Source organism: Gopherus flavomarginatus, chromosome 21, assembly GCF_025201925.1.
Source record: "Gopherus flavomarginatus isolate rGopFla2 chromosome 21, rGopFla2.mat.asm, whole genome shotgun sequence".
Taxonomy (NCBI): Eukaryota; Metazoa; Chordata; order Testudines; family Testudinidae; genus Gopherus; species Gopherus flavomarginatus.
Genome location: NC_066637.1, coordinates 20,054,473 through 20,197,243, shown reverse-complemented (window position 1 = coordinate 20,197,243; position 142,771 = coordinate 20,054,473). Strand labels below are relative to the sequence as shown.

The 142,771-nt window shown below is 47.3% G+C and overlaps 3 protein-coding genes across 5 annotated transcripts; 2 read left to right on the top strand and 1 right to left on the bottom strand.

Annotated features, from left to right (window-relative positions):
- Positions 1–32,755: 32,755 nt before the first annotated feature.
- Positions 32,756–59,321, bottom strand: P3H1 (prolyl 3-hydroxylase 1). Of its 2 annotated transcripts, XM_050931222.1 has the most exons (15): positions 58,094–58,114; positions 53,287–53,439; positions 51,354–51,543; positions 50,897–51,028; positions 43,564–43,703; positions 42,391–42,480; positions 42,056–42,108; positions 41,458–41,579; positions 41,063–41,190; positions 40,125–40,220; positions 39,500–39,650; positions 37,961–38,078; positions 37,394–37,469; positions 34,840–34,980; positions 32,756–33,415 (listed from the first exon to the last, which is right to left on the bottom strand). In XM_050931222.1, the coding sequence occupies exons 2-15, from the start codon at positions 53,368–53,370 to the stop codon at positions 33,272–33,274; spliced, it is 1,665 nt and encodes a 554-aa protein (XP_050787179.1). In that variant the 5' UTR covers positions 53,371–53,439; positions 58,094–58,114; the 3' UTR covers positions 32,756–33,271. The 2 variants fall into 2 exon arrangements, with proteins under 2 accessions (XP_050787179.1, XP_050787178.1); XM_050931221.1 differs by lacking the exons at positions 40,125–40,220; positions 58,094–58,114 and adding an exon at positions 58,986–59,321.
- A 179-nt stretch (positions 59,322–59,500) lies between these two features.
- On the top strand, positions 59,501–67,976 carry C21H1orf50 (chromosome 21 C1orf50 homolog). Its single transcript, XM_050931294.1, has 5 exons — positions 59,501–59,564; positions 59,664–59,749; positions 64,195–64,281; positions 65,876–66,007; positions 67,660–67,976. The coding sequence occupies exons 1-5, from the start codon at positions 59,537–59,539 to the stop codon at positions 67,843–67,845; spliced, it is 519 nt and encodes a 172-aa protein (XP_050787251.1). The 5' UTR covers positions 59,501–59,536; the 3' UTR covers positions 67,846–67,976.
- Positions 67,977–74,242: 6,266 nt separating this feature from the next.
- On the top strand, positions 74,243–119,789 carry CDC42 (cell division cycle 42). Of its 2 annotated transcripts, none has more exons than XM_050931290.1 (6): positions 74,243–74,349; positions 91,171–91,312; positions 102,305–102,377; positions 109,572–109,681; positions 109,796–109,993; positions 118,351–119,789. In XM_050931290.1, the coding sequence occupies exons 2-6, from the start codon at positions 91,208–91,210 to the stop codon at positions 118,438–118,440; spliced, it is 576 nt and encodes a 191-aa protein (XP_050787247.1). In that variant the 5' UTR covers positions 74,243–74,349; positions 91,171–91,207; the 3' UTR covers positions 118,441–119,789. The 2 variants fall into 2 exon arrangements, with proteins under 2 accessions (XP_050787247.1, XP_050787248.1); XM_050931291.1 differs by lacking the exon at positions 118,351–119,789 and adding an exon at positions 116,827–117,675.
- Positions 119,790–142,771: the final 22,982 nt, after the last annotated feature.

The following is a 142,771-nucleotide window of genomic DNA, read 5'->3' as shown; positions in this document are numbered from 1 at the left end:
CGGTGAGTTTGTCGGGTCTGAGGTGAGAGTTGTTTGCAAAGAAGAGGGGACCCTTTGCCAAAGATCCTTTGTGTCACAGTGACCCTGCTGGGCAGTGGAGTTCAAAACTGTGACCAGAGTGGTCACTGTTGAAGGAACTAGGGCATTATGCGACAGCAGTTAGAAAACTATTAGGGCTGACACAACTAATGCAGTGTCTACACTCACATTGCATCAACCTAAATAGGTCAACCATGGCTCTGCACTGCATGAGGAGGCAGTGTTATTGCATCGTTGGAATGGGGTACTTATGTCAGTAGGAGACACATTTTGGTGTAGACACATGCATAAGGCATGAAGCCTCATCTGGAGTATTGTGTCCAGTTTTGGGCCCCACACTACAAGAAGGATGTGGAAAAATTGGAAAGAGTCCAGCGGAGGGCAACAAAAATAATTAGGGTGCTGGAGCACGTGACTTATGAGGAGAGGCTGAGGGAGCTGGGATTGTTTAGTCTGCAGAAGAGAAGAATGAGGGGGGATTTGATAGCTGCTTTCAACTATCTAAAAGGGGGTTCCAGAGAGGATGGATCTAGACTGTTCTCAGTTGTAGCAGATGACAGAACAAGGAGCAATGGTCTCAAGTTGCAGTGGGGGAGGTTTAGGTTGGATATTAGGAAAAACTTATTCACTAGGAGGGTGGCAAAGCACTGGAATGCGTTACCTAGGGAGGTGGTAGAATCTCCTTCCTTTGAGGTTTTTAAGGTCAGGCTTGACAAAGCCCTGGCTTTAGCTGGGGGTTGGTCCTGCTTTGAGCAGGGGGTTGGACTAGGTGACCTCCTGAGGTCCCTTCCAACCCTGATATTCTATGATTCTATGATAACTAGATCAATGCAAGTCAACTTATGTCAACTTAACTGTGTAGGGTAAACCAGGCTCAAGACTATACAGTTGGCAGCTGTAACAACTCATTCTCTGTGGATCAGCACAGAAGGGGACTTGTACTATACACTCTCCGGTGGGTAAAGCATCATTCACCAGAGAGCTGATACATTTTATTTGCTTAAAATTTTTTTTTCTCCAACTATCTGAAGTTTCTGTCCATCTGAGTTTTGATTATTGTTAGAAAGCTAAGGCCTCGTCTATGCACAAGCTGTCACCAATTTAGTGAAATGGTTTGTATCAGTATTAATGTCAATTTGGTATGCCAGGTTTAAACCGATTAAAGAGTTCCACACACAATATTTCATCAGTTTAACTCTATTTTTTAAAGACACATTGTTAGTTGAGCCAGTGTAATTCTACATGTAGACAAGTCTGGATCGGCAGGAATTTTTGGATATTGTAAGGGAAAATCAAGAGGTCTCAAGGCATTCTCTGTTGGTACACAGTGTTTGGGATACAGTTACTGAGAGCAATAAACACAATTTGTATTTATTTATTTATTTTACAATTCAAGATAGATTCTGGAGCAAGTGCAGTGATCTGATTTGATCTGGACAAATTGGAGAAATGGTCTGAGGTAAACAGGATGAAGTTCAATAAAGATAAATGCAAAGTGCTCCACTTAGGAAGGAACAATCAGTTTCACACATACAGAATGGGAAGAGACTGTCTAGGAAGGAGTATGGCAGAAAGAGATCTAGGGGTCATAGTAGACCACAAGCTTAATATGAGTCAACAGTGTGATACTGTTGCAAAAAAAGCAAACGTGATTCTGGGATGCATTAACAGGTGTGTTGTAAACAAGACACGAGAAGTCATTCTTCCGCTTTACTCTGCGCTGGTTAGGCCTCAGCTGGAGTATTGTGTCCAGTTCTGGGCACTGCATTTCAAGAAAGATGTGGAGAAATTGGAGAGGGTCCAGAGAAGAGCAACAAGAATGATTAAAGGTCTTGAGAACATGACCTATGAAGGAAGGCTGAAGGAATTGGGTTTGTTTAGTTTGGAAAAGAGAAGACTGAGAGGGGACATGATAGCAGTTTTCAGGTATCTAAAAGGGTGTCATCAGGAGGAGGGAGAAAACTTGTTCACCTTAGCCTCCAATGATAGAACAAGAAGCAATGGGCTTAAACTGCAGCAAGGGAGATTTAGGTTGGACATTAGGAAAAAGTTCCTAACTGTCAGGGTAGTTAAACACTGGAATAGATTGCCTAGGGAAGTTGTGGAATCTCCATCTCTGAAGATATTTAAGAGTAGATTAGATAAATGTCTATTAGGGATGGTCTAGACAGTATTTGGTCCTGCCATGAGGGCAGGGGGCTGGATTCGATGACCTCTCGAGATCCCTTCCAGTCCTAGAGTCTAGAGTCTATGAGAGTAGGATTCTGAAGCAAATTCTATACAATCATGGAACAGTCAGAACTCTGCTTATATTGAAGATTTGTAAGGTTGCTAGGAGAGTTTGGTTCATATTCAAATCCGGATCAAATATTCATTTCAGGAAAGCAAAAATTCTCTGTAACTACTGGGGCTCCTTATACCTTGTCTACATGGGAGAGTTATATCAGTATAATTTTACCAGAATAACTCCCTGTATGGACATGCTTATTCAGGTATGGTGACTTTTTTTCTGTTTAGCTTATGTTGCTTTGGAAGAGGTTTAAGTTAAATTGAAAAAAGCTACGCTTATACCAGAATAAATGTCCACCCAGGGAGGTATATTGGTATAACTAAATTGGTTTAATTATACCAATATAATTAAACTGGTAAAACTTTCTGTGTAGATTCACTCTTAGCTTCCCTCTTCCCCCAGAGTTTTGGAGTTTAGGCACCTATAACTTCTGGAGAGGAGCGGAACTGAAGAGCAGGGTGTTTAATGGAGTTTTCTAAGGGAGTTCTAGTCTGCTGAGTTTGAGGCTATGCACATGTCTTAATGGCCATCCTGGTTAGAATGGTTCTGTGACAAGGTACATGACTCATAGAGGGTCCCTTCGTGGAGGAAAGAAATCCCAAGAACAAAGGTTGCTGGGAAGATGCCTTCATTCACTTCCTCACCTTGGCCAGCTTAAGTATTTGATTCCTAGGCTAGTAAATGAATAACCATATCCTGTATGCGCAATGTGGGGAAATGAATGTCACTTTCACTGTAACTGGGTAACCCTAATACTGAGTTAACTGTTTTGTTCTTGGGTTTGTATTTATTTGTGTAACATCAGTCATGTGTGATTCAGGGCTTCAAACGAAACCTCAGCCTCTTACTGGGAGCATCTACCAAGACTGCAGACAAAACACCAGATAGAGAATATCTCAAGTTGTGGGTAGTGATCGATCTATTGGGGATCGATTTATCACGTCTAGTGCAGACGCAATAAAATTGATCCCTGATCGCTCTGCTGTCAACTCCGGAACTCCACTGTGGCGAGAGGCGGAAGCGGAGTTGACAGCGGAGCAGCAGCGTTCAACTTGCTGCCGTCCTCACGGCCAGGTAAATCGACCTAAGATACACCGACTTCAGCTACACTATTCGCTATTCGCGTAGCTGAAGTTGTATATCTTAGGTCGACCCTCCCCTCCCCCCCAGTGTAGACCAGCCTTAGTGTCCCAATGAGGAAAGTACCAGTATCCAGCAGACGTTACACTTTGCTATAGCGTGCATATTGCTTCCTGTCTTTCCTATTACTTCTACCACAGTCTTCACTGGGGACACAGCAAGTGGCCTGTATTACAATGGTGACAAGTGGGGGGAGTGACGAGTCAAAGGCTGGCAGCACTGCCTAGTGGTGATACTCTGGACTGAGTCACCCAGTGGCGAGAGTCAGTGGCCGCCTTGTCTAGTGGCAGGATTCAGTGGCCATGTTCCCCAATGGTGAGAGTTGGTGGCCACAGGCTAGGGTCCCTGACCCTCCCTTCTCCACCAGGCTCCAGCCCAGGCCAAAGAAAACAAAAATTCAAATTGCACGGCCTAGGAGACAGGCACCCCTATGCCTGCTCCCTGGGCCACTTCCTACCCTGGCTTTGGATCATCTGCTGGCCCTACCAGTCTGTCTTGGGGTCCCCCTTGGAGTGCTCTCAGGCCACACCCCAGAGAGTCCCCCCTACTTTGGCCCCCATGACTGAAGGGCTCATGGTGACTGAACCGCAGAGCTGGTCCCAGCCTTTGGGAGCCTTGGCGGCTTCTCTGCAGGAGACTGCAACCCTGTCCTGCTCTGCCTGCACAGACTGAGCTGAGCTGCTCCCTTCTGAGCTCTGCCTCTGCTGGGAGCAGGGGTGGCCAGAGTGGGGCTTCCTGTATCCAGAGCAACTCCATATCTCTCACCTCCCCAATGTGGGGTTTGTACACACCCTCACAAATGGACCTGGGGTGCAGGTTATCCTGTGATAAAGCTGTGTAAGTCCCTAGTGTTCTGTTTCAAAGAAGACACCAACTCCACTGAAATCAAGGGAGTTACATCAATGTAAGAGAAATCAGAATCAAGGCCCACATTTCAGAGCTCCGAGTACTCACAACTCCCAAGGAAGCCCAAGGTAACTGTGGCAGCTCAAGTGACCTCTTTGAAAATTAGGCCCTTGGTGTTTCTGTTTCAGAAATGACCTGGTGTCATTGAGGCCTCACGGGAATTTGAAAGGGTTGAACCCTCATTGCTCCAGCTCCAGGAATTCATCTTTCATGGAACGGCAGAAGGAGCCAATAGCAAAAGAGCCTGAGATGAATGTTAATGAGTGTAACCTTTGCCTCTCATTTGCTTGTGTCCAAGGGCTGCTTTGTGCTGAGACTGGCTCTGTGGGTGAAGTGTGGCATTTGGGATGGAATCTGAGTGCACCACATTTGTAAATAAGACTTTCATTAACACAAGATGTTTTTGATCATTTAGTCCTCTGGACAAATAAACTTCAACATAGCCCAAGGAAGTACCCTGGGAAGTGAGAGCTCACCTTCCCTTTAATGATGACAGGTAACAGTATGGCTTCATTGGGGTAACCTGGCCCTCCCTCAAGTAGACACGCTGGAAAGGTGCCAGGACCACAGCAGAGAGGAATTAAAATGGGAGTTGGTCTTAGAAACTACCCATAAACTTGTTGGTGGAAGTAAATGTGAGTCAGGTCAGGCCTGTGCTGTGGCTGATCACAAGTGGAATGAGAAAATCTCATGCAGAGAGTTTCTTCCCTTTTAGTGGTTGCAGTTAAAGTTCATCCCAGCAGAAGGGAAATGCTGGGACAAGCAGGTGGGGCATTTGCCCCTACAGTTCAATAACTACAACTCATTGGGAAATTATTTTTTCTTCCAACAAAAGTTTGTTAAAAAAATGGAAAAAGTTTTCATCTGAATTAATGTCTTTCTTCAATAGTTTTTGGGTTTGCATCAACACTTTTTGGTTGCTGAGAACTGAAGAGTATTCATTTTCTGGGGTTTGGACAAAAGCCTACAAAATTTAGTCTGAAAGACATTTCTTGGGTTTATTTCCCTTTGACCAAAAAGCCATGTTAAAAAAAAGTTTAACTCCCTCCCCGAAATGCTGACCAGGTCTGTTAATAACAGGAATAAAAAGAAATTACACAAAGTTCCAAATGCATAACAAATACACTCTTTGTGGGATTCAGCACAATTCTTGGGGTTCAGGCTTATAGAGTTGTTTAGCTGATGGATTTTATGCCTCTTTCTGTGCTGGCTGTGGCCTTTTCCAGCTGCTCCAGAATGCCCTGCTTTGGTGTGAGGATTATTGCAGAAAGCCAAAGACAGCAAGTAATCTCAGAGCCAAGGGGTTCTCCACACTCATCCTAAACTCATCTTTAATCTCATCCCCTTAATCCCATCTCTTTGGAGTAGGGACTGTCATGTATTTGCATAGTGCACAATGGAGCCCTGACAGAGTCACGGTGCTACAATAATGCAAATAATTAATGAATAGCCCCTCTCCATCTTTTGTGCTAAAACCCTTCAAATATCTGCAGACTGTCCTGACACCCCTTCATCGTGGCTTAGGCAATTCATACTTTTTAGTCTTTCAATCTTCCTGCCAGGCCTCTGATCACTTTTGTTGGTACTTTCTGCATCTTTCTGGCAATGTGCTTTGCAGAGCTGAACACGGCATTCCAGGTGCAGTCATGCCAGAGAGAGAGGCTGCTGCCTGCCTGTGTTGGATTTGAGGCCCAAAATTGCATTGGCCTTATCATCTGCTGCATCTCACTGTAAACTCAGGTCGAAGTCTCTGTCCATTCTCCTTGCCGGTCTCTCATGTCCATTCCTGCTTCCATGGTCTCTTCCCATCAGTGAGTCGTTGTGCTTCAGGTTATTTTGGAGAAGGTGGATTTCAAACAACTAGATGAAAGGGTCACGGGCTCCAAGCCCAGAGACTGAGGCTAAGACAAAGTGGAGCACTGAGCAAACTCAGGGAAGAGAGACTTCTTCACATGCAGGGCACCAAGGAAAGCAGAACACGGCCAGGCATTTGGAGGATAATCACTATAGGGAATGAATCCTGGGCGGAGGACAGCAGATCCAGCTGGCCAATGCACTCTCCTTTAGGACAACATTTGACAGTTTACTCCACTCCCGTGGACCTGCAAACGGTGCCAGGCACACACACAAGGGAGTGCTATGATCGTACACCAACTGACATTTTCACAGTGCTTGAATTTTTTGGACCCTCCCCCACTGTGTTCCCCAGAAATGGTCATTTTTAGACACTCCCTAGCCTTGCTGGCTGAGGTGGTTGTGGTTTGGGGCAGGCGGTTTCAGTTTAACCCATTTTCATACAGGGTGTCCCTCCACTCTGCATTACAGGTGCGTGCATTACCTGAAGTAATAAAGAATCCTGTGCCGTCAGAAACCAGACCCTGTGTCTGACGCGTTCCAGTGGCAATTCACCCTTTGCCTTTTCTAGGCCTCTGCACCTCCTGCCAGTCACAGGCCTTTCCCTGGCTTTTCCCTCCACCCAATCAAGTCTAGGTTAATTCCACTCCAGAAAGCTGCAGCTAATCCCCACCCGGTCTGTGCTCTCCTGTGCTGCCAGCAGGCCACTTGTGCAGTGTGCTCCAGCTTACAGGGCTCCTGCTGGGAGCTGGCAGAGCTGAATTCCAGGCTATTACGGGAGATTAGAGACTTTGGAGCATGAGGTAATAGTGGGGCAGGAGGTGACTGGGCAGGTTACTGTCACTCAGTTTGCCAAGCAGAACAAGCTGCTCACTACAGATTTCCTGCTGACTTCCTGCTTCTATACATCAGGGCTGCAGTGCTGGGAAAGGACTGGCCCATGAGAAGGGTTGTGAGTACAGATCTGGCCCCAGTGGGGGACCGAGACTCCAGCCCCTGGACACAGCTTGAGGACTGGCTATGGAAGGAGGGATGCACTGTTGTTGCTGTAGCCAATACCACTAATTCATGTAACAGCAAGGTGAGCTCTGGCTAGTGCCTGCGGTGTTGTGTCTCTCCCAAGCTCTGCAAGCATTCGCTCCTCGTTGGCTGTGCGTGGGTCCTGTTCAGGGGATGTCTCCTGGACCACCTTGGCTTAACCACGAGATCTTGCATGACCTACAAAATAAAAAGGAGTCATATAAAAAATGGAAATTAGGTCAGATTACAAAGGATGAATATAGGCAAACAACACAGGAATGCTGGGGCAAGATTAGAAAGGCAAAGGCACAAAATGAGCTCAAACTAGCTATGGGAATAAAGGGAAACAAGACGACTTTTTATCAATACATTAGAAGCAAGAGGAAGACAAAGGACAGGGTAGGCCCACTGCTCAGTGAGGAGGGAGAAACAGTAACAGGAAACTCGGAAATGGCAGAGATGCTTAATGACTTCTTTGTTTTGGTCTTCACTGAGAAGTCTGAAGGAATGTCTAACATAATGAATGCTTATGGAAAGGGGGTAGGTTTAGAAGATAAAATAAAAAAGAGCAAGTTAAAAATCACTTAGAAAAGTTAGATGCCTGGAAGTCACCAGGGCCTGATGAAATGCATCCTAGAATACTCAAGGAGTTAATAGAGGAGGTATCTGAGCCTCTAGCTATTATCTTTGGAAAGTCATGGGAGACGGGAGAGATTCCAGAAGACTGAAAAAGAGCAAATATAGTGCCCATGTATAAAAAGGGAAATAAAAACAACCCAGGAAACTACAGACCAGTTAGTTTAACTTCTGTGCCAGGGAAGATAATGGAGCAAGTAATTAAAGAAACCATCTGCAAACACTTGGAAGGTGGTAAGGTGATAGGGAATAGCCAGCATGGATTTGTAAAGAACAAATCGTGTCAAACCAATCTGATAGCTTTCTTTGATAGGATAACGAGTCTTGTGGATAAGGGAGAAGCGGTGGATGTGGTATACCTAGACTTTAGTAAGGCATTTGATATGGTCTCACATGATATCCTTATCGATAAACTAGGCAAATACAATTTAGATGGGGCTACTATAAGGTGGGTGCATAACTGTCTGGATAACCGTACTCAGAGAGTAGTTATTAATGGCTCCCAATCCTGCTGGAAAGGTATAACAAGTGGGGTTCCACAGGGGTCTGCCAACGACTTAGATGTTGGCATAGAAAGTAAGCTTATTAAGTTTGCAGACGATACCAAACTGGGAGGGATTGCAACTGCTTTGGAGGACAGGGTCAAAATTCAAAATGATCTGGACAAATTGGAGAAATGGTCTGAGGTAAACCGGATGAAGTTCAATAAAGACAAATGCAAAGTGCTCCACTTAGGAAGGAACAATCAATTTCACACATACAGAATGGGAAGAGACTGTCTAGGAAGGAGTATGGCAGAAAGAGATCTAGGGGTCATAGCGGACCACAAGCCAAATATGAGTCAACAGTGTGATACTATTGCAAAAAAGAGCAAACGTGATTCTGGGATGCATTAACAAGCGTGTTGTAAACAAGACACAAGAAGTCATTCTTCCGTCTACTCTGGGCTGGTTAGGCCTCAACTGGAGTATAGTGTCCAGTTCTGGGCACTGCATTTCAAGAAAGATGTGGAGAAATTGGAGAGGGTCCAGATAAGAGCAATAAGAATGATTAAAGGTCCTGAGAACATGACCTATGAAGGAAGGCTGAAAGAATTGGGTTTATTTAGTTTGGAAAAGAGAAGACTGAGAGGGGACATGATAGCAGTTTTCAGGTATCTAAAAGAGTGTCATCAGGAGGAGGGAGAAAACTTGTTCACCTTAGCCTCTAATGATAGAACAAGAAGCAATGGGCTTAAACTGTAGCAAGGGAGATTTAGGTTGGACATTAGGAAAAAGTTCCTAACTGTCAGGGTAGTTAAACACTGGAATAAATTGCCTAGGGAGGTTGTGGAATCTCCATCTCTGGAGATATTTAAGAGTAGGTTAGATAAATGTCTATCAGGGATGGTCTAGACAGTATTTGGTCCTGCCATGAGGGCAAGGGACTAGACTTGATGACCTCTCGAGGTCCCTTCCAGTCCTAGAGTCTATGAATCTATGAATTAATGGTAAATTCTCAGAATGGAGAGGGGTAACTAGTGGTGTTCCCCCAGGGTCAGTCCTAGGACCAATCCTATTCAATTTATTCGTAAATGATCTGCAAAAAGGGGTAAACAGTGAGGTGGCAAAGTTTGCAGATGATACTAAACTACTCAAGATAGTTAAGACCAAAGCAGATTGTGAAGAACTTCAAAAAGATCTCACAAAACAAAGTGATTGGGCAACAAAATGGCAAATGAAATTTAATGTGGACAAATATAAAGTAATGCACATTGGAAAAAATAACCCCAACTATACATACAATATGATGGGGGCTAATTTAGCTACAACGAGTCAGGAAAAAGATCTTGGCATCATCGTGGATAGTTCTCTGAAGATGTCCATGCAGTGCACAGAGGCAGTCAAAAAAGCAAACAGGATGTTAGGAGTCATTAAAAAGGGGATAGAGAATAAGACAGAGAATATATTATTGCCCTTATATAAATCCATGGTACGCCCACATCTCTAATACTGTGTACAGATGTGGTCTCCTTACCTCAAAAAAGATATTCTAGCACTAGAAAAGGTTCAGAATAGGGCAACTAAAATGATTAGGGGTTTGGAGAGGGTCCCATACGAGGAAAGATTAAAAAGGCTAGGCCTCTTCAGTTTGGAAAAGAGGAGACTTGGGGGGGTATGATAGAGGTATATAAAATCATGAGTGATGTGGAGAAAGTGTATAAGGAAAAGTTATTTACTTATTCCGATAATACAAGAACTAGGGGTCACCAAATGAAATTAATAGGTAGCAGGTTTAAAACAAATGAAAGGAAGTTCTTCTTCACGCAGCGCACAGTCAACTTGTGGAACTCCTTACCTGAGGAGGGCGTGAAGGCTGGGACTATAACAATGTTTAAAAGGGAACTGGATAAATTCATGGTGGCTAAGTCCATAAATGGCTGTTAGCCAGGAAGGGTAAAGAATGGTGTCCCTAGCCTCTGTTCATCAGAGGATGGAGATGGATGGCAGGAAAGAGATCACTTGATCATTGCCTGTTAGGTTCACTCCCTCTGGGGCACCTGGCATTGGCCACTGTCAGTAGACAGATACTGGGCTAGATGGATCTTTTTATCTGACCTGGTACGGCCGTTCTCATGTTCTTATGGGAAACAGGGATGTCAGTGTCACATCTGGTACATCCCCTCCTGCCGCTCTGTCCCTGCCCCATGGAGAGTGCCAGGCCCCTGCTCAGCCCCACGGGAGGCAGACTTCTGAGGCGGGGCAGGCCCCACAGGCTGAGGGATCTGTGGAATAAAGACACAACAGACAGTGACCCTGGGCCACACTGACCAAGGGAGGCAGCCGCTCAGGAAGCAGCTCTGGAGGGCTTTGGGGGTAAACCCTGCAGAACCCAGCTCAGGCTCAAAGGAGAAGCCTGTGTCTGAGGGCCTGATTTGTCAGCCAGGCTGACAGAGGAGCCATCGGGCAGGAGTTAACATTCCCCCAAGCGCTGTATGGGCATAGACAGCTGGGAGATTGGGGGGGTTAGCCCCCCCAAAGTGTAGGAATTGCATTGATATATAAGGAAACAGCATTTGGAGCAGAAACTTGTTTTTCTCATTTTAATAAAAATGGACATATTTAATCGCGGTGCAAAACTCCTGATTGAAGTGACACCACGAGCTGTTCGTTTATTATTTCACTCTCGTCCCCCCAACACGCTGTCTACACCCCTGTTGTGGGGAATGCCCCAGTGCAGGGGGCCTCTGCACCGCCTCCACAACAGCCCGGGGCACAGAGGACACCTCAGAACAAAGGTGGGGGCGGGCATGGCCTGGGTCCTTTCCCAGTACTTACACAACTGGGTTAAACTCGGAAGGAACCAGCATGGAAACCCTGGGAATTAGAAGGTTCCTGTCAAAACAGATGCCCCTCCATGGCCTTCCTCACAAAACCACCTAGGCACTTGGGAGCCATCTCTGCTGGGGGCTTCCTCAGCAGCTGGAACAGGCATCCTCCCAGCAGGCCACGCCGGGAAGGGGTCTTGTGCCAGGGCTGTATTTCAAGGCCATCTGGGAAACAGCCAGTGAAAGATCAACCATGTTCCCCACGGCAGCGACTGCAGTGAGATGGAGAAGTCATCAGGGTGACGGGTTCCGTCCAGCACCAGGCTCCTGCTGGCCTTTCAGCCAGACACAGGTCATTTGACTTGCAGTTCAGGCAATGTTTCCCGGCAGAATCTGTTTGTCCCTGGGAATGGCTGTGCTGTACCGCAGGGAAGGAGCGGAAGCAATTGTGCCGCCGAGGGGCAGACACAACAAAAGAGGAGGCAGGAAAAGAGGAGCTTCCAGAAGAAAACCAAATAGCCTGGTGGGCTTTGGGCCGACTTGATCCCTGAGCAAGGAGGAGAGAGCCTGTCCATGCAGCGCCTCCCCCATGGCCCACATGACCCCCCCGCCCCCGCTGTTGGGTGTGAGGTCTCCCTGCATGGCTCCTGGGGCTGGAAATGTTTAACTCTCCTGTGAACTCTCATTAGCAATCTGCTCACACCTGCATTCCTGAGCACGCCAGAGGGCATTGCATTCACCTGCACTTCTCCCGGGAGGCCACCACCCGAAGGGAATTGCACCTCAGCAGAGCTCCAGCCCCTCACCTTGAGATCTCTCTGTTCCAAGAGCCCAATCGTCTCCCCACACATCTCCCCGGCAGTGACCCTCAGCTCCCCTGGCTCTTTGTCTCAGCTTCACACCATCCCGAATGGCCAGGGTCCTCTGCAGCTCTCTCTGCTCCCCACCCACAGCCTCTCAGCTTGGAGCAGGGGGTGGGACTAGACACAGCCTGAGGTCCTTTCCAACCCTGCGATTCTATGATTCATCTGTAATTCCCTAGCCCCAGCCCCATCTTGAGGTCTGCTCTGCATCTTGGTTCCACTGGCCCCCTTCCCCTTCCCCTAACACCTCTGCAGGGATGGTTTTTGCTGGGGAAAGTGATATGAGTTCGTGCCCAGGAAGTGATCTCTGACCTGAGGCCTTTGCAACAGAAAAGTAAGAGAGCGAGCCAGAGGCTGATAGCCCGGTGGCCAGGGCACTTGGCTGGGATGCAGGAGGCCTGTTGTCAGATCCCCACTGTCTGATCTGGAGCAGGGACTTGAAACGCCTGGCAAGTGCTCTAAGCGCCAGGCTTAGCTGGGGGCAGGACTTTCTCAATCTCGCCTGCCAAAGCTGCTCCACTTTGTATAAATAATTAAATCTATTTGGGGAAAGGGAGAAATTGACTCTCTAGTGGAGTGGCTAGTGCACTCAGCGGAGGGGTCAGAGACTCCAGTTCCTGCTCCCATGACTATTTCTAGCAGGAGAGATTGAGACGCTCCAGAATGGCTCAGCGCCTGGTGGCCAGGGTTGGCACCTGAGAGGGGGAGACCATGGTTCAAATCCCTTCTCTACATCAGGCAGGGGGGAATTGCACTTGGGTCTCACACATCCCAGGTGAGTGCACTGAGCTAAGGGAGATTGGCTCCATCTGCCCACAGCTGTTTTGTGTGGAGTTAGGCATGTGCCGCTGCCCTGGAAGGAAGAGCTGATGCCTGAGTCCAGGAGAGAATTCCCAGCTGGCTGTGAATCCCAGACAGAGGTGGATAGTGAACCCCCTGAGAGAGGCAGGGCTTAGGATCGTCCCCTCTCCTCAGCAGCCAGTTGGCTGGCTTAGGCAGCTCCCTGCCCAGCATGCTGACACCTGTGGATCCCATTCCCAGTGCCCACCTCTCCCCTGCTTTGTATAGGGAGCCCAGGCTCCTGACTCAGGGTTTGTGAATTCCACCAGGTGGCTGCAGGATGCCTAGAAGTTAGGCACTGCAATGCTGAATCTAGCCCCAGGGGTCGGGAATCCAGCACCCTCTGACACCAGGGCCATTTGGCCCAGTCTTGTGACCAAAGGGTGTTTCCGTGACACTCCAGCTTCTCCCCTAACAGTCCAATCCTAAGGCCAGCAAAGGAGGAGAAAACCTCAGAGTCCCACCCCTTCATCAACTCCTATCGGCCTGAAGTCCCCAGCCGCTGGAGCCAGGGAAGCTTTGCCCCTGCCCTACTCTGCCTCCTTGTTAGGATATAGGTATTCAGGCCTGTCTGCAAAGGCCTATACTTTAAGAATGTAGGTGTATTCTTATCACTTAGCTAGTTATAGAGGTATAAAAGAAAGAATCAAAATCACTGTCTGTCTGAGTAATGGCCTTTTCTCACTGTGACAGTCTGAGGCCCTGTTCTCAGGCTGAGGCCTTCAGCTAAGCAGCAGGGGCAGCCATAAGCTGGGAAGTGAATGGTCACATCCTCACATCCCAAACCAGTCACATTGAAATAAGGTGTGTCATAAACAGATAGTAGGAGTTAATAGAACAGAAGTACTTTATACCTCTTTTGACTGTAAAGGGTTAACAAGTTCAGTGAGCCTGGCTGTCACCTGACCAGAGGACCAGTCAGGGGACAGGATACTTTCAAATCTTGAGGGAGGGAAGTTTGTGTGTGTGCTGTTAGTTTTTGGTTGTTGTTCACTCTGGAGGCTCAGAGTGACCAGACGCGCAACCAGGTTTCTCTCCAATCTCCCTGATACAGGCTCTTATAAGGTCAGAATAGTCAGTACTAGGTGCTAAGGCGAGTTAGGTTTATGTTTGTTTTCTTTATTTGCAAATGTGTATTTGGCTGGGAGGAGTTCAAATTTGTATTTTGCTGAAAGGATTTTAATTTGTATTTGTATACTTAGGCTGGGAGGGTATTCCCAGTGTCTATAGCTGAAAGACCCTGTACTTATTCCATTTTAAATTTACAAAGATAATTTTTACTGTTTTTCTCTCTTTAATTAAAAGCTTTTCTTGTTTAAGAACCTGATTGTTTTTTTTATTCTGGTGAGACCCCAGGGGACTGGGTCTGGATTCACTAGGGAATTGGTGGGGAGAAAGGAGGGAAGGTTGAGAGAAAGGTTAATTTTCTCTCTGTGTTAGGATTACTTTCTCTCTCAGGGTTAATCTGGGAGGGGGAGAGAGAAGGAGGGGGGAAGGTGAATTTTCCTGTCTGTTTTTAGAGTCAAGGAGTTTGAATCACAGTGATCTTCCAGGGTAACCCAGGGAGGGGAAGCCTGGGAGAGGCAACGGTGAGGGAAAGGGTTTACTTTCCTTTTGTTAAGATCCAGAGGGACTGGGTCTTGGGGGTCCCCGGGCAAGGTTTTGGGGGGACCAGAGTGTACCAGGCACTGGAATTCCTGGTTGGTGGCAGCGCTACAAGTACTAAGCTGGTATTTGAGCTTAGAGGAATTCATGCTGGTACCCCATCTTTTGGATGCTAAGGTTCAGAGTGGGGAATTATACCATGACAAGGTGCTACTGGGCTGTTAGGAATACAATCCTGTCCTGATATTCCTGTCACGTCCAGAGAAAGGGAAGAGCCTAGAAGATGTGAAAGGAAACTTAGTTTGATAGTATCCTGTCTGGCAAGAACTCACTTATCAATAGCTGGGATGTGAAATCCTGTGAGGGTTTCTGTCTGCTGTATAATTAATTTTGTTGGGTGTAAACCAATTAAGGTGGTGGGATATAATTGGTTAAATAACCATGTTACAATATGTTAGGATTGGTTAGTTAAATTTCAGTAAAATGTTTGGTTAAGGTATAGCTAAGCAAAACTCAAGTTTTACTATATAGTCTGTGTGACGAAGTGCGGGGGTTTTCTGTGTTTTCCAGGGTTTGCATGCACAGGGGGTGGGACTCAATGTCCCTGGGTGTTACTGGTTTAATGAGGTGAGGGGAGAGGGAGTTTGTTGTTACAGAGGACCGGAGAGGGACTCGGGACACCAGCTCAGGAGACACAACCGCTTCTGGCCAGTGGGAGGACAAAGGGCTGCAGAGGGAGGACCCCGGTGACCTGACCAGCCGGTTCCAGCCAGAGGAGAGCTGCGAGGAGAGGAGACCCAGACCTTCCTGTTTAACACCCTGTTTACCTGGAGAGAAGACAATGGACAGAGGCGGGGCTTGGGGCCTGGGATATCAGAGGCCCAGCTGGGAAGCAGGGGGGCTCGGGGCTGGCGAGGGGAAGCAGGCAGAGCCCACCTGGATGCAGGGAGACTGGGATGTGCTGTTATTGTGAGAGACCAGGCCTGAGGCCCTGAGAGTTTCCTGTGCTGTGTTCAACTCTCAATAAACCCTCCTGTTTTATGCTGGCTGAGAGTCACTCTGGTCTAGAGAACAGAGTTGCATCAGCCCCTTCGGGGGTGAAGAGGCCCAGGGGTTCCAGAGTGCGTGGACTCCCAGAGGGGGCCCACGGCAGAGACAGACGTGCTAAGGCTCAGAGAGGTGCGGCTCCAGGAGGTGGAGGGGCCTAACCCCGAGAGAGAGTGGAACCCCGAGAAGGGCTGTCTCACTGAAAGGGGCACCCTCCACAGACCGCACAGGGCCAAGAGTGGGCACAATCAGTGAGTCCATGACAACGTGGTAGCAGAGGATGGTTTGTGGATGCACCCTTTAGGTGTTTGGCTGCGGGCGCAGGTGCTTTGCAGTGAGTGGCTGCCAGCGATAGAATGCGGGTATTGAACAGAACCAGCCTGGAAATGGCCGAGAACCAGCTCCGTAAGAGCAACCTGGCACGTATGTGCAGGGAGAGGGGGCTGAGTGTGGGGAGGCTCCCTAAGGAGCGGCTGATTGCTCAGCTTGTAGAGAATGACCAGTCTGAGGAACAGACTCCAGACCCAGGGGGGCTCCTGGGGTGCCCGGTGAGCTGGGGAGTAGCCGTGGGGGCAGTCTGTGTAGTGACTGAGAGGGTGTCAGACCCGACTCTCAAGTCAGCACAGGGAGACCCCGGTCAAGTTCCTCCCTTGAGGAGCTGCGGAAACTAGAGCTGGAGCTGAAAGCGAAGGAGCTGGCGCTGGAGGAACGGAGGCTGGTGGACAGAGAAAGAGAACGAGAGGACCGTGTAGAACAAAGAAACCATGAGTTGGCAATGGAGGAGCGGTGGGCCAAGAGCGCCTTCCGGGGGGTAAGTGGGGAAGGGCCCCAAGATGCCAGTGGTGTGGGGACTCTGGACACCAAGCTGCTGCCCCAGTTCAAGGGGATGGGATATTATGCCTATCTCACAGCCTTTGAGAGGCTTGTGATCTGAACCAGATTGACCCCACAGACAGGCTGCACTGTCTGACCCCCTGCTGAGTCCCAAGGCCATAGAGGCGTTCAGCCAAATGGATGGTGTTGAAACGGGGGACTACAACCTGTTCAAACAGGCTTTGCTGCTGAAGTTTGAACTGACCTCCGAGGCATACTGGAAATGATTCCGGGGTGTATGCAAGACCTCAGGTGTCACTTACAAAGAGGTTGCCAACCTGCTGGGTTAATATCTCTGCAAGTGGGGGAAAGGCGCAGGGGCCACCACCACAGAGGACATGTATAACCTGGTGGGGTTGGAGCAGCTGTATGTCATCTGCCCTCCAGACCTTAAGATGTGGCTAGTGGACCGGAAGCCCAAGGATCTGTGCAGTGCAGGGGCACTGGCAGATGAGTTTGTGGACAGCAGATCGGGGCAGGAGGAAGACCCACATCAGGGACTCAGAAGGGGAGTCACCCAGAGACCTTTCAAAGGTGGGACTCCAGGAAGCCCAACTCAGGGGTGGCTGGGAATGCCGTGGCGGGCTGACCCTCCTGTATGGGACTTGAGGGACCTGAAATGTAATTACTGTGGCCAAAAGGGGCACAAGGTGGCCCAGTGCCTGAAGATGAAGGAAATGGCAGCCAAGCAGCACCCGAGGGGTGTTAACTGGGTGGAAGCCCACCGAGAGGGGGCACTGCTGGGCCAGGGGGCCACAGTCGAGAGGGCTGTGCCGGGGGAGGGGACTGCCAGACCAGGCCAGCAGGAGAAGGCGGGGCCCCAGGTCCAGAGAGGCTGTACTTCATCCGCCGGGTGAGTGTGGGACAGGCCCCGGGGGACAATCGTCACATCATCCCCATTGAGGTGGGGGGAAGGAGCGTCCAGGGGTTCTGGGACACAGGCGCGGAGATGACGTTGGCGCAGTCTGAGGTGGTGGACCCAGACCAGCTAGTGCCCGATGGCCACATGACCCTGAGGGGAGTGTTCGAGCCCCCCGTCAAGGTGCCTGTAGCGAGGATACACCTGAAATGGGGGGCTAAGGAGGGACCCAAAAAGGTCGGGGTGCACAATCAACTGCCTACTGAGGTGCTAATGGGTAATAACTTGGAAAACTGGCCGGATGGCACTCAGAGCGCCTTGGTCCTTACCTGGAGCCAGAGCCAGTGAGGGTCGTGGGACCTCCCAAGCGGGGGGCCTGAAGCGCCGAGGGTAGGGCTTGACAGGGCTGGGCCGGTGCCTCCATCCCAGGGTGGGGAAACTGAGGCACCACCAGCCAGGGCTGTATCCTCAAACCCAACCGCTGAATTCCAAATGGAGCTGCAGGTGGATCCCTCCTTGGAGAAACTGAGGGTCCTGGCAGGCCACGGTGGGGCAGGGTCCCGGGGGGGGGGAACCGTCGGGAGCGATTCCTGTGGGAAAAGGGATTCCTGTACCGGGAATGGGCTGGTTCAGGGCACACTGAACCTTGGACAGGTGGGAGGCAGTTTGTGGTTGCCCAGAGGTACCACCGCAGACTGTTGTACTTGGCCCACGATATTCCCCTGTCAAGGCAGCAGGGCATCCGGCGCACCAGGCAAAGGCTGCTGCAGCACTTTTATTGGCCCGGGGTCTTTGACGCTGTCCGACAGTATTGCAGGTCCTGTGACTCCTGCCAGAGGGTGGGGAAGGCCTGGGACAAAAGTAAAACACCACTGAAACCTTTGCCCATCATACAGGAGCCTTTCCAGAAGGTGGACGGGGACATAGTGGAGCCCCTCAGCAGGGTGACCTGGTCAGGGAAGAAATATATCCTGGTGGTAGCGGATTTCGCTACACGCTACTCCGAGGCGGTGGCCTTGTCGTCTATCGAGGCAGACACCGTGGCAGACACACTGCTGACCATCTTCAGCAGAGTGGGGTTCCCCAAGGAGGTCCTTACAGACCAGGGGCCTAACTTCATTTCAACTCTGCTCCAGTGCTTGTGGGAGAAGTGTGGGGTCTGACACACCTGGGCCTCAGCCTACCACCCTCAGTCCAGTGGGCTGGTGGAGAGATTCAATGGGACCCTAAAGAGAATGCTGAAAACCTTTATGGACCAGCATCCACAGGACTGGGACAAGTATTTATCCCACCTGCTGTTGCATATAGGGAAGTGCCCCAGGAATCCACAGGATTCTCCCTGTTTGAGTTGCTGTATGGAAGGAAGGTGAGGGGACCCCTGGACTTGATGAGGGCCGAGTGGGAGGCAAAGGCCTCTCCCAATGGAGAATCAGTGGTGGAGTATGTACTGATTTTCCGGGAAAAGCTTGTGGAGCTAATGGGCTTGGCCAGGGGAAACCTAGCGAGGGCCCAGAGGAAGCAGAAGGTCTGGTACGACCGCTCAGCAAGGGCCCGCTCCTATGCTGCCGGGGACCAGATGATGCTCCTCATCCCCATGAGGAAGAAAAAGCTGCAAGCTGCCTGCGACGACCCCTTCAAGGTCATCAGACAGGTAAATGAAGTGAACTATGGCTATGTCTACACTACGTGATTATTCTGATTTTACATAAACCGGTTTTGTAAAACAGATTGTATAAAGTCGAGTGCACGTGGCCACACTAAGCACATTAATTCGGTGGTGTGCGTCCATGGTCCAAGGCTAGCGTCGATTTCTGGAGCATTGCACTGTGGGTAGCTATCCTGCAGCTATCCCATAGTTCCCGCAGTCTCCCCCACCCATTGGAATTCTGGGTTGAGACCGCAATGCATGATGGTGCAAAAACAGTGTCGCGGGTGATTCTGGGTAAATGTTGTCACTCATTTCTTCCTCCGTGAAAGCAACGGCAGACAATCATTTCGCGCCCTTTTTCCCTGGATTGCCCTGGCAGACGCCATAGCATGGCAACCATGGAGCCCGTTCAGCTTTTTTTTACTGTCACCGTATGTCTACTGGATGTTGCTAACAGACAAGATACTGCAGCGCTACAGAGCAGCATTCATTTGCCTTTGCAAGATAGCAGAGATGGTTATCAGTTGTTCTGTACCGTCTGCTGTGCCATTGTAAATTGGTGATGAGATGACATTTATCAGTCGTTCTGTACCGTCTGCTGCTGTCATGGGTGCCCCTGGCTGAGGTCAGCTGGGGGTGCAAAGACAAAAATGGGAATGACTCCCCGAGTCAATCCCTCCTTTATGGTATCTAAAAATAGAGTCAGTCCTGCCTAGAATATGGGGCAAGTGTACTAGAGAACCAGTGTACCAGAGAACCAGAGAGCACAGCCACTCTGTGTCAGATCCCACAGAAATGATGAGCTACATGCCATTCTAGGGGGTGCCCCTGCAACAACCCCACCTGTTGCTTCCCAGCTCCCCCAACCCTCCTGGGCTACCATTGCAGTGTCCCCCCATTTGTGTGATGAAGTAATAAAGAATGCAGGAATAAGAAACACTGACTTGTTAGTGAGATAAAATGAGGGGAAGGCAGCCTCCAGCTGCTATGATAGTCCAAGCAGGACATTAAATGGTGCGGGGGAGAGGAGCCCAGCATCCCGCTGCTATGATAGTCCAGGCAGTACAGAATCTTTTCTTTACACATGAAAGGGAGAGGGCTGATGGAGCTCAGCCCCCAGTTGCTATGATGAAGACGGTTACCAGCTGTTCTGTACCATCTACTGGGAATGACTGGGAGTCATTCCTATTTTTACCCAGGTGCCCCCGGCCAACCTTACCTGAGGCCAGCCAGGAGCACTCACGGGCTGATGACAAGGACGGTTACCAGTCCTGCTGCACTGTACCATCTGCCACCGGGGAAGAGAAGAGAGAGGATGCTGCTGTTCATTGCCCCAGTACCGTGTCTACCAGCAGCATGCAGTAGACATACAATGACATTGAAAAAAGTCAACAAACGATTTTTTTCCTGTTTCTTTCACTCGGGGGAGGGGCGAGCTATTCCCTGAACCACCCCGGACAATGTGTTTGACTCTACAGGCATTGGGAGCTCAGCCAAGAATGCAAATACTTTTCGGAGACTATGGGGACTGTGGGATAGCTGGAGTCCTCAGTACCCCCTCCTTCCCTCCGTGAGCATCCATTTGATTCTTTGGCTTTCCGTTATGCTTGTCATGCAGCACTGCGCTGTGGACTCTGTATCATAGCCTGGAGATTTTTTTCAAATGCTTTGGCATTTCATCTTCTGTAACGGAGCTCTGATAGAACAGATTTGTCAGATCCAGTATCTCCTGTACGGTCCATGCTGGAGCTCTTTTTGGATTTGGGACTGCATCGCCACCCGTGCTGATCAGAGCTCCACTCTGGGCAAACAGGAAATGAAATTCAAAAGTTTTGCGAGGCTTTTCCTGTCTACCTGGCCACTGCATCCGAGTTCAGATTGCTGTTCAGAGCGGTCACAGTGGTGCACTGTGGGATACCGCCCGGAACCCAATACCGTCGATTTGTGGCCACACTAACCCTAATCCGATATGGTAATACCGATTTCAGCGCTACTCCTTGTCGGGGAGGAGTACAGAAACCGGTTTAAAGAGCCCTTTATATCGATATAAAGGGCCTTGTTGTGTGGACGGGTGCAGCGTTAAATCGGTTTAACGCTGCTAAAATCTGTTTAAATGCATAGTGTAGACCAGGCCTATGTGGTGGAACTGTCCAACCAGGCACACAGCCACCGGGTATATCATGTCAACATGGTGAAACCGTACTGGGACAGGGAGAAGTTGGTGCTGGCTGTGTGTGGGCAGTGGGAGAAGAAGGGAGAGGATCCCCTGGTGGGACTCCTCCCTGAGGCAGGGGTTAACCCCCCACAGAAATCAATTCCCTTCTCTGACCAGCTAACCCCGGCCCAGCAGGCAGAGATCAGAGAGGTGCTGCATTCATACCGGCAGCTGTTCTCCAACCTGCCTGGGCTCACTAACCTGGCTGTCCACCAGGTGGAGATGGGAATCAACCCTCCCATCAGGTGTTCCCCATTCAGGGTCACTGGGAAAACAGCCCAGGATCTGGAGAGAGAGGTCGGGGATATGCTGGCTTTAGGGGTGATCCTGCAGTCCGCCAGCCCCTGGGCCTCGTCGGTGGTGCTGGTTCCCAAGAAGGACAGATCAGTCCGGTTCTGTGTGGACTATCGGAAGCTCAAAGCCATCACCGTGTCCGATGCTTACCCCATGCCTAGGACCGATGAGATCCTAGACAAGTTGGGGGGCACCCGGTACCTCACTACCATGGATCTTACCAAAGGCTACTGGCAGGTGCCTTTGGACCCAGAGGCCCGGGTGAAGTCTGCCTTCACCACCCCAATGGGGCCCTTCGAGTTCCTGGTCCTGCCTTTTGGTCTCAAGGGGGCACCTGCCACCTTCCAGCACCTGGTGGATCAGTTGCTAAGGGGGGTGGAGGACTTTGCGCTGGCATATATTGACGATATCTGTGTCTTTAGCCAGACCTGGGAAGACCATGTGTCCCAGGTGAAGAGGATACTGGGTCGCCTCCAGGATGCAGTACTGACTACAAAAGCTGAAAAGTGCAAGGTGGAGATGGCTGAGGTGTCATACCTGGGCCACAAGGTGGGGAGCAGCCACCTGAAGCCAGAGCCAGCCAAGGTGGAGGCGATCCAGGACTGGCCCACTCCCCAGAGTAAGAAGCAGCTCCAGGCTTTCATTGGGATGGCAGGGTACTACCGAAGGTTTTGGCCCCACTTTAGCTCCCTGGCGGCTCCCCTCATGGAGCTGTGTAGGAAGGGAAAGCCAGACAAGGTGGTCTGGACCGAGCAGTGCAAGAGGACTCTGTGCGCTGAAGGGGACACTTATCTAGGGCCCGGTGCTGGTAAACCCGGATTTTAACAAACCCTTCCTGGTGTTCACCAAGGCCTCAGACACAGGGCTGGGGGCAGTGCTAATGCAAACTGATACTAAGGGGGAGAGACACCCCATGGTGTACCTGAGCAAGAAGCTGCTGCCCTGGGAGCAGCACTATGCGGCCATCGAGAAGGAATGCCTGGCCCTGGTGTGGGCCCTCAAAAAACTGCAGCCGTATCTATTTGAGCAGCGCTTCACCATGTACACGGACCATTCGCCCCTGACGTGGCTACATCAAATGAAAGGGGCTAATGCCAAGCTGCTGAGATGGAGCCTGCTCCTCCAGGGGTATGACATGGAGGTGGTTCATGTGAGGGGGAGTGCCAATGTCATAGCTGATGCTTTATCACGGGGCAGGGGGCCTGAACTTCCCCAGGTCACTGGCTAAGTGACCCTGCTCCGTTCAGCCATGAAGGGGGGAGAGATGTGTCCAAGTGGGGGGATTTTCTTGGGGTTTTCTGTGTTTTCCAGGGTTTGCATGCACAGGGGGTGGGACTCAATGTCCCTGGGTGTTACTGGTTTAAAGAGGTGAGGGGAGAGGGAGTTTGTTGTTACAGAGGACCAGAGAGGGACTCGGGACACCAGCTCAGGAGACACAACCACTTCTGGCCAGTGGAAGGACAAAGGGCTGCAGAGGGAGGACCCCGGTGACCTGACCAGCCGGTTCCAGCCAGAGGAGAGCTGCGAGGAGAGGGGACTCAGGCCTTCCTGTTTACGACCCTGTTTACCTGGAGAGAAGACAATGGACAGAGGGGGCTTGAGGCCTGGGATATCAGAGGCACAGCTGGGAAGCAGGGGGGCTCGGGGCTGGCGAGGGGAAGCAGGCAGAGCCCACCTGGATGCAGGGAGACTGGGATGTGCTGTTATTGTGAGAGACCAGGCCTGAGGCCCTGAGAGTTTCCTGTGCTGTGTCCAACTCTCAATAAACCCTCCTGTTTTATGCTGGCTGAGAGTCACTCTGGTCTAGAGAACAGGGTTGCATCAGCCCCTTCGGGGGTGAAGAGGCCCAGGGGGTCCGGAGTGCGTGGACTCCCGGAGGGGGCCCACGGCAGAGACAGACATGCTAAGGCTCAGAGAGGTGCGGCTCCAGGACGTGGAGAGGCCTAACCCTGAGAGAGAGTGGACCCCCGAGAAGGGCTGTCTCACTGAAAGGGCACCCTCCACAGACCGCACAGGGCCAAGAGTGGGCACAATCAGTGAGTCCGTGACAGTCTGCACTCAATCAGGAAGTAAGGGGGGAGATGGAAACAGGGACTGGGGGTTGGGGAATTGGGATCATGGTTTGCTAAGGGGGCAATGGGAACAGGAACAGGGACACAGGCGAGGCTCTGTGGTGTCAGAGCTGGGAAGAGGGACACTGAGGAAGGAAACTGGAATCATGCTTGCTGGAAGTTCACCCCAAAAAACATCAAATTGTTTGCACCTTTGGACTTCAGATCTTGTTTGCTCTTTGTTCATGCAAAAAGGACCAGGGAAGTAAGAGGGTGAAGGAATAAGCCCCCTCACACTCCTGATCCACCTTGCCCAAACTCCCATCATCTCCTGCCCACCATGGCCTTCTGCTCAAACCTGCCCTGGGCCTGGCATGGCTGTAACACACTGGGAGAGCACCAGGGCATTCAGCCCAAGCAAGGAGTGACCATTCTCATTTCAATGAGGAATGTACTGAATAGCCAGTAGGGGCCATGAGATCATCTAGTCCCACCTCCTGCATGACGCAGGTCAGAGACCCTCCCCCGGTGACTCCCGCAGGGAGAGAATCAGTCCCTATTATGTGAGGCCATTGAGCCCAGGAACTTGTGGTTGCATGAGAGTGGATCTCCCAGAAACAGCCAGTGTCAATGCAGAGATTGTGTGTGGCGAAGAATCCAGCACTCTACCACCCTGTCCCATCAGAGCTCAGGAACACACCTCAGGCGCGGTGCTCATGGACGGGAGGCTGGAGGCTAAATCCTTCCCTTGCTTTTCTCCATCCAAGAGCTCTTGCTTTCATTTTATCCTCTGTTAAAGGGCTGGATCCACCCTCCATCTCCCAGCAGCATCTCTGGCCCTCGGAGCGCTGGACCTATCAGCCAGTCCAGTGCTCAGTGCCCCACCCAGAGGTGATCAGGCAGTGGTGTGGGTGTCAGAGAGACAGCACCAGCACTCAGCCACGGAAACACGGGCACGCTGGGGCCTGCTGTCAGGAAACAGTCATGAGAAGCTGAACTAATCATGATGTCCTGCCGTCGGGCTCTGGGTGTCTGGGTTCAACTTCTCCCCCAGCTCTCCCAGCTGCGGTGATTTGTGACAAGCAGGGTTGTTTATTAAACTATTTCTTCTGTCTTTCTAAATATTATTTATCTGCCCAGTTGGGCATTTTTATGCAGATCTGTCTGTACTCACATTCTCCGGATGGTTATGCTAATGGCCGGAGCTGCCGGATTCCAGCAGGGAACAATCCTTGCCCCTGTTAAGGCGCATGGCTGAGAATGTTCCTCTTGTTCCTGAAGGGTGGCAGTGCCCAGCTCAGCTGTGGGTGCAGAGGTGGCAGAGCACAGGCCTAGGCTGCCCTCGCCCCGCTAACACACATGCTGAGCACTGGGGCAGGCCTGCCGCCTCCTCACAACAAGCATCTCCAGTGACTGTCCATCCTACTCAGACTGCGGCACTCAGGGCCAGCCTGAGGGATTTTTGGGTCCCTTTCAGCCTCCTGCTGGAGCAGTGGGGCCTGACGTTGGGGACTTTTCAGCAAAAGGGGTCAATTTGGACTGGTTACGTTTTCAAGGCTCTGAGCATGGAAAAGGGCTGGACATTCAGGTACATCTACACAAACACCCTGCACCAGCCAGTGTCAGCACCGGGACTTCAGAACTGGGCTCACATTGTGGCACTAATAGAGCCACTCAGAGGTTCCGGCTCGGGCTGTGATACCACCCTCCTCTCAGGCTTTCAGAGTCCTGGCTCCAGCCAGAGCAGAAATATCTACACAGGTATTTTTAGTGCCATAGCACGAGCCCAGGTTGGTAGCCCCAGGCTCTGAGACTCGTTCCCGTGGGGTTGGGTTTGTTCTGCAGTGTGAACATATCCTTTAGCCTAGTTCCTCAAAGATATTTAGGTAGCTAATTCCCATGGAGTTCAGTGGCCTTGCTCTTTTCCCAGGCATGTTTAGACTCTTGATCCATTTCAAGCCGCCCCAAGCCAGGGGACTTTGCAGGGCCCAGAGTAGCTCTGCTCACTGGGGAGTTGCTTGCTAGGGAACCAACATGCTAAGCAGTGAGAACAGCCTGCCCCCCATGCAGCAGGCCCGGGAGGTTTTACTGATGAGCAGGACTAGTCCAAGCACTGGTTTCTGCTCAGCAAACCAGAAGTGTCTCTAATGCAAAGCCATACACCACCTTGGTCCAGTGAGATTCGGGCAGATGTTTGAGGTGACCTAATCAAAAGCCAAGAGCTTATTGCAGATTACTGGCTTTGAAATGATACCAACCACCTCAAAGTGGGACAGAGAAATGTTAGAGTCTCTTGCTGGAGATTCATTCGACAAACTTGGGAACTGCATAACAACATATGGGATATTCCCCTTTATCCCAGACCCTATTATCTGAACCTCCACATTACCCAGATACCTTCCTTGTCCCTGTCCCCAGCCCAACTGCTGGCCAGTTAGCCACCCCGCCCAGCTGCTGGCATACACATCCCTGCCCCATCCTATGCCTCTGGGTGGAGTTGCTCTTCCTCTGGTCTGTGTTATAGCTCTGGCCCCGGCTGCTGCAGCACTGCGGTGCTTGGATCACTCTTCAGTGCAGCCTCCATGCTGCTCCCTGGCTGGCCCACAGGAGCTGTGCTGGGGATCACGCGCACCCTGAGCTGAGCAGCTGCAGGAGTCTGGCTGCTAGGGAATCTGCTGCACATGTGTAGTGACAGCAGCAAAGTCTAAACATTGTTCACCCATCTCTGGCTGCAAGGGAGAGTGCTGGGGCGAGAGGTTACCCTCGCAATTATCCAAAGTGCTGGTTATCCAAACAAAATCCAAATCCCCCATGCAATCTACTCCCCATTTATACAGGGCCCAATTCTGCTCCCCTAAGCAAGTCCCTTGTTTCACTAGTAGTCCCACTGAAATCAGATTTGATGGTGAGCTAAGGGTGGCAGAAGTGGACACTATTATACTGTGAACATAACCAGGGCTGGAATTAGGGAAAATGGTGCCCTGGAAAAATTTGTACTTTGGTGCTCCTGGCCCCCGCTGCCTCCCCATGGTCCTGCCCATTGCCACGGCCCCCCACTGCCTCCCTGGGCTTTTCCCCAAACCCCACATCTCACTGCCTCTCCCCGCCCACACACACACATTGTTGCGGAAGTTTGGGGCTGTGGAAGGAATCTCCTCATCCTACCTCAGCATCCAGTCTTCCTCAGCTCCTGTCCCGCTCAGCCAGTGTCCTTTGTTCTCCTGCACCCTCCCCCTTCAGGAACCCCAGGGAATGTGCAGGGAGGAAGGGTGGGAAGGAGGGGAGAGGAGGAGGTGGTTGGATGATGGGAGGAGGCAGGAGAGACAAGGAAGAGAGCGCTCTGCCACTGGCGCCTGGCCTTTTATGGCTCCCCCTCGTGGGAGCGGGACTCTGAGATGAGCATAAAGGCATCATTCCCATGCATGCCGTGCAGTTGGCTGGTGGAGGTCGTGCTGTGAAGGGGCCGGGGTTGGGGAAAGTCGTGCCCTGGCCTGTGTTGTGGGGCCTCTGGTGTCATCCAGCTGAAGCACAGTGAGGGGTGGGGCTGGGTCTGCATCCTGCTCCTTGCCCCCTGACCACGGCGCCCTGGGCAGTCACCCACATCGCCCTCCCCTAAGGTCAGCCCCGATGAGAACAATCTGCCCGAAGCTGTCTGTAGAGCTCATCCCTGTGGAAGGCAAAGAGGCCTGAAGTTTTCAGTGAGAAATACCTTGGCTTTGCTCACAGAGGGCGAGGACCCTTGCACGCTCATGGCCACCTTGTGCAAGTGAGTGTCTCTTTCCCGAAGGTTATTTGCCAAGGACCCCCCACTGGCTGGCAGAAGAGTGGAGTGCACAGGGATACATCAAGCAGCTCTTCACACTTATCTTTCAGGGTAGTGCTTGAGTGAAGTACTAAGATTTTTCTGGGGGAGGGAGATGCTTCCAATGTCACAGCAGCCTCCTCCCACAGAGACGGACTGGATTCCCTGCCATTTTAGGGACGACTGTTATTTGCACTGTGGTAGCACTTTTGGGCGTGGGGCTCCAGCGTGCCAGGCTGTCTGCAAACCCCAGAAAGACTCTCTCTGCCCCATATGGTCTAATCTGCCTTTTGCTCCAGCTGGATGGGGCAAGGAAGCTCCTTGTTGGCCTAACCCATCGGTTAGGTTAGTATATACACCACATTATATGAAGGCCTGGAAGTTATAAGAGCTGAATTGACCTATGTTTTTCCCAGAGTTCTGTTCACTCACACTAAGCTACGTCCCACAATGCCACGCAATTAGTCCCACCCAGCATTTGGAATAAACAAATGGGAACTTGTCAAAATCAAGACACACTCGTTATATGTTTCAGTACAAGCTAGGGAGGTACCTTCATAGACCAGTACCTGAACTGCTAGTATTCAAAACAAAGATAAAAGAAAGGTACAGAACAAGTTAAGGAACTAGGGCAAACTGGTGGATTGGATTTTAGCGATGTGTAAAGGGTTTGGTAACTTGTAGGTTCAGCCTGTAAGTACTCCTAGCTGAAATGTGTCACTTGGGGAGCACACCTACCGTGGAAGGGAAATTTAACAACTTTGCCTGGAGACTGGTATTGTATTGAACCTTTCTTCCTGTATTACACAATTACTGACATTTAACAACGAACCTGACCAACACTGGTTGTTTGGTCTCTTGAATATATTTCACACTGAACCAAAGTGTGATCAAGCAATTGACTGTGCAATTTATCAGCATCCTAAAACACCTCTGCATACCCTTCCCTCAGAGATGGCTGGAGTCCTAGAAGGGCACTGCTGGGCACCAGGTTACAGCAGTATGCTGGAGTTTGCTCTACAGTGCCCACCCAAGTTCTGCATCCTTCCACATAGGCCCTGAGCAATCATGAAACTAGGGAACAAAACCATGTAGCAGAGCACAGGCCTAAACTGAGTCAATACTGCTCACTGCTAAAGCCCCTGCCCCTCCTTGCTGTTGGTTACTCACATCCTTCCTCAGGTCCTCCTTAGATTGGAGCTTCCTTGGGGCAGGGACTGTGTGGGGCACATTGCTCCCCATTGTTGGTGCTATACAAATAAATCAGAAGCTGGGTTGCTCACAGCCTGGGAAGCAGGGAACAGCCAACTGCATCAAGGCCCAATTCTCTCACCTCTACATCGAAGCAGCTCTCTGGGGTCCCCTGCTCCTCACCCCTGGACCGCGGCATAACCTTGGATTTCAGAGCATGCACAAATAGCCTCAGGCAGCTGGAGGCTTCACAGGGGCTGCCAGTGTGCTCTCTAGGAGCACCCCTGCTAGCTATCGGGGTAAGTGCCAGCAGGCAGCTGGGTTCCCTTGCGGGGCTATGAAACCAAGAGGAAGGGGATGGGGCTGGTGCTGTTGCAAGCTGACACCAACTTTTAGTTTCAGTTGGAATCTGGATCCAAACCTTCTTCACCAGCAGCAGATTGTTACTATGAGGGTCTGGCAGCTGCCCCCACAGCTCATCATGAGGGGCTGGACCAGTCCCTCCAGCAGGTGAAACCAGAGGAACCCAGCCCTTCGCTCTGCCTGCAGAGACCTGGCTGACAGATGAACTGCCTGAAAGGACCCGATCACTGCAAGCTCCCAGTATTTTTGCATACCTCCAGCTCCTACATACAAACATATCCCTTCCAAAGCCCAGCCCTTGGCCTAGTAACAGAACTCCAGTGCTAATTGCCAGCTGTGCATTTCATTCCCACAGAGGTCAGCGAGAGGTGCAGAGACTCACCAAGGCTACTGCAGGCCACTTTACCTTTGAGCATGACATGCGTCTGACTAAGTGGGTATTCATGCTCCAATACATCTGTTAGTCTATAACGTGCCACAGGACTCTCTGTTGTGACTCTCTCCAGACTAACACGGCTACCCTTCTGATACATGAGAACAAATGGTTGTCTATGCCCCCAGCTGAAACCTCCCCAGCAGGTGAGCTGCTGGCTCTCAGCAAAGAGCTGCATTAATGCTAATTGCAGGGGATTCCACTGATTAGTTCAAGTTAACAAAAGCCTCCTGCTGAGCATTATGTACAGCACATTAGCATCAAAACAAGCACAGCCCCCTCCCTTCAACCCACTGCCTGTGGGGCAAAGGCAGGCCTCCATGGCACAGCCTGCAGGCTGTTGAATCGGGAGGGGCCAGGTGGCAGAGTCAAGGACCCCTCCCTGAAAACATTCTGCTGCAGCCCCTCCCAGTGAAGCTAAGAGCCTGCTCCGCTGTAGCATCTCCACTGATTCGTTCACCTGCTGCACTGTCACTTCTCAGGTAGCCAGGACTCAAATCACTGCAGGCTGTCAGCTGGGCAGCTGCTCCCTGGGAATTCTGTGCCAGGATTCCATCAGATGCTGCTGCTCTCCTACAAACCCCACTCCCTGGCTGGCAGGATCCCGTTCTGCCTGGTTAAATCTGTTACACATTCCCAGATAACATCCAGCCAAGGGGACATTGGGACATGAATCAGTTCCACCCCAATACAGCATGAAACAAAGGCTTGATGAGAACAGGTCCAATAGTGAACAAGGGGAATAAAATCAGCGATAACTCTACCCTGGCTGGCTTTGGAAACAACAGTAGGTGACCCACTGTGCTCTCTAGTCCAGGGGCAGTTTCTTTTCCTGCCCTTACCTTGCCCCTTAGTTCTTCTTTCACAGGCACAAGTCAATATCACGATTGATGCAGCAGTTAGAGGTTGAACATCGAGGGCAGAAAGGTTTTGCACTTCACCCTCCAACCATCTAAGTGCAGACGCCTCCCACCTGTTTGACCATCTGCCCCGCAGTCACACTGTGATGATTGGGGTTAAGCCAAATTTCTACACTGTGGCAGCCACTCTCACTGTTCCAGTCAGCAGCCTGTTAAGCCCAGTCCAGGATCCACGTCTCAGGGTACAAACAAGTGGATGTGAATTCTAAAATTCATCAGCAGGTCTGTCTCTCTATCCCACAGTAGCTGCCACTCTGCAAGGACACAGCTGTCGGCCCGGATAGCATTGTTCATCTGAGATCAGCACTAGACCGGCAGCACTGGAGATGAACGCACAAATGGCCGCTGCAAAAGGATGTCACGGTGTCAATCACAGCAAGTCAGCAGGAACTGCAGGTGGAAGTTTTCTTTTGGAGGTGGGCTGGTCTTCTGACAGGAAGCATGTTGCTTATTTGCATCTATTGGAACCATCATTAGCCTTGCATGCAGCAGGTTGTTTTCATCCACCACAGCCCTCCAGGCAGTTTTGAGGGTAATGGCACTGGGTCAAAGTTTAGAGGGCGTTGTATGAGCCAACACACAGATGCTAACCTGTGGCTAAGGCAACCACTAACGATATGGGTGGCTGTAGTCAGCTCTGCATCAATGAGATGTGTAAGCTGACTTCTGCCCCAAACCGCAGCACAATGTTCTACCGAAGCAAATACCAGCACCAGGACTGAAGTTCGTAAAACATCTGCCTCTGCTCCTCAGAAGGTTCCTGCTAGCTTCTGGATCAAGGTAGTGCGAGAGGTGAACTTTTTTCTTAAGTGTTCTAGATGGAACCTGTAGGGTCGACTATGATCCAGTCTGACTCCTAAATAAGTGGCAACTGGCTGTAAAAGGAGTGGAAAACTCTCAACACCAACTGTAATGGGCTGATCGGCCAAGTGATTGTTTAGAAGGAAGGTTGCAGCCACCATCTTCGACTCATTTAATGTACGACTCCACTGATGAAGGTAACTGGCCAGAGCATTCACATCCTGGCTGAGTGACCCTTCGATATTGCTTAGAGTGTTACCCACATCAGCGTGACAGATGTGTCCCCGGCCCTCTCATGGCGTGAGCCACATAAAGGAAAATGTAAGTGGACAAAATGCAGGCTGCACCCACATGTTCTAAGCAAATCCTAAATTCAGTTCCTCTCACAGAGGGAAACAGTCCCTGTGCCATGAGCTGCTCAGCTTGCTCTTCGTTGGCCTGGTTAGGAACTGCTGCCCTCAAGTGGGCAAACTACAGCCAGAAGGTCTTCAGCCAACAAAACTGGAAGGGACCATCTATCCCAATGCAGTTTCTATCCTACTTGCTGGATGCAGAGGCACCAGTGCTTGCTGAGAGGGCTTTAGCATGGAAGGGCTTTTGATTCCCAAAGGATGCTCCAGCTGGTCCAGCGATTCCCACTAGCTGTGAGTATGGAAGAATGTGGCAGGGAAAAGCAGAGAGCCGGCCAAAACGGCAGCTTTTGGGCAGACACAGGCAGGTCACACGACACTGGGATTCTGAACCCTTCTACATGTGCTACCTACCTGCTTCAAGAATTGCAGTGACAACCGCATATGCTGAGAGCACAGGAAATCCCAAGGGAATGGATATGGAGTATCGCAGGGCAGCACAGCCCAGGCAAACGACATGGGGAGCTAATATTTAATAACGGGCTCTTTAGACTAGCAGACAAAGGTCTGACATGATCCAATGGCTGGACGCTGAAGCTGGACAAGTTCAGACTGGAAATCAGATGTACATTGTTAGCAGTGAGAGTAATTAAGCACTGGAAGAAGTTGCCAAGGGTCGTGGTGGATTCTCCATCACTGGCCATTTTCAAATCAAGATGGGAGGTTTTTTCTCCCAGATCTGCTCTAGGAATGATTGTGGGGCAGGACTCTGGCCTGTGTGACCCAGGGGGTCAGACTAGGTGACCCCAGGAATCCAGGACTTGCCTTGCAACACTCACAGCAAGTGCTTTGAAGAATAAGCAGAGGAGCATGGAGGAGGGTTACAGGCATGAAACCTGGAAGGTGCAGAGATGAGAGAAGGGCCAGAAAGAACGCAGCAAGACAAGTGGGAGAGTGGAGACAAGCAAGGGAAGGATTAAGCAAGGGACAGAGTAGGGGACAAGGGCATCGCCGCCATAAGAGGATACTACAAGCATGGACAGTACACAAGGCAGCTAACAGAGTGCGATCCAGATGGTCCATTGCCAGAGGAAGACATTTATTAAAAGGGCCGTTGTGGTGCAAAGGAGGACAAGGACTGCAGTGGATACCAGACACCTCCCAAACAAGGTCTTCAGTGGGGAGTACGGTGCAGAATCCACAGCTCTGTAGCAAATAGACTTGCAGCAGGAACCCTGGGCATTCAGACCCCCCCACCCCAGACATCTTCGCAGCATCCCATGGCGCAGGGAGCCAACGGGTGCCTGGACTGCTGCCTATCTATCCACTCAGGGGATTGACTCTACTTTTCCACACAGACAACAGGCTGTGACCCAGAAAGGGGCTGATCAAAGGAGACATCAACAGATTAGAAAAGAAACCTTTATTCCCTGGTTGTCATTGGAAAGTACTTAAACATCCGTGACGTGTAGTGTGTTCGAACCAATGTGTCCTTTGGAAGTTCACTGGCTGCAGCTCCAACCCTGACTAGCATCCCCTTAACTCCAGGCACCGGAAGTCCTCCCAGCAGCCCAGAACTTTGATCCCCCCCAGAACGTGTATATCTCACACAGTCTCACCTTGGGTTAGCCATGTCCTCGCTGCGGAAGATGGGGGAGGCAGGATGTGACTAGCGACACCAGGCACTTCTCAGGTGTGTGGCCCAGAGCAAATCCAACAAAGTTTCCTCTCCAGCCCCAGCTACGCCTTGGCCTCTGGGCAGGCCAAGGAAAACTCTGCTCCTGCCAAGGGCTTTAAGTGAATTAGTCGCCTTCAGTCTCAGGTCCAGTGCCCTGAATCCACAAGCTGCAGTCAAGGGGGTTTGAGTCCTGAAACACGATAGCGGGGCCAAGCTGGCGCCTAAAGGGCCCTGTCTGGAGGTTCATCACAACTCGTCCTTTCCCCCTACACTCTGCCCGGGAGCGTCTGTCGTGGCTGGCAGCTCTGCTTCCGGCCCCTTCACCTGAGACAAATCCACCTCCTCTGTGTTGAAGAGCATCTTCACCAGGTCATCGGCCTGCACGCGTTCCTAAGGGGGCGGAAGGGCAGATTAGAGCACACTGCAAGAGTCAGCCCCCTGCTTTGCCCTTGTAGCACTGGGGAGGGGATCCCCGGGACATAATGGGATTACACCCCAAATGCAAGGGCATAGGACTCAGAGGGACCTCCTGGGTCAGTGAGTCCAGTCCCTGCTGTCACAGCCACCCCTTCAGATAACCCTGTTCAGAGGCTTGGGGGCCTGCTCCAGAATCTCCTTGCTCGGATGGCTAGAAACCTCCTAATGTGCAGCCCGAGTTTACTCCTGGCCAGCCCATTTATTCTCGTGATGTTGTTCTTTAGCCTAAATGGCTCTTCACCCCACCTGGTGTAGTTATAGACACCAATCAGCTACCTCTCAGCCTGTGTTTCAGGCTACCCAAGCCCTGCTCTTTTAGTCTGCTCCATAAGATCGGCTCTCATAAGAACATAAGAACGGCCGTACCAGGTCAGACCAAAGGTCCATCTAGCCCAGTATCTGTCTACCGACGTGGCCAATGCCAGGTGCTCCAGAGGGAGTGAACCTAACAGGCAATGATCAAATGATCTCTCTCCTGCCATCCATCTCCATCCTCTGATGAGGCTAGGGACACCATTCTTTACCCTTCCTGGCTAATAGCCATTTATGGACTTAGCCACCATGAATTTATCCAGTTCCCTTTTAAACATGGTTATAGTCCCAGCCTTCACAACCTCCTCAGGTAAGGAGTTCCACAAGTTGACTGTGCGATGTGTGAAGAAGAACTTCCTTTTATTTGTTTTAAACCTGCTACCTATTAATTTCATTTGGTGACCCCTAGTTCTTGTATTATGGGAATAAGTAAATAACTTTTCCTTATCCACTTTCTCCACATCACTCATGATTTTATAGACCTCCATCATATCCCTCCTTAGTCTCCTCTTTTCCAAGCTGAAGAGGCCTAGCCTCTTTAATCTTTCCTCGCATGGGACCCTCTCCAAACCCCTAATCATTTTAGTTGCCCTTTTCTGAACCTTTTCTAGTGCTAGAATATCCATCTCTTTGACATTCCAGCAGCTCTTCTCTGCCTCACTCCAGCATGGATTCATCCTTCTAGCACATGGGCGACCAGAGCGCACACTGCTCCAGATGGGGTCTCACCAGTGCTTGGTTCAATGACATTAGAACTTCTCAACCTCTACCTAAAATACACCCCCTGCCACAGCCCAGGCTTGCCTTTGCTATTTTCACAGCCTGACACTGGCACAGCAACTGCAGGGGGAAAGGCATGTCCCCGGGGATCTCATCCAGCTGTTTCCCATGCCCCAGAGCCCATTCCTTGAGGAAGACAGGGGAGAGGAGGAGTGGGCAGACTGAGCATGTGCACAGCTGGGGAACAGGCGTGCGTGTGAGTGGAGAGGTGCCGAGACAGGATGCCAATGCGGGGCAGTACTTACTCGTTCGCTGTGTCGCGGGTCCAGAGTGAACCACAGGGCGATGGCGCACCGCTGGCCCTTGGTCACGGCCTTCACCCCATGAGGGTTCTCTAAGCCAGAGGAGAAGCCGACCGCACGCCCGCACTGCGGCTGCACCTCTGCCTGCAGGGGGCAGATGCACGGATTAGGAGCTCCTAACCATCCAGGCAGCAGCGGGTAATGAGGGATGGGTGAGGTAAGAGCCAGCAGACAGGCCAGGCAATGGAGGAGCATGCTGCTCATTGGGATGGGAGTGCAAAAGGGGAGACAGGGCCCTGGGGGCCAGCTGGAGAGGGGATATTGGGGGGATTAGAGTCCCCCAGTGCAGGGCAGAAGCAGGGCTGGTGCAGAGGGGTGGCGGCAGGGGACTGTGCTCTTAGACCCTGCTGTGCAGTGGAAACTACAGGCAATGCCAGGGAGTGGGGACATCTACCCAGGAAGTGGCTGGGACAGCCCAGGCCATATGCACTCGGCTCCCCAGCTCTCCTGGAGGTTCCATCTGCAGCCAGCCTGAGCGATGCAGCACATGTTCTGCCACTGGTGGCTTCCCCTGTGGGGGGAGCTCCCCAGGCTCCTGGAGGCCATGGAGGCTAGCCTGGCAGTCAGATGCGAGGGGTTTAACTTCAGGCATCGTGACCAGATGCAGCTCCCCCTCCTCCACAGGGATCACTCCTGCCCTGTACTGCAGCACAGCCCCCATCCTGCCCCTTGTGACGTTGTCTAATTAAAATATAACCATGCAAGTCATTAATGCACAATGCATAATTGCACAAATCTTATACAAAATATAACTCTTGGCCAGAAAGGGTTAAACAGCTTGCAGGCTAATTAGCCCAAAGCCGACCTTAAAGACATGTTAGACATGGTAAGTAGGGCCATTCGATGGCTAGATAGGCTGGAACTTTGCAATGCAAACTTGTATCGTTAGAAGTGATACTAATTGTGTGTACCTGAGATGCTACCCATGTAAACAGACAGCTCCCGTCTGTCACTATAGCTACTAATTCCGAGATCAAAAGGGAATATTAACATTTAGATAAATCTTGGGTGAAATGTCGTCATTGTCCATAGGTCTCTGAAGTTTGTGATAGATCGCCTAATGGATAAATTGCCCTCAGTTAATTTGTGTAACTAATTACTGGTGTTTAGAAAACAGAAGGTTACATCCAAAGCCTACTGTTTACCCAGGACTGTATGGTCAAGTGGATGCTAGAACACTGTATATAAAGACCCTTGGATTCTGATCCTGTTTGATCTGCTTAAGGTTTCCTGTAGGGGAAACCTAAACCACAAGGACTGAGATCCCACTGCTAACTGAAATATAAACATTGGACTATAACCTATGGACCATTTCTGAAAGAACTCCTTGCAACTGCAAAGCTCACCATTTCTGCTACGAATCTGAACCTCAAGAATTGAACTCATGTCTGTATGTATATTGATCTTTTAACCATACTCTCTCTCTCTTTTGTTTTTTAATATATTTTAGTTTCGGTAATAAGAATTGGCTGTTGCGTGTATTTGGGCAAGATCTGGAATATTCAGTGACCTGGGAGGTAATGTGTCCAATCCTTTGGGATTAGTAGAACCTTTCTTTTTATATGATGAAATATAATTTTCAGAAATCTTCATCCTATTTGACTTGGGTACCTGGATGGAGGCCTGAGGCAGGGTTACTTTAAGGCAGCAGTCCCCAACCTTTTCGTCTGGCGGGTGCCAGACGAAGGACCATGGCGGCGGTCGAGCATCTGCCGAAATGCCACCGAATTTCCGCGGCATTTCGGCAGATGCTCAACCGCCGGCCAGGACGTGGGCACATTTAGATACCCTTGGAGGCGCCATCTGCAGGCACTGCGTTGGGGACCCCTGCTTTAAGGGAACTGTGTTGTTGGTTTCTGGATAACCAGTGAGATACAAAAGAAGCTATTTAGTGCTGGCTGGGTAAATCTACGTATTGAATTATTCACCAGCTTTGGGGTTTGTCTGCCCCATTCTTTGCAGTTCACCCTAATTGAGTGACCTTGGCTGGCTCCCCACTGGGACCCCGGTCACACCCCTCTGTAGAGGAGGCCCCATCCCACATCAGAGCACAGCCATCTCCATTTTCCCGCCAGGGTAACAGTGGGAACGCTGCCTCCCAGCCTAGCCAGCTCCACATGCTGTGTGTGGCTCAGCAGGCCAGTCCCTGCACTCAGCCTGGGGAGCCAGGGTGCCCTCTCGGCAGTGTAACAGTGGGAAGTTATTTCTGACTAGCTCCATGCACAGATGCTCATAGTCCAGTGGATTGAGCTAATTCAGAATAAAGCATTCTGGAATCAAACCATCCACACAGGGAGTTAATTAGGAGTAGTTAATCCACTTTAAAGTCACATCCTACTTCATTCTGAATTAATTTTCACGTGTAGACAAGCTCTCAGGGTGAACCCCGAGTGTCAGCCACAGGCAGAGTGAGGCAGGAACTGGGGAGAGCAGAAACGAGTCGCCAACCTCTCCAGAGCTGCCCAAACTGTGCCCTTGGGGCAGACAAGCTACTTACTGTCACAGTGGAGGCGTCCAGTTCGGTGAAGTAGAAGGCTCCTCCTTCGAAGTCCCCGTTGAGATACAGGATGGCACTAGAGCCAGACATAGAGCAGAGAAGGCATTCACTACCCAGCAGCCTAGGGGCTCAGCACGCCTCGCTCCGCCCCCAGGCTTCCAGCCTTGCGAGGACTAGCCAAAGAAGAGACACCTACCGATCCCTCTCCCTCTTTCCCAAGCAGGCAGTGAGCATAGCCCTGCTGCCAGGGCCTCTGAACGCCAGAGAGCTCTGGATCTTCCTTTGCACACAACAATGTCTGGGAGCAGTTGTGGCCACACTTCTGATACTTAGTTACATGGACCTTGCTGAAGGGGGTGTGTTAGTCACTTTAAGTGTGGGTGCTCATAGCCTGTCTGTCCCTGGGGCTCGGTGCGGAATTCTGGGAAATGTAGTTCCCCAGTAGGGACTGAAAGGCCAGAGATCAGGTGACCAAGCAGAACCAGGCAGCTGTGGGATGAGGATGGGGACTCCTGTGAGGGTAGACAGGCTGTGCCTTGAGCCAAGCACTGTTCGCACAGCTGTTACCTGTAGTCCCGGAATGTGTATGCCGGTGGCTCCTTGACACACACCATGGCCTCTGCGTTGAGGATGCAGTTATCCACGTGCACGGCGTGGCTGGAGTCTGTCCGGTCTGCTTGTTTATCTGAGATGGAATGAAGCGTGGTTGGTTACAGAGCCTGTCCTGAAACGGCAGGATGTTCGTCTATGGTCACCAACCTCTGCACCCCAGGGGGCTCAGGGCAAGGATGCCCTCACCCCATGAGCTTCTCCCCTCACAATGCTCTGACTTGCAATTTCGGGGAGGCCAGAATTCAGTGGCAGCTGGTAAAGCTCTGGTCCCTTGTTCCCTAGGCCTACAGGGAGTGTTTTAGGGCTGCAACACCCCCACACCTATCCCATCGTCTCAATGGGATCTCATGATGCCAGTTCAAACAATGACGTGTAATAACTATCCCACTGCTCACCCTAGCAGATGCATCCAGCCAGTGCACTTTCCAGTGAGGAAGGATGCACTGGGGGATACTGGGAACGGCTGGCCAAGTTCCTGGGGTGAGGAACTAGAAGTTCAAGCAACCCCCAGAATTCCAGTCACATCTGCCCCTGCCCGTGAGACTCAGCACCTCCCTCCCACATTTTAAAGGTACGTACATGTCGCTGGGCTCAGCACTGCAACAGCAAACTGATTTCAGAACCGAAGTCTCAAGTTCCTTAGGAGCCTAAACCCACTGATAGGATTTTGGCTCAGTTCCTAAATCACGTTGGAAAGTGAGAGTCTCCTCAGTCAGCTAGGCTCTGCAACACTGCGTGCAGCAACACCGCAATACATTTCACAATGTGGGCTAAGAGCGCTAAGTGCCTCCGAATGCTGGAAACCCGAACCACTTCCCCTGACATCTCTGGTGTCAAGAGCTCCAGCGCCCCCATCCAGCTGCCAACCCCTGGCCGCTGCTCTATGTGATGCTGTTATTTGCTGCCAGCAAACGGAGGCATTTTTTAATCGAAGTGCCTGTAAGATCAAGGGCTGAGCTCTGCAGAAGTGATGGGGTTTGGCTTGCCACAGAACAGGCAGAACCTTGGTGCCTGTCTAGGACACGTGGCTGAAGCTCTGAGCAGTGACTATGACACGTCATCTCCCTTTCCCACTTCATAGTTCACTCCCCACGTTCTCTGGATTTAGCAACCAAGTCTGCACAGCTTCTTCCTCCTGTTAGCCCTGCAAAGCCAGCCCAGCCAATAGGGAGGGAGCTGGATTCTGTCCCCTCCTGCACAGCAGCACAATACTTCACTCAGTGCCAGTCACTTACACTTGGGCCAACCCACTGACACTCCCTGTGCTGCACAGGTGGCACCGAGGGCAGAATCCGTATTACGAGGCAGGTGTGAGACAGAGAGCCCACTGGAGAAGTGTTTGATGGTTGTGAAGGGAGTCCCCCTGGTAGCAGCTGCCCACAAGGCCGTGGGAGGAGGAGGAGGGCTCCTGCCACTAGCAGCAGCCTGACTCATGACCACCGGGAAGGGGGAAGCCCAAGGCCAGCAGCCCACTGAACAGGGGCAGCTACTCACCTTCGATGGCCGTGCGGCACACCAGGTGAGAGTAGGAAAAATAGAGCGGGGTGTCCAGGCGGAAGTAGGATTCTATCACACGCCGCACCTTCTCTGTCACATTGTAGTAGAGCCGGGCGCTGTGCATGGACACCTTGCCCTCCTGCCCCAGCTACAAGGGGAGACAGAGAGCATGAGCAGCGGTCAGGCGGCCTGGTTTCTTCCCCAGTGATCTCACTGGGCTTTGTCCCCAGAGCCAGCAGTTTGGACTGGAGGGAAGGGCAGCAATGATAGAGACAGCTCTTCCTCTCTGCAATACAGGGGAGCACGAAGGGTGCCCCCCCTCCGGCTGATATGGGGGCAGTTCTGTAAACTCACCAATCGTTACTCTGGGGGCCTGAAGGGGCTGGACACACCCTGGTGACTCCGCCATTCTCCAAACTGGGCTTCCTCACAGGACTCCCCAAATTTGTTTATGTCTCCAGGTGAGAGAACAGCTTGGGCGCAAAGCGTCTTTCCCCCGACCTGCCCCATCCCTTCCAGCCCATCTCCCCCATGCTCCTCCCAGCTTTTCCCCAGTGCTAGCCACACTCTTCTCCCAACCCACGTCCAGAGCCTCCCCCCTCAGTCAAACGAGCAATCCTACCTTGAGGGCCTTATAGACTGTCACGCCATAGAAAGTCTCGCTGGGAGTGTGGGGGGAGGTTTTCCCACGATAGCCATCCCCAGCAGACGCAGCTGCCTGCAAAACCCAGGGTCAGACATGAGACCCCCACGCTGCCGCCTGCTCCTGAGAGAAGGGCAGGGAGACAGGCCAAGCCCTCAGAGATCCTGAGCAGGCACGACGGGGCCAGAACCACCCCTCCCCAGTCTTTTCTGGGAGGCTTTTTCCTGGAAAGGGGTAGATGTGAAGCCGAAGAGAACTGAGGCCTGGCCAGGCTAGAACCTGTAACATGGTCCCAGTGAAATAGTTTAGGGTCCCAGGCAAGGAGTTCAGATCCCGCTCCCGACATGCTGGTACATGCTGCAGATCCTCATTACCCCAAATCCAGCCTCCCAACCCAAGCTCTCCCACACCCTGTCCTGCTGTCACTACTGCACCCCCTTCCTGCTGCTGGTCAGAGGCCCCACCCTGCAGACACAGACCCTTCCCATACCAGCCTGAGACCCGTGGTAACCAACGCCATGGGGGTGCGGTTATGCCCTGAGCTCGGTAACAGGACAATCCTGGAGTGCAGGGGCCAGTGGGATGGGACATTCCCCCCAGTCAGGCGGATAGGAGGGCTGCACTGGGGAACTAAAGTCCTGTCTTCAGGATTGCAGAACAAGACTGAATTTAACTCCTCTCCAGTGGTTCACTCTGGATTGTACTTTTAAATAGGTGACAGCCCCCCTCCCCAATGCTCTCCACACTCCAGCCCCATCCTCCCCTCCCAGGATCATTCAAAGCAACCCTTTCCCTGCCCCTGCTCAAAATCAGCCCACTCTCCCCCATCGCTTAGAGTTGTCCTCCAGCCGCCATGCCAGCCCCTCCCCCTCGCCTCCCCAGCCTCCGGGTGCTGGAACCTGCGATGAGCTACTCACGTTGGTGAGTTTCTGCAGTTCCACACACTCCTCCTCCGAGATGACTCCGTCCACCACCACTCGCTGAGAGCCATTCAACAGCCTGGAGTTCATAGTGACGCTGAGCCCATCGTACAGCAGGGGCCCACCTACAGGGCCAAGGAGCAACAGTGGAGTCGGGGAACCCTTAGCCCGGGGGGTAGGAGGGGGGTCAGAGGGCACTGCCAGCACTGGCTGCGTGACATGTACAGAGGGTGGTATGCACAAGAAGGGGAGATGCCATTTTGCCTCAGCCACAGGCCACCCCTTTGGTGGCATTGAACATCCTGCCCCTTGCTCAGAGCCCCAAGCTATGGAGCACACAGGAGTGAAGGCCTGGCCGTCTGCTGGGGTCACATTTCAGAACTCCCCCTTACCTTCCCGCACGAACTTGCTCATGTCCACAGACTCTTTGGTTTTCTCCTCCACCAGCGTTTCTATCTCTTTCATCAGGTTGCCGATCTCCTCGGAGATTCGAGCTGCCGTCTCGCGTTCCACCCTGGACACAAAGAAGCTGTTGTGAGCTGCTCTCTGGCCTCTGGGGCGGACGTCTAAGTGATCAGCCAATTGGGAGATGGGCAGGGGGCAGCAATCCTGAGGCCTCCATAGAGAGGGCAGAGACCAAGAAGTGCAGGGGAAGGAGATGAAGCTGTGGGATGGGTTCAACAATCGGGCAGACAGGGCGGGCAGTGTCCCTGGCTGGGGCTCAGCAGCCTGATGACATGCCCGTAACACCTTCCTGACGCGGTTCGTTCCAGCCCTAGCTCCCATGTTACACAGCATCCCCCAGAAACCCTCGCAGCCGCTGTTGGAACCACCAGGCTCCCCTCCCCACCCCCCAACTGCAGCAGTTGGGTTTGGAGGATTCCAGCTGCAACGCCGCCCTAACAGAAACCCCCACGACAGCGATTCCACATGCCAGCAGTGAGAGCAAAGAGACAATGCTCCAGCCAGTGTCACTCAATGAGTTCTCACTTCTGCTTCTCACGTAGCCTCTTTGGGATCACCTCCTCTGGGGTCCACGTGTCCTAAAGACAGGAAAGAAACCAGAGATAAGGAACCTCATCCTTGCCCGAGACACCCCAGCCATGGCTCAGACACAAGGGTGCAGCCCTGGGCAGGGACAGAGAGCAGTGCCATTGAAGAGCAATCAGCCCATCACAGCTTCCTCTCACAAATCCGCCCCCCCCAAAGCACAGCTCCTCCCCTTGGTGCCCCACAGACCCCATCCCCGAGCATTCAGTCTAAATCTGCCCACTCTGAGTTCCTGCAGGTGTGTCCAGTACCAGGCCAAGGGAGTTTCCACTCACCGGGTCCACAAATGGGATCCCAAAGGCATCGTAGCTGAAAAAGAGCAGCTCCTTCTCCAGCAGACTGCGCTGGCGATACACCCGGATGTTCTGAAAGCGTGGGAGAGATGGATGGGTCAGAGCAGCCTACATGGGCTTTCCAACAGACAAGCTGGTCTGGCCAGTGGGGGAACCAGCAGCCATGAGACAAGCATTACAGAGAGCAGCAGAATTCCAAAACTGGAGGTGTGGTGGGGATGAGAGTGCATGATTCTGCTACTCTATGCCACATTTCAATCCCTCTCAATACACCTCAATCCAGCCCTGCAGCCCCCTGCGCTTCCAGTCCCGGATCCCTACATAGCTCTGTCCATGGAGAACATTTCCAGTCTGAAAAACTCAGGGATGAGCGTTAACACCAGGTTCAAAATGGAAAGCTGCTCTCACCCCTACCCACAGCCTCGCCATAAAACATCCCCCCTTTCCATAAACTCCCACTTTGTAATGGTAGCAAATAAAGTCAACAAATTGATTTGGCAAGATGTTTTTATGACACGTGGGGCTGGCTGCACCATCACCATGTAAGCTGCCCAACATTCCCCCTTATAAAATTCTGTTTTCATTTGCTTATCACTTTGCCAAACTTTAACCATCTGGGCCGAAACGTCCCACACTGAATGTCTGCTTCAGGCTGGGTATTTTTCATTTCGGCCAGTATGGCAGTTTCTGCAAACGGAACGCCTACAACACCGGCCAGGCCCTGATGTTTCAGAGGAAGATGCAGAACCCCACACTGGATCAGCTCACACCAACATGCCGACGGGACAGGCTTCTCCCTAGCCCTGCCAGTCAGTGATTGGCTGGTGCCCTGAGGCAGGAGGCTACCTTATACTTATTCCTGGCTCACATAAGCACAGAAATCTGCAAAACCCTCCAGCCATTTTTACTGTGTTGCTGAGGCTGAGCTCTGACCAAGGGCTCTGCATTCAGTCCCTTCAGCACCAACTGGAATGTACAAGCGATGAATGAAGATGGCCAATCCTAATGCTAACCAGACTGCAGCCCGCCTGCCCTACAAATACCAATCCCAGGTCTGCAGATGCTGCTTCAACAGGCCTGGGAATCAGGAGATGAGCCCAGCAAACTGGCAGAACTCAAGGAATGGTTTGCAGGGACAGACTGAAAATCACTCACTTCTCGGGGATCGATAGGTGCAGCCAGCCTTTCCCCAAGGACAGCCGTGTAGTAGGCCAAGTTCTGATTCATCACTTCATCGTTAGGGAAGAAAAGCAAGTAGGTCTTGGCGCATTCAATGGCTTTCTCATAATTCTCACCTGCAAAGAGAAATCAGCTCATTAAGAGAAGCCGTTCCTCTGTGCTCTGCAGGATGCGGCAAGGAGGGGTGAAGAACAGGAACGACGCTAGGGCACATTTCCAGCACAAGGACAGTCAGACTCAGATTTAGCACAGAGTCAGATTCAGACATAAGAACGGGCATGCTGGGTCAGACCAATGGTCCATCTCGCCCAGTCTCCTGTCTTCCGACAATGTCAATGCCAGATATTTCAGAGGGGATAAACAGAACAATTATCAAGAGATCCAAACCCTGTCATCCACTCCCAGCTTCTGGCAGTCAGAGGCTAGGGAAACCCTGAGCATTGGGTTGCATCCCTGACCATTTTGGCTAAAAGTCACTAATGGACCCATCCTCCATGAATTTACCTAGTTCCAATTCCCTGCAATGAGAAACCTTGGTGTTCAAACCCTTTTCTCTCTGAATACTAGGACTGGTTACTCACCCAAGTTCAGTCTTATCATAAGAACATAAGAATGGCTGTACTGGGTCAGGCCAAGGGTCCATCTAGCCCAGTATCCTGTCTACTGACAGTGGCCAATGCCAGGGCCCCAGAGGGAGGCAACCTAACAGGTAATGACTAAGTGATCTCTCTCCCGCCATCCATGTCCACCCTCTGACAAACAGAGGCTAGGGACACCCTTCCTTACCCATCCTGGCTAATATCCATTAACAGACTTAATCTCCATGAATTTATCCAGTTTTCTTTTAAACGCTATTATAGTCCTAGCCTTCACAACCTCCTCAGGCAAGGAGTTCCACAAGTTGACTGTGCACTGCGTGAAGAAGAACTTCTTTTTATTTGTTTTAAACCTGCTGCCCATTAATTTCATTTGGTGGCCCCTAGTTCTTGTATTATGGGAACAAGTAAATAACTTTTCCTTATTTACTTTCTTTACATCACTCACGATTTTATAGACCTCTATCGTATCCCCCCTTAGTCTCCTCTTTTCCAAGCTGAAAAGTCCTAGCCTCTTTAATCTCTCCTCATATGGGACCTATTTGATTTTCAACATCTATCTTTTGTTTCCCGGTTTCACAATCATGGGGAGCAATTTTTCCCTGCATTGCAGAAGAACAGCCATGAGAAATGGCTCTGAAGCACAGCTGTAATAGTAACTGCAACACCTGCTATAACCCAGCCAGTAGGTGAAACAAGGGGGGTTTCCCTTACACTTTTTAATGGATATCACTTATTCTCAGAAATACAAAGGTCATGGTGTCAGACCTGGCCAGTGCTGTAAATAAATAAAAAATAAATTAATGGAGATATACCTATCTCCTAGAACTGGAAGGGACCCCAAAGGGTCATTGAGTTCAGCCCCTGCCTTCACTAGCAGGACCAAGTGCTGATTTTGCCCCAGATCCCTAAGTGGCCCCCTCAAGGACTGAACTCACAACCCTGGGTTTAACAGGCCAAAGCTCAAACCACTGAGCTATCCCTCCCCCCCCGTAAGTGATGAGAAACTGGCTCTGCAGTAGGAACTGGAAACACGGAAATCTCTCCATTCAGCTCGTCATTCCGCTCTGACTACTTCTACACCAGGCAAAGTCTCTCTTCCAAGTGGCCAGAGGCAGGATCTCCCTGCACAGGGCTGGTTGACTCGCAGTCCTTCGCTGATGTACTTCGTAACCCCAGTAAAGCACAAACTGGGAAGATGGATCAAGAGCACTAACCAGTTTGGAAATCACAAAAGGGAGCAGAGGGAGCTCGGAATAATAGAAGAACTCCGAGAAATGAGATCCGGTCTGTGCTGCAACCAGCTAGCATGAAATCATGCACCTCTTGTATAGGTGAAGAGAGAAGAGCGAGTCTGGCAACTTCCCTACTCCTCCCGGGCCTGCCTCTGCTCTGCTCCAAAAACCACTCAGAGGCCTTCCGACTCGGCAATCACCGGTGCAGTTTATTTACAGGGTGCAATCCACCACCTTCATACCAGTTACAGCTTGGGGGGTTCAGCCTTAGGGACTTCTCTCTGCAGCCAGGCAGGCAGGAAGGACGGACTACCAATCTCTCTTCACTTTCTGGCTTCCCGCCCTGCTTCCTTCCTTTGGGCCTGATATAGCCCCAGGCTAATCAGACTGGCTGCTGTTTCCCCTTTGCCAATCAGGCACAGGTTTTTCTAGCAACAGCCACTGAGGCCTGGTCTACACTACGCTGTTAAACCAATTTTAACAGCGTTAAATCGATTTAACGCTGCACCTGTCCACACTACACTGCTCTTTATATCGATTTAAAGGGCTCTTTAAATCGATTTCTGTACTCCTACAAAACGAGAGGAGTAAAGCTAAAATCGATATTACTATATTGGATAAGGGTTAGTGTGGACGCAAATCGACGTTATTGGCCTCATTATTTTACAGTAGCTACCCACAGTGCACCGCTCCAGAAATCGACGCTAGCCTCGGACCATGGATGCACACCACCGAATTAATGTGCCTAGTGTGGACGCGCACAATCGACTTTATAATATCTGTTTTATAAAATCGGTTTAAGCTAATTCGAATTTATCCTGTAGTGTAGACGTAGCCTGAGTCACTGGAGCCTGCACCTGGGGAGAAGAGTCCCCTGCTCAGAGCTGCCAGAACTTCACCACTCTGAAAACAGCTGCAGCTTCCTTCTTGGGATGGCAGCCAGACACCTACCAGCCTAGTGGAAAAGAAACCACACCACCTGCTGGAGACAAAGAACTATGTGCCAGGAAGCAATGAAATCACTCAGTTCTCATCTGCTGACAGGGAGGAACTAAATGAAAGCACCTGGACCAATGCAGAAGAATACATGGATGATGATTTCCTAGACAGCAGAGAGGCTTCGAAACAGTTTGGTTGGAAGCTGCAAGCAGGAAATAAATCAGATACTGGGAAGAGAGAAATGGGAAGACATGAAGATCCCAACACCCTGGGATGGGAGCATACCAGGAGCATGGACAGTTATCACAGAGCTAGGAGACAGGTAATGGATGTTACCAAAGCGAGGAGAAGGATACTGGAGTCAAAGGCTCACACCATCTCATCATCATCAGGCATCACTGCTGCAAGCCTACTAGTTTTCACACTTGGAATATGCGTCTAAGTACCATTTCTAAGCAGTGCACAGAGAGACCTAACACGTTCCATTATGACCTGCCATTTTCAGTCCCTTACAACTCCAACAAACTAAAAATTTGAGCCGAAGTTTTCCAGGTTTCATTTCTTCCTCGGGTTGACTTTGTTCTGGAAAGTTTATGCAGAAGCTGAGAGGCAGTTCAGCTGTTTCCTAGGAGGAGGATAGTGAAAAATAGGCAGTTATGCCAATGTTAAAAAAAAAAAAAATTCGGACTGTTTCCTGAATAGTGGTAATGCCTCTTTGGTTCGGAGCAGGTGCTTGAATGCTGACAGGGACCAGGTAGGTGCCTTTCACTATCCCCACAAAACCTATCCAGATTTGGCCAATGTATAAGCCTCAGAAAATCATTTGCACGTACACAGCAGAACTTGTTCGACATTTGGCCCTTAATTTTCAGAATGTTCCAGTTGTGCTGGGCCTGACACCAGGCCTGCCTGAGCCTCCTGCAACCAGCAAACATAGTGAGCTAGTGCACCAGGTGGGATATGGACGAGAGAGGATAATCCTCCTCCAGTTGCTACTGATACTTTCCTTCCCCAAAATACCCTTTGGCCAAGTGAGGTTTGCTGGGTTAGGAGACTATGAGTTCTAATCTGACCTTTCCCACTGACTGACATTAATAACTTGGCACTTCATAGCTTTTCAGAAGTGTAGGGGTAAGTATAATTTCTCCCAATTTATGGATGAGATACCCCAGTATCAGACACTGCACCAGGAACAGAACCCGAGTTTTAAATATGGTAGAGCTGGGTCTGCCAAACGTAGAAACGCCGCCTCAGGCCGAATTTACCAAACCTGTGACTCTAGGTCAGTTTCGTGGTGCAGGTTGGCTGAGACACCACCACAGGGGCGAGGCCGCCAGGGCAATGTTTGGGAAGGGTTAGGAAACAAAACCAAACAAATACTAACCTAACTCGCAAGTGCTGTGTATGTCTCTGTATGTTGTGCTAGTCTCAGCCTGTTCGTTTGCTGGGACTGGAAGGGCCCATCTCATGCCCTTGCTTTGTCCGGCACCCTGCATGAGGGATCATCGCAATCCCGATCGGGGCCTCTAGGTGCTACCGACCGTAATCCAGATCTGGAACATTGATCTCAGGGTTAGGGCGATGCACTGGGAGCCAGGAGAACTACGTTGTATTCCTGGTTCTGTATGAAGTTGGGCAAGTCACTTAGACCAACGTTTTCTGGGTGTGCAGCTGGAGACGCCTAGGGTGCCATTTCTCAGAGGGGCTCAGTGCGCTCCAGGTCTCCAATTGCACATCCAGAATCAGTGGACACTTGGCCTTAGTCTCTCTGAACCTCGGTTCGTCAACTGTAACGCTCCTCTGCTATTCTCACCTGGGTACTGAAGATAAACGCGTAAATGTCTGTGAGCTGTTCAGATACTACAGTTACAAGTGCAATAGAAAAGCCCAGGAAGGAATAAAAGATTCCGTAGTCAGTGCAGCATCTGGATAATGAGCAGAAAATAAGTCCTGGGGCTGCACAGTGAAAGCCAAGCAACAGAAAAAAAAATACTGAACAGCTGCCTCGTTCCCTTGTACCATCCCTCTGGGCACTGAATGATGTGAGGGCACTGTGGGAAAACATATGAGCTAGTGTAATTTACAGTTCTATCATAACGCATGTACATAAAGGGGCAGAGCACATTGCCTGGGGCCTGGTCTACACTACGCGTTTATACCGATTTTAGCAGCGTTAAACCGATTTAACCCTGCACCCGTCCACACAACAAAGCCCTTTATATCGATATAAAGGGCTCTTAAAACCGATTTCTGTACTCCTCCTTGACAAGGGGAGTAGTGCTGAAATCGGTATTGCCATGTCGGATTAGGGTTAGTGTGGTCGCAATTCGATGGTATTGGCCTCCGGGCGGTATCCCACAGTGCACCATTGTGACTGCTCTGGAAAGCAATCTGAACTCGGATGCACTGGCCAGGTAGACAGGAAAAGCCCCGTGAACTTTTGAATTTAATTTCCTGTTTGCCCAGCGTGGAGCGCCGATCAGCACGGGTGGCCATGCAGTCCCAAATCCAAAAAGAGCTCCAGCATGGACCGTACAGGAGATACTGGATCTGATAGCTGTATGGGGAGACAAATCTGTTCTATCAGAGCTCCGTTCCAGAAGACGAAATGCCAAATCATTTGAAAAAATCTCCAGGCTATGATAGACAGAGGCCACAGCAGGGACTCAACACAGTGCTGCGTGACAACTGTAACGGAAAGCCAAAGAATCAAATGGACACTCATGGAGGGAGGGAGGGGGGGGACTGAGGACTTGAGCTATCCCATAGTTCCAGCAGTCTCCGAAAAGCATTTGCATTCTTGGCTGAGCTCCGAATGCCTGAAGGGTCAAAAACACTGTCGCCAGTGGTTCAGGGAATATGTCGTCAATTTACCCCTCCTATCCCCCCCGCCAAAGAAAAGGGAAAAAAATAGTTTCTCGCCTCTTTTCAATGTCACCGTATGTCTACTGGATGCTGCTGGTAGACGGGGTGCTGCAGCGCTAAACAGCAGCATCCTCTCCCCTCTCCTCCCCGGTGGCAGACGGTACGGTACAAAATGACTGATAGCCATCCTCGTCATCATTCTGTGAGTGCTCCTGGCTGGCCTCGGTGAGGTCGGCCAGGGGCACCTTGGCAAAAATGGGAATGACTCCCGGTCATTCCCTTCTTTAAGCTTTGTGTCCTGGAGATTCAGTCCTGGCAGGTGGTGCAATAGGGCTGGTAACTGTCCTCATCATAGCAGCTGGAGGTTGAGCTCCTCTCCACCCCTCCTTTCATGTCTAATGGAGACTCTGGACTACCATAGCAGCGGAAGGCTGTGCTCCTCTCCCCCCCACACCCTTTAATGAGTAATGGAAATGTCCTGCCTGGAATATCATAGCAGCTGGAGGCTGCCTCCCCCTCATTTTATCTCACTAAAAAGTCAGTGTTTCTTATTCCTGCATTCTTTATTACTTCATCACACAAATGGGGGGACACTGCCATGGTAGCCCAGGAGGAGTGTGGGAGGAGGGAAGCAACGGGTGGGGTTGTTGCAGGGGCACCCCTAGAATGGCATGCAGCTCATCATTTCTGCGGGATCTCTGGGGCTCTGACATGGAGCAGCTGTGCTCTCTGGCTCTCTAGTAGACTTGCCCCATATTCTAGGCACGACTGACTCTATTTTTAGACAAAACATAAAGAAGGGAATGACCTGGGAAGTCATTCCCATTTTTGTCCATGCGCCCCCGGCCGACCTCAGCGAGGCCAACCAGGAGCACCCATGACAGCAGCAGATGGTACAATATGATTGGTAACCGTCATTGCCAATTTCCAAAGCAGCAGACAGTGCAATAGGGCTGGTAACGGTCTCTGCTATGTTGCAAAGGCAAATGAATGCTGCTGTGTAGCACTGCAGTACCGCGTTTGTCAGCAGCATCCAGTACACATACGGTGACAGTGAAAAAAGGCTAAATGGGCTCCACGGTTACCATGCAATGGCATCTGCCAGGGCAATCCAGAGAAAAAGGGCACAAAATGATTGTCTGCCGTTGCTTTCATGGAGGAAGGATTGAGTGACGACATTTACCCAGAATCACCGTAACACTGTTTTTGCTCCATCATGCATTGTGATCTCAACCCAGAATTCCAATGGGCGGGGGAGACTGCGGGAACTATGGGATAGCCATGGGATAGCTACCCACAATACAACGCTCTGGATATCAACGCTAGCCTCGGTACATGGACGCACACCGCTGAATTAACATGCTTAGTGTGGTCACATGCACTTGACTTTACACAATCTGTTTTAAAAAACGGTTTATGTAAAATCGGAATAATATCGTAGTGTAGACATACCCTGGACAAGAGTAACTCTGGTGTTTCCTAACTTCTGAGTGCCTGACTCTGCAACACTGATAATCTTCTTCTAAGGTAGTTCTTTTGTGTGGACTCTTGTACCCTCTCCTATCTGTGCAAAAGAAAGAGGGACGAAGACAGCTAAATTGTGTGCCAGTGACCCCAAGAACCCTAATGTCCGGGCTTCCCAAGCATCACAGAAATAAGAGAAATGCTTCTTACTGTTGTAATAGGCAAACTGCAGGTAGTTGAAGTGGGATGGAAGGAAATCCTCAATGGGCTTGTCCCGGCCCGGCTGGGAGGCTAGTTCTGTAACACAGCTCTGCTTACAGCTTAGCACCTGCATGTAATGATCTGGGAAAGAAAGACAGCACATTTTATAGGTCAGGAGAGATGTGTACCACAGCAGCATTCTTCAGCCAGGAGGGGGCTTCACTCAGGTATTACCTTCATTAGAACCAAGAAAATAGGCTTGGGAATTTAAATCCCCATTAGCTCAACCTTAGCACAGTCTCTGGTGCCATCAACCCCTCATCTCTCTGGTGGAAAGTACCCCAGAAATCTGACCTGGTAGCCAAAAACATTCAAAGAGAAAGCTACAGCAGTAAGTACGGTATGCAGGGGTTTGAGCAGGCAGTCCATGTGCTACACGCCAGCTGGTTTACCCCGGTGCACACACCTGTAATGGCCTGGACCAGGTCAGCATTATATTCCAGGTAGTTGTAACCTTCGTAATCGTAGGGCCCCTCGCAGAGAGCTCGACATTCAGTGTCAGCTACAAAATATTCCTCCAGGGCCTTCTCCAGATGCAGAATGGCTGGTTGTGGCTGCTCCTCTGTGTAGAACTTCACACCCAGGCGGAACTCGTGCTGCAAAGAGGCAGGAGGAAAGTGAACCCAGGCCCCAGCCAGACACATTCCACCACGGGTACAGTTCTGCACTGTTCCCCCAGTATCTCGCCCACCCTCTATCACTGGGGCCCAGGGGCAGTAGATTGTGGCTGCCCAACTTCAGAGGGTCCCTCAATAAAAGAGATCTCCAAGCAGATGGCAGGCTGAATACATACCACACAGACCATGGGGCCAGAGGACAGATGCTCTTTCAACAACAGATTAATACAGCCTTCAAAAGCAAAACTGCTCTGTCAGAGAGGGGGTTAGTCTATTGTGGCCAATAATGCTACCCAGGGCTCAGGGCTCTCATCTTTCATGCATTTGTTTGGGCCAAGGTCAATACATGGCCCGTTAGGCATGTAATATTTTGGCTCTTTCCCATGATGTGTCTGAGTGTTTGAGGAGGGAATAGAGGGAGAGAAATCCCCCAACCCCAATATTTGCTGCTGGAAATTTCACAGTTAAAATCAATCTATCAATCCAGTTCCACATTTCAGGTATTCCCAGAGATGAAGAGTTCTCTGGCTCTGTGCACTGGGACGGGCTCTCAATTCAGCACAGTGTCACAGGAATGGCGCACTTCCACGCTGCTCCACGTGGGAGAATCCTGCTCTCCCCAAAGGCCCCTTTACTGGTGCCCCTGGCACGTGGCCACTTCACTGCACATACAGCACAGCTCTTTTAGCCAGCCAGCCAGGCCATTGAGCTCTTGTCCCATATGCCCTTCCCCTGTCTAGTCGCACCCCTGAATCTCATGCATCTGTGACAATGCAGGCTGGATGGTTCAGGATCCCTGGTTCCAGGGTTTCTCCATTATTTTAAATTAATTACCATCCATTTTTAAATTCTACCAGTTAGAAAAACACCTAGAGTTTTATTATCTGTGAGGATGCACCAGAAGTGCCCAGTCCTCTCCATATTCATTGGCTTAGATGCAGAATCTGACACAGCAGGGTAGTCAGGAGGGAACTGGGGGTAGGATACCAGGCTGTTGCCTCCTCCTGTCATGTGAGCCCCTTTGCTACAAGCTCATAGCCAAGGCCAGAGCGAGACAATCACAGGCCCTGCTCTCAAACCTTAGGGATGGCCTGCTAAGGAAGTGATTTTGACACATGGGCTTGGGTTCCTTACGACGTGGGCCCTTCCCTGAAAGGTTGCTTCCCCCATCTCCTCCTGAAACACTCACAAGTACTGATAAAATCAGGTTTGATCTTCCTTGGCTGTCTTGGAGGACTTCACCTGAGCTGAAGTGCAGGGGAGTCGAATCTTTAACCGTGACATCCTTTTTCTACAGCGTTCACTGGGTGTTGGTAGTTAAATAGGTGTTTAAAAATAGCAAAAGACCTGAAAAGTTTTACAACACTGACAAAATCCTTTACTTCTCAATCACTTAGCTTTCACCTCCCTGTCCTGTGCGATGTCACTGTTTCACTCGGGCTCCATCACCAGACAGGACCTGAACTTCTACCACAGAAGCAGAACCCTCCCCACAGCCTCTTTACTTGTCATAAACCAGCGAATAGGACACCCTTTTTATTCCATCATTTGTAGCCATTGCAGGTCAGCTCCAGAGGCCACCCGCCCTGCAGATGTTGAGGGAGACTTTGCTCATTCATACTCTCCAAACAGACTTTGAGTGCCCAAGGAAATGATGGTGCTGGGGTGAGGGTGGAAGCCCTGACCCTGAGGGAACACTTGGGGGAGAAGGGTTCTTCTTACCATGTGGGGCTTGGCCTCCAGGTCTGTGAAGTCTGACTCTTTGACTCCTGCCATCAACTGGTAATACTCCAGGTTCTGCCTCATCTCCACGTGGTCGGGGTTCCCCACAAAGAAGGTATGAGCAGCAGCCACAGCCTTATCGATCTTGTGGATCTAAGCAAAAAAACACGAGGAAAAGTGAGACTGAAGCCTGGACTCCCTGCCACACAGGGATGGTGTACTCGGCACCCTGGGAACATGTTACTATATCAGCACGGCGCAGGTCTCAACCACTTCTCTCTTGTTGACAGAACAAGGAGTAATGGTCTCAAGTTGCAGTGGGAGGGGTTTAGGTTGGATATTAGGAAAAACTTTTTCACTAGGAGGGTGGTGAAGCACTGGAATGGGTTACCTAGGGAGGTGGTGGAATCTCCTTCCTTAGAGGTTTTTAAGGTCAGGCTTGACAAAGCTGGCAGGGGCGGCTCTAGGCATTTTGCTGCCCCAAGCATGGCAGGCAGGCTGCCTTCGGCGGCTTGCCTGCGGGAGGTTCCCAGTCCCGCGGATTCGGTGGCAGCCTGTGAGAGGTTCGCTGAAGCCGCGGGACCAGCGGACCCTCCACAGGCATGCCGCCGAAGGCAGCCTGCCTGCCACCCTCGCGGCGACTGGCAGAGCACCCCGCAGCAGCTTGCCGCTCCAAGCATGCGCTTGGCGTGCTGGTGCCTGGAGCCGCCCCTGCTGGCTGGGACGATTTAGTTGGAGATTGGTCCTGCTTTGAGCAGGGGTTTGGACTAGATGCCTCCTGTGGTCCCTTCCAATCCTGATATTCTACCATTCTATGGATTTGCCTAACTCTACCCAGCCATAGTCCCTGTCCCCCCAGCACACCCCAATTCAGCCACTCTCCACAGGCCCTGTGCATGCCCACACCAGGTTAACAACAGGACTAGTAACCACATAGCACCTGACCCCTCCCTAATAAAAAAAATGCCATTTCTCTGTGCCCACCAGAACTCCAATTCAGGTCTCTTATTCCCACCACCCTAGGGAGCCCTCGGTGTGGTCTGTGTGGCAGCACTGAATTGGGGCAGGAATAATCACTGCTGGTAGATAGAGATCACGCTGGACAAACTGAGCGCTGCCTCGCATCCCTGCTTCATGCTGCTGTCACAATTAAAGAGGTAGAGCCAGGGGCAGCGGGACAGCCACACGGTGTGAGAAGCAGTACTTCAATGGAGCGGTTCCTGGTTTTAATGGGTCTGTGGTTTGTTTTGCCTTGTCTCACTGACTCTTTGGGGCAAGGGAACACAACCCTATGGAGGATTTCCTGGTTTTCAAATGTTCGAGTTGGGGCAACAACCCAAACTGCACCATAACTAAGTTGCTTAGAAATGAACCCATTACAAAACAGCAAAAAAGAGCAAAAGCACATTTTTGTAAAGGTCACAGGTCAATTTTACAAGGAGACCCACAGCTTGAGAGCACAAATAAAGCACCCAGTGAATTCGGGATCATGCGCAATGCTGGAGAGTGAAAATCGCACACTGCTCTGGGGGAATGCTAGGACCAGACAAGCTTAATCTACTGGGGAAAGCAGCTGGCTTCTTCAACTGCTTGTGTAGTAAAACCACAGGAGAACATCCCCTCAAGACAATTTGTGTGGAAAACTGTACCAGCCCAGCCAGTCCCCGCCGACTCACCAGGAATGTCTCCCAGACCCAGACTGAATGAAACATCACAAACTGCCTGTGTCACAGCTGGATGTCATTACTCACTAACCAAAACACTAATCCTCTCTCCTCCCCAGTTCTCCATACACACCTTATATCTTACATCAGTCTAAAAATTTATTTTCTTTTGTGTTCCACAGAGCCCTAGGCTGGGGGCTGCTACTGCATTAGCTAAACCCAGCTGTCTGAAAGTCTGGCTGCCCTGCAGGGACAGCACAAAATTTCAACTAAGATCTAAAGGTCATTGGTTCACTCCCAAGTTTTGGGCGGCTTTGTCCATGCTTCCTTATTTTGGAGTGGAAGGATGGTTTTGAGGTTAAAGCACTGAACTGGGACTCAGGAGATCTGAGTTCAGTTCCTGGCTCTGCGACAGACTCCCTGTATAACCTCAGGCAAATCTCTGGGCCTTATCGCCCTCATCCGTACAAGGGGAATAATAATTTTTCCTGTCTCTCACCCATTATGTCTCTTTAGATTGCAAGATCTTTAAGGTAGAGACTGTCTCATTATGTATAGTATGTACAGCACCTAGCATAATGGGGCTCTGATCTTGAATGGGGCCTCTAGGAGTGATGGTTAAGGCTGTGTCTGGGCTGCCTGAGCAGATCAAGCAGCCCCTGCACCAACTGCACTGGCTGCTGCTGGGGCAGTGTGTGTGTGGGAGGGGTGGTGCTTACCTGGGGCTCCCCAGAAGCGGCAGGCATGTCCCTGCAGCCCCAAGGTGGTGGAGCCATGAGGGACTCTGTGCATGGTCCCCTGGCCACAAGCACCCCCCACCACAGCTCCCACTGGCCGCAGTTCCCAGCCAATGGGAGCTGCGGAGCTGAAACTCATGGCGGGGGCAGCACACCAGAGCCCCCCAGTCTTCCATCCCCCTAGGAGCTGCAGGGACATGTGGAGCTGGGTAGGGAGCCTGCCAGCTCCGCCGCCCAGCCCCCATTCCCCCAGCATGGGTCCCGGGCCATGCGCTGCCACCCCCTCAGCACCAGCGGGGGTCCCAGGCCATGTGCTGCTGCCCGCCTTCCCCCCCAGCACCTGGAGAGGGTCCTGGGCCATCCCCCCAGCACCTCTGGCCCACCTCCCCAGAGCACCCTCAGCCCCAGTTTTAGGTAGGGGTATATAGTACAAATCACGGACAGGTCACGGGCCATGAATTTTTGTTTACTGCCCATGACCTGTCCATGACTTTTACTAAAAATACCAGTGATTAAAACGTAGCCTTAGCGATGGTCATTCAAATGATAATTAACAAGAGTTTCCCAAGTGAAAACATCCCCCTTTTCCCTTCCCCTGGGGCAAGGAGAGAAAGAAATAGAGAAGACATCATGTGTGACAGATGTCAGGCATGTTGTTTAATGCAGGTCTGGAAGACACTCAGACACTGCCCTGATGGGGTCAGTATAAAAACCTGAACAAGATATACAGGGCAGTAGTGGAAGCCCAGACTCTTAAGTTATTGAAAATTGGACTAGACAAAGCCCAGAATGCACCATATGCTGGTAGGGGCTGAACAGGCCTTTTTCATTTCTGTCTTCTGAGATTCTATGAATTGCACTTTATCCCAATAGCCTAATTTTCATGAGAACTTAGAGGGCCCATCCAGGAGAAATCTAATCAATAAAAACAAAACAAAACAAAACACAGTGGAATAGTTTCAGGTTCTGCATCTACCAAAGCTGCTCTGCCAAACTTGTAGTTTTTTAATCTACATTTTTCCATTTAAAAATATTTTCTCTTCCCTCTTGCTCTGTGAAAGACAAGTAATGAGAGACACCAATGGAGTACAGAGCGGAGAGTGAAACTGTCAAATGCACAAATTAAACAAACTGAAAAACAAACAAGTTTTCCTCTCATTGCCTTCAATATTTGATTTTAGCTGTTACTTGTAATGCCAATAGGTAAAAACTATTCAAACAGTAGTGTGATTACATTGACATTTAATCAACTTGACCCAATATTTTTTTAAAGCCTCCTCGGGGGGCAAAGCAGAGATAAAAGTGTCTGTGGCCCACTGTTCTTGAGCTACAGGAGAGTCTCTGTGTCACAGAGAGTTAATGTGATCATTGATGCAATACAAAGCTTCCCGAGGGGATTGAGACCCCAAGAATATTCTTTGCAGGTATTTCCTTTAAGTGCCCAGTGGGACACATTGTTAGCGCTAACGTCATCATTACCACTAAAATACAGATCTAATGGGTGTAAACACTTACACGTCTCAGTAAGGTCACTGAATGGGACAAAGACACACCAACGGCAAGGAAGAGAGTGTACAAAAGGGCCAGTTTTTTCACTTTTCTGACTACAACTGCACTTGACATCAGCTCTGAAACATGAGACCCTTGTGGATAGCTTTACACTGGGCATGAAGGATGATACAGCCCCCAGCTCACTACGTGGCATTCCAGCTTCTGAAGAAGGGAGGAGGAGAATAGAGGGGGCTGGACTTTCTGCTGCAGGAAAAGGAGGGGAGACATCTGGAAGCAACTGGGACTGCACATGTGGCATAAACTCCATTGCCCTGCCCTGGGATGGGAGGAGCAGCGAGAAGGGAGGATGGAGAGCTCCTCGTCTGGATTCTGTTACATGTGCTGAACTGGGGAAAAGGAAATGTGTAAATACAAAGCAAGGCACAAAAGGAGTTAGGGGGAATGTCCATTTCACTAGCATGTGGCACCCAGGTGACGCTGGGGCCAGAGACCTGGCACTGCCCCCATCATCTACCCTACCAGTTACAGCACAATACTTGCCTGTAGCTAACTCCCAGAGAGCGCCCTTCTGCCCATCTCTAGTGTTATCTCATGCTCTCACTGATCCCTCAAGCACTTCCTTGGGTCACAGCCTGCACCTTCCCCAGCACCCTTCCCACAGCCTCCCTTCTTGCACCATCCTGTTCCCCCTACAGATGCAGTTGCCTCCCTTCCTAGCACCATCCAGCACCCCTGCCTACTACAACTGCTGGCAAGCCCTCCCCAAGAAGGAATGTGCCTGCATTAAGAGCAGCACATGGCTCCTCTGGATTGGTACCCAAGGAAAGGATGAATGGATCTGCATGTCCTCCGCTTTGACCCTCGTTAAGAGGGCCAAGGTGGGTGAGGTAATACCTTTTATTGGACCAACTTCTGTTGGCGAGAGAGCCAAGCTTACACAGAGCTCTTCCTCAGGTCTGGGAAATGCACACAGTCACAGTTAGATACAAGGGCAACAGATTGTTTAGAATAATTAGTGAACACATACTTCAAGGGACCATTCTTCCCAGATTCAGCCCAGCCCAGTAGGGACAGTTCTGCGTGTGCACCATCAGCGTGGAATAGGCATTGGCTTTCAGCTGGGCCATGGCTTAGTAAAACACTCAGCATCACTGCCACATAGGAGTGACTGCACTAGATGGTGTCCGATGTGGACAGACTCCCTTCCTTATTAGGGGGCAGCAGACAAAGCAGATATGGTCCTGTAACTTTTCAGTCTCACACTGAAATGAGCTCCTGCATTTGGTAACACGTCTGATCTGCCGACAGGTTCATTTCTCAACCTCAAAGGTCCTAGTGGCTGCAAACGGCCCCCACGCAGCCTGCTGTAGCGGGTGAGTGAAGTGTGAGTGTCCAGCTTTTGGAGCCCATGTGCACCACAATGCAGAGAGCATGGAGACCCTGCCTTCCAGGGGATGCTGCACTTTGATTTCCCCTGGGATTTATCTAACTAGAGCAGAGCGCTGGACACCTGAGACAGAGCTACACCCAGGGTCTTCCATTCCACCTGCTGTCAACCTCACCTGGGGTCCCAGCCCCACCACTGGGCCCCAGCCAGCCCCTCCCTACATCCTCTGAATCTGCCTGGATCCACTTGGAAACAGCCCCCTGCAGAGACACGGGGGCCCAGGGCTCTCCCTTGCTCCCTGGGGGCTCCCCCATCCCCAGCCAGGCCTCCTCTGTCTCCCTCCCTGGGTCCAGGCTCGCCCCCGGTTCAGTTCCCCGCTCCCGGGCCTGGGCCCCTCACCTTGAAGTAGGCCACCTGCAGGTAGTTGTAGGGGCTGCGCTTGCGGAACTCGAGCTCCAGCTCCTCGCTGAGCAGGTAGCGGGACGGGGCGCTGGGGGCGCAGGCCCGCAGGCAGGCTGCGCGGCGCAGCAGCTGCCGGAAGAAGAGGAGGTCGCGCAGGGCGGGCGGCGGGCCCGGCTCCCCCGCGGGCCAGGCGGTGCTGTTGGCGCAGCGCAGGCGGCAGCGCACGAGCTGGGAGCGCAGCGCCCCGCGGGCCCGCAGCGCCCGCTCCATGTGCAGGATCACGGCGGGCCAGTCCCCGCGCGCGTACGCCTCGGAGCCGGCGGCGAACAGCGCGTCGGGCGGCTCGGCCGGCTCCGGGGACTCCGCCGCGCACGGCGCCAGCAGCAGGAGCAGGAGCAGCGCGAGCAGCGCCATGGCCGAGCGAGGAGAGACAGGCAGGACCGGCGGCAGAGCCCCGGCCCCTCCGAGCCCCGCCCACAGAGCGCTCAGCCCCGCCCGCGCTGGCGGGCGCACGGGACGGATCGGCCCTTGGGCTGGAGGCGGCGGCGATGGCGGAAGCGGGAGCTGCCGGGGCGGGTGAGCGCGGGCTGTATTTCCCCCCCCCCCCGGGGCCGGGCCGGGCCGGGCCGTGCCGTGCCGTGCCGCGCCGCGCGCTAACGGGTGCTCTCTCCGCAGGAGCCGCTGTGGCGCTGGTGGAGCGCGGCGCCGGCCGGGGCGCGGATCCTGGCGAGCTCGTGGCTCTGGCGCAGCAGGTGCAGAAGGTGAGAAGCCCTGGCGAGCCTGGCGCCCCGGGGTTTGGAGGCCGGGGCCCCTCGGGGCTTTCTCTGCGGCGCGGCAGGGGCGAGCCGGGCTGCCCCGTTCCCGGAGGCTCTCGGGGTGGCCCCAGGGGCTGCATCGGCCTGGGGAACTGGCGTGGCGCTGCCCCCCCCCCCCCGGCTGCGAACCAGCCCGGACGGGCCCGGCTGGGGCAAGGGGCGGGCAGAGCTCCAGACATGATGGGCGTGAAGGGCTCTCCGGCTCGGCTAGCTCAGCTCCTGCGCCCGGCAGGACTATGGTTAGCTAGGCCAGGGCTTCTCAAACAATTTGGTGGGCCCCCTCTGAAAGAGTTCAGGCTGTGATGACCCCACCCATACCCAGCCCCCTTATTTCTGCGCTGCTGGTAGAGGCAGAGCTGGGCACCTGGCTGGCAGCTGCTGCTCTCCTGTAGCCTTACAACCCCCATTTTTGGGTCTGCCCCCCCAGTTTGCGAAACACTGAGCTAGACAATCCTGTTCTGAAAACCTCCAGTGATGGAGATCCCTCAGTCTCCATAGGTAATCTGCTCCAGTGTTTAACTACCTGCTAAGAAGTTCTTCCTAGTGCCTAACCTAAATCTCCTGTGCTGCAAGTTAAGCCCATTACTTCCTGGCTTGTCCTCTGTAGGTAGGAAGAACAATATCACCCTCCTCTTTATAACAGCCTTTTATGTATTTGAAGATTGACACCATGATCCCTCTGTCTTCTCTTCTCCAAACCAAATAAACGTATCTGACGAATAGTGTGACCAGATGTCACGATTTTATAGGGATAGTCTTGATTTTTGGGTCTTTTTCTTATATAGGCTCCTATTACTCCCCACCCCCTATCCTGATTTTTCCCATTTGCTGTCTGGTCACACTACTGACGAAGTCCCACAAAAGCTCATGCTCCAATACGTCTGTTAGTCTATAAGGTGACACAGGATTCTGTCACTTTTTACAGAGCCAGACTAACACAGCTACCCCTTTTAAAATCTTTAATCATGTTATTGCTCTTCTCTGGACTTTCTCCAATTTGTCTACATCTTTCCTGAAATAGCGTGCCCAGAACTGGACACAGTATTCCAGTTGAGGCCTTAACAGTCCTGAGTAGAGTGGAAGAATTACTACTTTTGTCTTCCTTACAATGCTCTTGCTAATACTGTACAGCCCAGAATCATGTTTTCTTTTGTTGCAACGTTGCTGATTCGTACTTAGTTTGTGATCCTTTATAACCCTCAAATCCTGTTCTGCAGTATTCCTTTCTCAGCAATTGTTGCCCATCTTGTATTTTTGCAATTGATTATTCCTTCCTAAGTGTAATACTTTGCATTTGTCTTCACTGAATTTCATCCTGTTCATTTCAGATCATTTCTCCAGTTTGCCAGTATCATTTTGAATTCTAATCCTGTCATCCAAAGTGCTTGCAACCTCTTCCTGCTCAGCATTGTCTGCGAACTTTATAAGTGTACTCTCTATGCCATTATCAAAATCATTTATGAAGATATTGAGTAGAACTAGACCCAGAACAAATTCCTGCAGGTCCTCACTTGATATGTCCTTCCAGCTTGACTGTCAACCATTGATAACTACTCTGAGTACACTTTTCCAACCAGTTGTGCACCTACATTATAGCAGATTCATCTAGGCTATATTTTGGTAGTTTGTTTATGAGACAGTCATGAAACAGTATCAAAAGCCGTACTAAAGTTGAGCTATCTCACATCTACTGCTTCAACCTTATCCACAAGACTTGTTACCCTGTCAAAGAAGAATATTAGGTTGGTTTGACATGATTTGTTCTTGACAAATCCATGTTGACTGTTACTTATCACCTTATTATCTTCTATATGGTTACAAATTGATTTGCTCCATTATCTTTCCAGGTATTGAAGTTAAGCTAATAGGTCTATAATTCCCTGGGTTGTCCTTATTCCCTCTGTTTGCTCTTCCTCTTGCTTCTAATGTGGGCGTCTTTAGAAGCATCTGACCAACTGGGGTGGGATTGGTCATTGCTGACCAACTGGGGTGGATATCACCAGCTGGTCAGCAAAGATCTCTGCACAGTGATGTCTGACTATCTGAAGAACTCCCACTGGACCTAGACGGGTAAGCAGTGGAGGCCAGCAGAACCCCTTGGTACCCTGCTCAGACTTGGTCTACACCTAAAACTTAGGTTGACCTAGGTGCATCACTCAGGGGTGTGAATTTTTCACACATGCCAAGAGTCATACTTAGCCCAACCTAAGCCTTGGTATAGGCACCATTAGGTTAATGGATTATTTAGTTACTGTCTTGCAAGGGGGTGGCTTTACTGCAGTGACAGAAAAACCCCTTCCATCATTGTAGCAAGTGTCTCCACATTACAGCAGCTGTGCTGCTGTAGCACTTGTAGTGCAGACACACCCTCAGTCAGGATAGGAACATGGGTTCACATTTGGTTCATGTGACTACTGCTGCAATGATAAGGACTAGAAACAATTTAAAAACCCTTGAAAGCTCAGATTCTGCAGATCAATTCAGCAAGGGATGAATTCCACTGTAGATTCTGCTGCTGCAGAATCTTGGAATACACCGAGTCCTGGTTAAAACCAATAAAAGACCCATTTATAGGAACTGAATAAGGGGGTATTACTGCATATACAAATAGATGGTACATCCTCCTGTAGAATGCAGCATTCAGACAGGAAGGTGGACTTCTTTTCAGGTTAAAGCACTGGACTGGGAAAGCATATACTGTGTGTACTCATTCATAAGCCGCATATTTTGGTAAAAAAGTGTCGCTTCAAAGAGCGGGGGTCAGCCTATAAATAGGTCTACAGCAAAATTTGATGATTTTAAACTTTATGGAATCATTGAATTGAATATTTAATACATTGGCGTTTTGTTTACCAGGAGCATTCACAGGCATGGAGCCCCTCAGCTCCCTCTGGCCGTAGTTCGCCGTTCCCAGCCAATGGGAGCTGTGGGAAGTGGTGCCACTTGCCGCAGCTCCCTTTGGCTGGGAAGGGCAAACCATGTGCCTGTGAACGCTCCAGGTAAACAAAATGTCCCAACCGCCAGTGGCTTCCCCTGACAGGCCAGGAGCCAAAGTTTTCCAATCCCTGAAATATAAGGTCGGCTTATGAAAGGGTCATACAGTTTTTGCTATTTTTACCTATCTGTTTTTGGGGGGTCAGCTTATAAACGAACGAGCTAATGAACAAGTATATATGTCACCTGACATTGGGGCCCTGATCTTGCTTGAGGCCTCTATGTACTACTGTAATTCAAATAATTCACTTTAGGTCCCTTCTTTCAAGGTTGTACTTGAAATAGAAAAAAATCAAGCAAAAGGGCATCACTTGTTTAGTCAATCAGAATGAAGAAGAAGAGGCAGTTGCTTCCATAGCAGCAGACTAAGGGCTGTTCTACACTAGAAAACTAGACTGACCCAGCTACTTTGCTCAGGGGTGTGAAAAATCCACACCCCCGAGCCAGGTAGTTAAGATGACCTAAATCCCCATGTTGACAGCACTAGGTGGATGGAAGAGTTCTGCCTTTCAGGGCGGTGGATTTTACTACAGTGATGGGAGAACATTGCTGTAGTAAATGTTTACACTGAAGCGCTCCAGTGGTGCAGCTGCAGTAGTGTTTTAAGTTTAGTCATAGGCTTATACTTCATATTGCAGCGATCGAGGTGGTTCAGAGAAGAGTGAGAAGAATGGTTGATTGAGGAAAGGATTGGACTTGTTTGCCTTTGAAAGGAGAACAAGAAGACAGGACATGATAAAAAATACATAAAACAATGAATGGCTTAGAGAAGGTAGATCAGGAACTTCTGTTCTCCCTGTCTCAAAATGCAAGAAGGGAATGTTTAATGGAATTAAAAGGTGGGAAATCAAAAGAAATACTTTTTCACACAATGTGTGGTTGAAGGGTGGAACTTACTGCTACAGGAAGTGTGGCTAAACTTTTATAGTATACCATCGAAGCACTCCTAGTGGACACAACTTATACTGGCAAAACTGAGCTTCTACTGGTATAGCCTATTACAGTTTCTCGAATTAAACAAGCTTTACCAGCAAAAGTGAGGTTATGCTGTCTAGCTGTATTTATACTAGGAGCCCGGCTAAATGACAAATCTCATGTTTCAGAGCATAAACCTTATCAGACAGGTTCAGGAAGAACTTACTTTATGACCATACCAAAACTCAGGCTGCTTATGGCAACTTTTTCATGCTAGTCTTCATGTAACAATGCACACTGTGCAATTTCCATAACATTACCTGAAATAACCAGCCTGAGTTTTGGCGAGGTCAGAAAGGCTAACATGGTGGGAGTGAAGCTGGCAGGCATTAAACCCATACAGTCTAATCTTTACAAGGAGTGAGAAGGCCAGTAAGTTTTTCTCTGATGCCTGCTTATTAAAATTTCTCTCTTTCTTACAGGCAGATGAATTCATCCGAGCTAATGCCTGCAACAGATTGACTGTCATAGCTGAGCAAATCCGGTGTCTGCAGGAGCAGGCCCGGAAGGTAAGGAAGATTTAGCATTATCAGTGCTTATCTTTCAATCCTGCAGGCTGAACTGATTTCTAGTACCTGTCAAAATGGTACATGGTTTGTAGTTGTGTATCCATTTCATGGTACAGAGAACAAGAAAAAACAAGCAGCAGTCCAACACTTCTTTCAGAAACCATTCTGTCGCTGGCAGGGAAATCTCTTTTTTTCCAGGAATGAGTAGTGTGTGGAAGGAGGAGAGCAAAAGTCTTGATACAGAATATGCGACCAGAAACTGTCAGACCTTTGAGCTGGCTCCCAACTTTATAGAGTAAAGGAGATTGCTCCTTTCCCAAACAGTATGAAGTGTACAATCTCTAAAGCAAAAGCCGCTGTCTCACTGGAATGATAGGATTTGTGACATAAACCTCCCAAACCACAGAATTGTGCTCTGGAATTGTGCTCATCTAACATCTTAGGTGTTACAGAGGAAGAAACAACAAGGTTTGGATGCAGCCTGAATGTGTGGGGTAGGAGAGAGAGTACTCAAAGATGGCTTACTCCCAGATTTGGAAAGGAAGGTGGTTTGCGAAGCTTGGTTTTACCTATGTTAAATTAATCTTGATTGCAAAACATCCAGGAGGAGATCTGGGATTCCATAGAGTGGAGAGCTAGATCTGTCCTCTTCATAAAAAGCTAAATGAAGCCATGTGAGTAGTTAGATTTTCAGAGAGGGTGGATGTAAAGGGAGAAGAGGATTGGGTTTAGGATATAAACCTGGGGGATCTATGGAGAATATGAGGAGGGTCCACCAAAGGAGATACTGACTGAATGACCAGGGAGATGGAAGGCGAGCTCAGAGCTGACGCTTACAAAAGCCAAGGGTGGACAAGATTTCGAAGTCTGTATGACTGTTTTGAAAAGTAGCAGAGGTGTCAAGGATGGGTGTGTAACATGATTTTCACAGGGAATTTCTGTCCTTGCTTGTTAAGGACATAGTTCCCTATAGATACCCACCATAATAGATTTGATCTCAGCTACTTGATTGATTTGTAATCCTGAGACAGATTTGAACCCATGTGTGAAAGGCAAGTGCTTTATCTAGGGCAGGATCTGTGTTGCTTCCCTGAACTCAGCAGCCCAGAGTCTTTGGTGGTGATCCATCATTAGCAGATCTTAGCCCTGACACTCCATTGGGTTGTAGTTGGCCATTGTAGACACCTAGGGAAGCCTCAGAGAGTTAAGAGATAACTATAAAAGTCCCCTCCCGCCCAACTTCTAAGAAGCAAGTCCTGGAATTTGACATTTGGAGCCATGAAGCCCCATGCTCACTAATAAACCTGTGGTCTGTTGGATGGAACAGCCAAGCTAGATTCCAAGGGAGGAGTCTACGTAGTGCTGATAGTTATGAAACATTGGCACAAATTAGCCCACATTGTTTAGTTGACTTTACTGAGGGAGGCTCTTCCCTTCCTTTCCAGAACTACAGCATAGTTTTCCTGGTGCAGAATTGCTGCTGTGTTTCAGTGCCGGAGGGCATGTTGTATAGTCTGAGGTGTTAGTGTTGCATTTTTCTTTTCAGCTGTGGATTTCAGAGGGGGTAAGAGTCTTACAATTCTGTTGTGTGTAGGTCTTGGACGAAGCTAACAGAGATGCTGATCTTCATCATGTAGCCTGCAATATTGTGAAGAAACCAGGAAACATCTACTACCTGTACAGGCGGGAAAGTGGCCAGAGATACTTTTCCATCCTTTCTCCTAAGGTAGGTGGTGACCTACTCTCCTGTAAGAGTGGAAATCAAGAGTGAGCATGAGGGGTATGTCGCCAGCACACATTGGGGGCTGGCTTATTCTGTTGGCTCTCTCAGCAAAGGGTCCATTGACCCAATGGGAGTGCACTTACCAAAGCTGCTCTTAAGAGGGTATGTTTTTTGTTGGTGACTTGGTTTATGCTCACAGATTGGCTTGGGAGCTGTATGGTGAAATAGTCTTTGGGAAAAGCTGAAAAGATTTTGGCTGTTTAGAAAGCAAGCCAAAAAAAATAAAAAACAAAAAATCTAGGTTGACCTGAGAACTGAATGAGAGATTTCAAGGAGTCCCCTCCTGGTGGAATTAACATGCATGATTGCAGATTCATCTCCTCTGAACCCCATGTCAGTGAATCTTCTCAGGACAATCTTTTCCAATGTGTAAGCCCAAAAGTTGATTCACTGACTCCTCACAGTTCAGCATTTCATGTGTTTAGTCATGGAAACCAGGCGCTACTGAACTGTTAGTGGGGAGGTCTCAGAGAAGATCCCCTGCTCCAGGCAGCCACAACTGTTCTTTCCTTGGGTGTGAGCTAAAGAACCTTTAGAGTTTTCATTAAATATAAAATTGAGGATTCTTGTTACATATGACACGACCCAAAGGGCTGGAATGCTATGTTATGTGATGATATCTCCTCCCACCCCTGTGTACCCCAGCAGCAGCTTTCTAAGTAGGCCCCCTTCTGGTGACCATGCTCACTCTATACCAGTACTGTGATTGTTCAGGAATAGAGATCACAACCTCCTAGGGCTTTGCTCATGATGTTACCCCACTCTGAGGAATCTCCTCTGAAGTAAAAGTTGTATTTTCTCTCTGAAGTGTCCAGTATCCAATTCACATTCTTTAATAAAAGCAGATTTTTAATGGCATAGTACAGAAAAGAGCAAACCACAAATCGAGGCCCATGGCAATGAATGCCTCTAGTTGGCTAAGCCACTGCCCTGTCCCTGTCAGCTCTGTCACTATACAGAGCTTGTATTAGAAAGTATGGTAATAGGCCTTAGAATATGCCTGAGTCATCAGCAGGGTTGCTTAATCTCGCATGTCTAGGGAGGTCACAGGCTGGTACATATGTTAAGTTTTTTGAAACCAGCATTTGGGTATTTCATCAAACCAAACTAATATGAGTGAGTTTGCTTGAATCCTCCAATTCATATGACTCCTGGTACCTGTCCTCTTCCGCTCCTCCCCCCGCTTTCTCCTCCCCGTCCCCAAACAGATATGTCTAACCAAGATCCTCTGAGTCCCATCTTCCTCCACCCCCCATATCATGCGTATAGCTATTATATGCTTTACTATTTTTAACATACACCTTCTATTCTTATTTTCCTGTTAGTGAATGCACACTCAAATACACCATGTACCTAGACACAAACAACTTTTTCCTTTGGGGGCTAACAAATCATTAATACCACAAGAAGGGAAGCCTTCAAAACTGGGGTAAGTCCTTTGTTAGGATGTGTACCAGCACTCTGAATATTAAAATCTGTCAATGCTGGTAGAGCAGTTCAGTCCTAGTAGACAGACGTGTGTAATCTGTGTAACAGGTGAACTTCTCATGAGTGAGACCAAACCCTGACATGAACTTGTCATCTGTTTTCTACAGGAATGGGGGACCAATTGCCCACATGAGTTCCTTGGTGCCTATAAGCTTCAGCACGACATGTCCTGGACTTCATCCGAGAACACTGAGAAACGAGATGCGGAAATTAGCATCCTTGACAAGTTGCTGAGCCAGCAGGCAGTGTTGCCTCAGTGTACGGAGCCCAACTTCCAAGGCCTCAGCAAGTGAAGCAGGCTGACAGTAATCGCGCAGGCATTCTGAACAGCTTCTTACTGTTCTCCTTAGCTGACTACTGCAAAAGGAGTTCTAAGAATGGAGACCAAGAAATTAAAACAGACCTTAGCAGCTCAGTTCAGCTACCCCTGGCTCCAGATTTTCATTTAAAACTCTAACACAAACCCTTTCTGCCTTGCACCACAGCATCTAATGACTTGTAGTTTGGTTAATTACTCTACCAGCTCTAAGAATAGACATCTCTTGAGTTCCTCTAGTATCTTCTCCCATGATTTACTAGGGCCTGGTCTACACTACAGAGTTAGTTGGATGTAAGGCAGCCTACATTGACCTAATTATGTCAGTGTACACACTACAGCCTTGCTCCTGCTGATGTAAGTGACCTATTACTCAGGTATAACAACTCCACCTCCATGAGAGGCATAGGGCTTATGTCAGTATAGTTAGGGCAACGCTGTGGGTGTGTGGACACTGCAGGATATTTACATCGGCTGTTGGCTGTCATTCAGTGAGGACTCAGGATTCAGAAGTGCATTTGTGTGAAGTGTCACTCAGAGAAGAAGACACCAGGCTTGATCCACCATCTGAGCCCTTGCTCTGCCTGGCCACCCTGCCAGCTTCTGTTCCTTGATGCCTGACTGCCCTGCCAGCCACTTCTTTTCGCTGCCTGTCAGTCACCAGCATGTCTCCTGTGACCTCTGTAGGTCAGTCTCTTTGGGCTTGTCCACACGAGCACTTTAAAGTGCTCTAACTTGCTGGCTGGGGGGGTAAAAAAATCATCTCCCTGAGCACAGCAAGTTTGAGCACTTTAAAGTGCTAGTGTGGACAGCCGCATGTGACCACACACAGGTCAAAGCGCTGTAGAGCTCTTTGACGTTTTCTAGTGCAGACATAACCTTAATAAGTTTTAGCTCTCAGCAGGTTGGGCAGAAACACTTCCCACTGCAAGTGATTTCAGCTCTCATCGAGTACTTAGCAAAGGCTCCTAATGAAGCCTATTTAACTCTGTCTTTTAACAGTGGGAAGGAACAGGTTAAACCAGACTAGGGAACCTTGAAAGAGTCTACACCTCCTAGCTGGGACACCCTCTCACTTTCACAGGGCTGGCATTTGAGCCATTGGCTTAACGAGGTCCTTTTAGCTGAGGGTGACCCGCTCATTTGGGACAGATTAAGCACAGTTCTGCTCCCCTTTATTCATACAATAAAGACAACACTGATAATGGCATTTCACTACCCTGATATTTAGTACTAAAGTGATTTGTAACCCAACTCCAGCCAAAGTTGATCACTTTGAGCAATACTGCTCGATCTACTGGATATCATGGCAGAGTAGATGTATTCATGTAAATACAGTTTGCTCCTGAAGTCTCTCCCCCTCCCAGCTAGCTGTCAAGGGAGAGTTCAATCAGACCATGCTTACAGCAGAGTGGAGTAAATAGAAGTACCTTATTCTTGGAGAGGCCTCACTTCCCATGGTGCTGAGCAGGTTCCCCTTGCTCTGATAATGCATAAGCCAGACTCAGTGCAGGGAAGCCTGTCATAGAAGATTCAAGAAACTAGGCTCTCTAGGGCACCTTTCATCTGCCTCCTTCAGGGGAGTAAGGCCTACGGAAGTCCAGCAGGAGCCATTCTTTGGTTTGTTTTTCTGATAAGCTAAAAACAGATTTGATTTTTTTGTTAAAACTAATGTTAAAATGATCATCACAGGTTAAGGAAAGAGCATTTATACATCTGGCTATAATGCTTACATTATCCAAAAGTACAAAGTTTGGTTTAAAAGTCAGAAAATACATATAGTACATAATCTAGAACTTTGCCAAAACACTTAGAATGCCATTTCCTTTACATATACCTGAGGCATGCAAAGTGTCTAGTCTGACTGAACACAGGGCTCCTAGGTGCTCATCTTAAATATTGTAGCATTGTGTTAGCAGGTTTTCCTCGAATACTCCACCACAAAATAATGTCAGAAGAGCTGTGCTGCCAGAGTAGAAAAGAGAGATCTGTTCTCCCTTCTTTATTATGAGGACTCTGGTGGCACCTTAAAGACTAACAGATTTATTTGGGCATAATCTTTTCTGGGTAAAAATCCCCACTTCTTCGAAAGCTTAAAGAAGTGGGTTTTTTTAACCCACAAAAGCTTATGCCCAAATAACTCTGTTAGTCTTTAAGGTGCTACCGGAGTCCTCATTTTTGTGGATACAGACTAACAAGGCTACCCCTTGATACCTCTTTATTATGCAATTCCCATTGCTTGTTGGGTTTACTTTCACATGAATCATAACTTCTAAGCACAGCGAGTCAAAGCACTGGTTTTAAATCACAAAGCCTCGGATTTCCAGGAGGGGCAGGAGGTGACTTAGTGAAGGTATTTTCTCTTATTCTCAGCTGCTCACTTATATTTCAGTACCAAAGAATAGAAATTGAGAATTGAATTAAAATCTTAATATGTTAATGCCACCTTCAGAGCCCTAGGACTAAAATGCAAACTATTCCCTGTGTCCAACTTTATTATGGGTGATGCTATATTATTTATATAGCAATGAAGTGCACATGACATTCAGTACACACAGGGAAACTAGGTCTATGCCCTGGTGACTTAACCATCTTTAAAAAAAAAACAAAAACTTCCAGCCAAAGGTTTAGTCATTGTACAAAGCACCTCAGTTATTTAAAGTAGGCAGTTATGTAACAGGGTATTGATCTCTCTGCCTATTGCACAGGAATCAACTTTAGCATCCTTTCTGTTGACTGGAATGTCATATGGATAGGGACATCCAGCCCAGTTGGAGAGTCAGCTGGCCAACACTGGTTATAAATTGTAGCGATCTATAGCAGTTAATATTAATATTGAAATAATTCCAGTGTTTTCAGCCCTGGGGGAACATTTAAATAGGTGGGAGGCCCTTATGACTTGAGCTATGACTGAAAGAGCATTTGAAATCTCATGCGCTGGCTCTGCAGGAAGCAAAGAAAAGGGTCTGGGTTTCCCTCACAGCCTGTGCACAATTTCCAGCCGTAGCGGCCAGTTTGGTGACTCTTCACTGCTTCCATTTGGTGGCAGCCTAGAGCATTTCTTGCTGTGAGGAGTTTGCTCTAATTCACAGGGAGCTTTGAAGTGTCTCTTAAAAGGAATACATTACCTTTGTGCTCGTATACATACTGGCTGCCCCTTTAAAGTGTAGGTTTTAACCTAGAAAGCCTTAAATGGATTCTGTCCTGAACACCTGCAAGATGTGCCTGTCCCCCGTTATAGCCCAGTGGCCCAGGTCATCTGAGACATCCAACCTTAATCCTCCACACCCAGGAGTGCTGGAACAATTGTTATAGGGGGGTGCTGCGAGCCATTGACCCAAACTGTAAACTCTCTCTCTCTCTCTCTCTCTCTCTTTTTCTATATAGGAAACCACATCAAACCCCTAGTTCCTGCACATGTGTCCCCAACCCATTTAATTGGAAGGGAGGTGGAGGGATGTTCAGAGATGGGGCTGCAATGGTGGAATCTGCTCCCTGCTCCAGTTTACCAAAGTTGAATCTGTTGCCCTTCAGATCATATTGCCAGGTCCATTTGTTCTGGTGGCTAAGGGCTGAGCTTCTAAGAGAACTCCCATCACCTTTCCTAGAGAGCTGGGGTTTGGGTGAGAAGTATGTTGGAGACCTTAGTCCTCCACGACATGTGGATTGAATGGATGTGTACCCAGAGCACCTAACCGGGCACTGCAGAAAGTGAAATAAATCAGTTGTCGTTTTAAATAACTAAATATGTAAGTACCTTATTCTTGGCATGGCCCCTTTTCCTGTCAGCTGAGCATGTTCCACCTCTCCCGATGATCAAGGATCCTAGAAATCTGTTTGCCGTGGAACAATGCGGAATTTGCATTTTTACAGAGAATCTTTCATTTTTACATTTTCTGAAAAAAAAAATACGGAGTGGAACTCTGATTATCTGATCTATTTGGGACTGAGGTCAGATCAGATCATCAAAAATTTGGATAAATGGGAGAATTGGTGGGGCTTGGGCTGCCAGCTTATATTTACAATTTTTAACTACAAAACATTGTGTTTGGCAGATACCTATATAGTGGCTAGGGAAACTACAGTTCAGCATTTTATTTTAATTGTTTAAAAGCATTTTTATTTTTTTATTGGAGAATTTATCATGGAAAACTAGAATCCATGATGATGATGCATGGGTGGGGGGAAGCCTGTCATAGGTTCAAGAAACTAGGACCTGCAGGGCACCTTTCATCTGCTGCCTCCTTCAGGAGCGTGAGGCCTGGGGGAGTCCAGTAGGTGCTATTCTTGGGTTACTAATCTAGAACTCTGCCAAAACACTTAGAATGTCATTTTCCATGCACATGCCTGGGGCTTGCAAAGTGTCTAGTGACTGAGTGCAGGGCTTTTCTGGACCCATGTGTCATTCAGTCTGTATCTGACAAGTGCTGAGTTGTGAATGTGCTTCTAAGCACGATGTGCACGTGTAGCCTGTCTTTGCTTCAGGAGGTGCTCTAAAGTGGTAAAAGTTACAGACTGTTTAGTGTCTGACCCACCAGTAAAACTAAAGTCTAGGTTTGGCAGAGCACAATGCTTCCCTCCTAACTCATTCAGTCTCTCTCCCTAGTTGAGAAAGGAGGCTAATACCACTTACATAACTAAGAGCATTGTGCACAGGGCCGGCTTTAGGAACTGCGGGGCTCGATTCGAATACCCGGCGGCGGTCCAGGTCTTCGGCAGCACTTTGGCGGCGGGGAGTCCTCTCGTTCCGGGTCTTCTGCGGACACCCCGCCACCGAAAATGCAGCCAAAGACCTGGACCGCCGTCGGGTGAGTAAAAAAAATTAAAAAGGTGCTTAAGGCATGGGGCCCTCTTAGATGCGGGTGTGGGGCCCGATTCTGGGGAATCAGGGGAATCGGCCTAAAGCCAGCCACAATTTGTGCACACAAGTGTATTGGCATTATTAACCCCAATAGGATGGGTGCTGTCACCTACTGGCTAAGCCATTCTACAACCAGATAAGAACCTGCTGGAGATCAGCTTTGTTTCTATTCATATACCCCAAACTTTCTGTGTTATCATTGATAAATCACTTAAACTCAGGCTCAGACCCTCAAAGGTAATTAGACTCCTAACTTCCAAGGGAGTTCAGTGTCAAACTGCAGGCTCTGAGCATCTCACAATATTTACTATATTTATTCTTCACCACCTTTGTGATGCTGGGCAGGGCTCATATTTCCCGTGGCACAGAGAGACTAAGTAACATGCCCAAGGCCACAAAGGGAAGCTGTGGCAAAGCAGAAATTTTAACTATGCTCTCTCAAGTCTCAATTTAGTGCCCTTACCACTAGACCACCCACTGCACTATCACTGGTAAAGGTAGGGTGGGAGCATATCCCAGCCACCAGTGATTAACCTGTGTGTCATCTAACTGTATTCAAGCAAGGCCGAGACGACATGGTGATTAAACATCTGGCAGATGACAGTGGCCTGTCCACTCCCCACTGTTTGTCCCCTCACTCTTCATGTCACTTTTACAGCTTGGATGAGAAGCTCCATTGCAAATGGGTGGTGCTGTAAAATAATTAACAGTAAATAATGCCCCCTCTTTTGCCCTCCAGTGTCCAAACTGGCTTTGCTGCTGCAGGAGAGACAAGAGAATAGGCAACAGCACAGAGGGTGATGGAAAGGCCACAGGCACAAAGCGATGCTCAGAGAAATGGGGCAAGGTGTTCTGGCAATGGGGAGCCCAGGGTGCTGTGGTGATGGGTGCGCCTAAAGGGTTGGAGTAAGGCTCTATAGCGATGGGTGCAATGGGGCGTCCCGAGGGATGGGGCAGGGTGAGGTGGCAATGGGCACAATGGGGCAACCCGGGGGATGGAGCAGGGCGCTGGGGTGATGGGTGCGCCCAAAGGGATGGCGTAGGGCTCTATAGCAATGGGTGCCATGGGGCGTCCCGAGGGATGGGGCAGGGTGAGGTGGCAATGGGCACAATGGGGCACCCCGGTGGATGGGGCAGGGTGCTGGGGTGATGGGTGCGCCCAAAGGGATGGCGTAGGGCTCTATAGCAATGGGTGCAATGGGGCGTCCTGGGGGATGGGGCACGGTGAGGAGGCAATGGGCACAATGGGGCACCCCGGGGGATGGGGCAGGGCGCTGGGGTGATGGGTGCGCCCAAAGGGATGGAGTAGGGCTCTATAGCGTTGGGTGCAATGGGGCGTCCCGGGGGATGGGGAGATGCCGCGTGCAATGGGCGTTCCCGGACAGACAGGGGGGCGGGGCGAACCCCTGAGTGGGAGGAGACCGGCCCGGGGTGGGCGGGGCTACCTCCGCAAGGAGCGCAGGGAGGCGGGGCCGGGAAGTTCGCTACTCAGCGGACCCAACCTACAGCCTCTCTTGTGCCAGCCCCTGCGTACGTGCGCGGTGACGTGGCGTGCGTGCCCCTGCTCCTGAGCGCAGGAGAACCCGCACAGAGCTGCCAACGCCCGGCGGAGACTCTGAGGTGAGGGAGCGCTGCGGGGAGAGGGACCCAGTGAATCCCGGGGGGCGCTTCGCCCTGCGCCCGCCCTGCAGGGGGGATCGCGGGCATTGCCGCGCTGGAGGCTGGGGGGCTCTTCCCGGGAGCGGGCCGGGCCCGGGCCATGCGTTGGGTGTTCGCTGAGCCGCCCTCGGTGCGCGCCGCCGGAGTAGCAGGGAGCTGGGCCTCCCGGGCGCAGCGGGGCCGGTGGGCCGTGGCCGTTTGTCTGCGGGCGGGGCTGCAGTCTCCGGCCCTGGGAGCTGGGTGGTGTTTCCGGGGGTAGGGGGCGGATACGGGGGGGGGCGCCTGTTCGCTTCCCCCTCCCCCGCGGCGCCGACTTCCTGCTTGTGCCGAGCCGCCGACATTTTACAGCACTAGGGAGGGATGTGGGGCCCGGCCTCTGCGCTCGCCCCTTCCCGGGCCGGGCGCTCGCGCCTTCCGTCCGTTGTGAACGGCCGCAGCGCCCGTGTCCGCTGCCAGCCTGGGGAGGGGGCTCCGGCGGCCCCTGCTGTTCCGGCCGTCGCTGTGGGTGGGGTACGGGAGGAACACGCCTTGTGCTCTCCCTGCTCTTAGCAACTGCTGCCTGGGAGCCCAGGTGCCGGTGTTGGGTCTGCACTACCGTCCTGCTAACAAAGATCCGCAAGGAGCCCAACGCGCAGGCCTCTGTGTATAGAACCATTCATAGTGGGATGACTGGGCTGCACTCCCAGCACGGAAGACTTATACTTCCACCGTACTGGGAGCAGAGATTGGAGGTAGAGGGCTCAGCACCTAGCTATTCCCTGGCATATGCTGCACATTCAGGCTTTTTAACTTTAAATTCAGATCTCCAGTACTTCCCTGCTATGACAAGCTAGATGTGTAAAAGGGACGGAAACCATCCTGTCTTTGTCTGAGGTACATGTCGCATGCATCTGAGGAAGTGGGTATTCACCCACGAAAGCTCATGCTCCAAAACGTCTGTTAGTCTATAAGGTGCCACAGGACTCTTTGCTGATGTCACATAGAATCATAGAATATCGGGGCTGGAAGGGACCTCAGGAGGTATCTAGTCCAACCCCCTGCTTAAAGCAGGATCAATCGCCAACTAAATCAGCCCAGCCAGGGCTTTGTCAAGCCTGACCTTAAAAACCTCATGCATCAACTACTACGTGACACTTGTGCAGAGTAGAGCTGGCTTAATATTACTTTACCAGCTTTATCTTTTCATTTCCTGATTCTTGTTCATTGACTATTTTAACTGTAATATCGTGGCACCTTATAGACTAACAGATGGTTTGGAGCATGAGCTTTTATGGGTGAATACCCACTTCGTGGGATGCATCATGCTCCAAAACATCTGTTAGTCTATAAGATGCCACAGGATTCTTTGTTGCTTTTACAGATCCAGACTACCCCTCTGATACTCAACTGTATTATGACATTAACTTTTTGGTATACTTGTATGTTATGGATTCAGCCTTCTGGTCCATTGGTTAATGCCCTAGAATATATGAATACTAGTTTGTCTAAAAGAATTGCAGGATTGTTTTTTACTTAGTCAGTGAACAAAAGAGAATGAATGAAAGTAACTTCCTTCCTAGATATTTTAAAGTTGACTTACTTGAGCTGCAACATTAAGAGTTCCTGTCAAAAGAACCAGTAGTTTCATTTAACCTTGTTTCTTAATTAAAAAATAATCATTGACATCATCTGAGTTATGATTTGTCTGTGGAAGCTGCTTTCTTTGCCTTATTTTCCCTTGTAGCCCAGTCATGGGCTTTCTCATGTAGTGGAAAAGCAGGTGCACATAGGATAGCATACTTTTCCCTCCAATACCGTGTACATTTTTTTGCCCCTTTTTTAACTCTTTCCATAGTCATGTCATTTTGTTTCTGGAGAGAATAAGATTCAGTGCTGCTTGGTGGATAGGCTGATAGATGACTTATAAATCCCCTTTACTCATTCCAAATCTCAAATGTATTGTGAAAGTGATACATATGAACTACTGTAGTGTGCAAACCCTCCCCCTGTTTGTATTATAAGTGTTCTTTTGGCACCTCAGACTGTGCTTGCATTATCCCTTTTTTGTGTGTGGAAAAACTTCATGCTGGTGTATATTTACTAGTAGTAGCAACAGTGGAAATGCTAGCAAGGGCAAGAGTCCAAGCAGTAGCCACTATTCAAAGTGCCGTGTGGTGAAAGTTCTTGGAGCAGATCTTCACAAAAGGATGGTACAAAGCCTGTTGCTTTGTCTACGATAATACTCCTGAAACGTCACTGGATGTACTGTTAGCAAGGTGGGAATTTTTTAAAGCCAAATGCATAATGTAAACAAGACCATTTGAGGAAGCCATATTAGTTGACAGTAATACAGTCAGAAATAGTTTAGTTTGGCCATTTGTGATTGAGTCCTTTGTCTGAGGTTTACCTGTGGGTATGGCTTGCTTCTGGGAAAATGAGGTGCATTTAAACTGTATGGCATTATAGATTGCAGTGCCCAGGAAGTTTGTTTGGTTGGTTGGTTTGTTTTTTGAAAGTGGGTTTGAGAAATGGGTCAAGAAATATCATGGTGGTACTTAGAATAATGCAGTAGATCTATAAATGTTCAGAACTATCATTTTCAGTCAGTAAAGGGTTAACTTTTCCATAATAAAATAGAAATTATTTTGTTAGTGTCCTAAAATTTCTATCTGAAGCTTTTGGTCACTAGAAATACTTGAATATGGCAAACTTCAAAGTACAGTCTTGTAAAATGGCAGCTTATGCTAACCTTTGTTTTCCTTTGAGCGTGTTGAAGGAAAAATTAGCATGGAAAAGTCTGTTAGAAAAGAGCATGTTGATGTACAAAATTTATACATGTACAAGCACAGAATTGACTCAGCATGTTGGAACCAGTAGATCAATATTTCCATTATTACCATTCTTTGTAAAAAGAACAACTTGTTTTAAAAGTCTTCATTGAGTAATTGAACAGAGAATGGTGACAAACATTGCTTCTGATGCAAGATGGAACATGTCCAAGATTTGTTAACTTGCTTATGTGGTGAAACTTTGACACAGCTGTATGTGCTTATACACCTCCACCTCGATATAACACTGTCCTTGGGAGCCAAAAAATCTTACCATGTTATAGGTGAAACTGTGTTATGTTGAACTTGCTTTGATCCACTGGAGTGCGCAGCCTCCCCCCCCCCCCCCCGAGCACTGCTTTACTGCGTTATATCCAAATTCATGTTATATTGGGTGGGGTTATATCGAGGTAGCAGTATATGTTATATCTTATGGTTGTGTTTTTCATGACGTGTAACTGATGCATTTAGTCTGATTACCTTGTAGCTGGATGTATGGTTGGCAGCAGGTAATCTGGATGCTTTTTATTTGTCCATTCTCTTAGTACAAAAACAATGATAAATTGAAATGGAACTGATAAATAACTATGAGCATGTGAGTCTATAAGTATCTGTTATTTTGCTCCTTCCTGTAAAATATCTACTATGGGTCACTTTCAGAGACAAATACAGTACTAGGCAGATCACTGGTCTGATTCAGTGTAGCAGTCTCTTTCTTCCTGCTAGACCTTTGATCTAGTACCAAAACTAAAAAGCCCTAGATCTTGTTAGCCATACCCATAAATATTCTAAATTCAACTTTTTAGCATTTGAATGTGTGCAACCCTGCAAACAGGGGCGGCAGGCAGGCTGCCTTCGACGGCTTGCCGCTGCGGGAGGTCCCCGGTCCTGCGGATTTGGCGGCGCATCTGCAGGAGGTCCGCTGAAGCCACGGGACCAGCGGACCCTTTGCAGGCATGCCGCCGAAGGCAACCTGCCTGCCGCCCTCGCGGCGACCAGCAGAGTGCCTCCCGTGGCTTGCTGCCCCAGGCACCCGCTTGGCGTGCTAGTGCCTGGAGCCGCCCCTGCCTACAAATCAGGAAGATGAGCCTTGATCCCTGCTTGGAACCTCATAACATACATAATAACAATACTATAAGCCCATGGCTCTCAACTTTTTCCAGACTGCTGTACCCCTTTCAGGAGTCTGTTGTCTTGTGTACCCCCAAGTTCCACCTCACTTAAAAACTATTTGTTTACAAAATCGGGCATAAAAATACAAAAGTGTGTCAGCACAAGTATTACTGAAAATAGCTTACTTTCTCATTTTTTACCATATAATTATAAAATCAATTGGAATATTAATATTGTACTTACATTTTCAGTATATGGAACAGTATTACCAAGTCACTGTATGAAATTTTAGTTTATACTGCCTTCACTAGTGCTTTTTATGTAGCCTGTTGTAAAACTAGGCAAATATCTAGATGAGTTGATGTATCCTTTGGAAGACCTCTGCGTACCCCCAGGGATACGTGTACCCCTGATTGAGAACCACTGCTATAAGCAACATGCATTATTACAATCACAGTAGCCTAGATAGATTTTGTTTAACTGACTTGTAATATCAACAACCTATCAATGACTTTCTGTTCTTTAGGCACCCACATCCCATTGAAGTTCAGGGAGAGTTGGGATCTAATTTATTTAAGCTCCTTTGAAAATCCCAGCCATAATGAATGGGTCATGTGCTGTGTTAACCAAAGGAATCAGTGAGAGGGAATTGCCACCAATTGTGATACTTTAGCAGACTCTAAAACTGAGTGTCATGTATATTGTAGGGTTTAAATTTGGTGCAGAGCTGTGGATGTCTTGAGTTTGCACAGCCATATGGGAATACAGTCCATCTCCTGCTGCTTTATAAGGCATTCTGTAGCCTATGTTACAGCTTCCAGCACATCCCTCCCTACAGTAGTGTGGGTATAAATGTCTAAAATCAGTGGGAAGAGCAGAAAGGTGTGAAGAATTTAGTTTAAGGCAGGAGATGGTCTGTGGTTTTCTGCTACATATCCTGTAGTTCATTGAATTGCTGGGTGAAAAAAACAAGTCCACATACCTTTAGTCCCTAGACACAGAGTAAAGTTAAACTGATGCAAGCAAGGTCCAGATTTTTAGAGATACCAATATTTATTTAATTGTTTGAACTACTGCTTCTTTCTCTTGCTAATGATTCCCACTTTAAAGAGAAGCAGTTTATATCTCCAAATTGGACACAGCATCCTCAGTTGATAATCAGGTCACCATGCAGATCCTTATTCTGAATGAAAAGGAATGAGATGGAAGAGAGAGAGATTTTTGATACCATTATTAAATTTTTTGGAAATGTAGAAGAAAGACACACACAGGTTTTTAAATCAACACTTCTGAATTTCAGATGTTCTACTGGTACTTTACCTTCTGTCCTGTTTAGGATCTCTTACTACACCATCACTGCGTGAGCATCCAACTTTTTGTGCACGTTACTTTCAACTGTCTAAGGAACAGACAGTAAAATTGAAAACTGATCACATACCGTTCGTGAAGCATCATTTGTTTCATAGTATCGCCAGGCGCATTATTCAGGATCTGGGCCCCGTTATGCTAAGTGGCATGGGCCTTTTCTGTATTTTGAAAATTTACACCACTAACAATCTGGAAATGCCAGTGCTTAATACTGGCAAAATTATGAGAAGGCACATTTCCTGCTCCAAAAAGCTTGCAAAGGAAATAAGACCAAATATTACAAGTCAGTGTAATGAGAAGTGGGAGGGAATAGACAAGGCAAGAGAAGATGAGGCGCGTAGCCGTCTGTGGTTTCAACTTCATGGTTCTGAACTGAAACAAAATCTACCTTCTATTTCTATATAATATAGCTGTAGCAATAGCTAAAATTGTCTTAGTTCCATTTTAACCACCTTTCAAACTGAAATATACTATGCCTGGTCTCTGTCCAATAGTGAAATTCTGTTTGGAAAAGATGAGCAAAACTACTTCTGCTTTTGTGAAATTAATGGGAAAATTCTTCCCCTGCCCAAACTACTTAAATCTGCAATATTGTATTCTTTTGAAAACGGTTTCAAGCTGATGGAATTGGGTGAAGGAGGTTGAAATTTTGCATGGGAATAGCCCTTAAGAAGTGTCTTCTAGCTGCTTGGTAAAAATCAGTCTTGATATGGTTGCTTTTTTAAGCCTTTGCTCATGTGCAGTAGAGTTGGTTTGAGTTCAGCAAGTTTGACAGTCCAAGTGCAGTGTGTCCATGCTGCCTGATCCTCATGCACTATAAGCTTAATTCTGTTCTCTCCTGACCTTCTGCAGAGCTGGGTTTTAGAGATTTTTAAGCAATTATCAGAAACATGGTCTTGTAAGAATTGCTGTTACTCTCATTGAGAAAAGGCCTCCTTAGCTTATGCAGCAGTTCTCAAACTTCACTGCACCTTGACTCTGTTCTGACAACAAAAATACCCGATGGGGGTATGACGATGGAGCCTGAGCTCCACTGCCCTGGGCAGATTAGGCTCAGGCTCTGCCTCCCCCCCACCGCCCTAGGCTGAAGCCCTTGGGCTTCGGCTTTAGCCCAGGGTGGCAGGGCTAGGGCTTTAGCCCTGTGCTCCAGTGAGTCTAATACTTGCCCAGGCAACCCCATTAAAATGGGGTTGTGACCAAGTTTGGCATCTCCTGACCCACAGTTTGAGAACCACTGGGTAATGAGCACAAAACTGGGAGGCAGGAGGTCTAAGATTTCCTCTTCCACTTTCTGCCCTCAATAATTGCTGTTTCTTCCTTAGGGAAGCCTCTGCATATACCTACTCTTGGGCTAAGTCACCAACGGCATTGTAAGCTTGTGAATTTTATCAGGTCCATGCTCACCACGGCATTTGAATGGTCAGCACCTGGTGTTGCACAAGGGAGGTATGACTCAACTGCTTCACTTCCTTCCTGTGGTTAGGCTGCATGGAGAGGAACCTCTCTTTAGTCTGGCTTTTGGCCAGGCTCCTAGCCCTCTTCAAATTGAGTTGGTTGTTTTTGACAATGTTACAAATTTTTAAGTAGTCTGATGCTTTCAGGATACTTTTTGTGCTATCCTCCTTTCATACACTTGAGTGAAATCTGACACCACAGCTACTCACAGAAGGAGGCAAATATAATTTGTCATTTTAGTGATGGGCCTTTAGTTATCTCACAGATTACAATACTGCATTGTGGTGGGATAGAATGCTTAGAAGGTGCACACACAGAGCACAATATTCTGGGACATCCACTGGACAGAGAGCTGAGAGGAAAGATGATCAGTCAAAACCAATTACATGGGCATAGTCTTATCCTTGCTTCAAAAAATGTGTGCTCAGCCAGTGACAGGAAGCCAATGTGTCAGAGTAGGATATTGGCACAAGTTAAACACTGTTAGCTTTCAGTTACTAATAGTGTTAACCATGGGGTAAGCAAACACAAACAATGTCAAGAGCCAGCCGAACAACTAACCAGTTACAGACTAGCTGTAAAAGTTGTGAATAGGTATTGGAATTGGTGAACAAATAATTACATCCACAAACTGTAAAAGGGCATAAAATCAACTTTAAAAAAAAAAACAACTGACGTTTTTACCTACTGCAGGTAAAGCTGAATATCACTAAACTTAAGAGGCAAAACATTTTATTTTTCACTTTATATACTTTGTGTTGAACAGCACTTCATTTATGGTCAGTTTCCTCGACCTTTCGCACAGCAGTAAGGCAGTAAGAAATCTTTTTAACCAAAAAAGGGGTGGGTGGGGGAAGAATATTGAGACTTGAGGGAATGTGTACAACCTGAAATTACTTGCTTATTTTTTGAAAAATAAACATGTTAATGAGGGTGGTGTATGTGTCCATCCCTGTAACATTTTTGGTGAGGTGAAAATTGTTTTGGGGTGGAAATAGTTTGGAGTTAAGATAATGAGGAAGATAACATCAGTTTCTTAAGGCACCGTGAACAAGCATTTACATGGGATTGTGTTCCATTTTACTATACGTGCTGTTTCGGTGATGAAGATAAACCTTCATTTTTATTTTTTGTAGGTGCTTGTAAGCTGCTGAAATTTTCCATGTTTGGTCTTAGTTTAGAAGTCACTTTTGAAAGGGAATTTTGCTCAAATTAGCTCTAAACCAATTTGAATTAACAGGGGTAAAAAAAGTACTTGTGTTTTTAGGTAGCTTTTTTTACATGCAAAACTTTTTAATATCAGAAGTCTTCAGGTAAGATACTCTTTGGTTACTTTGTGAACTTTCAAAATAAGCACAAAGTAACTGAGAGTATAGCTTCACTACAAAAAGAGGTTGTGTGCTTATCTCAGGTTAGCTAACTTGACTTTAAATAGCAGTGAAGACATGGCACCTTGGCTTTTAACTTTCCTTAGCAGCTAAAGTTAAAGCTTTTAGGAATGGGAGGGGGGGGAGAGTTGAACTTGAGCTGCTAACCAGAGTTAAAAGCAGTTGCTCTCACTACCGTTGCACCTCAAGTTAGGAATACTCTTTTTTTCTTTTTGCATTGGAGATGTACTCTGAATTAAGTGTCTTGCTATCATTGCAATCCAAGGGTATGGCTCCACTTAGAGCTGCACAATGCTGCCATGGGAGCTCTCCCGCGGTAGCGCTTTGAAGTGTCTCTGGGAGAGAGCTCTCCCAGCGCTGCACATACTCCACCTCCCCATGGGGATTAGCTTATAGCGCTGGGGCACTGTTTACACTGGCGCTTTGCAGTGTTGTAACTTGCTGCGCTCAGGGGTGTGTGTTTTCACACCCCTAAGCGAGAAAGTTGCAGCGCTGTAAAGCGCCAGTGTAGCCAAGCCCCAAGTTATTAATTGTGCTACTTAAATACCTAGCTAGTAGACCTGGGAAAGTCTCATGCTCAGCAGAAGTAAGGTAGCTGAAACTGGAATTTGTATCTTTATTGAAAATGGAAACTAAAATATGAACTTCAGTAATGTTAACAGTGCATTAATTTCTTGGAATCTGTCAGTTATGTAGTTAACACTGTTGGTTAATACTGAAGTTCTGGGAAGGGTCAAAATGTTCAAGGGAGGTGAGTGAGAGTGGAATTGATCCATGTGGTTCCACTGTGTCCCTGATTCTATGCATTATGAAGCACATTTAGCCTTGGTTTCTAGAGAAATAATATGAATGCTGTAAATAGACTGTCAAGTCATTTAAAACACAGCTTTGCATCTGAAACAACTTTCAAAAATAGTTTCACTTTGTTCTAATAAGGACTTGTTAAATATGAGCATTCAACAAGCAAAATGCCTCACTAAGCAAATTCCTTACTTGAGTAATTTGTGACTTAATCTCAGATCTTCTAATAATAGAGTTGATGTGTTGCAAATGAGTTTTGATGTTCCAAAGAGCTTGATTAAATAAGTTCTCAGTTACCAACAGGCAGTTATTTACCTGTAGTGAACTTTTTAAGTTCAGCCAATCTACGCAATGAAACAGCCGCGGTTACTTGGTCCATAAAAGAGGAAGCTGTGATGCAGCTGGTGCTCAACAGGAAACTAATACAGGATGTGTACACAAATTTGACGGATCAGTTTCCTCAGGCTAGATAGATGTATTGTACGTTTTAACCTAAAAAAGAGGCATTGGTGCAAGTGTAAGTTACCAAACTTAGACTCAAGGCTGGAAATGGAAAAGCTGTGTCTGTCTTATCAATTTTAATGGCTCATACTGCATATATGACGGTAAAAACTTAATAGTTTATAGATTCTGATTTTAGGGCCAGAAGGGATGTGATCATCTGATCTTTTGCAAACAGCCCATAGAATAGCCATCTAATTCTTGCAATGATCCCAGTAACTTGTGGTTGGACTAGGGCATATCTTAACTAGTCTGCAATGTGTGGATTACTATGTTGCCTTAGGAACCTTTTAGCTTTTTGTTTTAAATTTGGAAGTAAATCAAGAAACTTGCATTTTAATTTAATTACTGATGAGACTGTGCTTAAATAAGAAATCAAGGCATCTACTTCTGTAACTCTTTGAGCTGTGCACCAACCTGTTTTGTGTGCTGGTAGAAACTAAGTGACACGTAATATTCCTGACCACTGAAGCTCCTTCTGTAGGAATCTAGTAGTTTTGCTGAGCTAAGGGGACAGACTTTATTTATAATGTGCTATGTACTTCATAGAGCAGATAGAAATGGTCCTTAAATAAAAAGGAAAGGAATAGAGAGATGGACTGGGTAGAAAACATGGAGAGAAGGCAAACAAAGGAAGGAAATGTTATATAAATAATTTCATCTTAATTATAGTTAATAACACCCAGGAACCCCATTCTACTAGATATACACACACACACGGACTCCTTTCCTGCCTTGAAGTACTTACTCTCTATAAAAGTATGAACAAGTATTTTCCCTGCTTTTCTCAGCAGATGATGCACTTTTTATTGGGTGTGAGGAATTTGCTCGTATCTTGGGTTGAACTGGATTATTTTTTTTCTTAATCTGTGTGTGTGCGTGTGTGCACTTTTTAAAAAATCTGTAGATAATGTTTAATTTTTCTTTGTTAGACTTACACTAGGTGTCAGGTAAGACTTTCAGAAATGGAAGTCTAAACTTAAGATCCTAAGGGTACGTCTACACTACCCGCCGGATTGGTCGGGTAGCGATTGATTTATCGCGGATCAATTTATCGCGTGTAGTGTAGATGCGATAAATCAATCCCCGATCTCTCTCCCTTCAACTGCTGAACTCCAGCTCGGCGAGAGGAGGAAGCAAAGTTGATGGGGGAGCCGTGGCGCGCCATGGGGACATGAAGTAAGTAATTTTAATTCGATCTAATATACGACGACATCAGCTATGCTATTCTCATAGCTGAAGTTGCATATCTTAGATTGATTTCTCTCCCCCTCCCCCACAGTGTAGACCAGATCTGTATTTGGAAATCAGACCATTTATTTAGGTGCCAAAATATGGCCTTAAAAGCCAAAATGTGTGGGTTTTTTTTTTAAATTGTAACGCAAGATTTTTTGGACAAGAAGCAGCATGGATAAATCCTTAAACCTGACTCTTATCTCCCTCTCCCCCCCACCCCCGCCAAAAAATAAAATAAAAAAAAGCTGAATGTGTCTTTAAAAGGACACCACTGTATTTGGGAGTATTTTATACATGTTATTGAAAAGGGGTCATTTGGTATGTCAGTAATTTGGAAAGATTCAGTTACAGGCTTAAATTCCACAGAGGAATTTCCTTTTTTTTTTTTGTGTATCTTTGTTTATGTTCCCTGTTGTATTTAATTATTGCACTTGGTATCATTTAGAGCAAGTGATTCTGAAACCTCTTTACTAGCACACCTCACTCTCCTGTCAAAGGAGATCAGTTCAGGCCCCATGTTCATATTGGCTGAAGCTATAAAGTTTATAATTAAACAATCAGAGGCTCATCCATTTCATTACAAAGTGTCACTGTGTGTTTAGCATTTCTTGTTGTGGAAAAACCTATCCAAACTAAAACTAGGAGTGGCTTTCAGTGGAATTTTGGAGTAGGGCTCCAAGGGAAGAACAACAGAATGGGAGATAAAGGAGATTAATGCCTGGGAGCTGCTATCTGCTTCAGTATGGGTAGGCAACCTGTGACATGCGTGGTGGCAGTATGTGAGCTGATTTTCAGTGGCACTCTTACCCGGGTCCTGGCCACTGGTCCGGGGGGCTCTGCATTTTAATTTAATTGAAGCTGCTTAAACATTTTAAAAACTTTACATACAACAACAGTTTAATTATAAATTGTAGACTTATAGAAAGAGACCTTCTGAAAACATTAAAATGTATCACTGGCTCTCGAAACCTTAAATTAGAGTGAATAAATGAAGACTCGGCACACCTCTTCTGAAAGGTTGCAGGCTGGCTGTAATCACCAATAAGTGGAGCACTTAGCGTGGAGAAGAATTATCTTGTTCTCGGTGCTGGTATTGTAGTGGCTTCCAAAGGTGGCCAAGAGTCGTCATTGCAGAGAAAGCGCTGCTAGGTGGGTGGGTGACAGATTGTAACTAAAGCTGCTACAAGCATACAAAAAACTGAGAAGCCCATGCAGCAACTTACATTTTCAACTCACCCTCTTGAAAACAGGAAGTGAGTTCCAGGCCTCGCCCAGATACTATCCACTCCCTACCAATGCAGCCTGGTCACACAGCTTCAGAGAGCCTACCTTATAATAAGTCCAACAAAAAAAAAGAAAAACAGATCAGCCTATCTTCCTGAATGGATCCCATTGGAGAGTTAGTGTGGCATATTCATAATTTAGATCTGTTTTAAATTGGTTTACACTTAGTATTTGAGCTAGTTAGTTGTGACCTGATATCACGTTTGAATATACTAGGTAACTTAGTTGGAGTTCTATACTCCCTCCATTTTCATGTAGAAATTGAATAAAATGAACCAGTAAATTCTCACTAAAGCTTAGTCTTTGCTCAATTCACTTCTTAACCAACTTTTAAGTTCTTAACCAACTTTCTTTTGCCACTTATCCTCTCTGACCTTCAACATCTTTCTTTTGCCTTATTTCTCCCACAACTGAGCACATGAATTTTTAGCTATTTCTTGCATCAGGTATGTCAAGGTTTTTTCCCCCACTTTGAACTTTAGAGTATAAAAATTGGGGACCTGCATGAACACCTCTAAGCTTAATTACTAGCTTAGGTCTGGTACGCTGCCATCAGCCAGAATTTAGTGTCTGGCACACTTTCTGTTCCCCCAAAACCTTCCCTGGGGAACCCAGATCCAAACCCCTTGGGTCTTAAAACAAGGAGAAATTAACCATTCCCCCTCCTTTTCCCCCCAGACTTTCCCCTCCCTGGGTTGCCTTAAGAGGCTTCACACCGATCCAGACTCCTTGGATCTTAAAACAAGGAGGAATTAGCCCCACCCCTTTCCCCCCACCAGTCCCTGGTGAATTCAAACTCAATCCCTTGGATTTTAGAACAAGGAAAAATCAATCAGGTTCTTAAAAAGAAAGCTTTTAATTAAAGAAAGAAAGTAAAAATTATCTCTGTAAAATCAGGATGGAAAATGCTTTACAGGGTACTCAGATTCATATAGACTAGAGGGACCCCCCTTCCCCAGCCTTAGGTTCAAAGTTACAGCAAACAGAGGTAAAAAATCCTTCTAGCAAAAGAAACCTTTACAAGTTAAGAAAACAAACATAAGACTAATCCGTCTTGCCTGGCTATTACTTACAATTTTAAAACATGAAAGACTGATTCAGAAAGATTGGGAAAGCCTGGAACGATGTTCCGTCCCTCTCAGTCCCGAGAGCAAACAACGAACCAAACAAAAATCACAAACAAAGACTTCCCCCCACCAAGATTTGAAAGTATCTTGTCCCCCTATTGGTCCTCTGGTCAGGTGTCAGCCAGGTTTACTGAGCTTCTTAACCCTTTACAGGAAAAAGAGACATTAACCCGTAACCATCTGTTTATGACAAGGTATATTATAGTATTGCCAGCAGCTGCAATGGTGTTGCTCTTGCCACCGATGGGGATTGCGTCTGAATCCTTATGTCTTTAGTGCAGTTCCGCATCCAAGGATGAATGATTCACCATAAATCATTTTTAAAGTAGAATAGTCTAGTCCCTATCTTCTTATGGATCTGTTTCTCTAAACTAGTGATACTCAAACTGAGGCTCTTTAATGTGTGCTGCAAAGAGCTGCAGGAGACATATTAAAACACTGTGCTTTTACTATGTTGTTAACCAATTAAGTTATCTATTTGCACTAAATTATTAATACATTTGCTGTGAGAATTTTATATATTAAAAATATATAGTACTATAATAAATGAAACAATGAATTCACACTACTGTGGCTCTTTTGGGTAATCGCTAATTTGTCTTCTGAACCGCTGAGGTCTGAGTATCACTGTTGTAAAACACTCCCCCTCTCCCCTTTTTTTTATTTCTTTTATTTCTTTTATTCCTATTTCTTAAATCAGGACTGAGTTGGTCTCCATGTTGTCTGCTTTTCACTGACATGTTTTTTTTTCTCTGAAACATTTTTTGTTCCTCAGTCATATGATAAGTGATTACACTTGTTATAGTTGGTATGGCAACACCCATTTTTTTCATGTTCTCTGTATATATATCTTCCTACTGTATTTTCCGTTGCATGCATCCGATGAAGTAGGTTTTAGCCCACAAAAGGTTATGCTTAAATACATTTGTTCATCTCTAAGGTGCCACAAGTACTTCTCGTTCTTATAACTAAATGCTGAACTCTGCCTTTGTATGCAAGTGCCATAGAATGTAGGGAAAATATTAAGTGAGATTGTGTAGGTCATTAAATATTTCTCTAGTCACTAGTCTTAATCAAATATGTAGTCAAATTGACCTGAATGAAAGGACTAAATTTACCAATAATCCTTTTGAACAAGGACTTGTCCTTTGAAAATACACTAACTCTGCACTCTCCTGGGTGGCCAGATTATTGAAATTAAATGTTGGGCACATGACTGGAGTGTGTTCCCTAAAATGTGGCATCAGATTAGACACTGGAATTTTTGCAGCATACGTATGCTTCTTACTCTACCATGTCTACATAGGTTAGCAAATTCCTGGTTTTTCTGGTGCTAGCCAAAGTATGACATGGAGTAGAGGTTTAATGTCATTGTTTACCATGCCTACAGAAGTCTTCCCTGTAGTAAAGGGCTTAATGTATATGAAAAGAGCAGTATAAATGAGTGTTGAAGGAGTGAAATGCCAGATGGTAGCAAAGAATTTCTCAGAACAAGATATAAAGCACCATTTCCTAAAATTGGCTTAATTCTTAATTCTTATGCACCTGTGGCTCAAAAGATAAGATTGTAGTGAGGGTTCTATTGCAAACCTTTATTTTTAGAAACCACTGAAAATGTCTAACAATTTCCATATCTGTTCTGAAGACAAATAAGCATTTGGAGAGAAAACGGTAATTCTTCACTTCTGTCACATGGATGGAGAAGAACTTGTTACAAAAAATGCAGATTGCATTAAAATACTTGGGTTGAATTGAAATAATTATTGGAAAAAAATTTCCTAAACCCAAGGTAACATTGACAACCAAATTAAGGCTATGTCTACACTACAGACTTTACACCAGCAAAACTGTACTGCTGAAAGCTTTCCCTGTCAGGAGAGCCTCTCCTGCTGACATAAAGCTGTCCACACCACCACTTTTGCTGGTGAAACTTATGTCAGTCAGGGGTGTGCATGTTTTTTCACACCCCTGACTGACAAAAGTTTTACCAACAAAAGTGGTGGTGTAGACCAGCAGTTCTGAACCTTTTTTCTTTCTGAGGCCCTGCCCAGTATGCTATAAAAATTCCTTAGCCCACCTGTGCCACAACTACTGTTTTTCTGCATATCCAGTAGATTAAAAGCCAGGGCTGGCAGTAGGTGGCAAGCAGGGCAACTGCTTGGGGACCCATGCCACAGGGGGCACTATGAAGGTATGTTGCTCAGGTTTCAGCCCCAGGTGGTGGTGCTCGGGCTTTAGCTTACTGCCTGGGCCCCAGTGAGTCTAATACCTTTCTTGCTCTCTGGATTATTTTGAGGGATCCCCTGAAATCTGCTTGTAGCCCCCCGGGGGCCCTGGATCCCTGGTTGAGAACCAGTGGGGTAGACAAGGCCTAAGTTAGTTTTTGTTGTGGCCCAACCCTATACTCTTCAGTTAATTTGCATTGCTGCATCTGTAAGTGACATGGGCTTCTGGACACTCTTCCCATAAAGCTGCTTTCTGGACTCTTGTTTTGTTCATGCTGTTTGTCACCAGTTGGAGGCAAGATGCCAGCTGATACCATAAATTGACCAATAGGTGTGCTGAATAGAAAAATCCACTGGACTAAGGCTAAAAATTACCTAGTGTATTAACGAGTTTTTTACGACCTGTTTGAGGTTTGTGTGAAATTATGAGTGTGGGGCTACCTTGGTCAGAGAACTCCAGTGACCAAAGATGCTCATTCTGCAGTTGAGACTGCTCGATGAAACTGGGTTGATGATGACTGTCATAAACAGATAGCTAAGGGTTAATGTCTCTTTCACCTGAAGCACCTGACCAGAGGACCAATCAGGAAACAGGATTTTTTCAATTCTGGGTGGAGGGTTTTTTGTGTATGAGTCTTTTTTGTTCTGGGTCTTCTGCCGGAATCTCTCTCAGCTATGAGAAGGATTTCTATTTTCTGCTTTCTAATCTTCTGTTTACAAGTTGTAAGTACAAATATAGTAAAACAGTAAGGTTTCTATTGTTTTCTTTGTATTTACATGAATATAGTTGCTGGAGTGCTTTAAATTGTATTCTTTTTGAATAAGGCTGTTTATTCATATTTCTTTTAAGCAATTGACCCTGTATTTGTCACCTTAATACAGAGAGACCATTTGTATGTATTTTTCTTTCTTTTTTATATAAAGCTTTCTTTTAAGACCTGTTGGAGTTTTTCTTTAGTGAGGAACTCCAGGGAATTGAGTCTGAAGCTCACCAGGGAATTGGTGGGAGGAAAAAGTCAGAGGGAAATCTGTGTGTGTTAGATTTACTAGCCTGACTTTGCATTCCCTCTGGGTGAAGAGGGAAGTGCTTTTGTTTCCAGGACTGGAATTAGAGAGGGTGGGCTCCCTCTGCTTAGATTCACGGAGGTTGCTTCTGTGTCTCTCTCCAGGAGCACCTGGAGGGAGGGGGAAGGGAAAAGGTTTATTTCCCTTTGCTGTGAGACTCAAGGGATTTGGGTCTTGGGGTCCCCAGGGAAGGTTTTTGGGGGGACCAGAGTGCCCCAAAACACTCTAATTTTTTGGGTGGTGGCAGCAGTACCAGGTCCAAGCTGGTAACTAAGCTTGGAGGTTTTCATGCTAACCCCCATATTTTGGACGCTAAGGTCCAAATCTGGGACTAAGTTATGACAATGACACTTAGTGCTTTTCTGTGAGAAAGTAAGCAAAAAATCTAAATATTTTTCTTTTGTTCCCTTAGATTCATATTGGATTTGATATACTAACGGACTTCAGCTATGCAGACAATTAAATGTGTGGTTGTGGGTGATGGTGCTGTTGGTAAAACATGTCTCTTAATTTCTTACACAACAAACAAATTCCCATCGGAATATGTACCAACGGTGAGTATAAAGGGTGAAAACGTCATGGTTTTGGGGGCGGGTGAAAGGAAAAGCATAATCCTGTAGTTAATTTTATGGTCTATATACTGTTACTTTCTTGTGCTCCTCCCAGATCTTTGCTTTTATCACATCTCTCCCTCTCTACTTGGTACCCAGACCTGACGTCTTATGACAAGCTAGAAAACAGCATGTTCAAGGCACATTCTGCTTATGATAAGCAAAAGTTATTATAGCATCTGTATGGCTTCTCTGTGTGTTTTGAGACATTGGTATAAGTGAATTCTTGTCCATGATTTATCTGTTCCTGCTGCATAGCCTTCATCTAAAGACCTAACCCTCTCATCTGTTGACAGTACAGTTGGGTGCTGTGAGGTGGGATTATTTCAAGCTCTTTTAACTTTAAGTGGGGTATGAGCAGCATACGTGCTTAAAAGATGTAATTTTAAATAGGGACGATTCCTGACCATTTTGCAGCCTCAAATGCATGTGCTCATGCTGCTTCTTCGGTCTTTGGGGAGTGATACTGTTCCTTCTCGTATTCCATCTGCGAGATCTTGAGGACAAGAAAGGAGGCAGAACTGCCTACAGGCTCTCTTATTGTAAGAGATTTTGGCAATCAAGTCTTATGGTTCTGAGGCTTCCAATACCTCGGTTTCTATGATGGACCCATGTTTGTCTCATGACCCATCTAGGGGCCAAGAGGTAGTGGAGGTAGCCGTAAACTTAAGATTCCAGGAATCAAGGCAAAGGAATTTGACCAGCAAGGATCAGAATGTCTGTTGGTACAAGGTATCCATATACTTCCCTCTCCAGTTTAAACTTGGAAGAAGCATGGCAAAGTTGTGGCTGCAGAGGATCTATCTGATAGCTCTAAGAAGCATTACCCCGCAGGTCCTAATCCTCTCTGTGGTCCTGAGGGCAAGAGGGAGGTATCTAGAACCCCTTCTTCCTTTCCTTTGGAGGAGGAAAAAAATCACTTAGTGAGAGTGCTGAGGTGGCAGTACAAGCTTCTGGTTCTATTGGAACTGATTACCTAGTTTTCCTTCAAGTGATTGTGCACATATACATCCCATTGTAGGTGTGTGTGCGTGTGTGCAATGCACTTGAGTTGGAGACTTTTGTCAGCAATAGTCAGCGCATGTGCCCTTGGTCTCCTTGTGGTCTCAGGCAAGGGCATAAAAGGGGCATGTCCACCACCTTCCTCTGACTCTCTTCTCACTGCTTGTGGCAAGAGCTGGAGCTCCATGTAGCCTTAGCTTTGGTCAACCAGCTTTGGAAAACTTTTTATAAAGTTGTTCTAGTTATAGTATAAGTGTATATAGTGTAGAATAGTATAGTTATTGTCACGGAGTGTGGGGAAGTCAGGGCCCTACATCCCCCACTTCCTGCTATTCACCATGACTCTCAGCCAGCCAGTAAAAGAGAAGGTTTATTAGATGACAGGAACACAGTCCCAAGCAGGGCTTGTAGGTACAACCAGGACCCCTCAGCCAGGTCCCTCTGGGATGGGGGCAAGTATCTTAGACCCCTGACTTGGGGTTCTCTGCCTCTTCCCAGCCAGCCCAAAACTGAAACCAAAACCCTTCGAGCAGGCTCTCTCCCCCTCCTTCTCTCCCTTTGTCCAATTTCCCAGGCAAAGGTGTCAACTTGCCCCATCCTCCTTCCTGGCTCAGGTACCATCCCTCACCTAAAGTAATCCCCTGCTCTCCCATCCCCCATGCAGACAGTTCCAGTAAAACTAAATGACATTTCCAGGTCAATCTACCCCACTCTCTACTGCGTCACAGTTATACTTTTATTACTACCTGGAAGACTTACTGTGAAGAGATCCCTGGGTCTAAACATTGTGCCACATGCAAGGCTGTTATCTGGTCAGATGGGCATAAGAGAGAAACAGGAGAAGGCTCCAAGTGGGGGCCCACAGCCAAAACCTGGGCGCTGTGTGTGTGTGGGGGGCAAAACCGAAACCCAAGGGCTTCAGCTCTGACAGCCTGGGGTGGGGACTGTAACCTGAAACCCGCCATTCAGGGCTGAAGTTCTTGGACCTTGGGCAGTGGGGCTTGGGATTCAGCCCCAGGCCTCAGCAAGTCTAATGTCACTCTTGGCAACCCCCACTTTGGGGTCCCGACCCACTGTTTGAGAACTGCTGCACTAGACCGTCTCTCCAACACAGACCTCAATATCCCTCTAAGAAGAAGCCAAGATCTCCTAGATGTCAACAGTTGTCTTTAATGTAGTGGATCCTTCTCATCAGACATCTTTAGAACAGTTATTTTGATATTTTGGTTGAAGACAGTACATCAACAGTATCTCCTTTTGAGTCATGTCTATCCCTTTTTTACCACGCTTGGGAAAACATCACATCAGACAAGTGGGTCATGGTTAAGGAGGAACGTGTTATCCAGGTCCTTTTAGCAACCCACATTCCTTGTCCCTCTTCAGGACTCCTCTCATGAGACTGTTACTTCAAGTGCTGTGGTCTTTTCTGGAATTGGGAGCAATAGAAGAAGTTCCTTACCAACATGAATAGAAAGGCTTCTATTCCTGATACCTTCTGATTTCGAAGAAATCTGGGGGCATCCATCCTCTTCTAGACTTAAGAAAGCTGAACGGCTTCATCAGAAAGATCAAGTTAAGGATGGTTGCCCTCGCTTCTTCCCTGGAGACTGGTAACTGTCCTCGAATTTTACAATATGTATACTTCCACATTGTGATACGTCCCTCCCACATTAATTACCTTCGATTTGTGGTAGGCACCAACCACTACCAGTACATAGTGCTCCCTTTCAGTTTGTCATAAGCTTTAAGGGTCTTCACCATATGTATGTCTGTGTTAGCAGCACATCTGTCATTTAAGCATTCAAACTTTCATTTACCTGGACAATTGGCTGGTGTGGGCAGCATCAAGAGACCAGATCCGGCATCAGATGCCTGTCATTAAGTCCTCTTTTGTCTACACCTGAAACTAACATTTGGAGAGGTCTCGAGTGCAACCCACTCAATGTATATCTTTAACAGGGGCATACCTCAATAGTCATGGCTTCTCTCCTAGTGGGAAGGTATAGAATTTAGCAGCCTTTCCAGTGGCCTCGGATCCAGCCCTTTAACAGTGTATACCCGCCTGCAGCTCCTAGGCCTTTGTTCCATCATAGATACATATCTTCTTCCCTGGTCCAATGTGCTCCTATATGCAGTCCCTCCAGTTCCTCTCATTCCCTGAATTCTCAGGAAGCTAAAACAGGACAAAGTATTGTTGATCATCATTTCACAAGCATGGCCAAGACATTGTTGGTTCATGAATCTACGTTGCCTCTCCATCTGTTCACTGAGAACTTCACCACTAGTGGCAGATCTTCTGTCATAGAACTAGGGTGAATCTCTGCACTCACCTTACTGCCTGGATGATCTCTGGTTGAACACTCATGAGAAACTGTGATCCCAATAGGTCCAGACCATCTTGGTGAGTAGCAGAAAGGAGTCCGCTAGAGCCACACACAAATCAAAGCGGAAGAGATTTTCCCCTTTGGGCACAGTCCAACAAAGTGTATCTCCATGTCACAGTCCAGTGTGTGCATAACTGCAGTATCTCCTATATTTGAATTCCTCAGGCCTCTCAGATAGTTCTTTGAGAGTTCCCCTGGGTTCTATTTCACCTAGGTTCTATTTTAGCATATCTGCCAATAGATGGATTTTTCCATCTTCTCTGATCCTCTTGTTTTGAGATTTTCAAAAGGCCTAGTTAATACTTACCCTGCTGTGTCTGAGATTTAAATTTTAGTTCACTAGATTTGTGGGTCCCCCTTTGAGCCTATGGTGACAACTTCACTATTTGTGTTGTCTATGAAGATCACATTTTTAGTGGCAATCACTTCCATGAGGAGGGTTTCAGAACTTAAAGCTCTTCTTGCTGACGTTCCTTTTACAGTCTTTTGTAAGGACAAGATGTTCCTTAATACACATCCTAAGTTTATGCCTGAGGTAATGTCAGCCTTCCATCTAAATCAAACCATTAACCTTTCAGTTTTTTTCACGAAATCCTATTCCTCTCAGGCCGAGGAAACTCTCCATTGAATGTTCATAGAGCTCTGGCATTTTATTTGGACTGTATTAGATTCTTTAGATAAGGGGTTCTCAACCTGGGGGTCGTGATCCCTCAAGGGGTCTCGAGGTTATTACGTGGAGCGTCGCGAGCTGTCAGCCTCCAACCCAAACCTCGCTTTGCCCACAGCATATATATTATTTTATAAGGGGTGTCACATTCAGAGACTTGCTGTGTGAAAAGGGTCACCAGTACAAAAGTTTGAGAACCATTGCTTCAGATCTTCTCCTAGACTCTCTTTGTAACCTTTGTTGAAAGAGTGAAGGGCCAATCTGCATTGTCTGAGAATCTCACTGGATTTCTGGCTGCTACCAGCTCACTAAGCCTCTCCTGCAGAGGATAATGGCTCACTCTGCCAGAGCTCAGTCCTCCACTTCAACTTTCCTGAGCAATGTTCCAATAGGTGATGTTATATGGAAGGCACTAACATGGTCATAGCTTTTCTACACTTTGCCATCATGTAAGCCTCTCATGATGGTGCCAGCTTTGGCAAATTGGTGCTACAGTCTGTTTAGATCTCAAGTCATTCCACCTGGAAGGAAACTGTTGTTGAGTCACCTACAGTGGAATGTATGTGTTCACAATCACTCAGAAAAAAGTTACTTATCTTATGATAACTTGTGCACAACACATCGAAGAACATATACACTCCACGACCCTCCCAACTTTCCTGCTAGTCATAACTGAGGAAGGAATGGAGAAGGAGATGGCGGAGATGCCTCTTCTACGGCATCACCTAGAGCATGAGGAGAGAAGGAGCACATGCTCTGCCAGGTGGTATTGCTGGCAAAAATCTCCAGCTCGGGTGCACGGAGTGTGCACCCACTTACAGTGGAATGTATATGTGCGCAACGCATCTTGAAGAACAGTTACTGTAAGACAAATAACCATTTTTTCTGGAGCTCCTTAACAATGGGGCAGTCTCTTTCACAAAAGAAAATTACTCTGATGCAATCCTGTATCTGGAACTATAGGAAGACTTCTACTTTCTTAATCTTGGACCAGTGTGGACCTGAAGCTGTTGGAGGTTAGGCTTAAAGCCTGAGGACCATATGCATTGATCTACAACTCCACCTTCTAGCAAGCGTGAATCTTATTACAGACATTGGAGGGATTAAATTTGAAGCTTGAATGATGTGGCCATGCTGGCAATCTCTGTGATTCTACCTATACCACAGGAGGAGGATGAAGAAACTATCCTCTTGCAGATGATAAACCCTGATCTGAGAGCAATGTAAGTCCACTTTTGAACCCATGGGAGATGGCTCACTGTTTTGTCTCTGAAAATTGCATTCCTTATAGCTGTAACAACTGCAAGAAGTGTCAGTGATCTTAAGGTTCTTATGACTGATCATCTTTTTATGCTTTTCCCTGAGAATGTGGTCCTTTTCAGTCACCCCAAATTTTTTCCTAAGTTGATAAGATTACCATATATTAATCATTTGTGTTATCTGTTAGTATCTCTTCCAGCTTTGGGTTCCTAAACAAGTCATTCTCAACCTTTCCAGACTATTATTCCTCTTTTAGGAATATGATTTGTTTTGTGTACCCCCCAAATTTCACCTCACTTATACTACTTGCTTACAAAATCAGACATAAAAATGCAAGTGTCACAACAAACTATTACAGAAAAATTGATTGCTTTCTCATTTTTACCATATAATTATAAAATAAATAAATTGAATAAAAATATTGTACTTGCATTTCAGAGTATGGTGTATATAGAACTGTATAAACAAGTCATTGTCTGTATGAAATTTTATTTGTATTGACTTTGGTGCTTTTTATGTAGCCTGTTGTAAAACTAGGCAAATATCTAGATGAGTTGTTGTACCCCCTGGAAGACCTCTGCGTACCCCTAGGGGTACATGTACAACACTTGCAGCAGATGTCAAGAGGGAAACTTTCTACCATAAAAATTCGCCATCTCTTCATTGCATATGGTGATAAGGGAAATTTATTACTGCTCAGTGCGTGTCCAAGTGGATCAGAGTCTTTATTAAAGAAGTCATAAGATAGCCAGCATTCTTGTGCCCGAAGAGCTCGTGGTTCATTCCACTAGGGCTAAGGCAACTTCAGGGGCTTGACTATGCTGTCACATAGTAGGAAGTCTATAGGGCTTCTACATGGAGTTCAATACATACTTTTAATAAGCCTTATGCCTTCCACCAAGCCTGAATATATTATGCACATTTGAGAGCAGTGTTCAGTCTTTGTTTATCTAGGATGCCTAAGCCCACCTTTCTGGGGAAGGGTAGCATTGCTTGCTAAATTCCCAGCAGTTATTGTAAGGTAAGTGACTTTAAAGAAACAAAAGTTACTTAGTTACTTAGCAATAGCTGGTGGTGGCCAAGATAGACGGTATGAACATGCAGAAGCCTATCTGCCCATCTTCTCTTCTTCCTTGGAGTACTGTTACTCTCAAGCTTTAAGGTTCAGGTGGAAGGAACTTTGGTTATGTTACATCCCCTTTTCTAGCCTTGCATGCAGAATGTTCAGAGTCTGAAAGTGGGTAGGGTCTGCTTGCAGGAGCCCCAACAAGCACTGCTGTTGGAATGTTCCATTGGCCTGCAACTCTACAGGGCCATCTCCCTATAGTATGACTGCACAGAGGCTTATTTCAAACTCCTGTTAATGGACAGTGACTTTCATTTTTCTTGCCAATGCTCATAGTAATAAAAACACAGGCAAAAAATATAGAAATACAACAGCCAATATTGTTTCTAAAATGAAAACGAGTCATCCATTTGTTGTCAGCCAGCCTTAATGTCTCAGAGGCATTTATAGCTGAAAAAGAAACTTGACTGAGTGCCTGCAAAGCTGTTTTCTGCTGTGGTGCATGCAACAGTGTTAAATGATCAGTTGTGATTCCTGGCAAGGAAACTTTAAAAGCAGCTAGGGGTTCTGTGTGGGATTGCTGAAATACGCTTTCTTACCCCCACTGATATTTTCTACCTCAGAGGTAGAATCTGGGATGATGGACAGTAAGTCGTGTGTTGTGTCGTTCCTCCCCCCCAGCCCACAAGCATACCAATAAGAGTAGAGAGTAACTGGCTAGACATGACTCATTTAGTAAGTCATATTATTCTAGCAAGAAAAAGGTGGAGATCCCCTTTTGCTGGTTGTGCTCAAGGAGAAGGGAGCTGGCAAGTGCAGGGATAGTGAATTTTTTGTCATGGTCCAAATTTCTTGAGGAAGGTCTAGTGAAGGTCCAGACTCCAGAGGAAAAACAATAACAATTATAATAAGTTTAAAAAAAAAAAAAAGATTTTGGCATTTGTTCAAAAGCATCTGGCGGTCCAGATTTGGCCAGCGGTCTGTCTATTGACTACTCTTGGAGTAGAGTGAAGAGAAGGAAGATTGCCACTTTTTGCATACACTTGGGTTTTTAGGCACTGGTGTATGCTGTGAACTCCCACTTTCAGCTGACCCCTGTTAGCTACACTGATGCAAGTAATGGTTTTCACTTCTGTACCGCACAAGCCATTTTGTAGTTGCAATAGCGAAAACCGCAGTATAAACAAGGCTTTTATCTGAAAGTGATGCATTGTCACTACACCAGTGTGGTGGATCCCCTTTCTCTTTCACTCTATTCCACCTCCTCAGCTTCCATCATTCCCCTCTTCCTAGAGCACGTTCAGCAATGGAAGGAAGGGGAATAATGCAAAGAAGTCCAAGATATTCACCACCTCTGGGAATACCTTTGCAACAAAGGAGCTATAGAGACAGTTCCTCAAGGAGTATCTGTGGGAGAGGGTATAGGGGGTATGATCCTACCTCAGGTGCTTGCTGATATCAAAGAAGGTAGAAGGCCTCAATGAATCTGCTTCATCTCGGATTCACAAAGTCCCTCAAGTTCAAAATGCTGAGCTTGAATAGTCATCTCTACCCTGTCCTAAGCTGGCTGTGCAGGTCTTCATCTAAACAAAATGGTAACCTCTACATCAGAGGTGGGCAAACTTTTTAGCCTGAACGCCACATCAGGGTATGGAGGTTTTCTGGCAGGCCATGACTGTTTACAAAATTAACAGTTCATGTTCAGACAGGGACAACACAGGTTTGTTTCAAAATCAACACTATTAAAATAATTTTGTTGAGCAATGTGCTGTTAGAAAATTACATTACTGGGCTGTTTGTTGATTTTTGCCACGCAGTTTTGCTTCTGTCTGAACAGAAATTGTATGTTACCCTGGATTTGTCGGGCGTCAGCTTCCAGTCATTGGAACTCATTAAGATTCACCAGCCCCCTGCTCTCAAATCTCTTCCCGTAGGTCTCAACAACCCACAATCAAATCGCGTCTGGGTGCTTGGAAAGTCACATAAGTCAACAAGTAGCAGACACCTGGGCTTGCATGTTCCAGGCTCTGAGGGCGCGTGAGGCACTTTTGGGCTGGGTAGGCAGAGTAACGTGTGTTCTCACACACAGATGGCTGGAGCGGGGCAAGCCCCCGACCCCACTCCTCAGCTGGAGTGCTGGGTGTTTGGAGCGAGAGCACTGGAGTGGGGCAGTGGAGCACGAGGGCCAGATTAAAAGGTCTGACAGCCCGGACGCGGCTCGTAGTTTGCCCACCCCTGCTCTACATAGCCATCTGACAGTTGCACCGGAAATATCTAACTGTTGGGGGAAAAAGTTACTGTTGGTACAGAGGGCAGGCCTTTGAGCTGTCCATGGCACCAAAGGTGTTCAGAGTGCTTAGCTATGGTAATTACATATCTAACCCTACCTGAACCTTTGGCTCATTCAAGCATGATTCAGCCAGGCACTTGCATACTTACTTCTAGGTTAACATCCTCCGTTGCAGACTCTTGGTCTGCAAATAAGCAGTATGCTTGTTTTATATTGGAGGATATCTTACAAGGAGGAGCAGTTCTGGCCCCAACTCTGGCAGAAGCCTTTCTGCCATAAGACAGATCTGAAAAGCCATGTCTGTCTTAAAGAAACCATGTCAGGGAACAGCGTTTTTCCTCACATTGGTGTCTTTGTTCATGTATGACTATAAATACCTACACATGAAGCCTCTGCCACACTGGGTATCCCTAAATCAAACCATAAAAATGGACACCTTAGAGACTTGGTTCACCAATTCTTTACATCCTGCAACAGCTCAGATGGTGTGAGCCCAGGGACAATGTAATGAAAGCTTCCTTCAACCCACTAGCTTCCTTAGCAATTATCACCACAGATGCTTCCAAACTGGGCTAGGAGCCCATTTACATGAACAAGAAGTCCATGGCCACCTAAATGCACTGGAATGCAGAGATATTTGTTTGGGCCCTAAAGTCACTTCTGCCGTCTCTGATAACTGACCTACTCTATAATTCTGGTATGAAAGGACGAAGTGTTAAACCATACCCAAAGTTTATTCTAGAAGTGGTCACCGATTTATCTTCTACTGAGACATCCAGTAGCAAGTGTTACCCACTCGGCCTCGTGACAGCATGCATAATATTCACAGTGATCAGCAACCTGAGAGTACAGGGAATACTTGTCTGTCTACTTCTGGTTGATCTACTTATCAGGTATTTCAACTACTAGAGGATAGAGACCATTATGGAGTTCACTCTGAGGATACTTAGTGGCACACTGCTTAATTGTTGACCACCCAATGCCTACACATACCATAATTCACATGGGAGTAGTATTTGACCCCAAAGAAGGAATTATTTGCCTGCCAACACTTCAGATTTCAGAAACTCTGTTCCACCATAGATAAAAATCAGATTATAGAAGAAAGCCAAAACTGGGGCCACTTCCCCTTTGTGGTAATGAGGGTGCTGCTTACAATTTCCTGGATCTTTATAGAAAATGCGGTGGTTAAGGCAGTATCTTCTGTTCACACAGTAGCCCAAGGAACATTCCTTCATGAGAAACCTGGTTCAGATCTTCAGATCAGATTCCTTTCTTTCAATGGTAGATTTCCCAAAGTTTTGAAAGGATGTAATAACAGATATCGGGGCAGGAGTGCAATTGGGCAGATAGTTGCTGACAAAGGAAGTGGGGCATTCATATGCAGTTCAAACCTTTAGCAGGATGCCTCCTATGATAGGCACCATTTTGAGAGGATGGGAATATCGCTAGGAATCTCTTGACATAAGGCAGGTGATCAAGAAAAGAAAGTTCAAACTATACATTTTCTTCAGCTGAGGAGACTGGCTATGGTTGCAGTGATGCTCGTCAGTATTGGAGGATCAACAAGGATGAAATTAGATTAAAATATGAGAACAAAGGTTAACGGGGCAATAATAATTTTCCAGAGGCCAGAAATGATCAAGTCCCTTGTCATGTGGCATGAACCCTTAATAGACATAGCTTAGTTGATGCTTTCACCAAATTTTAAAATTTCACTGTCATAGAAGCTCATAGTTGAAAATGTGCAATTACACTGTAGACTTGGGAGAGATGGTGGATATTTTTGGCAGCTGAATAGGGTAATGAAATATTTTGGTGCCTGGGAAGGATGGGTGTGTGTAGTGGCAAGGTGGGTGGGCACTGGAGCTTCTGGTATTAAGGTGTATATTTCCTTCCCATTTTGGGCAGCAGTGATTCTGTTTAGAAGTGGAGTGCTTTGAATGCCCCACTTCCTTTGTCAGCAACTAGCTTCCCAGGTGAACTCCTGCCCTAATATCTGTTACTACATCCAACAGTAATGGGGGAACACATGAACTTAATTCTGCTAAAATGATCAAGTGAAATGGTTAATATTGATATTTTACATTGTGTTCCAGAGCTCTCACTCCACTGAGTTACTGTTTCAGGTCTGCATGCTCAAGTAGACTTCGCTTTATTAATTTATATTCAGTTCATGTTTGGAAGGATTTCTTTGATCTATATGGGCTTAACTTTTTTAAAATGAAAGGTTAGATTATTGACCTACTTTTTTTTCCCTCTGCAGGTGTTTGATAACTATGCTGTAACAGTGATGATTGGTGGGGAGCCGTATACCCTAGGCTTGTTTGATACTGCAGGTGAGAAAGTTAACTTTTCTGTATTTACACTAACTCTGTAACATTTACTTTATATTTAGCTGTGAAACTCTGAGCACCTTTCTTAGTCCTGAGGAAGAGCTCCGAGTAGCCTGGAACTTGTCTATCTCACCAACAGAAGTTGGTCCATTAAAAGATCTTCCCTCACCCACCTTGTCTTTCTAATAAGAAAAAGCAGAGATGTTGATCATTTAGGGTTAAGTACCAAACTAATGAATTGGGCAAAATCTAACTGTGCCCTGCAGAGAGGGAGGAACCATCTCATAACCTTAAAGAGCTTGTGGCATCCCTTTAGATCACATCATCATCCAGGGCCCTCCTTGAGTCCTCTTAAGGCATTTAAGGTGGTGCTGTCATGGATCCTTCATAATCCTAACTACTCCCCCTTAAATCTGTATTTTCTGTAACAACACTATTATCAAATACTCTCCATCTCTGCTTCGCTTTTATCTTTAATTGATAAGGCCTTTATTCTGTGATCTGCATCTGATATTAAAAACATTTTCTCACCACTCTGACGTCATTTTTTGTATCATTTCTGTAACTTTATTTTTTGCTTAGGGTTTTTACATGGGAGCAATGTGCATTGGTGGCACAAGGCTTTTTAATGAATGAAGATGGCTTCCAGCATGCTGTTATCAAATTTTAAGCACCTCTTGTGTGTGGACTCTGTTGTAGCTAGAATTTGCAGAACTGTACAATCAAGAGTAAAGTGTTCTAGAGTTTGGAATACTTACGATTTGAAACTTAATTATTTCTTCGAGTGCTTGCTCATATCCATTCCAGTTAGGTGTGCGCGCGCCGCGTGAACACTTGTCGGATTTTTATCCTAGCAACACTCGGTAGGTCGGCTGGGCGCCCCCTGGAGTGGTGCCCCCGTGGCGCCGTATATATACCCCTGCCGACCCAACCGCCCCTCAGTTCCTTCTTACTGCCCGTGTCGGTCTTTGGAACAGTGGAGTGCGGTTTTACTGACCTCCACCTCCCTAGCTACTCGTAGTTCTCTAGTTATTTTGTTGTGTATATACTTCAAAGTTATATAGTTATAGTTAACTATACACTATTAACAATAAAAATTAAGAGGGGTTCAGGGATTAGCCCCTTCCCCGCACCTGGTGCCAGGGCCCATGCCCGGTTCACAGGGTTTCAAACCGTGCTCGGCCTGTCATAAGCCGATGCCAACAGGAGATTCACACGACTCCTGCCTTAGGTGAGATTCCCCGAGGCACTTGACAGATAAGTGTCGCATTTGCAAGGCTTTTAAGCCAAGAACAAAAAAGGAGCGAGACTTTCTGCTAAAGTAGCTCCTTATGGAGGCGGCTCTTACCCCTCCGCCTTCGGCATCGAGCTCCGGTCAATCAGCAGGCAAAAGCGCCTCCTCTGCGCCAGTACTGCCAGGGCCTCTCGGCACCGGCCGTCGCCAGCACCGAAGTCTACTCGGCACCACTCCCTCTCCCCGAGGTCGAGAAAGCCTCAGACTCCTGCTGCTTCCGTGCCACCTGCATTGCAGCCAGAGAGCTCGTCTAAGTCGGATTGCCCGGCACTGACAGCTGCCGTGGCACCTACAACGTTGGCGCCGTCGAGTCTGGTGCCTGTCACCTCCCCAGCACGAGCTGTGGTTGAGCTTACTATTCCATCCATGCCGGAGACATTCTCAACGGCGAAGGATCTGATTGCCATGACAGAGTCGACGCTGCCTCAACCCCCGGCACCGCCGGTGCGGGTAATACAGTCTATAGGCAAGCCTGCCTTGATAAGACCATCCTCTGTCGGCACAGCAGAGCGACACTGTTCACGATCACGGTCCCGCAGACGTTCCAGGTCCCGTCGGCGCTCCCGATGCTGCTCGCAGTCCCGGTACCGGTCGCACTCGTGGCACCGGTCGGTATCCCGTCCGCTACTCTCAGCACCGTTCCAGCTCCCGGCACCACTCCAGGCACCGTGACTCCCGTAGCCGCTCCCGACGTCGAGCCTCAAGATCTTGGTCGACCTCCCAGCACCGCTCCGGTCACAGGTCCTGATCTCGTTCCCAGTACTGGTAGGTCCCCGGTGCTGAGTAGAGCAAGGTCCACTAGAGACAGAGACTCTGCCCAGGGCTTTTCAGCACCTCCATGGCCATCCAGACACGCATCAGTGTTGTCCCACGTGGACAGCTCTTATGCTCAGGACTGCGATTCTGATGTGCCCACCAGAGTCTTCCAAGAGGTCCGGGACCAAGGACCCCATCAGTGGTCTTTCTGGACACCTTGGGCGTACCACCAGGCCCAAGGCATACCAGTAGTTCCGTTCTGCTCTGTCTCATCAAGCACTGAGTGCCAGAGGTGACGGTTAGCCATCCCCCTCCGACTGCTGCGGAGGAAGCACCAGTTCACCTACCGGACTCCCAGGTTCCACTGGAACAGGAGGTCGCCCAAGAGCAACGGGCCACACAGGACCTGCTCATTGCTGGCATCTCCTCTTCCTCTTCTCTAGATGAAGCAGTGGCAGGAGCATCCTCCTTGGGCCCTCCTCCAATCCACCTGAGAGCCCATCAGGACCTCCTAAGGAGGATAGCACTCAATATGAACCTCCAGGTGGAGGTGGTCTCGGAGGTAGATGACCTGGTAGTGGACATTCTATCGGCGGATGCCCCCACTAGAGTGGCCCTACCGTTTATTTGGACCATCCAGGCGAATGCCGATACCATATGGCAGTCCCCAGTCTCTATCCCTGCTGCGGCCAGGGGAGTTGAGCGTAAATATATGGTGCCCTCTAAAGGGTAAGAGTACTTGTATGTCCATTCTCCTCCCTGCTCACTAGTTGTCCAGTCTGTTAATGAGTGGGAACGCCATGGCCAGCAGGCACCAGCCCCGAAATCGAAGGAGGCTAGGCGAATGGACCTACTCGGCCGCAAGGTGTACTCGGCAGGGGCCATACAGCTCCGGGTGGCAAATCAACAAGCCTTGCTTAGCTGCTATAATCACCCACCGCTACCCAGGTGTTATAAGTTTACGGTGCTTCTCCCTCAAGACTCCCGACAAGAGTTCGCTGCCCTCTTGGAGGAAGGGAAAAAGGTGGCCAGAACTTCCCTCCAGGCCTCGTTGGATGCAGCAGACTTAGCAGCCAGGACTCTGGCCTCGGGTGTTGCCATGAGGTGCATCTCATGGCTTCAGGTGTCAAACCTTCCACCATAGCTGCAGTATACCATTCAGGACTTGCCATTTGATGGTAAAGGCCTCTTCTCGGAAAAGACTGACCCCAGGCTGCAAAGCCTGAAGGACAATAGGGTCATAATGCGCTCTCTCGGCATGCATACGCCGGTGACCCAACGCAGGCCTTTCTGTCCTCAGCCTCACCGCCCATACTCTGTGCCTAGACAAAGACAGGACTTTGGCAGGCGGCGTGGCCGAGTTGGTCGCAGATGACCTTCCGGACCCCAAGGGGGCCAAAATCAAGGTCCCTTGAAACCACCACCAGGACCAAAGACGAACTTTTGAAGGTGCGCCCGAGGGCGGCATACCAGTTACAGGCCAGGATCCCTCTCCTCTCTTCTCCAGCCGTCTCTCCTACTTCCTCCCGGCGTGGTCCCAGTTAACTTCAGATCGCTGGGTCCTACGCATGGTGGAGTATGGGTACCACCTCCAATTTATTTCAACCTCACCCTCCAACCCTGTCCGTCTTCAGGGACCCCTCTCACGAGCAATTCCTCTTACAAGAGGTGCAGACGCTGCTCGCCATAGTAGCTATAGAGGAGGTACCAATGGACAAAAGGGGCGAGGAGTTTTACTCCCATTATTTCCTAATCCCCAAGTCGAAGGGAGGTCTCAGACCTATCCGAGACCAGCGAGGACTCAACCAGTTTATGATAAAGTTGAAGTTCCGCATGGTATCCCTGGGGACCATTATCCCATCCTTGGAGACCGGTATGTCGCCCTCGATATGAAGGACGTGTACTTTCACATCACCATCTTTCCTCCGCACAGGAGATACCTCCACTTTGTAGCCAACCGTCAGCACTTGCAGTTTACGGTCCTGCCGTTTGGCCTTTCTACAGCCCCAAGGGTATTTACAAAGCGTATGGCCGTAGTCGCCGCCTACCTCCGCTGACGTCGGATACACATTTTTCCGTATCTGGATGATTGGCTCATCCGAGGGGCCTCCGAGACACAAGTCACTCAGCATGTGGGCATCGTCAGGGACCTATTCACACACCTAGGCCTGATGATCAATATAGAAAAATCCACTCTGGTTCCCACGCAGAGGTTAGACTTCATAGGAGCTATCCTGGACTGCAATCTAGCCAGAGCCTGCTTACCACAGCCGCGGTTTCAGGCGATGCAGCAGTCATCCGAGGTCTACAGAATTTCCCGACGACCTTGGCTCGCACTTGTCTCGGTCTCCTGGGTCACATGGCTGCCTGCATGTTTTGTAACCAAACACGCCAGGCTCTGCCTCTGTCCTCTCCAAGTTTGGCTTAACTCAGTATACTGCCCGGGCAGGGACCCAATAGACATGATAGTCACCATTCCCCCGAGCTCCCTAGGCTCCCTACAATGGTGGCTAACTCCCTCCCTGGTGTGCGCAGGGATGCCGTTCCATCTGCCCCAACCCTCAATGTCCGTGACGACGGATGCATCATCTCTCGGCTGGGGTGCTCACCTTGGGCACCTTCGTACTCAAGGACTTTGGTCATCTCAAGAGCTAGCATTACACATAAATGTCCGAGAACTGAGAGGAGTCCGCCTGGCATGCCAGGCGTTCCGGCAACAGTTGCGAGGCCGTTGTGTCTCAGTGTTTACAGACAACACAACGGCCATGTACTACATAAACAGGGAGGGACATGGTCCTCCCCCCTTTGTCAGGAGGCCATCCATCTCTGGGACTTTTGCATAGCCCACTCGATAGATCTAGTAGCGTCTTTTCTCCCAGGTGTTCGGAACACTCTGGCGGATCGACTCAGCAGGTCTTTCCTGTCTCACGAGTGGTCGATCCGCCCGGACGTTATTCATTCTGTTTTTCCAGAAGTGGGGATTTCCCCACATAGACCTGTTCGCTTCCCATGAGAACAGGAAATGCCAGATGTTCTGCTCCTTCCAAGGTCTCTCCCCGGGATCGATCTCGGATGCTTTCCTGCTGCCGTGGAAGAGCCAGCTCCTTTATGCCTTCCCACCGTTCCCGCTGGTTCACAAGGCCCTGCTGAAACTCTGTAGGGACAGAGCGCACATCATGATCACTCCAGCGTAGCCCAGGCAGCACTGGTACACCACGTTGCTCAACCTGTCAATGGCTAACCCAATTGCCCTGCCACTCCACCCAGACCTCATAACTCAGGACCACGGCAGGCTTCGCCACCCGGGCCTGCAAGCTCTTCACCTCACGGCGTGGCTGCTGCGTGGCTAAACCAGTCAGAGTTACGTTGCTCTGAATCAGTACAAGAAGTTCTCCTGGGTAGCAGGAAGTCTTCCACCTGGTCAACGTATCTGGCCAAGTGGAAGCGTTTCTCCTGCTGGTGCAAAATGCTTAATCTTACTCCCACTGAGGTCTTGATCCCCTCTAGTTTGGACTACCTCTGGTCTCTCAAACAGCAGGGCCTAGCAGTATCATCACTGAGGGTACACTTGGCAGCCATCTCTACCTTCCACCTAGGTGAAGGTGGTTGTTCCATGTTCTCACACCCTATGGTTTCGAGGTTCCTCAAGGGCTTGGAGCGCTTATACCCTCAAGTGCGCCCCCCAGCCCTGACCTGGGGTCTCAACCTGGTTTTAACAAGACTTTTGTCTTCCCCATTCGAGCCGTTAACAACCTGCTCGCTACTATACATGCCTTGGAAGACAGCCTTCCTTGTAGCCATTACATCGGCCAGACGAGTCTCCGAGCTTAGGGCTCTTACGGTGGATCCGCCGTACACTATGTTCCACAAGGACAAGGTGCAGTTTCTACCACACCCGGCATTCCTCCCTAAGGTGGTTTCAGCCTTTCATGTTAACCAGGACATCTTTCTCCCGGTCTTCTTCCCGAAGCCACACTCAACGCGACAGGAGCAACAATTGCACTCCCTGGACGTCCATAGTGTGCTCGCATTTTATACTGAGCGGACAAAACCATTTCGTAAAATGCCCCAACTCTTTGTCATGGTAGCAGACCGAATGAAAGGCCTACCTGTTTCCTCTCAGATGATCTCATCTTGGGTGTCGACGTGCATCCGTGTTTGTTATGATTTGGCTCATATTTCCCCAAGCCACATCACCGCGCATTCTACCAGAGCTCAGGCTTCATCTGCTGTCTTCCTGGCTCGTATACCTGTCCAGGAGATATGTCGCACAGCTACCTGGTCCTTGGTCCACACCTTTGCTTTGCATTATGGTCTGGTTCAACAATCTAGAGATGATGCAGCCTTTGGCTCAGCAGTTTTGCATTCTGCCACATCTCACTCCGACACCACCGCCTAGGTAAGGGTTGGGAATCACCTAACTGGAATGCATATGAGCAAGCACTGGAAGAAAAGACGGTTACTCACCTTTGTAACTGTTGTTCTTCGAGATGTGTTGCTCATATCCATTCCAAACCTGCCGTCCTTCCCCACTGTCGGAGTAGCCAGCAAGAAGGAACTGAGGGGTGGTTGGGTCGGCAGGGGTATATATCCGGCGCCATGGCAGCGCCACTCCAGGGGGCGCCCAGCCGACCTACTGAGTGTTGCTAGGGTAAAAATCTTCCGACGAACATGCACGCGGTGCACGCGCACCTAACTGGAATGGATATGAGCAACACATTTCGAAGAACAGTTACAAAGGTGAGTAACCGTCTTATATAGGGATTCTCTTTTTTTATAAATATTGTGTTTACATCACTCCAAGGGCAGAGTTCAGGTAGTTTTGATGAGTTATTTCCTTTTGAGTGTGGTGATGTGCTGTGTTGAACTGGGTGTGAAGACTCTGCTTTCTATAAATTGTTGGTTTTGGTTGCCATGTAACATATTTGACATAACTAGATTTCTGCCCTGTTATGTGGTGGTGGACGGTGGTATTCTCTAATGCGTAAGGTTAAGCAAAATGTCATTTTTATTGGAATACAAATTGGATGTGCAGCTCTTCACCAATACATCCTATAAACATTTGTAATCTGACTAAAAAAGAATCCTTCTCTAGGAGAGACTTCTGAAGGCTCCCCTTCTAATGCTGCTGTTTTTCTTTTTTCTAGGACAGGAAGATTATGACAGATTACGACCCCTCAGCTATCCACAGACAGATGTGTTTCTGGTTTGTTTTTCAGTGGTCTCTCCCTCTTCATTTGAAAATGTGAAAGAAAAGGTTTGTCAGATATCTTTCTACCCAAAACTGGAGCTGTAGCAATGCTTTAGGCAGTGTCATTTGAAATTGCCTCAAGAGCTTGAATAGTAACAAGACGTTCTTTGTCCCCTTTAGTGGGTACCTGAAATTACTCACCATTGTCCAAAAACCCCTTTCCTGCTTGTTGGGACCCAAATTGATCTCAGAGATGACCCCTCAACAATTGAGAAGCTTGCCAAGAACAAGCAGAAGCCCATAACTCCAGAGACTGCTGAAAAACTGGCCCGGGACCTGAAGGCTGTCAAATATGTAGAGTGTTCTGCACTTACACAGGTGAGAATCATCCGCTAAAGATCTTTCGTGGTTGTGTTCACTACTCATTTTTTTCTCCTTCACAGCTGTGGAGTACAGCTAAATAGGGCATGTTAAAAGGTGAGAGCGCTCTTTCTGCTGGTATGGATGCAAAATGGCTGAGCAGAAAGGAAGTTTTTGAGGAATGAGGGATTAGAAGTGGCACGAAGAAAATCCTAGCATGGAGCACAATCTAACTAGAGGGGAATGGGGATTGTGTAGTTAGAGGAGGGATCTCATGCCTGGGTTTGTTCTGTGTTGGAGGAACTGCAGTGTAGTGTTAATTATTTAAAGAGTACATTTAAAGAAGAAGCTGTGATCTGGATGGTTTGTGTGTTAGAACACAAGATGAAGTTCATCACTGGGGAAAGCAGAGACTTTGCCAAGGTCGGTTTTATTCCCTTTAAAGAAGGTTAAATTACCCCTCCCCTTCTCCAGCCCCCCAGTCTAATAACCTTATAGCAGTCTTGACAGTCTTTCCCTTCCTGTGCAGCCTGTGGTGAGCTGCATTTCTTATGTCTGCCTCCCACCAGAAGCCTAATGTGACTACGACTAACCATGAAATGGCAACTCTAAGACATTACCCCATCCACAGAAATGGAGATAAACAGTGGCAGCTATTCTATAAAAAAATAAACTCCAACATGTTTAACTTCAAAGTCAGTGGTGATTGAAGGCCAACAAAATTGGAAATCCTGTGGAGGTCCTAGAGAGTAATCAGCTTCTTTAGATAATTACACAGACCCTAGTAATTTAAAATCCTGGCATACCTGCTCTTAATCACATAATTACATTAAAATAATAGCTGAAAATTGAGAGTTGGCTTCATATGTCCTTGCCTTACATGCATGGGGAACTGTAGAAAGATATGAGAGATAAAATGGCATGCTTTTCTCAATTCCATGCATTGTCTTGGCCCAATATCTGGAGTATGAAGCCTTACCTCAGTTTCCTATATTCTGTAAATCTTGCCTTAATCCCAATTTGTTGTTCATAGATTCCAAGGTCAGAAGGGAACATTATGATCATCTAATCCGACCTTCTGTATAACGCAAGTCATAAACACCCTCAAAATAGTTCCTAGAGCAGATCTTTGAGGAAAACAACCAACCTTTATTTAAAAATTCAGTGATGGAGAATCCACCTTTGATTCTTTGTAAATTGTTCCAATGTTTTTAATTTACCCTCACTGGAAAAAAATTATGCCTTAATTGTCTATCTTCAACTTCCAGTCTTTGGATCATGTTATACCTTTTTCTGCTAAATTGAAGAGCCCGTTATTAAACATTTGTTCCCTATGTAGGTGCTTACAGACTGTAAGCAAGGCACCCCTTAACCTTCTCTTTGTTTAAGCTAAGTAGATAGACTCTGAGCTCAATCACTCTCAGGCATGTTTTCTAATCCTTTAATCATTTTTCGTGGCACTTGTCTGAACTCTCTCTTCAATTTATCAACATCCTCCTTGAATTATAGGCACCAAAACTGGGCACTGTATTCCAGCAGCAGTTGCTCCAGTGCCAAATACAGAGGTAAAATAATCTCTGTGCTCCTACTCAAGATTCCCCAATTTATGCATCTGAGGATCATGTTAGCTCTTGGCCACAGTGTCACATTGGCAGTTCCATGTTAAGCTGATTATTCACCAGAAGCCCCAGTCACTGTTTTCCCAGGAAGATTTAAAGCAAGGTTTTCTGTTTGCTGACTTTTAAATTGATTCAAATCTGTGATTTTGAATAATTCCATCCTGTTTATAACTGTCCACATGCTGTTAACCAGGTTCTAGTGCATTCTCACTGAACAATGTGTCCAGGGACTTGTTGTTACCCATGGCAATGAAATTAGAGGCAACTCTCCTGGTAATCCATGTCATGGACTTCAATTCTTTTGCTTACATTTTGCAGGCTTTGAGCAAATGCAAGATAAAATCATTTTGTTTTAAATTACATGCAGCACTGACAGTTGTTGGAGTAAGAACTCAGTCAGTCAGTATCAGAAATTCAACATCCATCAATTTTGTTACTTCCAGATATTAAAATAGAAACTACATACTCAAAATTTTGCAGAAGGAGAAATTTCCATATTTCCTGGGGCCCTTTCTTGCTTTCCATGTATTCTAGAAATGGTAGTTCAATTTGTAAGTAATTCTGTCTCAAACCATCTGGAAGCTTTTTTCCTCAGGGGCTCTGTCCTCTTCCAAAATTATACTAATGGACATCTTGATGCTCTCTGAAAATGAGAGCAAACAGGTCTTTACTTGGGAGACCCAAATCCATGCACAGTGGATCCATTGGTAATCTTACTGCTATCCAATATGAGTTTTTTAAAATTTGTGACCAGTATGAAGCAGTGATGGCTAATTATAGAATAGCAGGGTTGGAAGGGACCTCAGGAGGTCATCTAGTCCAACCCCCTGCTCAAAGCAGGACCAATCCCCAACTAAATCATCTCAGCCAGGGCTTTGTCAAGCCTGACCTTAAACCTCTAAGGAAGGAGATTCTACCACCTTCCTAGGTAACCCATTCCAGTGCTTCACCATGCTCCTAGTGAAAAAGTTTTTCCTAATAGCCAACCTAAACCTCCCCCACCTCAAGTTGAGGTCTCAACTTGGCTAACACTCCTTGTTCTGTCATCTAATCCCACTGAGAACAGTCTAGATCCATAGAGCAGTGGCCTGGAAGATCTGAGTTCTGTTCCTGGCTCTGTTAGTGGCCTGCTGGGTGACGGTGGGCAAATCTTGTTTCCCCCCATCATTAAAATAAGGATAATGCGATTTGATCTCTTGTAAAGCACTTTGAGATCCACGGATGAGAAGCGCTATATAAGAGCGAGATGGTGGTATTGTGTTGTGACATTCCCATCAATGGATAAAGATGCCTTTCATGCCTCACCTAGTGTCCATGGATTGCTGCTCTAGTATCTACTCCTTTAATATTAAATAGACTAATTAGTGTTTTTTTTCTCCCAGGGCTTTGGGAAAAGGGGATGGATAAATATCTCTTAAATATAACTACTCCCCTGTGTTCTAATACCTTGTTCACCAAAATTACTGTTGGTGGTTAGCTGGAGTAAACAAACTGTTTTCTTATGGTCTCTTGTATGACCCAAAGACACTTGTTATGCATCTCTAAACTTGACCAAGAATTCTTAATGGAATAAATTGCAGATTCACTAATTTTTTCTTCTCTTCTCCATCTTTTTAATTCCCTGTTCTTTTTAATTTGCCCAGCCCCATCTCTCTTCCCTATTCTTCTTAATTTGCTATTGTATCTTTATTTTTTGTTCTGTTTTTTTTCTTTAACTAAATCAGCCACAGCCACTGAACAAAAATTTACACACTGGAAGCCTGCAGAAGGAAACTAAATTTCCTAGTTAGCTTCCACCTGCTGATCTATTGTATGTAAGCTAAATGTAGAAGGAACCTGACTTTCCCTGAGTAGGATTAGTCTCTTTCCTTCCTTCAAAGGAAACTCATCAAATCAGGCATCAGGGAATGGACTAGAATTGTACAGTCCTTGTTGGTTTCCCTTTGCAATGGATTCTATATGTAAAGTGCTTCTCCGCTGCTGGCAGTGTGTCATGGCTAGTGACAGACGAATGATTGGGAAATCTGGTGGAGTTCCTTCCATGTGGCAGACAGAGACAGTGCTTGATGGATGGGATTTAGTCTTTTGAGGGGAAAAACAAGTTTCAAGCTCTAGTGTTTCCATCAAAATAATAGCGACTCATAGGCAGATAAGTTCTGGGACTTTGATGTGAAGATAAACATGCACCTATCCGGTCGGTACATACCTTGTGTTGGCTGGATGAGTCTGTGGTGTTGTACAGCATTGGAGATTCAGTAGCAGAGTTTGTCATTTAGGAGGTACAGGGTCAATTCATAGGTGTCTCTCTTGATTTGAGAGGAAGGGTAATCTTGTGTTTAATACTGTTCCTAGTTCTGCTAACAGACTCCTTTTGGTAAACCAGTGCCTCAATCTATCTGTAAAAAGTGTGTACTACTTCCTTACGTCATAAGAGGGTTGTGAGCTGCTTGGATACTACAGTTCTATGTTGCTGAGAAACCTATACTTTTTTTTTTAAAGCATGTCTTAAAGTAGGTGTTAGTGACTATGAAGAGGCTACTTAACCTGCTTTTGGTCTATTATCTCCTCAATATATCACATTTGCAGCCTAATCTTTAAACTGTCCTAGATGTATTGAGCACTGAAAAGCTCTGTTTATTCTAGACCATGGAGAGGTTTGAATTTTTCTTTTTCTTTTTTAAAACCGGTCTCCTTCCTTTCTCCCTGCTAAGTCAGACTTCAGCATTGTTAACTGACCATTTTGACACATCCATATTCAGCCTGAGTCATGTTTTGAATAAGGATTTCAAACATGACTCTTAATGGACTACCTTTTTTTCTCCATGTCAAGGACCCCTTGATTTTAAGTCTATTTTCAGAATAGTTCTGCATCTGCCCTGGTGACGTTGGTCATTTGCCGTTCAATTTTTCCCCCCCTCCTCTGGTTGGTGCTTTTGAAAGAGCCATAGAAACAAAAGGAGAAACATACTTCCTTTCTAGGAGAAATGAAAATGGATTTTACACAAAATGTTTGACATATTTATGAAATATAGAGGAGAAACATTCTGTTTCCAGTTATATTTCAGTTGTAACACTTAGATGTTACCTGTAACAATAATAGGCTTAAACGTTTTCAGTTGGGGGTGATTTTTTTCCCCCAAAAGGTGACTTTCTCCTTTAATGGATTCTAAGGTCTTTTTCTGCTAGATTGAAGAGCCCATTATTACATATTTGTTCCCCGGGTGGGTACTTGCAGACAATCAAGTCATCCCTTAACTTTCTCTTTGCTAAGCTAACTAGATTGAGCTCCTTGAGTCTATCATAGTAAGGCATATTTTCTAATCCTTTAATCATTTTTGTGGCTCTCTTCTGCACCCTCTTGATCAATGTCTTTCTTGGACTGTGGGCACCAGAACTGGACAAAACATTCTATCAGCAGTCGCACCAATGACAAAATAAAACAGAGATAAAATAACCTCTCTGCTCCTACTGAAGATAACCCTGGATGCATGAACAGGAGTGCATTAGCTCTTTTGGACACAGAGTGGGAGCTTATGTTGGGCTGATTATCCACCACGACCCCCACATTTTTTTCAGAGTCACTGCTGCCCAAGATAGTCTCCTATCTTTTGAGTATGGCCTATATTCTTTTTTTTCTAGATGCATACACTTGCATTTTGCTTGTGCCCATTTTATGAAGTGATTCATATCACTCTGAATCAATGATCAGTCCTCTTCATTATTTACTGCTTCCCCAGTTTTTGTGTCCCCTGCAAGCTCTAAAGCACAACTAGATATATTCCCGTAAACACACGTCTAAAAACATACACTAAAGCTTTTCCTAAAACCAGTATTCAAACCTGAATGCTTTTCCTATTCAAATCAGTGGGGGAGAAATGCTTTTCATCTTGGGTGACTGAATTTCCTCCCTATGCACAGATGGTAGTCTGAGGAGTGAGTTTTACCTTTTTGTTTTCCTTTTTCTTACCTTGTAAACCTCTTTCTCTGAATTTTTGCAGGTCACACTCATGACAGTAAAGCTAGGCAAGTCCAGTTAGTATAAACTGAGCAAAGTTTCTCTTCTGGTGCCCACGTTTAACTTTTTAGAATTGTATGGCAGTGAGAATATATTGTAGAATTCCTGTTTCTGTAGAGCTAATGCAGTGGTTCTCAAACTCTGGCCAGGAGCCCATTTTAATGGGGTCACCAGGGCCAGCATTAGACTTGCTGGGGCCCAGGGCTGAAGCTGAAGCACCCCCCTCCTCTCATGGTGATGGGGATTGGACTTGCCGTTCTCACTCCCACAGTCATGTAGTAATTTCGTTGTCAGAAGGGGGTCACAGTGCAATGAAGTTTGAGAACCGCTGAGCTCTAATGCATGCTTTGTGCTGGTGTAATCCTTGCAGACTGCTTAAAGCTTTTGACTGCTTGCTTGATGTTGGATTCCATAGTGTCAAAGAACCATTCCAACTCTAACACCATTTTTCTGTCTCCCTGTAACTTGAGTGGTTATAATACTTTAGTAACAGTATAGCTGACTAACTGGAATATACCATTTCTGTAGTTGGCTCTCTAAATGTCAAAATAATAGCACTGATAAGGCATTGCCTTATGTTAAATTACTGAGCCTTTACGTTGGATGAGTGGTTTACCAGGCACAAGTCCTGCTTCCATCCCAGCGTGCACCTGCCCGCAGTCTGTGTGTTGGAAATCTTCAGTTATTCAGGGGCTGAATTCACATAGCAATCCAGTAATTTGAAGGTACCACTTAAAACTAGCTGCTTCTGCAATAAGTGGGGAATAGCAGCACAGGTTTGAAACATCACATACCTAAAATAACGTATCTAATATGGATAGGAAAGATGTGTATGTACCTGACCTTCCATTGCAGCCACATGGGACAAGCTACTTTTGTATCACGTTTGTATGTAAAACTCATTGGAAATGTTCAGTCTAATAGTTCAGATAGGTGGCAGCGAAGATTCTGTTAAGATTCTAGCTATGTTTGTCCTTATGGGTGTATGTGTTTCATCCAGTTGTTGGCTTTCTGAACACATCTGTCTTGTTAGTTTGATCTCCTGATCATCTAAATGGTGAATTATTTTCCCCAGGATCTACTTTGTTACAACAAAGTAAATCTGCTTGCTGCTTCTGTGAATTCAGCCCAACTTATCCTGAATGCTCTTTATCTGCTTGTTTTTCTCTAATCCTCTAACCTGGCTGCTGTTTTTTCTCCTCCCCTCTGTCTTGTAGAGAGGTCTGAAGAATGTGTTTGATGAGGCTATCCTAGCTGCCCTCGAGCCTCCGGAAACTCAGCCCAAAAGGAAGTGCTGTATATTCTAAACTGTTTTCTCCTTCCCCTCTTGCTGCTGCTTCTTCTGTCCCACTACTGTAGAAACTTGATTAAAAATGAATAAAACCATCCTGATTGAAAGCTTCTGTGTCTCTGCTTAACATCTTAGAGCAACCTCTGTATTAGCTTTTGGACTGAAAACAACATATAGAGTTCTTTAGTAAAACATTTGTCACTGTGGAACATGAACTGGACTCCTTTAACTCTCTGCTGCTTGGGTTGCCAGATGTGGATAGCTTTACAATTTAGGTTATTGAGGAAAGGGTCTGGGTGTGTCATGTAAAAACAGAACAACGACAAAAAAACCCTAATCAAGAAGGAATAAAGACATGTTTTATCTTCCTGAGCGCCAACTGGATAAAAATGCACACTTCATTTTCTACTTGAGTCTATTGTTAACTGTATTTGCATGATAAACATACATGAAAGTGACCTGCAAGTAATGGTGTAATGTGAAGGATTTTCTGGTTCTCCTTTGTGCAGTGAGACTTTCTGTTGCTATTGCTTTGGCTGTCTGTGCTGTAGTGGAGTATTTGTCAGTCCTCGGGGGAAGGAAATATCAATGTATCTGCTACTGCTTTACAAAGATGTTAAATTCTTGCTTTCACTAACACCAGTAGACCGCTTCATTTTAATAACTGATTCTTAAAGCTTGTTAATGTAACATGTAAAGTTTGCCTTTAATTTCATGCTTCTGATTTTTGTCTTAAGGGGAAAACTTCAATTGTAGTTACTTTAAATTTTGGAATTAAAAAGTGCAGTTTGTATAAATGACTGATGAAGCTTTATTTCTGTTTGCATTCACTGGCTTCAATTTAACATTTATACAATGTTATAGTACCCGTTTTGTAATTCTCTCATTTGAATTCTAGTACGGATACCATGCACAGCTTCTGAATTCTATCTGGCTGCTGCTAAACATTTGGTGCGGGGAACAGAAGCTTGATTGAAATACACCAGACTGCGATCCATCTTTGCATGCTTGCCTCCTGTATAACACAGGTGTCATTGCAACATGTTCTGGAATCATTACTGTTCTGTATTCCAGATTCAGCTGTTTCATCTGAATGCAGTACTTTCTGCTTTGTCATTAGCATGTGAAATTCGTTACCAGCAAAATAATCATAAAACCGCCATTGATTGAGGCAGTTACTTCTGTATTTGTTTTGCTGCATATGAAATACACTGGTCTGCAGAAAATGGTTTCAAAGGACTACTGTACTATTCTGAATATCAGATACTCTTCTAAAGAACTGCTCAGTACAGCAACACAATTTGGACAAAGCAAAATGACTTTCTGGAAATTGTAGATCTCAATGCTTTATTCACCATTATTGGGGTTTAATTCCGCCTTGGTTTTATTTTTGTTTTTTATAACAACCCAGAAAATGAGACCGCCCCTTTCTCTCTTTGCCCCTTTTCAGAAAGGCCTAAAGAATGTATTTGACGAGGCGATATTGGCTGCCCTGGAGCCTCCGGAGCCGAAGAAGAGTCGCAGGTGTGTGCTGCTATGAGCGTCCCTCCACAGCCCCTCTGCAAAGCTGATGTTTGATGTCATACTAAAAGCAATGTTTAAATCAAACTAAAGATACAAATTTTAAAATTTGTTTTTGCAATAATGACAAATGCCCTGCACTCCCATCTCCCCCACACTCTCCCTGTGTGAGTTGAGAATGTTAGTGTTCATTCCCAATGCCCTTCCCAATTCAGTTACAGACTAGTTAATTTTGAGTAATTACGTATTATCAGAAAATACTGATCAGTACTAGTTTTTTTTATTTTGTTTACTGTTTCTAATTTTTGTTTAAAATCCAGGCATGCTTCTGATGACTTTCTCTGTAACAGACTAATTCTGGGCTGTGTTACTGAAATCTTGTCCCAAGCTGGCAAGACTCTGATTCATTGACCTTTTGGGGCTATATTTTGTAATCAGCAGGCAGCCTGGGTATAAGCATGTTTGTGACTCAGTTTTGAGGACTGAAATTAAGATGTCCCCAGCTGGTGCTCCTTCTCTAAAAGTTGCCTTGTTATCTCTCTCCCTCACTTTTCTCTGAGCAGGTCAGAAATTCCTACCCTGTCCTTTTAAGTTATGAAACCTTTGAAATGGGAGGTGAATTGTTCCTTTCTCTGTGGATGCACCATCAACTTGTATTTAAGAAAATTAGTTTATTATTGGCAGTGGAGGTGAGGAATGGGTCACTTTTTTTCCTCAAATGACATTACAGGCTTTCATCAAATGTGAAGAAATAACTGCACATTTTTAAGCACACCCAACTTATAGTTGGTTTTTAACAAGGAAAAAAAAAGCAAAAACCCCCATACTCCTCTCAATCACTGAATTGCTTGGTACGGACAGGCTTACAAATTACCAGTGTGATGTTACTAGAACACTTCTAAAGAGCCTGGGATGTATTAAGGTGAGTTGGAGAAGTGGTGCTGGTGGGTGCATATCCTACAGAACAGTTCAGCATCCTTTTAGGAGGAGTGGAAAAATAGACCTGCTTCAGTAGGAAAGAACTGCAGGGGAGGGATGTCTAGAGTTTGGTGTGGCACCATAGGGACCAGTTAGGGGAATCTCCTTTATCTGCATTGTGCATGTTAGTAACCCTAAAGCCTGTAAGATGGGTTCCAGTCTAATAAGGATCATGTATGAGATCTTTAGACTCCAGTGTTAATAGGGATTTTACCAAAACTATATTTTGGCTTGCAGATTCAAATTTTTTTAGTACATGGGGAATTCTTTCAGTCTTCCCAAATTCCTAATTCTTGTAAACTCATTAATGTTGAACCAATGCTTTGTCATGTCTAAGTTCTTTGTATATGCATTCTTTTCAGATGTATTAAACATAAAATATCTTCACAAGCCCGCCTAAGGGTAATTTTTCCCCCTCACTCTCATTATGGTTCCTTAAGGACTTGCAAACACAGCTAACTTTTCTCCCTTGAGCCCTGCTCTCCAGTTGTGAGTAGCTTTCATTCCATTCTTTACACCTGGTTCCAAATATTTATCCCTCCCGTGCTCTCCTCCCTCGTTAATGGTCTCATTACTGTAATGCTCAAAAGTAATTCTTCCACATCAGAAAATTACTGCGATAGCATCAGGGTCTGTAAAGAGATGCATGCTGTTCTCTTAAACTTAGGGCTGTTGAGATTTCACCATTTAATATTTCACATGTTCCAAAATCTTTAGTAAATGAAAAGATGACCTCTTCAGATTACTTTTTCTGGAGTGAGATGCGATGCTATTACTGAAACTCCATGTTGCTTTGTGCTTGTGCATAGATCTCCGGAAACCAAATATTGTGATGTTCCCCTCTCCAAATGTCTATTTTGGTTTCGTTAGCAATTTCTCTCAGCTGTGGAGATCAGTGAAGTCTTGCAGTATGGAAGCATTATTTTGTATTAATGATTAAAACACGTTCCAGAGAGCTTTGTTGAAGATTACTTTTGTTTGAAGAAGTTGAATAGAATTGTACAAAAACCTACGTAACCAAACTTAAAATCCAGGTGGCTTCCAACTTTTAAGCTTTGCTGTTTGTGCTGCCACTCAGCACTGCTTTTGTGGAGTTCAACTTATCTGATTGCGTAGGAAGGCTTGGCTTCAAGGTAAGTTTGTCAGTGCTGTTGAAATACTGGCTTTGACATCCAACAAAAGTTGGAGGCTGCAGGCTTCTGAGAGCCTATGGCAGGGACAAACAGGGACTTGTATTTCCCATGCTGTTCCTCAGACCCCAGAGCTGACCATGCTCCTGCAGAACATGCCAGTTTCACTGCTGAATTTAGATCAGAGCTTGCTTCGTTAAAGGCAGGCACTAAAGCAGCAGTGCCCAAACTTTTCCTGTTGTGCTCCTGTCCAGTAATGGAATCTATCTGCACAGCCAAGGCTTCCTCATCAGAGGAGCTTAGGCTGAAGGCAGAGCTTGGGGGGCAGAACTGGGGATGGGAGGAACTGGGGCTAGAGGTGGGACTGGGCTGGGGGGAAGAGTGCAGCTGTGGCTGGGGGCAGAGCAGGGCTGGGTGGCACTCCTTCCCTGCCCTGTGGGCGTTGGCTTGTGCCCTGCCAATGCTCACCAAATGTTCCTCTGTGCCCCCCTGGGGAGCACGCCCCCCCAGTTTGGGGACCACATCAATTTCCATTATTCTTTCTGAAGTAGCTGTTTTACTCTCTAAAGCTGTTGCTCTCGCTCATAAGCATCTCATTTTTTACCTGTGTACATCCTCATGGAGGAGCTGTGTATGTAGCTAGTTGACTGGTCGGTCTCATTCAAGACCAGTAATGTCTCATCGTGTACCTCCTCCCTCTCAAAAAGGGATATGCCAGTCTTCTACCCAACACCAGCAACTTAGCTAGGAAGAGAAGTCTGCAGTCAGAATTGGCTGAGTGCCTAACCTCTCTGGACGAGAATGCTGAAGGCATTTTGATTCATGGAGAAACTTGTGGGTTTTCAATGGACTGTCTTGACTTAGTTGTTGGTAGGATGAATTATCTAAATTGCAAAACTAGCTTACAAACCTTGTGCAGAGGGCCTCTTTCCCCATCCTGCTACCCTCAGTAGCTGTAGCAACATCTCCTACTATGTACCTCTAAGCACATTCCTGTTTTAGAAGGGGATGAGATCCTGGATAATGAAAACAGCTTAATCTGTGGCTTTGATAACATAGCTACTACCTCTTTCTATTACTTAGCTGCAATGGTTTGCTGCCTTGCACCTGTAGCACAACCGGGTGACAAGGCTTCTCTTAGCTCGGCACTACACTAAAAGGATGCTTGGACCATCTTCCCTTCCTCTGCTAGAGGAAGGAAAACAATTGTTTTGCTTAAATGTAATGATCAGTTTTCTGTTTTGGAACCCATCTGTCCTAAAAATCTACAAGGCTGCTGCTAGCAGCTGGCTCCCACATCCAAAAAGTCTTTTTATACAAGTTGAATGTAGTGTGGAAATCTGTGGATTCTATTTGTCAGGCTCAGAGTGGTAGGAGGTGAGCTTAATAGAAGCATGTTTACTACAGCGTGTTGCCTCCTTTGCTTATCCTTTAAATAGGAGAACAGATGGCTAGATCCCCAGCCCCTCCGTCTCTGACAACAAATATCCCCCTGTATGAGTGGTTTGTCATTAGGAAAGCGGGAGGAGAATAATTTTGTGGGAGCACTTTATTAAAACACTACCAGCACTCTAATGTTCAAGATATTAGTACAGACTACTGGCTTGATCTCAATGGCCTTGAATTTGCCTGCTAGTGTCCTGGTCACAGGTTGTACCTCAGACTCATAGATTCTAGGGTCAGAAGGGACCAATGTGATTATCTAGTCCGAACCCCTGCACAAAGCAGGCCACAGAACCCTACCCATCCACTTCTATAACAAACCCCTAACCTATATCTGAGTTATTGAAGTCTTCAAATTGTGGTTTGAAGACTTCAAGCTGCAGAGAATCCACCAGCTAGTGATCCATGCCCCACGCTGCAGACGAAGGCGAAAAACCTCCAGGGCCTCTGCCAATCTGCCCCGGAGGAAAATTCCATCCGGACCCCAAATATGGCGATCAGCTAAACCCTGAGCATGTGGGCAAGACTCACCAGCCAGCACTCAGAAAAGAATTCTCTGCAGTAACTCAGGTCCCATCCCATCACCGACCACTGAGCATACTTATCTGCTGATAATCAAAGATCAGTTGCCAAAATTAGGCTATCCCATCATACCATCCTGTCCATAAACTTATCAAGCTTAATCTTAAAGCCAGATATGTCTTTTGCCCCCACTACTCCCCTTGGAAGGCTGTTCCAGAACTTCACTCCTCTAATGGTTAGAAACCTTCGTCTAATTTCAAGTCTAAACTTCCTAGTGTCCAGTTTATACCCATTTGTTCTTGTATCTACATTGGTACTAAGCTTAAATAATTCCTCTCCCTCCCTAATATTAATCCCTCTGATATATTTATAAAGAGCAAGCATATCCCTCCTCAGCCTTCTTTTGGCTAGACTAAACAAGCCAAGCTCTCTGAGTCTCCTTTCATATGACAGGTTTTCCATTCCTCGGATCATCCTAGTAGCCCATCTCTGAACCTGTTCCAGTTTGAATTCATCCTTCTTAAACATGGGAGACCAGAACTGCACACAGTATTCCAGGTGGGGTCTCACCAGTGCCTTATATAACGGTACTAACACCTCCTTATCTTTGCTGGAAATAGCTTGCCTGATGCATCCTAAAACCGCATTAGCTTTTTTAATGGCCATATCACATTGGCGGCTCATAGTCATCCTGTGATCTACCAATACCCCAAGGTCCTTCTCCTCCTCTGTTGCTTCCAACTGATGCGTCCCCAATGTATATCTAAAGTTCTTATTATTAATCCATAAGTTCATGACCTTGCACTTTTCACTATTAAATTTCATCCTATTACTATTACTCCAGTTTACAAGGCCATCCAGATCTTCCTGTATGATATCCCGGTCCTTCTCCGTGTTAGCAATACCCCCCAGCTTTGTGTCATCCGCAAACTTTATTACACATTCCCGCTTTTTGTGCCAAGGTCAGTAATAAAAAGGTTAAATAAGATTGGTCCCCAAACCGATCCTTGAGGAACTCCACTAGTAACCTCCTTCCAGCCTGACAATTCACCCTTCAGTACGACCCGTTGTAGTCTCACCTTTAACCAGTTCCTTATCCACCTTTCAATTTTCATATTGATCCCCATCTTTTCAATCTTTTCCTGTATCAGTGCTTCCAGAAGCTGTGACTTTAGGCTGTTTCTCGTATTATCTGTCCATTCAGAAAAGAGAGTGCACTCAAAGGTTGGAAAGTATGCTCACAAGAGGTGGATTAGAGCATCCCCAAGAACTTTAGTCTGTCTAACAACATAGTTAAGAGCAGAGTCCTGGTTTCATATAAAGTAGTTGCCTGTTTCAAAGAGGCTATATGGTAACATTAACGTACTCTAATTCAGTAGTAATATCAGATGGGTAGGGGCTGGAGCTGAAGTGTGGAAAGAAATTCTGTTCCCTGCCCCACTTCCAGTGTTGCTTAGCAGAAAGATCCTGCCAGTGAACAGCTGATATTTCAACACTGTAATAAAAGGCACGGTAAGTGAGGTAAAGTTTTTATTCGACCGACTTTAGTTACTAGAAAATCTGATTTCCTTCCCCAGACCTGAAGGAGGGCTCTATGTAGCTCAAAAGCTTGTACCTTCCACTACCAAAATTTGTTCCAATTAATATTGTTCTCTCACCTATCTTGTCTTTCTCATGTTCTGGGACCAGCATGGCTATACCAATACTGCAGATGATATAATATAACTTTTTTAAATTATTACTCTGGTGCTGTGAACAGTTCCCATTTCTCAAAAGTATTTTTTCCGTCTAGGTCAACGCTAAAAATCTGGTGCCAGTACTAGTTCAGCTTTCCCCACTTTAGCAATATTGGGTGCTCAAATGTAGACAGACCTCTGATCGTTTTTATACATGTCATCTAGACCTGCTCTGAGCAAGGTTACATCAGTGTTAGCCAGGTAGCCTGCCTGCATGTCCTCATGGCACTAATATCAGCAGAGCTGAACTGCTGTGAGAAATGGTGGAAAATTTTTGGAAACTTCTGTGGGTGGAAAGGTCTCTAGTAGGCAATTTGGTAGTTGCAATGGAAAATCTTTAACCTAAGTATCAGGGCTAGAAGCAGAAGTTTTGGTTTAATGAAAGCTCTGATTCTGCAAAAATAGATACGGTACCAGAGAAGTGTCATGCTGCACATCCCTCAGCCTGGTGCTCCGCAGTAATGGGAGTTGTAATCCTCTTTTAAAGAGGAGGTGAGGCCAACCCAAGCAACAGAAAAGTGCTTGATGGGCCATATATCTTCTAACTAGTAAAACCAAGCCACTTAGGGAAGAAATTCCCTAGCAGGTTTACTTGTATTAATTTCGTCCTTGTGGAAGAATAGCACGTATCCAAAACTTTTTATTCTGAAAATAGTACATTTAGGTCCTAAGGAGCAATGGTCTAACTTTTTTTGGTAGCAGGTACCCAGAGCAATGCTTATACTATCTTCCTGCTGTTAATAAGCAGCCTACCAGAGAAATCATTTATAGAGATTTTTCCCTACAGCTTTACAAGGCTGTGTCCCAACTAACTCTGGGTCTGGAACACAGCTGCAGTTCAAGTGGAGAGAGGCTGTTAGTGGCTAGGATGTGGAATTACTCTCTCTAAATCTAAGCTACTTCTAATCCTTGCCTAGTCGTAGGGAGTTGGCTCCAAATTCACCATAACTTCCAGCTTTGTGTCTTGGTCATTTTTTGCAAAGATGTATTGGTAAGAGCGAGGATCAGAGGTGAAAGTAAGCCGGTACGGTGTATTGGCAAGAGCCAGTACGCCATGCTGAGACCGGCTGATGATTAAAAGGGCCCGGGACTCCCTGCAGCGGCCGGAGCCCCAGGGTCTTTAAAGCCCCGCCGCTGGAGCCCTGAGGTAGCAGCGGCAGGGCTCTCATGGTGATTTAAAGGACCCTGAACTCCACTGTGGTAGCGGTGGGAGCCCAGGGGTTCCCAGCTGCCTCTGCAGCTGTGAGCTCCAGGGGTGATTTAAAGGCTCCGGGGCTCCCACCTGCAACCGGAGCCCAGGGGCCTTTAAATTCCCCGGGCCCTTTAAAATCAAGATTTAAAGGCCCTGCCTCTTCCAGTTGAGGCCATGACTCTTCTGGTTGAGAGCACACACCCTGCTCAGGACTCTGGAGTACCGGTAAGTCCATTAAGTTACTTTCACCCCTGGTAAGGATGGAACAGGGCCCTGTGTATATGCAACAGTGGGCTAGAGCAGGGCTTGTAAGACAGTTTTGGCATCATAGTATGGCACATTTGAGTGCTTTCTGAATCTGTTGTGAATTAGCTAGAGAGAGCCACCTGGTGCAATCTCGAGGCTCGGTTAAAGCTTCTGTTAAAGAATGAAGTCCTAAGCATTGGTAAAAGCTCCATTTTGTACAAAAGGCAGCAGCCTCTCTTGGCAACTCAAGATTTGTTGTGAGACACATCACCCTGATGCTTTGCAGGGTTTCCCTATTGAATAGAATCCAGATCACTGTCTGACCTGATGGTCAAAGCCTTCAGTGCAGTTGGCCCTAGCACTCTGATGGCTGTATTCCACTGTAACAATGAAACCTGTGACCAGTGCAGAGGAGGCTTATGAGTGCTGGAGCCAGAATTTTCACTGGAGCTGGACCTAGACTGTGACCTGGATGGAGACACTCTCTGCAAGAGAGAGACCACAGGCCTCACCCTACTCAGAACTTAGCTCTTCCACTTAATATTCCCATTATTTTTTTTTTAGAAAGAGGAGGGCAGGAAACTACTTCCTATTTCTCCTACAGTCTGGAAATAAGGGAAGAGATGCACTTTATTTAAATGCACAAGGAGCTGACAGATATTATGGTGATTAGGAGAATAGATCTATCTAGGCAGGTAGGTGTTGCACCAGTCATCTTCATGGTTCCATGCTATATCCCTAGCGTATCCGGGAGTGGAATCCAACTAAAACAAGTTGGCAATTTTACCTATCTCGACAGTAACATCTCCAATGATGAAGCTCTTGAAAAAGCTTCTCAGTCATTAGGAAAGCTTTCTGTATCCTGTTCGTGATCTCTATGTGGCAAAGTCCTGAAATCCCACAACAAAACCCTCTCAAAAACAAAACTTTATCATGCTTTTATGCTCACAGCTCTCCTCTACGGCTGTGCCACCTGGACACCATACAAATGGCATATCAAACAGCTAGAGGCCATAACCACACTCTGCTTGCCATTATGGGGATCTGCTGGCAGGACAAAATTATGAACCTGGAGGTTCTCTGAAGGTCAAATGCCGTAAGCATCGAGGCCATGCTGATAAAAGCCCAATTACGTGGGTTGGACACATCATTAGGATGCTTGAACATCAACTCCCCAGAAAAATGTTCTATGAAGAATTGGCACAAGGACATCGGAATCAAGGCCACCCCAGAAAACGCTATAAGGACAGCATCAAGAACAGCACACACTTTGGTGCAATAAAATCGGATGATCTTAAGAAGGCTGCGTCAAATGGATCAGCCTGACAACACCCAGCACTCAGAGCTTTCCAAACCTTTGTAGAGTACAGAAATAATTGCTTTGTTAGCTGCAAGGGAAAGAAAAGTGTCATACGATTGCTATAGCTATCAAGACTCTCTTACTAATGACTTTGTCTGCCTCATCTGCTCATGAGCCTGCACGTCACGCTTTGGACTCCAGAGTCATTCCAGAATCCACAAAAAGAGAGCATGAAAATGTCACCATCGAACCAATGGCCTACACATCATAATCCGGTAGATACAGTTGTTGACTCACTTGTGGTGTTTTTAACAGTTTTAAAGCAAATATGGCACAGGGGAAACTGCAGTCCAAACTTCAGATGTAGCTTGTATCATTAGGAGAGATGATCTTAAAGAGCAGAAAAGAAAGAAATGCCATGGAAGTTGCTTCTCCCCCATATTTACACTAACATGGGAAGTGTAGTGTGTGAAATTCTCTGGTCTTCATTAGGCAGAAGCCCTGAATTGATCACTGTGGCGCTTTGTGGCAATACACTCTGAATCTATTGTTGTACTACATGTGCTGCTTATTTGCTACTTTTAATTTAGGATGTTAAAAGAAACAACCGTTGAATAGGTCTCCAATGGCACCTGGTTCCCTTATACCCATGCAGTACACCCTTTCCAGCACAAAGGCCAAACATACGATGAAAAAATTTCAAGGGGCCACAATATCCTGGGGCAGGTTCTCAGTCTAGTTCTGCTCAGTCCAGTGCAAGGGAAGCAGAAATCACATGGAATCCCCGTTGGGGATTCCCTGGTATGTCCACAGCGGACCCAATTACCCCATCTGTTTCCTTCTTCAGCTCTTGCTTCAGGGGGCGTTGGAACTGATGGCAAATGGTCCCTACAAGCTGCTCTATCCTGAGCTGGGGCAGAGAATTAGGGGCCACAGCTTTGGTTCCTCAAGTAGCATCCCTGTGGCTGCTCGACTTCAGGTGCAAACGTGCTCTAGATGCCTTTTGATTTAGTGTTTTTTTTGTTAGCAGTGCTGTTTTGCCTCTGCATGCACTCTACACACCCTTGTACGCAGCACCAAGGTTATAGAGGGCTGTGCAGGCAAACCTGAGTCAGTTCCTTCTCAACCTCCTTGGCCTAAGACAGAACTGTAGCCTGTCCGCTACCAGCATGCCTCCTCTTCCTAGAATCATTCCCTTTTTATCTGAGTAATAGTTTTAGTTTTTAGTCTAGTTTTAGAGGAGCACCTCTTTCTTTTCCTCTCTACTCCCATCCAGGAGAGTTCTCTTTGGGAGGATATGCTCAGCTCCCTGGGCTTCAAACATTGCCTCACTTGCCAAGAGGCTTTGCTGGTTAGCAATGGCCACTCCAGGTGTCTGCGCTGCCTTGAAAAATTGCACATCAAACAAATCTATGGCTACGAAGAACCAAGAGATCAATCTGAGACATCTGATGGTGGAGTACTCTTTGCCCTGTGGCAGAGCAAGATCAGGATTCCCCTCTACATCGGTCTCTGGGCAGATCTAGTGCCCCTTTGACCTCAGCCCATCACTCCCCCAAGAAGGAGAAGGCCTCAGAGACGTCTAACGGCCCCAGGAAAAGGGGGTCTGACTCACTTTGTAAGGAATCTGCTCCAAAGAGGCCTTGTCTCCTACTAAATCAGCAGTCTTGGAATAATTGACTTCTAGATCCAGTACTGTGGAGGCTGCAGGTTTCTTCATTGCGGTCAGGGCTAGACAACCAAGAAAGTTAAAGAGTAAACACTGCTCCAAGTAAGCCTTGATACCAACCAGGCACAACAGGAATGATGAGGAGAAACACTCATACAAACAAGGTGCATCTTTCATCAGTATCTCCGACAGGCCTACTGGTGCTGTAATAATGTAAACATCTTACTCCAGCACCGTCATCAAAGCATTCTGAACCCTCAGTATTGTCAGCTTCCAGAGACAATTGCGTCAGTGCTGTCACCCCATTCGGTACTGCAGGGATTTTGATTCATTAAGGACCTAGCTGTAGTAGAGGAACTGCATTCTCTGCTGATTCTGGGCACCAAGGTTTCCACAGTACCAAGACTAGTTCAGTTGTTGGACTCCTATTTATCACTGACACTTGATTCACCACTTTTTTTCAGTTGGGACGACTCCGTTACTCTGAGGAAGAGGAGAATGAAGGGGACTTTCACTCAGTCCATTCAGTCTTGTCAATTTTTTGTGTAGCGTTTCCCCCACCTACTCATATTGGAACCGTTTCTATGTGCACCAGGGAGACAAGGAAGAGTCCAGAGCAAGACATCACAACCCTTGGTGCCACCATTGCTCCTCTGTGGACCCCTCCAGTGGTCAAACTGGGACCACAGGACTGCTTACCATCAGCAGTTTTCTTGGACTCCAAACCCAACCCACCGGGATGAGACTCAATCTCTGCTACCTCAGACCATTCTCAAGCAGGGGGAGACATTTGAGGAACAGGTTAGCCTTCTCATCTACATTATCTACTGCTATCTCATCATCACCTGATGAAGCAGTGATGCTCCCTCAACCATCTATGGCTGATGACTGTAAGTGATTCCAAGACCTCATCAAGCACGTGGCAGACTCCCTTCAGATACTGCCAGAGGAGCCACAACATAAGTTATTGGATATTCTCCAATCAGTTACATCATCTAGAGTTGCCCTTCTGATTAACAAGGTGATCTTGGATCCTGACTGGATTGTTTGACAGACCTCAGCACCAACACCACCAACTTGCAAGAGGTCTGATAAGCTATACTACATTTCCACCAGGGACTCTGAATTCTCATCCCTCTCCTAATTCCCTGCTGGTGGAGGTTAGTAAATGAATGGAGGAAGCAATCATGTCAAGGGAACCCCATATGATAAGAACCAGAAGCATCTTGATCATTTTAGACAGAAGTCCTATTCATCAGCAGCCGTACAATTTTGGATCACTAATCAGGCAGTTATGTCCAAATACAAATAAATGCACTGAACTTTGCATAGTTGATATAATTATCATCTTCCTCTGGAACAAAGAGAGCAGTCCAAGCTTTCATTGTGGAAGGACAGTTATTGGTCAACATCCCTCCAAGCGTCCCTAGATGCATCTCCGTGGCACCAGTCACAGCTTCAGCAGTCCAGCTTCCCAAGGGAGGTCTAGAGTATGGTGGAGGACTTTCAATTTGACAAGCTCAGGTTATTTTGTAGAGAACATGGATGAGTCCCTCCATACTCTAAAAGACTTGAGCTAAGCTGTGGTCACTAGGAATCTATACTCCTGCAAGCAAGAGGAGGTTTAGTAAATATCACACTGCTCAAAGATCCCATCCAATACATTTCTCTGGGTTCCAGAGGCTAGCCGAGCCCCCTAGAAAAAAGCACAGGTTCCATAGGAAGAGAAGCACAAAACCATTTGGTTCAAGCACTCAGTTGGCTTTGTCTTCAAAGCCATTTTGATGGGCTGGTCTAAGGTTTGAAGCCTCTCCACTCTTTAACTTGCCAGCTCCAACAGTTTGCCCACCCTCCACCATTTGTAAGCCATTGTTCCCATTTCCAATGTGCATGGGAGCATATCACCACAGACAAATGGGTTTTGGAGATGGCATAGTTTCATTGGGCTATCTGCTTCTCACACACACACACGCACGCACACCCACACCCCTCTTTCCAGTCCCTCTTCAGGGACCCCTCTCTCGAGCTCCTACTAAGACAGGAGATAATCTCCCTCCTTTGATTAGGGACAATAGTCTATCTCAGCTCTGCACGGGGTTGGGGTTTCTACTTGATATTTCTTTGTACCAAAAACCCCACACCCAGAGTATGGAGACCAATTTTAGATATAAGACTCCTAAACAAATGTGTGAAGTCTCAAAAATTCAGAATAGTGACTCTTAGCAGCTATAATTCCTTCATTGAACCCAGGGCACTGGTTTTCAGCTCTTGATCTCCAAGATGCATATTTCCATTTCGCCATACACCCAGCCCTCAAAGGTACTTGCACTTTGATAGGCTGGGATCACTACCAGTATTGTGTGCTTCTTTGTTGTTTTTTCTTCAGCTCCAAAAATGTTCTCAAAGGTTCTAGCAGCAGTGGCTGCTCATCTTTGTCGAGAGGCTCTTACGGTATTCCCATACCTTGGTAAGCAGTTGTTCAAAGATCTGTCTTACAGGGAGGTACTGGCGGCCACCGAGAGGGCACTAGCACTATTCCTGCAGTTAGGCTTCCAGCCTGATGTAGACCATACGTTTCTGAGGGTTGTTTTTGGATTTGCTGACTGCCAGGACCTGTCTTCCCATGGACAGATGCGTAACCTTATCCAACAGTCTTGGTGAAGTTTAAGTGAACCCTCAAACCTCTGAGAGGCTCTGGCATATCCTAGGTCACATGGCAGCTTGTACTTTCATCACAGATCATGCAAGATTACATCTTCTCTGCCTTCAGGTGTGGCTCAGGCCAGTCTACTCATCAAACAGACACTGCCTGGACAATTGTTTTTTAGTTCCACACCAAAGGAAACATTCCCTAGACCGATGGAAATACTACTATAGTGTGGGGGATGGCATTCTTTCTTTGGTTAATGCTGATGGTTACCATAACGACGGATGGATTGCTGCTTGGATGAGGGGCATGTTTGTTCTCATACAGTCCGGGGCAGTCAGTCACCTCAGGATGAAGGATATATATTAGGCATCTCCCTCAACACCTCTAATTCTAAAAGTGACTAACAGGATCAGGCAGGAGAAGGACATCCAGGTAGTCCCCATGTAGCCTAGACAAGCATAGAATCCTTACCTCTTTTGACTGTTTCTTCATCAAGCGATCAATCTTCTATGCTGTCATCTCTCTCAAGATGTCGACTGAATGCTTCACTCCAATAGAGGTATTCTCCACCTCGATAGTTCGCTTCCTTTATGCTGGATTACCAGCTGCAATTAAAGAAAGCAGGCTTATCAATTAGCTTGATTTAAGGTTCACCTGGCTGCAGTATCAACATCCATTCTCCAGTGGAGAGGTTCTCCGTATTCTCTCACCCCACAATTGCAATGTTTGTTAAAGGTACTTCCCTCAAGTAAAAGCCCCCACTCCAGTGTGGGATCTCAGTCTAGTTCTCAGAGCTTTCACAGGGCCTCCTTTTGAACCTGTGACAACCTGCTCTTTATTAAACCTGTTCATGAAAACTGCCTTTTTTAGTAGCCATTACATCAGCTCAAAGAATTGGGGAAATGGGGGCCTTGATAGTGGGCTCTTTCTTTACTGTTAGTTTTTCTCCCCCAGGGATAATGTTTCCCTACAACCAAATCCCAGATTCCTTCCTAAAGTATCGTCTGAGTTTCATTTGTACCAGGCCATACATTTAGCATCTCCCCACAACTCCCAACCACATAATTTGGGTCAAGAATCTTTCTTCCATACATTAGATATCAGAAGAGCTTTGACTTTCTATCTCAGTAGGACCATCCCATTCTGGAAGTCTGGACTATTTGTCTCCAGTGTGGATGGGCTGTATTATCCGTTGCTATAAGATTGACAATATTCAACCTCCTGCTAGAGTTCTGGCCTTCTCTGTACTAGATCAGTTTACATCTGTGCCTTTCTTAAGGACATTCCAGTACCTGAAATCTGCAGGGTCTTCTCCCAGTATGATGCTTTTCCCCCTCATGCCTTTAGATCTGACGCGGACTGGGAAGTGCAGTTCTGTTGGCTGTACCAGACTGTTCTGATGCTCCCTCCTGGGGATACTGTTCAGCAGTAACGGTAGAGAAGAAACTGAAAGTCATTTGCTTGTGCAGCCTTGGTGCAGGGTCAAAGGGTGTGTAGGGTGCATGCACAGGCCAAATAGACCTTGCTTTAAAAAAAAAAAAAATGTCCATCAAGGGCATACACGTACCTGAAACGGCGCACCCCTGGGGACACACCTCACAAAGAATTCAAGTTACTGCACAGGGTGAGTAAACTTTCCTTCTCAGCTCCCCCCTTACCCTAGATGGCTGGGAGGATGGGGGCTATCCTGTGTTAAGGGGTTCCCTAGATTTAGTTGGAGCCCACTGAGCTCCGATTTGTCTCTTGGGCTACTGCAGCTGGGCAGGGAAGCAGGCACTGGAATAGCCAGAGGGCTGTTCTCCTCCAGTACAGGTGCCCAGTGGAGGTGCTACTGAGCACTGAGAAGAGGCAGCAGTAGCAGTGTGGGAGGCTCCCAGATTGTATTGTCAGTGGCCCTGGGGCTACAGGAAAGGGGCCACCTCCCTGGGGCTGATTCGGACACTTCCACTTAGAAGTTACAGGGCACAGCTCAGGGACGTGCTTTCACTTCAGAGTCAAATAAAACATTTGATCCTTAGTACTGTTATGCTGAGGGTCACAATTATTGCTTCCCCTGGCATGTTTTGGGCCCTCCTGCTTTAGAGTATTAGGAACTGTTCTCCCGGAATGAGGGTAGATAAGTCACCATGACCTGGGGTCAGTTACCCTACAGAACAGTGGTATTTAGCTTCAGGCTTGAGCTGGGAAAATATAAGCGAACTTCCTACTGTCCCTTTGGGAAAGCACCCACCTTTACTCACCGCTTCCTCTGTGGTGCGCACTGTACTCTGCGGGGTGTGGCTTTTGTCAAAACGTGGGCAGAGTATTGTGTAGGAAAAACAAGCACCTTGCCTGCTGCCCATCCAGAAGAGAGCTGTGTGGTGCTATGCAGCACTCCAGCACAGCTGAGAAGAGAGCGCATAAACTGCTGGGAATCTTTTGTGTCTTCTCTCGGCTTGGTAATAAATTACACCACAATTGAGAACAGCGATGGAGGAATAGCTCATCTGTCTGCTCTTACTGTACAAAGTGTGCTACCCAGCCCCGTCATCTCTTCAGGTGGGAGGATTGGATGCAGGCCCTTCTCAAAAGCTGTGGTCCTGCCGGCCTCTCAAGCATCTTAATTATTGGTTTAAAGTGCCAGAAGAACGTCCAGCTGCTCCTTGCTTTGTCGTATTGCTCTGCTGTCCAGCTGCCTTTATTTTTGTAAAGGCCAAAATTTTAGGAAAGAGTATCTTTATTATTTTCAGTTTTTTAAAGCACTTCTCTCCTCTGGCTGTACCTGAGTAGACTGCAACCTCTGCACTCTAGCTTTTTGGCTTTAGGAAGGGGCTTTGTTCTAGTCACTCACTGGTGCAAAGGCAGAACTCTTGCCTTGGTGATGGGAAGTGACGTAGATGTAGTACCCTGCCTTGTGCAGGTAGAAGTGATCCTGTCAAAAAGCCTTGTAAACCTATAAACAAAATCCCATCTACAAACCAATGACCATGCTGATCAATTAAAAAAATCCACTCTAAATAGAAAATACTACCAGCCATATTGTTTCAAGAGACCCAACCCTCTCATAGGTACAGTACGGGGGTTGCTAGGCAGTCCATGCACTTCTACATCTTAATCCCCAACAGCTGCCTTTAAATCATCTATCTCACTGGGGTTCTGTAGCACTCATTCATTTTCTCCATTTCTACTGCCATAGGCATTAGGATGCACAGACTATATCCCAGTGTATATACACACAAAGGGCTGAATTAAAGTTGCATGAATAACCTGTGTTCTAGCATTTCCTAATGCTGCATGCTTGACCTTTCAACTTTAACATTCTTCTGATACTTTTAATTATCTTATAATTCTTTTGTAAGTAATAGAGCATATGCATCTGCTACAGGACCTGCAGCATTTGCATCCAAGCCACATTAGGCAGTATGAACTTATCGCATGAGTGCAGTTTGTGCTGGTTCAGTCACACTGCTGCAAGTTGAAATGATGCAGGCACAAAAGTAACAGAGGCAAAATGGCAAGGGGAGAGGATGAGGGTCCTGCTTTCCTAGATTTGTTAGCTGCTCTTCCTCACGCTCTGTCTTTACTGTTGTTCTGTTAATAAAGTGAGTGAGCTATAGGTTTTATTTTTCTGAAGCCTGTTCTCTCTCCACCCACCTTTTGAATTTTGCCAGGACTTTCTTTGTTATATTCCTATTAGAATATAACAGTAGGGATCTGTTATCGACCACCTGACCAAGACAGTGCTAGTGACGATGATACGCTAAGGGAGATTAGAGAGGCTATCAAAATAACTCGATAATGGTGGGGCATTTCAATTATCCCCATATTCACTGGGTACATGTCACCTCAGGACAAAATGCAGAGACAAAATTTCTTGATACTTTAAATAACTGCTGCTTGGAGCAGCTGGTACAGGACCTCACAAGGGGAGAGGCAATTCTTGATTTAGGCCGGAGTTGAGCACAGGATCTTGTCCAAGAGGTAACTATAACAGGACCGCTTGGAAATAGTGACCTTAATATAATAACATTAAACATTCCTGGGGTGGGAAGAACACCTCAACAGCCCAGTACTGTGGCATTTAATTTCAGAAAGGGGAACTATGAAAAAAAGAGGTGGCTAGTTTAACAGAAATTAAACGGTACAGTGACTAGAGTGAAATCCCTGCTGCATGGAGTGAAAAGCTGCATGGATGCTTTTCAAAGACACCATAATAGAGGCCCAACTTCAATGTATACCCTAAATTAAAAAAAACATAGTAAAAGAACTAAAAAAGAGCTACCTTGGTTTAACAACCATGTAAAAGAAGCAGTGAGAGATAAAAAAGGCAGCTTTTAAAAAGTGGAAGTCAAATCCAAGTGAAGTAAATAAAAAGGAGCATAAACACTGCCAAATTAAGTGTAAAAATGTAGTAAGAAAAGCCAAAAACTAGCTTGAAGAACAGCTAGGTAATAACAAAATGTTTAAGTACATCAGAAGCAGGAAGCCTGCTGAACAACGAGTGGGGCCCCTGAACGATTGCGATACAAAAGGAGCGCTTAAAGACAAAGTCATTGTGGAGAAACTAAATTAATTCTTTGCTTCAGTATTCACATCTGAAGATGTTAGGGAGATTCCCAAACCTGAGCCGTCCTTTGTGGAATCTGAGAAATCGTCACAGATTGAAGTGTTACTAGAGGAGGTTTGGGAATTAATTAATAAACTTAACAGTAACAAGTCACTGGGACCAGATGACATTCACCTGAGAGTTCTGAAAGAACTCAAATGTGAAATTATGGAACTATTAACTATAGTTTGTAATCTGTCCTTTAAATCGGCTTCTGTACCTAATGACTGGAAGATAGCGTAACATCAATATTTAAAAAGGGCTCTAGAGGTGATCCCGGCAATTACAGACCGGTAAATCTAACATCAGTACCGGGCAAATTAGTTGAAACCATGGTAAAGAATAAAATTGTCACCTAGAAGAATACAACTTTGTTGGGCAAAAGTCAACATGGTTTCTGTAAAGGGAAGTCATGTCTTACTAATCTATTAGAGTTCTTTGAAGAGGTCAACAAACATGTGGACAAGGAGGATATAGTGGGCATAGTGTACTTAGATTTTCAGAAAGCCTTTGACAGGGTCCCTCACCAAAGGCTCTTGTAAATTAAGTTGTCATGGGATAAGAGAGAAGATCCTTTCATGGATTAAGAACTGGTTAAAAGACCAGGAACAAAGGATAGGAATAAATGGTAAAATTTCAGAATGGAGAGGGGTGTTCCCCAAGGGTCAGTCCTAGGACCAGTCTTATTCAACTTATTCATAAATGATCTGGAGAAAGGAGTAAACAGTGAGGTGGCAAAGTTTGCAGATAATACTAAACTGCTCAAGTTAGTTAAGACCAAAGCAGACTGGGAAGAACTTAAAAAAGATCTTACAAAACTAAGTGATTGGGCAACACAATGGCAAATGAAATGTAATGTAGATAAATGAAAAGTAATGCACATTGGAAAAAAATAACCCCAACTCTACATACAATGTGATGGGGGCTTATTTAGCTACAATGAGTCAGGAAAGAGATCTTGGAGTCATTGTGGATAGTTCTCTGAAGACATCCACGCAGTGTGCAGAGGCAGTCAAAAAAGCAAACAGGATGTTAGGACTCATTCAAAAAGGGATAGAGAATAAAATGGAGAATATCTTACTGCCCTTCTATAAATCCATGGTCCATCCACATCTTGAATACTGTGTACAGATGTGGTCTCCTCATCTCAAAAAGGAGATACTGGCATTAGAAAAAGTTCAGAAAAGGGCAACTGTGCAGGGTAGCGTGATCATGGTCAGCTATATGTAGTAAAAGGGAATGTACTGTTTTATAGACTCTCCGAACACTGCCATGGTTGGCTCTGGGCCTCCTCTCATTATTTCCTCCACACACACCCTTCCCCCCGTCCCCTTCAGAATTTTGGAAGTTGAAAAATTGTGGCCAGCTCTAGCATTCACAAGTCGTAAGCTCCTCATGCCCAGGGACTGGCCCTTTCAATTCAATTAGACTTTTTGGGCATGACAAGCATTACCAGTGTTGCTTAACTGTAAGAAAGAGACATACCCCACAGCTATCTGTCAGATGCCCAGCCAGGCTGGGCACATCTGTATTTGGATTTGGGACCCATGTCCATTTAGCATTTTGGAGTCAGCAATACATAGTTTTAAAAGCACACTGAGCGGGGAAGCTGGCTACTGGATCAGTACTGCCAGAAGCCCAGGAAGCCCTTGGCTACGTAGGACTCCTGTTTGGGTCAGCCTCTCCTAGATAGCCCACCTGTAGCTGCTTATATTATAGCCAGCTTGCCTCCTGAGGTATCTCATTTCTTGTGGGGGACCCTGCAGCATTAGCTAGCAGCATGTGGGAATAGTATCCTCAGGACTCTAGCCTCATTCAGCAAGTCTCCCATACTTCCCATTGACATGTGCAGAGTCAAATCCTACTTGGCTCACGCCCTTCCTTTTCCCACAGTCCAGGTCCGGCTTGGAATCCTGATTTCTGATTGAATGGTTGGGCCTTTGATGTTACAGCTGTGTGGTAACACTGCAGGGTGAGACCTCAGTGCTCTGACACAAAGGTGGATCTGAATGCCCCTTCTGTTAATGGAAAGGGCAAAAAATTAACAGAAGAAAATCCCATTTAAAACAGAGCAGGGGGAGAGTTGTTTTAAAGCGATTGAACAAAAAAACATGGGTTTTAGCGCGGTCACCTCCCTCTTCTCTCGCTCTCCCCTGTTAAGGAACAGCCATGTCATAAAGCCCTGATGATTTAGTGAAAATGTAAAGTCTTTAATTACACCAGCGCATGGTCACCTCAAGGGCTTGAGTCGCACTTTGATTCCTGATCAAGAAGGGCTGTTCCAAGACAGAAGTGGAAAGGGGCTCTGAACAAGCCCCTCTCAGTTCATTCTCAGAAAGATACAGAGCAACAGAAAAAAATCTGAATTTCAACAAGTCCCACTGACCAGCATCTCCCAGCACTGGAGCCCCCTAGGCCATGCTCCTGGGCCTAAGGGAGCCTCCCCTCTGTCTCAGCACTATCTATTACCCAAGGCAGATAGCTGGTCCCACTACCACAGTAGCCGAGCACCTCACAGTCTGGCAGACATTTACTTCCAGGACCTCTGTGGGTAGAGCAGTGCTGTCTCTCCATTTTACAGATGGGAAGCTGAGGCACAGAGGGGTTACGTGGCTCAGCTGAGGTCACGCAGCAAGTCACTGACCAAGCAGGACTTGAGCCCAGGTTTCACAAGTCCCAGAGGAGCACCTTCCCCTCGTAACTGTACTGAGTGGGCCAGGAACTTCTCTTTCCCCTACCCCCATCCTCTCATAAAATCTCTCTAAACTGACAATCACTGTCCTTTCTGGTCTCAACACGCCTAGGCCTATGTGAGGAGAGAAACCAGCTGAGCGTCACTGCCTCCCTTTGTGGCACATGCAGCTTACGGCTAGGACCTGGACAACAGCTACCTCCTAAAGGGAGGAATTCTGCAGCACATGCCTGCCCCACACTCAGCAACCTCATGGTTGCTGGTGCAGCAGTTCCCATCCATGTACACTCAATGGGGCTGGGCCCAGAGCTGATCCCAGAGAGCACCAGCCTCTCTACCCTTCATCGTGGCTGGAGCTCAGCAGCTTGGGGCACACACCTGGCTCTGTGGGCTGCCCAGGCAACAACCAATCTGCTGAACGGACCTTCAGGACTGCTGTTGTTACTGGGGGTATGTCTACACTACGGGATAATTCCGATTTTACATAAACCTGTTTTATAAAACAGATTGTATAAAGTCGAGTGCACGCGGCCACACTAAGCACATTAATTCTGCGGTGTGCGTCCATGGTCTGAGGCTAGCGTCGATTTCCAGAGCGTTGCACTGTGGGTAGCTGTTCTATAGCTATCCCATAGTTTCCGCAGTCTCCCCCGCCCCTTAGAATTCTGGGTTGAGAGCCCAGTAGCTGATGGGGCAAAAATCATTGTCGCGGGTGGTTCTGGGTAAATGTCGTCAGTCATTCCTTCCTCCGGGAAAGCAACGGCGGACAATCATTTCGCGCCCTTTTTCCCTGGATTGTCCTGGCAGATGCCATAGCGCGGCAACCATGGAGCCCGTTCAGCTTTTTTTTTTTTACAGTCACCGTATGTGTACTGGATGGCGCGGAGAGAGGCGATACTCCAGCGCTACACAGCAGCATTCATTTGCTTTTGCATGATAGTAGAGATGGTTACCAGTTGTTCTGTACTGTCTGCTGCCAGGGTAATTTGGCAATGAGATGATGGTTATCTGTCCTTCTGTGCTGTCTGCTGCTATCATGGATGCCCCTGGCTGAGGTCGGCTGGAGGCGCAAAAGCAAAACTGGGAATGACTCCCTGAGTCAATCCCTCCTTTATGGTTTCTAAAAATAGAGTCAGTCCTGCCTACAATTTGGGGCAAGTGTACTAGAGAAGCAGTGTATCAGAGAGTACCGCTGCTCCGTGTCAGATCCTGCAGAAATGATGAGCTGCATGCCATTCACGGGGGTGCCCCTGCAACAACCCCCCCCGTTGCTTCCCTCCTCCTCCAACTTTCCTGGGCTACCGTGGCAGTGTCCCCCCCATTTGTGTCATGACGTTATAAAGAATGCAGGAATAAGAAACAGTGACTTGTTAGTGAGATAAAATGAGGGGGAGGCAGCCTCCCCGTGCTATGACAGTCCAGGGAGGACATGAAGCGGTGCGGGGGAGAGGAGCCTAGCATCCCGCTGCTATGATAATCCAGGCAGTACAGAATCTTTTCTTTACACCAGAAAGGGAGGGGGCTGATTGAAGCTCAGTCCCCCATGGCTATGATGAAGATGGTTACCAGCCATTCTGTACCATCTACTGGGAATGACCAGGAATCATTCCTATTTTTACCCAGGCACTCCTGAGGCCAGCCAGGGGTATTCAGCAGTTATCAAGCATGTACCGTCTGCCACCGGGGAGAGGAGCGGATACTGCTCTTCACTGCTGCAGCATCGCGTCTACCAGCAGCATTCAGTAGACATAGGGTGACATTGAAAAAAGTCAAGAAACGATTTCTTTCCCTTTTCTTTCACCGGGGGGGGGGGGGGTAAATTGACGAGCTATTCCCTGAACCACGCCGGACAATGTGTTTGACCCTACAGGCATTGGGAGCTCAGCCAAGAATGCAAATACTTTTTGGAGTCTGCTGTGGACTGTGGGATAGCTGGAGTCCTCAGTACCCCCTCCCTCCTTCCATGAGCGTCCATTTGAGTCTCTGGCTTCCCGTTATGCTTGTCATGCAGCACTGTATAGCCTGTAGATTTTTTTTTCAAACGCTTTGGCATTTCGTCTTCTGGAACGGAGCTCTGATAGAACAGATTTGTTTCCCCATACAGCGATCAGATTCAGTATCTCCCCTATGGTCCATGGTGGAGCTCTTTTTGGATTTGGGACTGCATTGCCACCTGTGCTGATCAGAGCTCCACGCTGGGCAAACAGGAAATGAAAATTAAAATTTTGCGGGGCTTTTCCTGTTTACCTGGCCACTGCATCCGAGCTGAGATATCTTTCCAGAGTGGTCACAGTGGTGCACTGTGGGATACCGCCCGGAGGCCAGTACTGTCGATTTGCGGCCACACTAACCCTAATCTGATATGGTAATACCGATTTTAGCGCTACTCCTCTCGTTGAGGAGGGGTACAGAAACCGATATAAAGAGCCCTTTATATCGATATAAAGGGCCTCGTAGTGTGGACAGTTACAGCGTTAAATCGGTTTAACGCTGCTAAAATCGATTTAAATGCGTAGTGTAGACCAGGCCTGGGATGGTTACTTATGTTGAGCCACTCCCCAACCCCCAGTGTGTTCTAGGTACTTTTCAGAAACAAGCCGTCTGCATCCTGCCCCAAGCAGCTTTCAGTCTCAATTTAGCCCCATTAGATCCTGTCTGCACTAGGAGCATAATGGGGACCAGGGGACCTGGTTACAATAGTTTCTGTGTGAGTCACATAGGACCTAGACCCTAGAACTAGGTGAAAGCACCAGGTGCAAATCCCTTGTAACACTTGTGTGGCCATTGCCAGGCAAGTGTGGAACAGGGAGAAATATTTCACTTTACAGCAGAGAATACTACTGGAGAAGGGAGCTGAGCTGCTCAGGACTGAGTCAGCAGCAGCTGGTCCCACCTTAGCCTAGCAAGAGGGTGTGAAGAGCTGACAGTGCTCGGTTGTTTCCTTTCAACTGCTGGGCGGCATCTGTAGAGCCCAAGGAGAAGGGCAGGTTTCAACTCTGAAATGAATCATTCTGGCAGCCCCGGAGTTGATAAATGCATTTCAAGGTGCCCTCTGGTGGTTTCACAAGAAATGACTGGGATTTCCAAAGAAAGGATTTTTTTCACCTGTATTATTGCTGTCATGTGTGCAATGGCATCCACAGTAAATCAGGCAGAAGAGTCTCTGAGCACTTCCCAAGCCGAGTAACGGGAGCTGAACGAGGGATCCAGCTTGGTGGGACAGGTGCAGATCTCTTCCAGAAGCGCAGATGCCATGCTATGAATATATCCGCCGAGCATCCTAGCTGGCATGCTGTGGGTGGGTTGTGCTTGGAGGGTAACCTCATTCACATTGCTCTAGGGCATAGGAATGGCCAGACTGGTCACCTTCCCACTATGCTATCTGCATGAGGGGCCAGAACCAGACGCTTCATTCACCCCCTTAAGAGTAGGAGACAGTCTCTTTATCCAACATCCATTAGCACTCCAAAACACAGACCCAGTGGACCTGGACTGCAGGCCGGCTGCTGAGCAGACCTCTCAGCTCCTGCAGCCCCAGCCCTGGCTAGCCAGACTCCCCAGCTGCCATTGTAGATGCAGACATCACTGCCCTAGAAACATCTACAGATTGTTACTGATTGATAACCACAGGCTAAAGCTTATCCTAGGATAAACCTCCACATCTTGACTCTCCTCTGCCCCCTGCCAATATTGCCAGCTGGGTGTGGAGCTGTCTCCTGCACAGAGCTCATGGGCAGCAGCTCAGCAGGTAAGTGTCTCTGTTCCTTTCCTCTTGGTTTTCGCAGACTGCGCTGGCTACATGTAAGGAACCACATGTAAAGACTCTGCACAATGCGAATGGGGCTTCCATGTGGGAAGCTCTTCCCCACCCCTTTCCATCACGGCAGAGAGAAGGGTGGTTCTCCTGAACCTCTAAGTCCCCTTCTAACTGATGCACTTGCTCCCCAGCCAGCCAGTGGGAGAGAGAAGGTACCCAAGATGCCAATAATGCACCTTCTTCCCCTGCAGGAGTGCTGCAGAAGACAATAGCATGGTCTCCTGTATCCTTGTGCCTGCTGATCCTCCCAAGGCTCCCAATAGGGAGACTCTCCTTGCATGCCTCCCTGCACTGCCAGTCCAGAACTGCTCTGCCACATGGACCTCTCCTGCCTGTCCCAATTGCAGAATGTGTCCCTCTCTTACATGGGGGGTGGGGGCGGTATAGGAA

Coding starts and splice junctions, on each gene's coding strand:
- P3H1 (XM_050931221.1), bottom strand. CDS start 59,258: ATGGAGCGGGCGCTGCGGGCCCGCGGGGCGCTGCGCTCCCAGCTCGTG. Junction 43,704..50,896: donor GCAGTTTGCCTATTACAACA/GTAAGAAGCATT, acceptor TTCTCTTTGCAG/GTGAGAATTATGAGAAAGCC. Junction 41,191..41,457: donor GAGCAAGTTCGTGCGGGAAG/GTAAGGGGGAGT, acceptor TTGGCCCTGTAG/GTGGGCCCCTGCTGTACGAT.
- C21H1orf50 (XM_050931294.1), top strand. CDS start 59,537: ATGGCGGAAGCGGGAGCTGCCGGGGCGG. Junction 59,565..59,663: donor AGCGGGAGCTGCCGGGGCGG/GTGAGCGCGGGC, acceptor CTCTCTCCGCAG/GAGCCGCTGTGGCGCTGGTG. Junction 59,750..64,194: donor TGGCGCAGCAGGTGCAGAAG/GTGAGAAGCCCT, acceptor TCTTTCTTACAG/GCAGATGAATTCATCCGAGC.
- CDC42 (XM_050931290.1), top strand. CDS start 91,208: ATGCAGACAATTAAATGTGTGGTTGTGGGTGATGGTGCTGTTGGTAAA. Junction 109,682..109,795: donor TTGAAAATGTGAAAGAAAAG/GTTTGTCAGATA, acceptor TGTCCCCTTTAG/TGGGTACCTGAAATTACTCA. Junction 109,994..118,350: donor AGTGTTCTGCACTTACACAG/GTGAGAATCATC, acceptor GCCCCTTTTCAG/AAAGGCCTAAAGAATGTATT.